Below are 144,179 nucleotides of genomic sequence, written 5' to 3' on the forward strand. Positions count from 1 at the left end.
TGAGAGTCTGACAGACTCTCAGCGGCTGCTGATTACACCAAACATGCAGCTGCCGGCTCCGGCGGCTGTGTGTTTGGCAGTGTGTAGCGCTGACCGAACTCCGTCCGGTCAGCGCTACACTTGACTCGAGTATAAGCCGAGGGGGTACTTTTTCAGCACATTTTTTGTGCTGAAAAACTCGGCTTATACTCGAGTATATACGGTACATTATATATATATATATATATATATATATATATATATACACACACACACACACACATATAAACAAATAACTTTAAATATTTCATTATTTTTTTTCAACTTTAAATAATCAGGAGAAAATAAATTTATCTATAATGAAAAATAAAATGTTTGTGCAAATGTGACGTGTTAGATCATACCTCTAATGAAAAGAGAGGGCTTTGTTTACAATGGTTACTGAAGATGACTGAACTGATTTCTGACTGACAGCCTTAGCTAATGCACATCCATTGGGAAAAAGCAAATTTGTGGCCAAGGCAACAGGGATGGAGCAGGTGTAATGTTGGTCTGCTCCACAGTCAATGACAAGCAGCGATCGTTTGAAGTGACAAGATTCAGACTCTTAGTTAGAGGGATGGGGACAGAACATTGAAGCACCGGTACATTGTTGCCTGGTTATGATGCCCAAACAGAATGGGGGAGGGGGTAAATTGCATCATAACACATAGAATTGGTGACATGGCTGCTAGGTGGTGATAACCAAAGTAGAAGGGGGAGTACTGGATCATTACACATAGCCATGATTTGGAAGGGAGATTATCAATAAAGTGATGTGGCTGAAAGGATAAAATAAGTGGAGAGGGATAAACATAAGGTCTGTCTTCTGGCAGTAGATCCAGAAGGTTTCCCTCCTGGATAGCTTAACCTGTCTGTCACTGGAATGATTATTTTGGTGTACCTTTGAAAAATGTGTACACACTTTGGGCCTGAATCAAAGTTCAACTAATATGCTAATTGAGCAGGAGGAGTCTGGTGTAAATAGACGCCTCCTGACCACATCGCAGATCCAAAAGCTGCATCCTAAGACACAGCATCGGATATTCTATGAGACCTTTGCAATCTGAGTAACCTTTTCGATACTCAGATTGCCCCTCATAGCTCCGTAGCCAAAGCTAGGAAGTTCCCTGACCTCAGCACTCCCAGGAATGAAGGTCGACCCCGCCGACTCCTTGTTCAGTCCTGTTTTTATTTGGTCGGATTGATTACTGTACTCCTCGATGAAAATGATAAAAGGTATGGAGTCTTTTCGATTAGTGATCTTAAGTAACTCATTTTATTTGGTGGTTTTATAGCTTGAACTACCTGTAGCCAACAAGTAATTGGGATAACCACTATCTTTGAAGCTATTGGTAAGGAAGTGGGATTGAGATATGTAAACTTCATCATCAGTACAAATCTTCCTAATCCCGTGTAACTGTCCCTTGGTGATAAAATCCAACCCGAATTATGACAACTAGTAGATAATACATACTTGTTTGAGTCTAGAAACACAATCTTATCTCTGCTAAAACAAAATTAAAATTTGAGGTTGTTGGCATTAAGGTTCAATAGAATTTAATGATTCTTGGTCTCCATTCCAAATAAAAATATCATTATCAATGTACCTCCTCCAAATTAAAATTTACTCTAAAAATTAGTTATTGTCCCAGATAAAATTCTCCCAGTGTTCCATGAACAGACTCACATACAGTAACTCACTTTCCCATGAAAACAGTCCATTAAAATAATTATATTCTTAAATGAAACCAATGGTTTACATACATCTCCAATGTCTGTTTAACTGCGCATACACAAGTCCCATACTGTAGTAATATCTCTGCAGTTTAAGTATGCCAGCTGGTGATATGTTGCATTCCATCTGTTAGAGTGTAGAAGGCAGATGTACAGTGTATTTGCTTGCATGGAGCAGTTTGAGTGACTTACTGTATGACTGTACTACCAGTATGGTGTACGTAGTACCAAGCAGCGAGCTGCTAATGTGCAGACTTACGGAGTTAGAGGAAGCTGTTTGAGGATCCACAGCTCCCTCCAACTCCATAAGCCAGCACATCGGCAGCTCGTGGCTTTGTACTACATACTCCATTCTAGCAGTACAATCATACAATAAGCTGTTCACACTACTCCATGCAAGCAAAGACGCTTTATATCTGCCTTCTACACTCCGACAGATGGAATTCAACATACCACCAGCTGTCATTCACTTCAATTGCAGAGATTTCACTGAATTTAATGGATCTGCCATAAAATACCACTGGAACTTTGAAGGGTGAGCATACTCTATAAACATCTTATGATGGGGACTGTTTAACACAACTTTTGAACTAATGCAGCACAGAAGAATGCTTATATGGGGATATTGCACCCCTAATTGTGGAACCTTTCATATATCTTACAAAGTGTTTTTGGGGCCCTCATAAGTGACTCACCATCATAATCATGCAGAGCTTAACATTATTCATAAAGTAGTAGCAGGTATGACCTATAGATCCGGATAACCACACAAAAAGCATTTATTTGGATTAGTTTTAAATATACTGGTTTCATTTATGTGTTTGTATGTTTACATGGTCTTATAAAGTATGCATATTAGATCTTATTTGTGAATTAAAATATGCATTACACGCTCAAGAGCTGGTTTTCTTTTTGTATTATTTTCTACCAGTGTGTTCAATTACACCAGTGATTCCCGAACTGTGCGCCGTGGCACCCTGGGGTGCCTCGGGACACTTGCAGGGGTGCCTCAGGTTGGTGGTCCAGCACCAAAATAAATTATTTATGGTTAATGTAATGTAAATATGTGGACAAACAGAAGCGTAAAACCTGTCCACCACCACATCACTGAACATAAGGATGACAGATGAGCACAATTTACTTCACTTTACTACATTTCCCAATAACAAACTTTTGGCTTAGGGGTGCCATCAAAACAATGCTGATACTCTAGGGTACCGTGGTTCAAAAGTTTGAGAACCACTAAATTACACTGTTTTATACCAAAGCAGCTGACTGTTTTACTAACCAAGGTAAGTGTACAATTTATTCACATTCACCCCCATTTTTTTGTTTTTCTGATCAGCTCCCAAATTCAAGTGTTCTTTTGAACTTTTCTTTTTTGTGTAAATAGTAGTCTAATATATATCCAGCCTGATCTCAGCATATAAATGATGTCTGAAGTAAACAGTCTAATATATATCCAGCCTGATCTCAGCATATAAATGATGTCTGAAGTACACACATTTGCAGAGGGACTTCCCGGGCTGGAAAGTTGGAGATTCAAAATATTTAGCTAACAGAAGGGCTATTTCACTCACACCGGTTTTGATTGTTGACTTTCACATGCAATGGCTTTAAACCGTTTTAAATGTTGTGGTTTGTTTTCTTAATATAGTAGGCATGTGCAGCAGCTCTATTCAAATATAATACTAGTTTATACACAATAATTGAAAATAGTACTACAATTAAAAGTACAGGTTGAATCACCCATATCCAAATATTCCGAAGTACGGAATATTTTTAGCATGACTGAGAAAGTGAAACCTTTGGTTTTTGATGGTTCAATGAACACAAACTTTGTTTAAAGCACAAATTATTAAAAATATTGTATAAAATAACCTTCAGGCTGTGTGTATAAGGTGTTTATGAAACAAAATGAGTTTCATGTATGTACACACTTTTTTTGATGCACAAAATTATAAAAAATATAGTATAAATTGACCTTCAGGTGTATATAAAACATAAATGCATTCTATGTTCAGATTTGGGTCCCATTCCCAAGATATTTCATTATTTAATGCAAATATTACAAAATACTTAATATTCCGATATCCAAAATACCAAGCATTTTGGATATGGGAGACTCAACCTGTACTAGCCATATACAGGTTGAGTCTCCCATATCCAAATATTCCGAAATACGGAATATTTTTAGCATGACTGAGATAATGACACCTTTTGCTTTTTGATGGTTAAAAGTACACAAACTTTATTTAAGCACAAAATTATTAAAAATATTGTATAAAATTACCTGCAGATTGTGTGTATATGGTGTATATAAAACATAAATGCATTCTGTGTTTAGATTTGGTATTCTTTCCCAATATATCTCATTGTGATATGCAAATATTCCAAAATACAGAATATTCCAATATCCAAAATACCCCTGGTCCCAAGCATTTTGGATATGGGAGACTCAACCTGTATAACTTTATCTTTGTCTCCCAACACATTGAAATCTTCTTTCAATTCATAGCAAACCTCTTGCAAAAACCTTTCCAGTGCCATTTCTGTCTTTTTAAATATCTTGTGTTTTTGTCCCATAAAACTGGTCTGGTTTCTACTAATGATATCAGCCTCTCAGTATCTATTTCAAAGTTGTCACTCATGTTGATACTCAGGTACCACAACACTTGGAAAAGATGGAGTTGTTGGCGGGTACAAGCTCAGAAAACCTGGTGTGAGTGAAAGCAAACATAGCAACATGTACTTCACTAACTTGCAGTGATAGCCCGGCAGCCACCCTTGTCAGTGGATAATCCCGGCTATAACACGGTGACCATGCTGTGTCTGTCTGAAAGGACCCATCTATTTACATAGTTCACTAAAATTAGTACAGCAGTTTTTGTGCCGGCAAGTCAAAACCAGTGTGTGTGAAATAGCCCGAAAGGTTACTTAAGGCAGCAGACTGGAGCAACCAGATAGACAGCCCGTCCTCTTTTTGCAGCATGGAAAGGAGCATTCCCATAGATAGAAGAGAAGCCCTTCCATCTTTACAAAACAAACAAACACTATATGACTGCCAGTCTAACCTACAGGTAGTAAAAGATACTGGGAAAAAGAAGCTCTATTATACAGTATACAATCGCTGGGAGAGGATATTTTAAAAACGTCATAGCTCTATCAGTCTAGAATGGATTTGTACTATTTATATTTTTTCCTTAAAGTGTTTTTTAGTATAGAGTTTTACATTCTCATGTTACAAAAGACAAAAGCAACGATAAAACAAAATGGGCATTCATACATAGTATGATAGAAAGTCATGTTTTTGTCAAGAGCATGAAAGACACAAATGTGTAACTATGGATAAGTAACAAAAATAACCATTTTATAGCAAAATAAATGTTAATTGCAGGTGAAACTTTGAAAAACCCTGTAGCCGTGAGGATTGTACTATTCAATTGCGGGAAGAAAATCAGCTGTAATTTCTATAGGAATGACTGCTTCTGTTTTCTTGCAGAGCCAGAGCAGGTATAAAATATATAAAAAAAATCCTATTTTAAGCTAAACACCCCTTGGACACCCCCCCAATCCCCCCCCCATAATGACTAATTAGGCAATTGGCTAATTAGGCTAAATGGTCCTAATATTTCCTCAAAACCCCATTTTTTTTGCATATTGTTGTTTTATTCACTTGTAATAAAACAAAAAAGAATTTTACTTTTAAAAACAAACATTCTCAAATCAGCCATTTAATGCATTTAAAAAAAAAAACACTGCTTCTGAGTCGCGTCTTGGAAAGTTGTGTGATGACTTTACTGTGGCGTACCGTGGCGTTCTACAACGTAAGAGAATCCACGGCATGCAATACACTACTTAATCGCTGGGTGGCGAGTGCTCCACTGATGAAATGTACACTACTGAATACCATACTGTAGAAGTGGATGGAGATCCCTGACAAGCAGGACAATCATGTTCAGGACATTACTGCAGTGTATTTGCATCTTGCATGTTCGCACAACCAACTTTTTTTTAATATCGTAGAACCTCGTTGAATGGGACGCAAACACTACACATAACCGATACATTAACAAGACGCAAGCACCGCTTTCAATGAGACGGAATTAATTAATATTCACTAATGATGGGATACCTTTATGGCCTAGTGGTTAGAGCGATCGTTTTCAATACCAGTGGACCAGGACTCAAATCCCAACACAGCCTGATATAATTTCATAATCCTGATTATTTTAAATTCATTCCCTTATATATTTTTTTTAGAAAGTACAGTGGTGGGGTGGGTTCATCCGCACTTGTCGGGTTTCAGACGCACCAACAGGTGTTGGGGTTAAGGGACTCAAACTTTATCGAAGGCACTACATACTGTAGAAGTCGATGGAAATCGCTGACAAAGCGGGCCAATCACATTCAGGACACTACTGCAGTGTATTTGCATGTTGCATGTTCGTAAAAACAATCAATCATTTTAATATCGCAGAAGCTAGTTGAACGGGACGCAAATCAGTACACATACAGTGCTGTACAGTAGCGTAATTGGCGTGGTGTTATGACAGCATAACTGATATATTAGCAGCTAATGATTTCACGTGAGTGCGTCACAACTACAAAATGACGATTCATTTACAAAAGTGTACATTCTGGTCAATTTTATTACCTTCCCCCCCAGCGCTTCTCACATCCAGTTACAACAGTCAGGGATGGCTATGAACTTCCCCCACCACACCACGCAAATAAAATTCATGATTACAGTATACCATTCCCGACCTTCTGAGGTGTCAGCAGCCAGCGCCGTCCCGTGCTCCCCCTCCTCCTATTTATTTTCATTCAAGAAATGGGATGGAAATCCCACCAATCGGTGCGTGTGATAATATAATTAAACACAAGTGTATCGGTTACCATATAAACATATTTTAATATTCAAAGCATCACTTCTGAAGCAAAACATAAATAAAAAATCATCAATAGAAATAAATTAAATGCAAGTTTTCATGTGTATATTGCTATACATACAAGTCCCTGATTAATCGATCCAATTTCCACATAAGGATTTATATTTGGTCCAATCACTCCATTAAGAGGTACGTCTAGGGGAAAAAAATCCTTTTTAGGTGCCGTTTTGTTATGTGAGTATACAGTATGAGTAAGAAGTCTTATATTCCAGATGAAGGTATATGGTAAATACCCAGGGAAAGAAGCTTCCAGCAAATAGCTCTCCTGGTCCAACTCATCTACCTGGAGCATTAACTGATGTAGAGACAATATTATGGCTCATGTGGTATTCTTGTGTACATGTTCCACATACTCATCTGCGGGTCAAGAGTCCTGAGACCAACCCCGGTATCTCCAGTGAGTAAGTATAGCTAAGCAGCCTGTCACGCTGCACACTACTCACAGGTCTCCCTGTTGGGTTGGTAGTCACCTCAGCTCCCAGTGCCGCTGGTTCACGCTAGTTGTCAGAATGGATATCGAGCGGTGTAGTACGGGCAACTGGTAGTCCTTCTCCGGCAACAGGTAATCCACGGCCGGCACTCTGGGAAACTCAGATACTTTCAAGAACAGTCCCTGTTACATAACCTTGACGCGTTTTATTGTGATGGTTTCGTCATAAGGTGGTTGTAAAGAGGGGGGCTTCAGCTATCTCCTTTTACCTTCCTCCTAACCAATGGGGGGTTCTAGATAATTAACTAATTAAAATGAGTTGCAATATAAACACCTGTGTCTTTCATATTGCGTACATATATAACCATAAAAAGATACATATAATTGATAAAAAAGCTTGACCTATACTCTTCCATTATTACACAGATGAGAAAGATAAATTCAAAAGCTAAAAATATAGATATATAGAAATGGCATCATTCAGGTGTGTCTTAATTCAATAATTTCAATCAGCTTTGTACCTCTCTAGACCAAATATAATAATTATGTTTTGCTTCAGAAGTGATGCTTTGAAGATTAAAATGTGTTTTTATGGTAACTGATACACCTGTGTTTAATTATATTATCACACGCACCCATTGGTGGGATTTCCATCCCATCTCTTTAATGTTAATATTTTCTATGCGAGTAAACTCAAGTTACTTGTTGGGGAGCTGCGTTTATTATTATTAATAGTTTCTTATATAGCGCAGCATATTCTGTTGCGCTTTACAATTGTAAGCATTAATAGAACAAAACTGGATAATAACAGACAGATATATAGGTAGGAAGGCCCTGCTCGTTTATCACATTATTGTAAAAGAAGGCTTGATCTTTGGTATATATAGAAGCACCTAGTAAGCGTTAAGTGATTTCTTAACTCTTTTTTATATTTTATAAAGTACAGTGGTGTGGTGCAGGTGCTTGTGTCGGGTTTCAGACGCACCCACAGCGTCAGGGACTCAGACGAGTCAGATGCACGCACAGTTTTCAATGAGATGGGATGAATTAATGTTCACCAATGGTGGGATATTGTATTGAAGACACTACATTGCTCCACAACTTCCCCGCACCCTGCAATGACACACAGACATTCAGACGCACACGTAGCTGTGACAACAGCTGTGAGAATGCGTATTACTATTCATTGACATCCCGCTATGTACATCATACTGTAGTGTGCGTTGTGCATCGTGCATCCTACACTGGTAAAATGGCTGCCAGAGGCTGTTTACCACTGCTGAGCTGCTCTTACTGAATAAATGGCGGGATCAGGCTCTCGCCAATAATCGGGAAAAGGAGCAGGCATACTGGAGGGCATGGCGTGAGATTCTGGCCAGACTGGGTCGGGATGATAGCGTCCTATCCCTGTAGCGCACATGGGGCAATTTAGCATGCAAAAGTGCTCCAAGGCTGAGAAGGCGCCTCCTGCAGAGTAAGTACAGTATTACTGAACAGTTACAGTATACAGTCCAGTAATATGAATAAAATGCACTACTGTGACATACTGTCCTGTAGGGTGTGGTGTAACTGACAATGACTGGCAGTCGTTACGTCGCACCCACATGGTCGACAGACATTTGGTTGACAGGGTCATTCAGTCGACATGGACAGGTGGCTGACACACTATTGATCGACATGGGTTTGTTTGCAATGGCCACATTTACAGTCATTAATTCGACATACAGTAGTAACGGTCAACACAAAAATGGTCGACATGGTCTAAAATTTATAATATATCCCTCTACTTCACCATAACCCTAACCCTCCCCTTCTGGTGCCTCTAACCATCCGTTAAGTGCCTAACCTAACATAACAAACCTACAGTTAACCCAACAAAAGGCAAGTTGAGCCATCATATGTGTGTCAACAATTGTGTTGGCCAAACTATTTTGTCAACATTTCGTCCATGTCGATATATTGTCATGTCGGCAACTACTGTGTCAACCACGAGCCCGTCAACCTAATGCCTGTCGACCTAGACACTGGTTATCTAAAGCCAGAAACCCTGAAACATATTGTAACGTGAATAAGGCTGGACCTGACTCCTTTACGTGTGATATTATGATGTCACGCATAGATGGCGGGTTCGCCTTCCCTCTAAACTCCTGCAGTGCCAATAGAGTCTTAAAAATTCTACAGCAAGCTGTAAATGGCAGGGTGTGCCTGTAGCATCCAAAGTATGGTAAGGGCGGCACTACTGCAGCAATTAGGGCTGCAGGGTGCCGTTCCTGGCACTCTGCAAGCCAGAAGCATAGGCCGTGGAGTGGCGATGGTGCTGCCCACAGAGCCTCTGCGTGGGGTAGCACCGCTTGGGCATACCTACTGTATTAACGGCCAAGATGTGAATAAGGTGCACTACTGTGACGTAATGTGAAAAAGGGGCACAACTGTGTGGAGTCAGACAGCCCTTGCCTACCCTGCCCTGTCACAGATTGTCCATGAGGTGAGTGCTTCATCATGTTTTGAAATACTGTAACATCATAATGTACTGAGAGGTATTAACTACTGTGTGGCATACTGTGTATACTGTAAGGGAAGGTCACTACTGTGTATAAGTGAATAATGTGTAAGGGACATTACTGTGTGTCGTTATGTACTGTATACTGAATATAAGGGCAATACAGCTGTGTGACATGTGTATATGGTGCAGTACTACTGCATGGCATAACATGAATGAAGGGCTCTACTGTGTGGTGTAACCCAAAAATATTCACTACACTACAATCAAAATATTATATAATACTGTACATCTATTATTATGCTGGATATGTCGGGCCCAATGCCAGCTTCACGGACAAGTTTTTGTACTGTATCTGTTTGTGTTGTTATTCTGTCTTCGGGTAGAGACTTGTCGTGCAGTAGGATTTTTTTAATATTCCAATTGTTTACAAGCAAACTGTACTGTACTGTACATTAGTGTTTTTTTCCACAGGAAGTGAACGATACCGAAGGCGCGAAGCAGAGGCCAACACAGGATCAAGTGGCCCTCAGCAAGGGAGTAAGTACTGCACACTACAGTACATTAGGTTCTATCACTGTACTTTTGTTCCCTTTCAGAATGCGTCTTTCCCTCCTGTACTCTAAAGACACTAATATCTAAATTAAATAAAAAAAAGTGCACAAAGCAAGGACTATAAAGACATGGTTTGTTGAGTTCAGTGTGGAAGAACTTGACTGGTCCACTCAGAGCCCAGACCTCAATCCCATCAGGCACCATTGCGATTAACTGGAATGGAGATTGCGAGCCAGGCCTTCTCGTCTAACATCAGTGCCTGACATAATAAGTGCTCTACAGAATAAATGGGCACAAATTACAACAGAAACACTCCAATATATTGTGGAAAGCTTCTAAGAGTGAAAGCTGTAAAGCTGGCCACACACTAGGCCAGTGGTTCTCAAACTCAGTCCTCAAGACCCCACACAGGTCACATTTTCCAGGTCACCCACCAGGTGCACAGATGTGTTCAGTACTCACTGACACATTTTAAAAGATCCACAGGTGGCGAAAATTATTTCACTTGTGAATCTGTGAGGAGACATGGAAAACATGCACCGTTTGGGTTCCTGAGGACCAAGTTTGAGAACCTGTGCACTAGACCAACTATCATAACTAGTTGGCTGGTTGGAATGAAAATCTGGTAACGTATGGGAGTAACTGATGATTAGCAATTTCCTCCTAAATGCCAGAAAACAGATGACAATGGTCATTCAGACAAGTTTGTTACATGTTTGATCTAAACTACAGGTTCTCACACTCGGTCCTCAGGACCCCAAACGGTGCACGTTTTCCAGGTCTCCTCACAGGATCACAAGTGTAATTATTAGCTCCACCTGTGGATCTTTTAAAATGTGTCAGTGAGTAATGAATACACCTGTGCACCTGCTAGGTGACCTGGAAAATATGAACTGTGTGGGGTCGTGAGGACAGAGTTTGAGAACCAGTGATCTAAACAATTTGTTCAAACAACAGTTTTTGTCCATTTTCCAGAGCAAATTGCTGATTGTCATTTGCTTTTATACCTTACCAGATTTTCATTCCAACCAATCAACTAGTTGGATGTAAGTTGGTCTAGTGTGTGGCCAGCTTTATACAGTACAGAAGCTGCAAAAGGGGGGCCAACTCCATAATAAAGTATATGAATATAATGTAATTATAAGTCCCTGTTGGTGTAATGCTCAGGCTTTTGAATACTTATGTCCATATAGTGTAGTAGTCAGGTTAATTTATTCACATATTTCAAATTATTTGGTGGCAAAATTAGTTATTTTTTTCCACAGATCAAGCACCACGCCCCGGCGCCCTTATCAGCCTTGTAAGTACTGTACACTACAGTCTTCTGCAGTATCACTCTACTTTTGTTCCTTTTCAGAATGTCTCTCTCCCTCCTCTACTCCAAATACCAATCTCCAACCTCTTCTCCTTACACACAAATTGTTACGTCCTTTTTTTTTTTTAAACACTGTACAGTGTTTCGGTTACCTTGTCTTATACTGTAAATAATGTTTAATAATAGTAATTGTACAGCCATGGTCAAAAGTTTTGAGAATGACACAAGTATTGGTTTTCACAAAGTCTGCTGCTTCAGTTTTTATGATGGAATTTTGCATATACTCCAGAATGTTATGAAGAGTGATCAGATGAATTGCAATTAATTGCAAAGTCCCTCTTTGCCATGACAATGAACTTAATCCCAAAAACAATTCAACTGCATTTCAGCCCTGCCACAAAAGGACCAGCTGACATCATGTCAGTGATTCTCTCGTTAACACAGGTGAGAGTGTTGACGAGGACAAGGCTGGAGATCACTCTGTCATGCTGATTGAGTTAGAACAGCGGTTTTCAACCGGTGTGCCGTGGCCGGTTGTGAAGTGTGCCGCGGGGCTGTCAGAGCCACCGGGCACATTTTACTGTACTTCAGCATCCCGGGCCGCTGAGCTCCTCTGGGAGACTCAGGCGCGACCAGGTAGTGACCTGCAAAGATGCAGCGGCGTGACATCACAGGTCACGCACGCCGCGTTGTCCACTGCCCTCCAGCCCGCTCTGCCAGCCAACGCCCTGCACCAATCAGCCAGCCTGCGCTCTGTCCAGGCAGGCTCTGCAGCCTGCCTGGAAGCCCGCCCGCACGCGATCCTGCTGCAGTGTGAGTGACAAGGGGGGAAGAAATGTGGGTTTTGTGGGGACCAGACATTTTTTTCTTCTTCGTGGGTACCAGCCATAGTTTATTTTTTCGTGGGAACCAGTCATGTAATTTTTTTTAGTGAGAACCAGCCATATGTTATCCAGCCATATATTTGCCTATTTAGTGGGGAACAATGTGTTTTGTTTTTTGTTTCTGTGGGGCCAGCCATAGGTTTCTTTTTCTGTGGGGAGCAATGTGTTTTTTTTTTCTGTTAGGCCAGCCAATGGGATTGTTTTATTCTTGTGGGGGCCAATGTAGTGTGTTTTTTATTCTTGTGGGGGCCAATGTAGTGTGTTTTGTTCCTGTGGGAACTAATGTAGTGTGCTTTTTCATAGTCCGCGCACACCGCATCGCCGGATAGTGTGCCTTGGCAATTTTAAAATCTTGTGTAGTGTGCCGCGAGTTAAAAAAGGTTGAAAATCACTCAGTTAGAATAACAGACTGGAAGCTTGAAAAGGAGGGTGGAGCTTGAAATCATTGTTGTTCCTCTGTTAACCATGGTTACCTGCAAGGAAACACGCTGTCATCATTACTTTGCACAAAAAGGGCTTCACAGGCAAGGATATTGCTGCTAGTACGATTACACCTAAATAAACCATTTATTGGATCATCAAGAACTTCAAGGAGAGAGGTTCAATAGTTGTGAAGGTGGCTTCAGGACGTCCAGCAAGCGCCAGCACTGTCTCCTAAAGTTGATTCAGCTGTGGAATCGGGGCACCACCAGTGCAGAGCTTGCTCAGGAATGGCAGCAGGCAGGTGTGAGTGAATCTGCACACACAATGAGGCGAAGACTTTTGGGAGGATGGCCTGGTGTCAAGAAGGGCAGCAAAGAAGCCACTTCTCTCCAGGAAAAACATCAGGGAGACTGATATTCTGCAAAATGTACAGGGATTGGACTGCTGAGGACTGGGGTAAAGTTATTTTCTCTGATGAGTCCCCTTTCAGATTGTTGGGGCATCTGGAAAAACACTTGTCCGTAGAAGGAAAGGTGAGCGCTACAATCAGTCCTGTGTCATGCCAACAGTAAAGCATCCTGAGACCATTCATTTGTGGAGTTGCTTCTCAGCCAAGGGAGTGGGCTCACTCACAATTTTGCCTAAGAACACAGACATGAATAAAGATGATACCAAAACATCCTCCAAGAGCAACTTCTCACAACCATCCAAGAACAATTTGGTGATGAACAATGCCTTTTGCAGCATGATAAAGCACCTTGCCATAAGGCAAAAGTGATAACGAAGTGGCTCGGAGAACAAAACATCGAAATTTGGGTCCATGGCTAGGAAACTCCCCAGACCATAATCCCATTGAGAACTTGTAGTCTATCCTCAAGAGGCAGGTGGACAAACAGAAACCCACAAATTCTGACAAACTCCAAGCATTGATAGGTAAGAATGGGCGGCCAGTCAGTCAGTATTTGGCCCAGAAGTTGATTGACAGCATGCCAGGTCAAATTGCAGAGGACTAGAAAAAGAAAGGTCAACACTGCAAATATTGACTCTTTGCATAAACTTAATGTAATTGTCAATAAAAGCCTTTGACTCTTATGAAATGCTTGTAATTTTACTTCAGTATACCATAGTAACATTTGACAAAAAGGTCTAAAAACACTGAAGCAGCAAACTTTGTGAAAACCAATAATTGTGTCAGTCTCAAAACTTTTGGCCATGGCTGTACAGTGGTGCTTTATTTATTGACATTTTTCAAATAGTTTGCTGGTAAAATTAGTGTTATTTTTTCCCACAGATCAAGCACCACGCCCCCACCGCCCTTCCCAGGATCGTAAGTACTGTACATTACATGGTCTTCCATCACTCTACTTTTGTTCCTTTTCAGAATGTCTCTCTCCCTCTTGTACTCCAAAGACCCATTTCCAACCTCTGCTACTTACGCACAAAATTGTTAATGTCCTTTTTTTTTTTTTACAATACTGTACAATATGTTTCAGTTACCTGGTCTTATACTGTCAATAAAGTGTAGTAACAGTAATAGTCCTGAAGGGCTTAAATTATTGACATTTTCACATGCATCCAAATAAGACTCTCCGGAATGTTCCCTTTTCTTATTTATTGTTTAAGTCTCATATTTGATTGCATTAAAAAAAAAAGGGTTAACTGTGTTTTAACAACAATTTTTATGCAGTGTGATAATGTGATGTATTTGCAGATGATATCTGATTCCTTATTTGAAAGATATATTGCTCATTATTGTGCATTTTGTTTTTGGATTTCTGTGTGTATGTAGGTGGAAGATATTATGTTATTCCCCGGGTTACCAAGGATACCTCTGTACATATTCGGAGGTATATGTTTGCTTTGGGTTACCCAGGTGACCGCTGATGTCACTACCTTTTCTGGTAAGTAACACGTGTACGTCCCTTCCGCTTCCGGCAGATAACATGCAAACGTCACTGTCATGAGGATGCCATCAGCGGCACCAATTTCTATAAGACATGAGCACACACTGCCCTATGGGGAGGGACCATAAGAACACACAATTGGTCCCCTGCAAGAAGAATGTACAACACACGGATTGGTACATTTTGGCGCTGGCTCCACCCGTGGCCACGTCTGATTGGCTGCCAGTAGTACAAATCACCTAAGCTCTCGCTCTTCCTTATGTCTTGACAAAGGCTCCCAAGTGAGTTGAAACATGTTGACTGAAAGGAAGTGTGATCTTTTTCTCTCAACGTGATCTATGTCAATTTGAAGTCCCTATTTTTTGAGAATATGCTTTTTTCCAGAAAGGGTCTCCTAGTTTGCCTCATGGGATATACCTCTTTGAACTTTTTTTTATTGGGACTGTTCTTAATTGTGACTTTGGTTTTCCTCCAGTATATGATTTACATATTTGTATCTTTTCACATCAATTACATTTTTACCCAGCTTGTGGGATTTGTGGAATTAGAATAAATCATCTTTTTGTGAAGATTTTACCTGTGCATTTTGGGATGTTTTCGTCCAGACTATACATCTGACTAGAGCATTGTAAAGTGCCACAGAAAGAGAGACCTTTATGCGAAAGATCAACTTTATTAAAGTGTGAGTCTTCGTACACATATCAGTATCTTTACTTTAAAGAAACTTTATGAAATTTTAGCTTCCCACTATAAAGTGAGTTATGGTAAGCAGTACCTATTGTTTATTCCATCACAGCACAATGGGTGAAGAACAACTCCTAAAGATACCTTTTGTGGAACATACACCTTATTTTCTCTGTGAGTGGGGTACGCTCCCATAGCATGTGTCCTTTGGTTGTGTGTTCAACACTTTCCTTCTCCTCCTATCAGCAAAAGTGTGGCTGCTTTGTATTTATAAACTGATATTTCTACATATCACACACTTCATGAGGAGGCAGAACACTGCATTACCAAGTCCAGGGATTATAAAGGAGGACTTTTTAGGAAGATCTTCAATTTAAGGAATGTATACAATTCATTACACCTTGTTGATTATATTTATGTATTGCACGCCTGTTTGTATATCCCCTTTTCCACTGTTTATGTTCTGTGTATATTTATTTTGGATGTGGTGATATCCATTTAGGATTAGGGACTCCAATGGGCTGCTTTTGCACAAAAGTTGAAACCCACCACACCATTTATTTTAATTCGATAAATAGCCCGCACTCCCTACAGCTTATTCATCCAGATGGGGTGCAACCTCAGTGTGACCAGTTCATTGTAGTCCATATAAGTAGAAGTAAAATATTGGCGGGCATCAGCTGAAAAATAAAAATTCCTTTATTACTCTCATAACACCAGTGTAACAGTAAATAGTCCGATGTTTCGATCTCACGTCAGACCTTTTTCAAGGTATAAAAGCTCCACAAGATGCCACAACCATCAACTATTGCTAATGGTGAATGGCCTCTGAATTTTTACATCTACATATGTATGACTAAATATGGGGCTGTACAGGATAAAACTCCTAATTGACACCCTTCTGGCTGATGTAATGGCCAAGATAAAAAAAAAAAAAAAAATCATCTCCAAGTTATCCATTGAGATCTACCTCTTCTACAGACTCAAAAGTAGGAGCCTAAATTGCTGTCAATACAAGATGTAAATACCAAGGCTCTATATGATGCCTATATGGTGGTTGTAGATGTAAAACACCCTGAAGAAACATTTTCTGGTATGACAGCCAACCCTCTTTGAAAGTAAACAGAAGACCCGATACTTGCACCTTCAAAAATCCTAGCCCGAGACCTAAAGTGTAACTGTCCTGTAAAAAAGAAAGGATTCTTTAAAAAAAAGAAATAAAAAAATGAATGCGACGCTTTCCCCTTTTTGCACCAATCAATATACCTTTTCCACAATCAATGATTATCTGCAGAAATCTTCTTCCTGGCATTAATCATGTAACACACTCTTCTTGGCCAGTTTGGCACTACCAGTATTATTGGAATTCTTTCCTTTTTTATTTTCCTTAGGACCCACTTAAGCATTGGAACTAGTGGAAATATGTAAGCCAGTTAAACTTCCCAAGGTACTACCACTGCATATATCAGAAACCCTGAAAGATCCCTGATTCTACAGCAAAACCCAAATGTCTTTTTGTTGAATCAAGAGGCCATCAAACCCATCTTTGGCTGTCCCCATTTATCTACCAGATTCTAGAAAACTTCTGGGTGCAGATACAGTTTCCTGTGAGGATTGTTTGGCAACTCAAAATGTCTGCCTCCCAATTCTTGATCCCTTAAATAATAACTGCCGGGACCCTGGTTTCTGCCCAGGACAGGATCTGAGAAGTTTCCTTCATGGCTAAGAAACTCCTAGTCTCTCCTTGGTGTTTTATATATGCTAATACTGTAGCATTGTCCGACTGAAGGTTTCCCCAGAAGGTTTTTCCCATTAAGGTGTTCAGAACTGCTCTTAGTGCCAGCACATTCATGGGAAACCTTGTTTACTTCTGGGACCATAACCCCTGAAAATGGTGTTCCTATGATCACCCCCCAATTCTGGAGACTGGTATCTGTAGTGATCACTATCCAATCCATAAAAAAAAAAAAAAAACTGCTTTTATTCAGGTTTTTCACATTGGTCAACCACCTGAGAGACTGTGTTGTCTCTGGTGATACAGTAACGGGTTATTCAGGTTCCAACCATTACCCAAGATGTTTAACAAACATTCTGGAATGGAACCTTGAATATTGGATAAGTTTCAAATGAAAAGATCATCTTCCCTAACAGTTTCATGCAACAAAGAACTGAAGGACTAGTATGTCAAATGCTGGCACTTTTGTGTATTTCACTGGGTTACAGGAAAGGGCAGTCACAAACCAAGTTTTTACTGTAGACTGCTTCAGTAAATGTAGTAAATAGAGTAAAAAATAAATGGGAATCAATATCAGATTATTTTTTTTTTCCTTTATATAACGCAGACAGGGCAGTGTTGCTGTCAGTGAGCGAATACAAAGACATTCTCAGTCAGCACAGAAGTTTGAGATAAAGAAATTTGTTGAGGATTACAATTTGTTCCTTGGTGGATTAGTGCATCTGCTACAGTTTTACAGGACAAATAAATCCAAATCTCATTTTGCTTTATATACACCACCTTCAATTCATGTGTTTCGAGGACTGAGTTTGAGAACAACTTTATTAAATTATTTGTAACCCTGTACTAAAAATAAATGTGTTCGAGCATTGGTTATCCTTAAAACCTGGACTAATACAGTGACTTGAGGACAGAGTTTGTAAACCACTGAGTTAACCCATTCAGGTGGTTGATACATTTGTCCTATTCTATTCTGAACTTCAGTCTTGATGGTCTTTGGATTCTCCACTAGAGAACTGTCATATGTAACTGCCCAACTCCTATCTATGGAACATGCTACTGCTTGTAGAGACTCCAGCAATGTATCTATATGCTGCTTGATAAGTCTGTAAATATGAGTTAGGGAGAACAAAAATGGTATTGAGAAGCTTGAATAAAGGTTTTCTACATAGTCAGAGAATTCACAACATATCCCGCCCAAAGTTTATTCATTTAGCTCTCCCAACAGAATCTGCAATATAAATGTATTGATCTGTCTGTTTGTCCGGTTATGTATTCGGACACCCCTATACCAATTGGGATGAAACCACCGCAAGGAGGTCTAGTTGGATCCTGTCCAGGTTTGGGGTTAGGTCCCAGTCAGACCTCCCGTTGGTGTACGCTGGGCAGAACTTTGTGCAGTGGAACCTATGCTGGCCCTTCCACTGGATGGATATGGACGACATCACAATATAAAACTTAGCTTGACCATTTAAATCTGGGCAACGCCGGATACTTCAGCTAGTGACAAATATTTATACTTTTAATGAATGTCTTAGAGTTATAGGGATAGAAAAAGGGAAAGGTTTCTACTAAATTGCCAGTGGCACTGATGTCTCACGATGACAAACTCTTTAAATGTGTTACAACTAGACATTAATTTTGAACACTGAATACATTTTATTAGTGGACAAAAAAAAAAAAAAAGTAGAGGGTAGTAGAGAATTTGTCTTTAACATCTTCAATTCCATTGTAGTTTCAGTTATTGGTAGCTTACGTAAATAGCCTTTTGGTGACATAGATTGCCTCTGCATCAGTTCCACAGACAAGGTAGTCTCCCAAAACATCCAAACTGTTAACAGATAGTGTGGAACTAGGTAACAAATTGGTAATTTCTAGGTGTCCCTTTGTGGGATCATTGCAGAGCCAAGTGGTCATTAATGATTGGCTAACATTCTGTCCAGCAATGCTACGTGACAAATGGGAGGTTCCCCTTCCTCCTGTGAAGTAGAAAAAAATAAAATAAAAAAAAATCAAAAAAAAAAAAAATCACATAAATACCACACTTAATCTACTAAAAGTTTGAACAGTCTCAGGTTGATTTCATGGAAGACAAGATATATATTGTTCTATCTAGCTAAATAAAACTGAGTATTCATTCATTTTTTTTTTTCTAATCAAAACAATTAAAGCTTGCGGGCCACAGTATGGGTCGTCAAAGGTGTGCAAGTCCTACACCATACGTATTAATAGTAATTAATTAAGCAGATTGCTTTGGCCTTTTACCCTTTATGATCATTTTCCCATACTGAACTCCCAAAAGAGGAGGGTACCCTCCCAGAACTTGGAGATTCAACAATAGAGACTGGAACTTTCAGACTTTGGATAAGAGAAATTGCACACATTAGAATTAAGAAGGATGCCAACACCGCTGTGAATATTGAACCCATACACATCTGGCCTTTTGGAGACTGGAACTATAAAAAAAATTTAAGAAGGTGCCTTTAACTTCACTAGTTCCCTGTGGTCTGAATCACATTTTATAGGTACTAGAGCTTCAAGACTACATCATTTTTGGAGTTTCTGCTTCATATTTGTGAACTGTAGTGGCCTTCGCTCTCTCTAATGTCAAACTGCAAGTTAAAAGAAACACTTTCAGGGTGTTTCCATTTTTTATTGCATAAATATGAGTTACTTAAGGAAACAAGATGGCCAGGGGACATGCAGCTTGTTTGTTTTCAACAAAAATGTAAACAAATTAAAAAAAAAAAAAATGTTCACAGAAATGAACCGCCATTGCATTGCTGGTTTTGGCTTTCTCCCAGGTTAGCATTTTCTTTCAGCAAGATGAGGACCAGGCTCATGCATTCACATATGCACAAGACTGGTCCGGAAAAGCGATAGGACAGGTTACAGGCTTCTCTGATGCATATATGCGATCTCTGCTTCTAACAGCAAATTAAAATGCACTTACAGTATTGTAATACTATAGTCCTAACTACAACAAAATCACTTAATGCATCATTTTTAGGAGTATCTGAAAAAAATATTTCTACATATACACACACATACATTGATTTCATGGTCATCTGTAATAGGAAAGAAAACATGCTCCGAATAAGGCAAAATCCAAAACTGTAATAAAATCATATATCCTGATATGCCTAAAGTACTTTTTTTTTAAATGAAAGACACTTTCTAATACTGAAGAGAATATTATACCTTGCTGCTAATCAAACCACAATGTCATCCCAATGTCTAGAGAAATTAGATCCCTACTTTTACTTACCATGCAAAAATGGCCGTTCCAGAACGTCAGTTGATGCATCCCAATGCCACAGAGAGCCATCCTCAGAACATGTGAATAAATGATCTGGTTTCGAAGGGTGAAAATGGACCTCCCACACTACATAAAAACGCAAAAAAGCCACGCAAAACAGGTTAGCAAAAATAGTTACATTTTGTTCTAGGTTTTCTTGTTGATTTATAAAGCTAAATGTAAAAAGGAGCGAATCAGCAAATTAGCAGTCAAATTCAAACAGCAATTCTTAAACATACAATACAAGCCTGTGTTTGCCCTAATTAACATTGCCACTTTAAAATCTGACTTCCAACTCTCCAAAATCTTAGCACTTTCAAAAATCTGCTTCCTATTACAATTCACACATAGTGTCTGTATATAGCCTATTTATTTCATTGTATATAAGCTTTAAAATTATTTTTATGTAGGTACATAAAAGCTTTAGGTTTGCTATACTGCAACATGACAGACTGCCAACTTACTTTCTGCACCATGAGCATTTAGGAGTGATATCGGCATCTGGCTTTGTCTAACGTCCCAAATACACAGCATGCCATCATGACCGCCTGTTGCTACAACATGCTGCTGACTTGGATGTCTGTCTAAGCAATGTAATGGGACCCGCTCATTAGTTCTGAAGAGGAAAGACAAGACATAATTTAGATCTCTATTTTATACATAAATCAGCACAATAAATCTTATTTAAAAAGTTAAAAAGGAAATTCTGACTCTTAACGAAGTGGTTTTCATTAAATATATTGGGTCCATACACATTTTGTTACAAAAAAAACAAACAAGCACTTTAGAACGTCTTGAGGTGCATATTCACTACGCGATTAAACAGGCCGATTGAACAATAACGACATAGTTATCGTACAATCGCTTGTTAATAGTCCGCAAATCGGGCAATTTAATGTCAAAAACGACCAGTGATGCCGCGCCCGCTGGTCGTTTTTTACATCAATCATCACCCGAACATGCTGGTCAATCTGATGACGTTGTCAGTTTGACCATGCTCGGGGATGATTGCTGGACTTATATTGAACGACTGACTGATCGTTCAAGTGTAGTCACATTAGACTGTGAACCGACTGCACGATTACAATGTCGTAATCGTGCACTCGTTTCTCAGTCGTGTAGTGGATATGCACCTTTGGAGTAATGATTGCTTTAGGCAAAAGATACCTATGGGAGCCTTAAGCTGCATACACAGGGAACGATTTTCCTGAACGATAACGTTAAACGATAAATCATTCATATCGTTAATTTTTATGCAGTGAACCATTGACCAATGATGTGCGTTCCCGCATGAATGATAACTATATCTTTCGTCGTCCATGCATGCAGGCCAACTTGGTCGATATCGTCAACTTTGCCTGTCCAGAGGTGTGGCAGGATGACTCACTGAAAGATATCTTTGAATTATATCTTTCAAGTCGTTGGTGGTACAGATCGTACTGTGTGTATGCAGCTTTAGAATTGCCTAGCCTGCAGCCTCCGGCTTCAAACGCCTTTCTGGAGAGTAATAGGGTCAGATGGATTTTTCTGCAATTTTGTACCAGGCAATTTGATCATGATTACGTTTGATGAAAGCACTAAAATTGCAAAAATAAAAAAATATTATTATTAATATATATAAATAATCATAGATATATTTATACCCTCCGTAAGTTAACGGGTGCTGCTGATTAAACATCCAGCGGCACTAAGTGTTAAAGACCAACAAGACACAGTGGTTTCAAATGATCGACGTTTCAATTCAAGAAATACATTTTCCTCAAGGTGCTCACAAATGACACACACATTTATATACCTTACCCCAGGTGTATGACCGTCGCACACTGAAGGTCCATTCCAGTCAAACGAGACTACAGGCGAGGCACGTCTAGCTGCCCAAGAAGTGACCACTGACAGGGTGGAATGAGTACACACCGAGGCAGGGACAGGTAGGTGCACCACAACATAAACGTGGAGGATAGTCAAACAGAGCCATCTGGCCAAAGTCTGCTTAGTAGCTGGCCAGCACTGCTTGTGTCAGAGGACAAAGAGGGAGTCAGTCTAACTCAGCGGTTTTCAACCGGTGTGCCGTGGCCGGTTGTGAAGTGTGCCGCGGGGCTGTCAGAGCCACCGGGTACATTTTACTGTACTTCAGCATCCCGGGCCGCTGAGCTCCTCTGGGAGACTCAGGCGCGACCGGGTAGTGACCTGCAAAGACGCGGCGGCGTGACATCACAGGTCACGCACGCCGCGTTGTCCACTGCCCTCCAGCCCGCTCTGCCAGCCAACGCCCTGCGCCAATCAGCCAGCCCGCACTCTGTCCAGGCAGGCTCTGCAGCCTGCCTGGAAGCCCACCCGCATGCGATCCTGCTGCAGTGTGAGTGACAAGGGGGGAAGAAATGTGGGTTTTGTGGGGACCAGACTTTTCTTCTTCATGGGTACCAGCCATAGTTTATTTTTTCGTGGGCACCAGTCATGTCATTTTTTTTTTTAGTGAGAATCAGCCATTTATTTGCCTATTTCGTGGGGAACAATGTGTTTTGTTTTTTGTTTCTGTGGGGCCAGCCATAGGTTTCTTTTTCTGTGGGGAGCAATTCTGTGGGGCGCAATGTGGTATGGTTGTTTTTTTTGTGGGGAGCAATGTGGGATTTTTTTTATGTTAGGCCAGCAAATGGGATTGTTTTATTCTTGTGGGGGCCAATGTAGTGTGTTTTTTATTCTTGTGGGGGCCAATGTAGTGTGTTTTGTTCCTGTGGGAACTAATGTAGTGTGTTTTTTCATAGTCCGCGCACACCGCATCGCCGGATAGTGTGCCTTGGCAATTTTAAAATCTTGTGTAGTGTGCCGCGAGTTAAAAAAGGTTGAAAATCACTGGTTTAACTGAAATCTCTTGTTCTGTCTACAGCAATCAAAGTATGTTCTCCAAACACTGGAGAGTCCTGGCCGAGGAAGGTTTCCAGTCGTGAAGCATGGTACAAATGACAGAGGGAGAACCCTTAGCTTTCAGGACGGAGGCACAGGCCCAGAGACAGACGCTGTGGAGCATTGTTAGAGAGATCCAAAACATCCATGTACCAAGACCTGCGTGCCCAATGCAGAGCCACAAGGATCACGGTGCCACCTTCCAAAATCATTTTGTGGAGAACCCGCGGAATCATTGAAATTGGAGGTAAAATGTACATGAGTGGGAAGGTCCACCGAATCCCCCAGAAGAGCTCTCGGGTCCCTGGTGTGCTTGCAGTATTGCAGCAGCTTCTGGTTATGTAAAAATGCCATCATGTCGATGTCTGGCAGGCCCCAGCAGAGAACTAGGAGCTGTAAGACATCTACGTGCAGGGTCCATTTGCTCGTTTGAACGCCCTGGCGGCTTAGAAAGTCCTCCTCTCAGTTTTGGACTCTGGGGATGTAGACCACTGAGAGCTAAACTATGATGTGCTGCCAACTAAAGAATGCGACACTCCACTGCTCCGCGACTGCGGGTGCTGCGCTGATGGTTTCTTTTTTTAAATAAAATGGATTTAAATTAAAAAAAATAAATAAATCTTAAGTAAACAGTTTCAATTTTAGATGTTTACACCTTGTTTTAGTAATACATCAACAATTTTTTAAGTGAGAACAGTAACAAAATGAACACAGTAATAGAATAAATATACACTAAGCAGTTGCACGCAGTTCTTTGAGTCAAACATGTACAGTACATGTCTTTGTCCACGTCCTCAACAGAAAAGGCTCTGTAGTATGCAACCAGCTTAGCTGCTTTTTCATTTCCCAAACCGTTGTGCGTTTTGGATTGTACAAAACCGTACGTTGAAAAAATCCTTTCAATTCCTGCACTTGATGAAACTGCGGTGAACATTTGCTTCAGAAGATTTACTACAGAAGTGTCTAACTGAAGCTGAGCTGCGTAGGACATCCACCAGGCTAGAGGAGATACTTGGCGTAAATTGTCCACTTCAAACATGTATGGTGCAAATGGTTTCATGGATGCACGAAAGTTGGTGATGACTGGCATAATTTGATGATTATTGGCATGAGCAAACTCTATAGCAGTCTCAATTTCAGCAGGACTAAGCTTTTTTCCCCCTGTACCTCGGATCAAATAGATTAGCCAGCAAGTGGGCATCTGTGAGTGCAATTTTAGCTCTTGCCAACTTTACTACATTGCTGTGGTGTCCAATCTATTCAAGATCATCTAACAGCTTCTTCCTCACTTGTACGACCTCACTGATTGTGCAGTTGCGTCTTTGTGCACGATCCAGGGCTACAGCTACATCATTTGATTTAAAATAGTTTGATTTAAATCGTGTAACCCTGCCAGCTTATGCTTGAAGAGGTTGTGCTAGGCAAAGAGCTCTGAGCTCCAGACTATGGATAGGTAGTCGGCTCTCCCTTGCCGTTCATCGATCCTGAAACGTCTGATGACAAGCCACTACACCCCATTCCCAAAGACTTGCATCGGTAGTGAACAGGTCCCAGTCCTGGATTCAAAAGGGGCGGACCTTGTCCATGTGGGACCGGTGGTGCATCCGCAAGAGAGTGACGGAGCTCCTGAGGGAGTGCAATTACTTGAGACTTGATATGCAGGGGGGGGGGGGGGGGGACGGGGACGGAATCTCGATTTGTATCTCACCGGGCCAGAATCTCGATTTGTAAAAGGACGGGAGTGAAACTGCATACTCTACTCGAAGGTCAAGACCAGAGAGCCAGCGACCTGCATGCAAGAGTGGATCGACACATGGTGACTCAAGAAGCAGCAAACTTTGGCCTGCAAGGACAGAAGCTTGTCCTTTGGAAAGAATACTTGCAGGACCCTGGGAGTCCAGAAAGGCTCCTAAATGTAGCAGCACCTGAGAGGTAATTTCCTCCCGTGAGACTGTAGTAAGTTCCCTGTGAGACAGATGTGGTCCCTTCGCACATCTGGTGACTGGGCCAGGAAAAGTAGATTGTCCAGATTGAACAGTATATCCTGACTCCTCTGCATCGGAGAGGCGCTACCAAGACCTTCGTGAACACACAAGGAGCCGTCCAAATGGCAATGAAATTGAAACGTTTCCCCTTTCACTGCAAACCTAAGAAAGCAACTGGTGACTGGCCTGGATGGGAATATGCAAATAGGCATCCTTGATATCCAAGGAGACCATGAAGTCCCCCGGTTCCAGAGCCAGAATCATGAAGCTAAGAGACTCCATACAGAATTTCTGAACTTGGAGGTACCCGTTAAGCGACTTCAGGTTGAGGATGGGTCAGAATGAGCCATCTGGTTTCTGCACCAAGAAGCAGTTGGCATAGAAGGCTGTGCCTCTCTGGGGCGGGGGAACTGGGATGAGAACACTGGAGGCCAGAAGGGTGCGGATGAACTCCTGCAGCTCTCCTACTTTACCTGTGAAACTACACATCTGAACCAGGCGTCAGTTATAGTCAACATCCAAGCATCGGAGAAAAGTAGGTGGCCTGCCATGCTGGGGTTTCCTAGGTGGAGGCTTGACCAGTCATGTAGCAGACTTGTCAGTTGGCTTGGTAGCAGGTGGTCATCTGGTAGACCAGGCCTGCTTACCTCTGGACTTTGAGCCCTTGGTAGTAGAAACCTGGAACCTGAAGAAAGACTGACCTTTGGTCTTACCCTGTGGGCGAAAGAAGCAAAACTTAGAAATTTGCGACCTGTGAGCTGCCGAGAGAAGGAAGGAAATCAGTCCTGGCCTAAAAGAAACTTACCAGGGAAGAGCTTCAATGGCCTTCTTTGAGTATGCATCAGCACGCCAGGTTCAAAGCTAAACAGCTCTCCTGGCTGCCACAGCAGAAGTCGACACTTTGGAGGTGAGGACACCAGTGTGTCGAAGCTGGATGATTGGCTGAGATCAGATCTTTGAAAATATCTGAAGATGCCATGTTTGTGTTGTCTGCACGTTGCCATCTGGCGTAGTCAGTATATCATCGTGTACGGCGCTATTTTAGTGTGGTGTACATCTGCCGTGTTACTGCACACTGTCTTAGTCTTCACCTAATTAATGCGCACGGATACACATATGTATTTAAAGACTTTATACATATTTAAAAACACAAGGTTTGGTCAGTGCTGGGAGACAAGTCCTGTGGACATGTCTGTGACTAGTAAATGAAACACACACATACTGTGAGGTGCAGACGAGTGTTTTGAATGAACCATTGTCTTTAAGTCTGACTAGAATTGTATGCCTAAAGGAACTAGCATTTAGCTTCCAAATAGCCTGGAGAGGCCTTTGACTACATTGTGATTCCATCAAGTATCTGCTGGCCATCTCTGATCAGAACATCTCCATTGTCTGTCATTTTTGAACTTGGTTCAGACAGAAATAATATCAATAATACCAGTTACTGAATAAAGCTAGATATAAATATATTAATATATGTGTATATATAAATCCATGACACTGATTATATATATATATACACATACATACACACACACACACATACACACAATGCGTGCACACATATACACAGTTGCTATTGTATATATAAATACACAGCACATGTTTGTGCTGTACACAACTCCTGCACACAGCGCACCTTTTACGCTGCGTGTAGACGCACAACACATACTTACATATAATCATAAATATACACTCACTCATAAAAGGTGCCTTCACATTAAATTAAATATTAGAGGTTTTAGTAGCATATAATTAGATTGTGAAATATATGTATATGATATTTAAGGTATACAACATGGTAGACATGGCTAGTTTGGTACTAATTTTGCACTATGGGCATTTAAACCCTTTTAAATTTTATTGATGTGTTCACTAATTCTAATTTTGAAATTGCTGATAGTGCAGTCTAAGAGGTAAATTACTCCCTGTGTATTGCAACTTAAATGTTGGCTTATTTTAAATAAAGTTGCTTTAATATTTGAACAAAATTGGTCAGTGGGGTATGTGGAATTACTGTTCATATTTCTGCAACCTACACAGTTGTTGCAATGATGGAATCCCTTCTTTACCAATGTATTCAGTTCCTTCTTAGGTGGTATCAGCTTTCTGTGAGGATATTTTTATATTTATAGTTAGTGCCCCTCTTCTTTGTACAATTTTAGGTTTAGCCAAAATGATTATTTTAAAAACTCCATTTGTAGAAGGTGTCAGTGTTTGTTAAAAATTTACTCTAATCCTCTGACGTAGCTATTGTATTGAGTGATAAACAGTGCTTATTGTAAACTTTTTTTTCGTCTCCTTGTACTGGATTCAATTTTCTCTTTTTAACATCCTAACTTTATTTAGGCATTTATCCAGCGTCCTCGGTTCCTTTCCAGAAACCACTAGCACGATTTTGTGCGTCGCACGATGAATCGTGTCGTTTTTAAGTAGGATACGATCCGATGCGCGCTGCATCGTATGATCAGATGTGCAGCCCATATTATCCGTCGTATTCGTATTCTGATCGTGCCGTGAATTTCAGCATGCGATGCATCGTGCGTCCGAGTGCCTGATGCACGCATGGGGAGATCTGTGATGCATGCATCTGTCTTTAATAAAACAAAACACAGATGCAAGGATGGTTCAGTGAGATCCATCCGTACATCTGTGTGAAAAAAAAAAAAAAAGGCATGCAAACCAAAAGGGCAACCAGCCCCGGGCTTTTAGGGACCCAGTGCTGGTTGGGAAACATACGGGGGACAAACGACATAGGGGTCTCCCATATGCAGGCACAACCAGCACCGGGCTAGTCAGAGCCAGCCCTGGTTGCCAAAATATGGGGGACCAACGACGTAGGGGTCCCCCATATTCTGTGCAACTAGCACTGGGCTCTGATCCAGTCCTGGTTCTGGAAATAGAGGGGAAAAAATGCATAGGCTCCCCCCTGTATTTTCCAGAACCAGCACTGGACTTTGTCTAGCAGGGGGCTAATGCCACAGCAAGGGGAGCCCTTTCACCAGGCCCCCCACCCGAAGCATTTACCCCTGACCGCTAGTCAGCCCAGGCCAGTGATCCCTGGGGAGCCCCCAAATAAAGGGGTCCCCCCCTTCAGGGCACCCCAGGTTGATAACCCGGGGCTATCCCCAGCTCCCCTGGGCGGTGGGTGCCGGGATTATGTGCTGTAGTGTAAAAAAAGAATAGTAAACATTGTCTTTACGAGTAGAATTGCAGGTCCCAGCAAGCCTCCCCCGCATGCTGGTAACTTGGAGAGCCACAAGTACCAGCATGCGGGGCATTAAGGGCCCACTTGTACCTGTAGTTCACCTGTAAAGAAATGTTTGCATAACTTGACACAAATAGACTTCCCATCAATGTGCTTGTTTGTTTGTAGAATTCATACGAATATCAAAAATAGTTGTAATCTAAAATGTATTCAATACTGCTCTTTAGGAAACTCATCCTTGTAAGGGGATGTAGTTATGTGACTGGCGGCCGACCGACGCCGGAATGACAGCTAGGGATTTAAGACAGGCGTTAAGATACAGATGCCAGTCATAATCCCGACGCTGGAATGCAGAATGACACAGGCCTGAACGAGGTAACTACAGGCGCCCGTCCTCTTAGCCGCACGGGATTAGGGTTAGGCACTCCCGGGAGGGTTAGGTTCAGGCACTCCCGGGAGGGTTAGGTTCAGGCACTAACGGGGGGAGTTAAGGGTGAGGCACCCCTAAAAGAGGGTTAGAGTTGGGGGGGGAGGAAATGGGGAGGGTTAGCTGTACTTACCCCCGCTGTCAGGATTTCCTCCCATCGCTCAGCCGCTGTCGGGCGGGATATACAGCCCCATTCCCTTGTAATGGTGCATACACACAGTCAGATCTGTCAGACGAGCGACAAACTACGAACAGTAAGCGACGAGCAATTTTACCACGAATTCATGAACTACGAACGATTTTTGACAGTTTTAAAATGAATGAAAATCTACCAAATCTGACTGCAAAACACATCAGATGTCAGATATTGTTATCTGACAAACAGGAACGCGCATTTGTTCATCGTTGTAAGCACACATCAGATTTTCTTTCAGATATGAACGATTTTTAAAATAGTGATTGTACAAATCTGCAGGAAAATCTGAGCGTGTGTATGCACCATAAGACTGCTGTGGTGTCCTTGATATACAGTGCATCCGGAAAGTATTCACAAGACTTCACTTTTTCCACATTTTGTTAGGTTACAGCCTTATTCCAAAATGGAATAAATTAATTTTTGTCCTCAAAATTCTACACACAATACGCCATGACAACATATAAAAAGTTTTGAGATTCTTGCAAATTTACTTAAAAAAAAAAAAAAAAAAGAAGAGAAAAAAAAAAAATCACATGTACATAAGCATTCACAGCCTTTGCCATGAGGCTCAAAATTTAGGTCAGGTGCATCCTGTTTCCACTGATAATCCTTGAGATGTTCTTACAGCTTAATTGGAGTCCACCTGTGGTAATTTCAGTTGATTGGACATGATTTTGAAAGGCATGCACCTGTCTATACAAGGTCCCACACTTGACAGTGCATGTCAAGAGCACAAACCAAGCATGAAGTCCAAGGAATTGTCTGTAGACCTCTGAGACCGGACTGTCTCGAGGTACAAATCTGGGGAAGGGTACAGAAAAATATCTGCTGCTTTGAAGGTCCCAATGAGCACAGTGGCCTCCATCATCCGTAAAAGGAAGTTCAGAACCACCAGGACTACTCTTAGAAAAAAAAACGAAGAGCTCGATCCAATTAGGTGTGATGTGCCGTTGCAACGGCATTAAGACTCCGGCAACGGCCTGGTCAGCACACCCTTCACAGCCCGGCATGCCACTGAATTCGCCTGAATTTGCTTGCTGCCCTAGTATGGCCACTGTCGCAATGACTCGCACACGCGAGTACATTGCACCCAATTGGACTGTGGGAGATCTAATAAAGCTTTTGATCTGGAGGTAGGCAAAATGCTGGTGATATGTCAGACCATATTTTTCCTGCAATATAGAAAAGGGGTAAATCACTCCTCATGGGTCAAAGACATCTGCTGTTGTCCTTATCCCTTTGGTTTTTAATCTGAGGAATGTAAGGTTTTCCATTCCAGGTGTAAATAGGTGGTTACCCCATAAAGAAATATTGTTTGTTCTACCATGGTTTCTGCTGAATTTTTTATTTATATTACACCAAGCGGCGTAGGTGTCGTGGAACATAATAGTATTCACTACATTCAAGGGGACTCTCGATCTGGGCAAGTGTAATAATACATTTGGAGAAAAAGGTGCAAACGCCGCCGAATTTAGATCATAGATAGTATACGTGTATCTCTCAAAGATCCAATCTAATATATATTGGAAAAAGACTGCTTGTGTGAAACTTTGAAGGTCAGACAATTTAAAACCACCATGTGATCGTGTTAATTGCAATCTAGCCTTTCTTCCTCTCCAGATAAAGTTCAGGAAAATATTAGATAGTACTTTAAAATCTGATCTGGTTAGACAAATTGAAAGCATTTGTATAGTATAGGAAAGTTTAGGAAAGATAATGGATTTTATCATGGCTATTCTGCCTATAAATTATAAGGGGAGAAGCATCCAGCTATCTAGCAATTTAGTTAGAGCTGTAATTAGCGGTGTAAAATTGTCTGAATATAATTTTTTCAATTGGAATGGGAAATGTATTTCCAGATATTTAAAATGGTTTTTGACAACTTTTACTGATTGTAATGATGTCAGTTCTCCTGTTAAAGGTATAATTTCCGATTTAACAATATTTATTTTGTAGCCTGAAAAGCTGGCAAAAGATGATGTCTAGAACAATCTGCAGTGAGTATGCTGGATTTGATAGAAACAACAGGTCATCCGCAAAAAGTGCCACACGGAGATCTATGTTCCCGAGATTGTCTTAGTGGAATTGCCAGTGGCTCTAAGGCTATGGCAAATAATAATGGGGATAATGGACAGCCCTGTCTGGTGCCTCTTTGTATGGGAAAAGGTGTAGAGAGATAGCCATTCAGGAAATCGGTGATGATGAATCAGTGTAGATTGTCTTAATATATGTTATAAATTTATGAGGGAAGCCAAATTTCTCTATAACATCATAAAGAGGTTTCAAAATAACCATGTTGAAGGCTTTTTCAGCAACCAACGACAGAATGGCTTGACGTGGAGGATTAGGCATTTGATTCGTAGCCGATATTGCCGTCAGAACTCTACGAATGTTGACTACGGACGATCTCAGTGAAATAAAGCCTGTTTGGTCAGGATGTATTATATTGGGTAAAATTACTTTTATTCTATCAGCAAGAATTTGTCAAGATTTTATAATCTATATTTAAAAGTGATATGGGCCTATAAGAGCCTGTGTTGCTCATACCTCTTCCAGGCTTTGGGATAAGATTAATAATAGCTGAGTTATAATACAAAGGCATCATGTCATTATCTAAAATAAAATTAAATAATGTAGTCAGTATAGGGACAATTTTTTGAGAAAAGAGTTTATAAAAAAGTCAGCTGTAAATCCATGCGGACCCGGTGATTTTCCCCAATTTTAATTTCGTGATCGAGGTCTTTACCTCCAGCTACGTAATAGGAGTCTTTAAGATTTCACCAGATTGTGCAGATATCTTGGGTAAGGGTAGATTATCCCAAAAAGAACTATTGTTAACAGGAGGGTCAATAGATTGTGTGTAAATATTAGTGTAATACCGTTTCATAGTTTCAGTGATTTGTTCACTAGTTGAAGTAAGAGTACCATCAGGTAGTTTCAATGGATTAATTACTGAAGGAGGGTATTGATCCTTCAGCAGATTTGTAAGAAGTTTCCCTGTCTTATTACCAAATTTAAAACATCTATAATCTTTTCTGAAAGAGTACGATGCCTTCATTTTGAAAATAACGCATCATAATGAGATTTAGCAGTAAAGTATAAATTTTTGTTAGCGGGCGTTGGGGATATTGATAATTTTGAAATGTATTGGATAACGTGTTGCGCTACCAAATAGTCAGTAGCTACCTTTTTCTTATTAGCTGCAGTGTATATGATTTCACCTCTAACAACAGCTTTAGATGCCTTCCAAAATATTAATGGGTCCTCTTCTAAAGAGGATAAGTTGTTTGTCCTATATTCTTCCCACGCTGCTTCCACCTTGTTCTTAAATTGGAGTGTGCTAAACTAGACGGGTAACGCCCATATTTTATAATGTCCTGTATCCATATCTGAATGAAAGGTGAACCATAATAATGCATGGTCCAACATGCTGATAGGTTCTATAACAGCCTCTGAAATTCTAGTGAACAAAGTATTTGAAGTAAATAAGTAGTCTATTCTAGACATACAAACTTGGGTGGCCGACATACAGGTAAACTCCTTGTCTATTGGGTTAAAGGTTCTCCATAAATCTTTTTAAAAACACTGGTATTCCAAATTTAGGTGGTTTCCCTCTACTTCTTTCTGGGTGTTGCTTATCCATTTGTGTAGAGGTGATCAAGTTGAAGTCACCACAAATTATTAAAGGCAAATTAGTATAAGGTTGCAGTATAGCCATCAAATTTTGGAAAAATAGCTTGGAAAATACATTGGGCGCATATACATTACAGAGTAGAAGGCGTTGTCTAGCCAACTTAACTTCACAAAGAACATATCTGCCTTCAGTATCAGCTACCATATTTATTAATTCCATTGGTACAGCTGATAAGGTTTTTTTTTTTTTTTTTTTTTTTTTATTTAAATGGCACAGGGGAGACTGAACCAGCTTAGTGAAGTATTTCTGTAATCAATTCAGTCATCTTATGTACAAGAAAATATTATAAATATATATATACATACATACATACATGCACACTATATATATCCCTGTGCTGGTTGCGCTAAATACGGGGGACCCCTACGTCATTTGTCCCCGTATTTTGGCAACCAGGACTGGTTCTGAAAAGCCTGGTGCTGGTTGTGCTTAATAACCCTACGTCGTTTGTTCCCTGTATTTAGCACAACCAGTACTGGGACTCCAAAGCCCGGTGCTGGTTGTTTTCTGGGGGGCCACGCCATATTTTTTTTTTAAATTAAACACAGAAGCCGGTATCATGGATCTACCATATCAGAGCCTGCATTCTGTGTGCCACTACCTCCCCCGGGTCCTAACGCCTGCCCCGCCACCACCAGCACTGTCGCTAAAGCCCACTACTGTCCCCGGGTTCTGGCCGCAGCTGGCGCCCGCTACCCCCCGCGCCTTTCCGCCAGCTCCTGCTGCAGCTAACGCCAGCTTCTTTCCCCCGAGCCCACCACCGCTAAAGCTCGCAAACGACGGCCATCTTGGGGCACCCAAGTGAAGCCAGTTATTACACCTGCTGGAGGCTCCTACTGCGGCTACGCAACAAGTTGAAAAGTCCTATCTCTACAATGGCGCATTCTTGAGGTAATAGTTTCAAAATTGTAACTTTCTAAGTTACCTGAACCACAAAAGCATGTACCCTGCACAATAGCTACCTAATAAAACAAACCCCAAGTCTAAATTCCACCCCTACCCAGAGTTATACCTTCCCAAAAATCCGCCATAGGACTATAGCAGAAAAATGTTCCTAATTGAGAATATCAGAAAAAAAGTTAAATTTTAAGCTTTAGTTGCAGCCCCCTAAACACCCTAACCCCCCCATTCAGAATTCTCTATGGAGAATTTTTTTTTTCAGATGCAGCCTTAATATAAGGGCATGACCGTGCCCACTAATAAATATTTATATATATATATATATTATATATATATATGTATATATATATTTTTTTGGATGCAGCAGCGGCAGGGCGAGAGGAGGTGTGAGGAGGTTCCACCATTGAATGTACGGGGAGGAGCGGAACCAAAGTGATTGTTTCAGAATTCCGAGGGCACACTTGATAAAGTTATCTGTCGATTCTGGGATTCTTTTTGAGAACGAGTACACGTGGGCTCCACACTAAGACCCCTGATGTGCCTGTTTTTTAATTGATGAAGGTACTTGAAATACTTATCTTGAAAATTCAAATATTTCTAAAATACTACACCAGAGAGCGCCTTTTCTCACCTCATTTTTTAGATAGATATAGATAGATATATATATATAGATAGATATATATATATATATATAAATACATAAGAAAGACCCGGCACTCCATAAATCCCCAACTGGGTAAATGTCTGGCTCCAGGTGCCCTCAGTGAGGCGGAGACCACTCCCCTCTGTATAGTCCACAATAGGTACAGCGGCACTCAGGAGACTTCACAAAGAGCGTTTAATTATTTCGACGTTTCGGGATACGGAGACCCCGTCTTCAGGAACATACAGATAAATAACATACAATAACAGTGGTCTTAAATACCTGTGTCTGTGCTGAGAGAATGCAGCTGATCTGCCCACCTCCGGTAAACGGACCCCACACATCCGGTCGCGGCACCCGCGAACCGGAAGTGACGTCATCCACTGCCCGGAGGAAGATACAGTCACTTAATAGTGCAACAACTCTCCTATGTGTGAATAATTAATGTACCATCAGCGCTAGCCAACAAATGGATAGCGCTATAAAGTGCTAATAATATGCTTGTGCAATGAAGTGAAAATGGAAACAGTGAAACATAAGTGTTTGTTAATTGCTTGCACAAAGGTGGCCACGCTGCCATCTTGTGGCCCGACCACAAAAATGCAAGACAATAATACATTGTGTAACCATATGGAAATATGAAAATATTAAAAAAAGGACAAACATGTAATGACCATAAAAACATAATACACAAATCTACAACATTATATACTAATGATCACACCTGTAATATACAAAAAATATTGCATATAGAAATGCCACCTCTTGTCTGTTAGTGGACATCAATGGTAGCAATGATATAACAATGTATATGTACATAAAGCACAAAGAGCACAGAAAAAAACCCCGCCAATATAGATCATAAGGCGACAAAAACAAATATATGTGCTAGTGTATCTGTATAATGGCTGGCGAGCTACATAAAGTAATCCTATAAACAACAAAAAGGATTAACTGCCCTATACATGACCCAAGCTGATACCTAATACACAATCCGCACCTTGCTAGAAACCAAGGAGACTCAGCATCATATCATAAAAAGTTATGTATCCCTAATGACTCATTAAGGCCCCTAGGGACTACAGTATCCAAACGGAAAATCCATTTGGTTTCCCTTTGTAAAAGTTTTTTAGATCTATTGCCTCCCCTAATGGACACAGGGATATGGTCTATAATGCGATACCTCAATGTCGCCATACTGTGTTTTAAGTTGGCAAAATGGCGTGCCACCGGCTGTTCGCTTTGTCCCGACAATAGGGCCGCCCTGATAGCAGACCTGTGCTGAGCCATTCGCTCCTTGAACTGACGTTCTGTCTTGCCCACGTAGTGTAACGCACATGGGCAAGACAGAACGTACACCACAAACCTGGAAGTACAACTCAGATTCCACTGTATTTTAAATTTTTTGCCCGTGTACGGATGGGAGATAAATTCTCCTGGAATCAAATAATTACATGTAGTGCACCCCAGGCAACGAAAGCAACCCTTCCTACGTTGCAAAAAACCAGTAGATTCATTGGTAGATGTTTTAAAACCAGTGATGTCAGTTTTGACCAACCAGTCCCTAATGCTTCTATTCCTTGTATAGCTCGGCATGATCTTAGATGAGTAAAGCATAGGTAATTCTGGGTCAGTAGAGACCAGTGGCCAAAATTTTTTTGCCACCTGGTTAGTATGCTTACTCTTGACACTATACTGATTAACCCATGGTATAACCTTGGTCAAAACTTTAGGTGCTTTGGGTGTCAATAGTTCATCCCTATTGAGTCTAACAGCTTTAGACCTTGCCTCCTGCAATAAATTCAGTGGGTAACCTCTCTGTAAAAACTTTAACATGACATCTAATTGCCTCTCCCTTTCCTCAGGTTTACTATTCACTCTGCATATGGGAGACCCCTCACCGTGGGGGATGGATGGAAGCTTTGATATTTAAGCAATGTGTTTCTATCTGTAGGTTTCGTGTACAATGAGGTGTAGCATGTTATTATCTACCTCTATCTTAATATCTAAAAAATTAAGCTGAGTGGTACTTTTGGTTACCGTGAATTTCACAGGGCTACAGGAATTATTGTGTACATCAATAAGAGCATCAAAACTTTGTTCGGAACCTGTCCAGAACAATATCAGGTCGTCTATGTATCTATAGTATAACAAAATGTTCTCAGAAATTTCTGTTCTACCAAAAAATAGATCGCATTCAACTTCCCACATGAACGAGTTTGCCAGGGAAGGGGCTACAGCAGAGCCCATTGCACATCCCGTGCGTTGATTGTAAAAGTGCCCATCGAACAAAAAATAATTATGCTCTAATGTAAACTGTAATAAAGATAGAAAAAAATCAATATCAGGGCCCTCGTATGTAGGATTACCCACTAATAGTCTTTTAACAGCCTGCACACCCGCCACTTGCGGAATGCAGGTGTACAAGCTTGTAACGTCAAGAGTAATAAGCAACATGTTATCTGGTACAGGGCCCAAGTCCACCAATTTCTTCAACAGAGCACTAGAGTCTCTAAGGTGCGTACTTGTGTCCTGTATACATTTTTGTAGACACGCATCTAAATAAATGGAAATGGGTTCACACAGAGAACCCCTGGCCGACACAATGGGTCTGCCAGGCGGTCTCTGCGCGTCCTTGTGGACTTTGGGAATCACATAGAACACCGGAACCACCGGATAATCAACCAACAACTTGACCAATATTTCTCTAGACAATATTCCAGACAAGGCTGCAGCTTCAAGCATGTCATCCAAAGTTTTTTTATATGTATAGGTAGGATCCGTGTCCAGAATACAGTACGTATTAATATCAGACAAAAGTCTTAAACATTCTGCTCTATAGTCAATGGTGTCCCACACCACTATAGAGCCGCCCTTATCCGCAGAGCGTATTACAATGTCCTCGCGTTTACTCAATGATTTGAGGGCTTGTCTTTCTTCATATGTCAAATTTTGATGGACCCGTTCATGTTTAGCCTCCATCGCTGAATCCAGCATCCTACAAAATGCTTTAATGGAAGGATTGTTCGACGGAGGGTCAAACTTGGATCTATGTCCTATTTTCAATAGCTGGGAGGGGATTAAAGATTGTGTGGCCGTCAGGGGATTTTTACCAAAAAATTCCTTTAGTTTAAGAGACCGATGTAGTCGATAGGTTCCAATGTAAAATTGACAACTATCAGGAAGACAAGTAGGTATAAACGTGAGCCCTTTGCTCAGCACAGATCGTTCAGCTACCAATAGTTCCTTAGTTGACAGGTTAAATATTAATCCCTTTTGTTCCTCCGTGGCCTGGCTCCTTGCCTGCCTCGTGGATTGCCCACCCCTCCTCGTTGGTTTTGTCCCCGGGCGATGGCACCTGCCCGGGTGCTGACCCCTAAAGGGAGCTCCCTGCCCGATGTATTGGGGGGAAGGCTAACAAAATCATCAACTTCACTAGCAGACGTGCTAGAATAACCCCCTTGTTCTTTTCGCCTTCTAAAAAACGGAGTTTTCCCCTGCTTTTTATTAGTATTTGAGGTATTATTCAACCAGGGATATACTCGGTGGTGCATATAGTCTTGTTGGACTTTTTTAAGTTTTTCCTTTTTATATTTAAGTAAATCATTGTTATAAGCTTCCATTTGGTTATTTAATTTATCAAGCCATTTAACAGAGGAATCTTCCTTTAATTTGTCAAGAAATTCCTGTTCGAATTTATCAAGTTTATCCTTGGTGTCATTTAATTCACGTGTTGATTCTTCAATTACTAACAGGATTAAATCCATTGAGCATTTATTTAGTACAGCAATCCACTTCTTGCAGAAGGGAATGCTGTACCGCCCAATAGTAGGAACGTTGTGAACTCTAAACCCCCGAGGGATCTGCTTATTCCTAAAATAGTCCGACAAAGTCCTGCCATGATACAAAAAATCGATTTGTCTCTTATGCAGTTTAAATAGCTCTCTGAATAATTCCTCATTGGAAGTATCCACACTAGTGTCGAACATGGGTTCCTTGAGCAGAATTTGATCAGCCTCTATATCTGAAAAACTAAAAGTCTCGTAGTGATCACACATAAGCATACTAGCAGCATCCTCCAAATCCTCCAGAACTTTAGCAGCCATTGCAGTACAACAATAAAGTGCAAGTGTGCTTGTATCAATTTCAAAATATTATAATCCAGGTGCAACCAAAAAAGAAAAAAAGGTGCACTGTGCAAACAAGGGGTATATCAATGTGTATATCTATACCACAAAACTGAAAAAAAAGTTTTTTTTAAAAAAAATATAAAAAGATGATATATATTCCAGAGAACAACAGCAGCAGCAGAAATTGCAAATATACTTGCTTAGGGTGCCTTGGTTCGTAACCACAGCCTCGCAGAAATGACTCCAGTCACCAATATGAATACATAAGAAAGACCCGGCACTCCATAAATCCCCAACTGGGTAAATGTCTGGCTCCAGGTGCCCTCAGTGAGGCGGAGACCACTCCCCTCTGTATAGTCCACAATAGGTACAGCGGCACTCAGGAGACTTCACAAAGAGCGTTTAATTATTTCGACGTTTCGGGATACGGAGACCCCGTCTTCAGGAACATACAGATAAATAACATACAATAACAGTGGTCTTAAATACCTGTGTCTGTGCTGAGTGAATGCAGCTGATCTGCCCACCTCCGGTAAACGGACCCCACACATCCGGTCGCGGCACCCGCGAACCGGAAGTGACGTCACCCACTGCCCGGAGGAAGATACAGTCACTTAATAGTGCAACAACTCTCCTATGTGTGAATAATTAATGTACCATCAGCGCTAGCCAACAAATGGATAGCGCTATAAAGTGCTAATAATATGCTTGTGCAATGAAGTGAAAATGGAAACAGTGAAACATAAGTGTTTGTTAATTGCTTGCACAAAGGTGGCCACGCTGCCATCTTGTGGCCCGACCACAAAAATGCAAGACAATAATACATTGTGTAACCATATGGAAATATGAAAATATTAAAAAAAGGACAAACATGTAATGACCATAAAAACATAATACACAAATCTAAAACATTATATACTAATGATCACACCTGTAATATACAAAAAATATTGCATATAGAAATGCCACCTCTTTATTGCAGGAGGCAAGGTCTAAAGCTGTTAGACTCAATAGGGATGAACTATTGACACCCAAAGCACCTAAAGTTTTGACCAAGGTTATACCATGGGTTAATCAGTATAGTGTCAAGAGTAAGCATACTAACCAGGTGGCAAAAAAATTTTGGCCACTGGTCTCTACTGACCCAGAATTACCTATGCTTTACTCATCTAAGATCATGCCGAGCTATACAAGGAATAGAAGCATTAGGGACTGGTTGGTCAAAACTGACATCACTGGTTTTAAAACATCTACCAATGAATCTACTGGTTTTTTGCAACGTAGGAAGGGTTGCTTTCGTTGCCTGGGGTGCACTACATGTAATTATTTGATTCCAGGAGAATTTATCTCCCATCCGTACACGGGCAAAAAATTTAAAATACAGTGGAATCTGAGTTGTACTTCCAGGTTTGTGGTGTACGTTCTGTCTTGCCCATGTGGGTTACACTACGTGGGCAAGACAGAACGTCAGTTCAAGGAGCGAATGGCTCAGCACAGGTCTGCTATCAGGGCGGCCCTATTGTCGGGACAAAGCGAACAGCCGGTGGCACGCCATTTTGCCAACTTAAAACACAGTATGGCGACATTGAGGTATCGCATTATAGACCATATCCCTGTGTCCATTAGGGGAGGCAATAGATCTAAAAAACTTTTACAAAGGGAAACCAAATGGATTTTCCGTTTGGATACTGTAGTCCCTAGGGGCCTTAATGAGTCATTAGGGATACATAACTTTTTATGATATGATGCTGAGTCTCCTTGGTTTCTAGCAAGGTGCGGATTGTGTATTAGGTATCAGCTTGGGTCATGTATAGGGCAGTTAATCCTTTTTGTTGTTTATAGGATTACTTTATGTAGCTCGCCAGCCATTATACAGATACACTAGCACATATATTTGTTTTTGTCGCCTTATGATCTATATTGGCGGGGTTTTTTTCTGTGCTCTTTGTGCTTTATGTACATATACATTGTTATATCATTGCTACCATTGATGTCCACTAACAGACAAGAGGTGGCATTTCTATATGCAATATTTTTTGTATATTACAGGTGTGATCATTAGTATATAATGTTGTAGATTTGTGTATTATGTTTTTATGGTCATTACATGTTTATCCTTTTTTTAATATTTTCATATTTCCATATGGTTACACAATGTATTATTGTCTTGCATTTTTGTGGTCGGGCCACAAGATGGCAGCGTGGCCACCTTTGTGAAAGCAATTAACAAACACTTATGTTTCACTGTTTCCATTTTCACTTCATTGCACAAGCATATTATTAGCACTTTATAGCGCTATCCATTTGTTGGCTAGCGCTGATGGTACATTAATTATTAGGAGAGTTGTTGCACTATTAAGTGACTGTATCTTCCTCCGGGCAGTGGATGACGTCACTTCCGGTTCGCGGGTGCCGCGACCGGATGTGTGGGGTCCGTTTACCAGAGGTGGGCAGATCAGCTGCATTCACTCAGCACAGACACAGGTATTTAAGACCACTGTTATTGTATGTTATTTATCTGTATGTTCCTGAAGACAGGGTCTCCGTATCCCGAAACGTCGAAATAATTAAACGCTCTTTGTGAAGTCTCCTGAGTGCCGCTGTACCTATTGTGGACTAATTATATATATATATATATATATATATATATATATATATATATATATATACATACATACACACACACATAAAGCACTTAAATTGGCGAGTGAATCATGGTATAGGTAGTTTTATGTATATTTTGTATTTTAAATATAGATAATTTTACCAATAGAAGCGTGCTCTGCTTTGTTCTGCCATATTAATTCTATGTCTGATTATTGTGTGTGCATATATATATATATAATATATATATATATATATATATATATATATATATATATATATTTTTTTTATTATTGGGGATTGCACAGTCTCTTTGGTATTTCTCTGTATCTGATTTTTGCAGTGACACAATTTTGTATTTTTCATTGTTATTCAGCACCTGGTTTCTTTATGGTTTATTTCTTCTAGAAGTGCCTTTAGTCAAAAGTCATGGCTTTTCTGACTTTACCTTTTATTTCTTGAAGGCTTGAGAAGGCTGACTAGATGGAGGAAAAGTCTGCCTGTTGTATTATCTTCCAGGCTTATTAATGTTTGCAACGCTAAACAACTGGCACGAGGAGAAGGATTACAAACACCTCTGGTTTTTTTCAAACAGAGGTTCCTACCAATGGTATTAGTCAAGCTACATTTTAAATAAGCGCTACTGTAGAGGGAGGTAATAATACAGATCTTCAAGCCACCACAGATGCCATATACCTAGCTGAGAAAGCAATGGTGTCCTAGAAAGTTTCACCTACGAAATCAATTCCCCTTTGCATAATTCAGATAATTTTTAATAAGTATTGTTAGTGAAACATACATACATCTGAAATTTTTGGTCCCACAATCTGACAGCTTTAGATATTAAGGCTATGGCAATACTGTACTACAAGCAGTGATCACAAGTACGCTCGTATTTTACTCAGTATGGCAGACAGGGGCTTCACTTTTAAAAAGTGGCTGGGTCCCCAGGGACTAGCTGTGCTGTGGATAATCCCTGACAGGCTGTCAGGGATTGGCCGCAGCACAACGTGTCCCTGGAGGCTGTGCCCGGTCGCCCTGTAGAGAAAAAAATAGCATTCAAATAGGCAACAGTCGCGAGCACAGATTGGCTCACGGCGGGCACCAGATTTGAATGATAGAGGCGCTATCTTTATAGGGGTGCAGTTTTATACCCGGGCTTCCACGTACAGCAGCAGCAAAAGGGGCTCCCCCAGCTCCAGGCACCATCACAGAACAAATACCGGTAATACCACTATTGACATTAACTATCCACAATGACAGATTTAACTGCTTTCTAAGACCGGAGGTCGGGATGCAGGTGCTTACATTACTGGCGCCGGAATCCAACCGCCGGGATGCCGAGGAAAGTAGCAGGGTTGGAGGGAGGGTTAGGCACCAAAGAGGAAGGGTTGGCATACCAACCAACAAGTGACGGTATGTTAGTCCCGTCGGGATCCCGACCGCCTGGGTACAGACTGTCAGCAATTCATTCCCAATCCCTTATATTAATAGTGCTGGTGATTTTATGTATGCAAGTTTATTCTGATTATATTAATACTGCTGAGGACTTTCTGATTGCAAGCAATTCTGCCCTTTGACCCTGGGGACACTGTTGCAATTAGAGAGCGTTTTCTATCTGCTGGAATAGATTTTTTATTGTGTGGCACAATGCGTAAGGGGCACTACTGCATTTCATAATGTGTAAAGGCCGGGCATTACTGCGTGGCATAATGTGTAAGATGCATTACTGCGTTATATGTGTAAAGGCCACTACTGCATGGCATAATATGTAAAGGGCATAACTGTGTTGCACAATGTGTAATGGGCCGCAAATACTGTGTGGCATAATGTGTAAAGGGCCTTACTGCATGGCATAATGTATTGTAAGGGGCACTCTACTGTGGTGTAACGTGAATAAAGGGCACTACCTTGTGATTCAACGTGAATAAGAGACACTATACAGTGATAAGCTAAAATAGACGTCCCCACCCATGGGCTGCTGTGCCCTGCATGGTACAGCATCTATTTCACACTGCAGGGAGAGCTTGGGCACACCCCCTACATTGATGAAAAGGGAGCGCATATCAAGGAGACATCCCCTTTTCCGAGTGACAATGCCCCTTTATAGGCGCGTACTGAAGGGTCCCTTTCGGAAAGGTGCCCAGCCCTATGCCTGCCCTAAAGCGAAGACTCGGGGATTGCAGCTGATCTCAAATATCTGCTATGATTCCCAGTACATACTTAATATTTACGTACCACTTCCGAAAACGGTTAATTGGGATAGAACGTACATATTCTTTGATGAATAAGCCACTTATTACCTAATGCCTTATTCACTATGGGATTTGTGTACAGTCAATCACATGTAGGATCATGGAGGCATTAAAATGAGTGTTATGGTAAGAACTTACCTTTGTTAACTCTCTTTCTTCGAAGTCCATAGGGTCCACAGGGAGAGCTTGGGGGGTATAGGTGATGGATCTGGAACTGGGCACCACACAGTTAAAGCTTTCAGCTCCCAGGATGCACTGGTTCATCCTCCCTATACCTCGCCCCCGAACCACCTCAGTTGGTAATAAGCCAAAGGCCGGAGAAGGATAAAAGAGAGAAGGAAGACTGGAACACAAGAATCACACACTCACAGAGAAGGAGACGGGAAACCGGTGACCAGAACAAAGCCCACATGAAGCCAGGTGTGTCAAGACGGATGCCCTGTGAACCCTATGGACTTCGAAGAAAGAGTTAAGAGTTAAAGGTAAGTTCTTACCTTAACTCCGATTTTCTTCTTCAGGGTCCACAGGGTCCACCGGGAGACCTTGGGGATGTCCCAAAGCAGTCCTTTTAAGGGTGGGGACGCTCCTGCGTTGAGAGGAGAATCCGGCGCCCAAAAGAAGCATCCTGAGAGGTGAAGGTATCAAAGGCATAGAAACTTAGAAAGGTCTGGACAGAAGACCACGTGGCTGCCTCACACAGCTGAACAGCAGAGGTGCCATGGCGAGCTGTCCATGAGGGGCCTACAGGCTGAGCAGTAACAGAAGTCGAAACAGGAAGGCCTGCAAGTCTGTGAAATAGTCATACAAAGCCATCTAGCCAATGTTTATTTATTTGTTTGGCCATCCCTTCTTGTGAAATCCATAGAGCACAAATAAGGAGTCTAATTTCCGAAGGGAACTGGTTCAGTCCACAGAAATCCTGAAGACGTGGATCACATCCAAAGAGGTCTCACCCTCCGAGAGGTTAGGTGATTGAAAGGCCGGGACTATAATTTCCTCATTAATGTGGAAACTAGTAACAACTTTAGAAAGGAACCCAGGGCGAGTCCGAAGCACAGCCCTGTCCTGGTGAAATATGAGAAAAGGGGAGCAACAGGAGAGCGTCCCTAACTCTTAAGTTGTGGATCTGGTAGCGGAGCAAGTCTACGTCTAAGTCTACTAAGTATGGGCCAGTTTGAGGGCCCTGTAGACAGCTCAAAGTTCCAATATATGTTGATTGGTAGGGTTGATTCGACCGATGTCCAATGGCCCTGAAAGGAGTGCGGACCGGTCACTACGCCCCAGCAGGAGACTGGCGTCAGTTGCTAAGATTACCCAGTCCAGGATACAATAGAGGTGACCCTTGGTTAGATGAGATGTCTGTAGCCACCAAGAAAGAGACAGACACTTCCGGAGAGCGCACCATAAACTGAACTTTGATCCGATGCGTTAACCCGTTCCATCTGAAGAGGATTAGCCTTTGCAAAGGCCTGGAATGGAACTGAGCATATTCTACCATGTCAACACCATGAATCCCAGAACTTGCATTGCTGAGTGGATCAACATTTGGCGATTGTGAAGATATCTGCGTACTCGTAGTTAAAGTGTGGAGATCTTGTCTGACTTCAGAAAGATTCTCTGATCCTGAGAATGCAGCAGGGCTCCCAGATGAATTCTCTGTAAGGGATTCAGGGAGAACTTTTTCCAGTTGATTAAACATCCGTGCTTGAGAAGAAAAGCAATGGTTAGTTGTAGATGGCTTGAAGCACCTCTGGGGATCCTCAGTCGGATGCCCTGACCACACAGGGCGGGCCGCCATGATAGCCATACTATTGGTAAACACCCGTGGACCTGTGAAAAGTCCAAAGGGCAGAGGCTGAAATTGGAAGAGCTGCTGTAGTATAGCAGACCAGAGAACGCTGATGAATGAACACTATAGGTACATGTCCTAAATATCCAGCGATACCATAAAGTCCCCAGGCTCCATAGCTAGGATGATGGAACGTAGAGTTTCCATCCTGAACCTAGGCACCTTTAGGAATTTGGTAGGATATGTTTAGGGATGCACAGCTGCGCTGCACTAATATAAGGAGAGCAGCCTATGAGAACGTTCTAGTTCTACCCCAGACCTTAGTAGTAAAGCATATGAATTGTGGTGTGAACGTAGTCACTAGCCGTTACCTTAGAAACCAATGGACAAGTCTTGAAAATACATATATATCACTCCTATGTGGTCATAGTTAGCATGTCAATGAATCGACCAATGTCATAGATGTCAAAACATGCACATTTTATTATAACAAAGACAGTGGTAAAATAAATTAATAAAACTTTGCCAGGGTGGCTGCTTTACCAGATAGTCTGCTTAAACGGGCATTGGTGTTAATATTTTGAAGACAGATGGTCCAGATCACCTTCGTCCTCTCTGCCACCGCTTTAGCCGTCCTGGTCCACAGTCCCCTTTTGCCTCTTGGTTTCCAACCTGTTTCAGGACTCCCTTCTCCCTTTTACAAACCGACTATCTGGTTAAGCAGCCACCCTGGCAAAGTTTTATTAATTTATTTTACCACTGTCTTTGTTATAATAAAATGTGCATGTTTTGACATCTATGACATTGGTCGATTCATTGACATGCTAACTATGACCACATAGGAGTGATATATATGTATTTTCAAGACTTGTCCATTAGTTTCTAAGGTAGCGCCTAGTGACTACGTTCACACCACAATTCATAACCTTTAGGAATTTGTTCAGGGACTTGAGATTGAAGATAGGCCAATGAGACCCATTCGGCTTCTGAACCAGAAAGAAAGTAGAACAACCACCAGTACCTCGCTGAGATAATGGAACTGGTATAATTTCCCCTGTTTGCAGCAAGGACTGAATAGTTTTGTGGACTTGTAAGGCCTTGTTCAGGTCTGAAGGAGGGCCTGTGAAGAAAAACTGGTGGGGGGGCCGTCTGAGAAATATGAGGGCGTACCCGTGAGATACCACTTCGCTTACCCTAGCATCCGTGGCGGTTTGACTCCAGCACTGGGCGAACTGAAGAAGTCAGCCTCCCACTCTGGCAGGTTAAAGATAGTATATCAATTTCAGGCAAGTTTCCACCTTCCTATCTGTAGTTCAAGGAAGTAATTGTAGGAATAGGCAACTTATGCGTTTAATTAAAAGCGCTAACATGGGAATCCACCGCAGGGGGAGTTTCTCATTTTGCACAATGAGCCACAGAAAAAGGGTAACATCAGGTTAGTTTTTGTGGTTGAAACCTACAACCAGGTGATTGCCAGGCTGCGGTTCAGCTAATTGATCCAATAGAGGGAAATCTTCTGAAGTCACCTTCTGTCGTCTGAACAGAGGGTGCTTGGATTTAGGGGCTGACTCGTTATCGTCTATTAATAAAATGGATCCGACAGCTCGCACCAAGGCAGGAATATTATTTTTGACAGACTCATCCTCCTTCAGAGGGGAGTCAGGGCTACCGAGATCAGCATCTTCTGCCTCCTCGTATGATACCTCAGAATCTGAGAGTTGCGTGGACTGTGACGATACCACAGGGCGCTTAGAGGTGTCACTGTGTAGGGGCTTCTCATCTAGCAACATGGTTTGAAAGGCATAAGATGCAGCCACCCCACTCTGCACTGAGTTAGAGAGTAAGTCTACCCACGGTGGGGGTACTTGTATCACCTGTACCTGTCATAGCAACCCCCAAAAGGGGCATTACTGCCTGCTGCGGTAACCCCATATGGGGAATTACAGCTGGATCTGCTAGGCAGTCCGCAATAGTGGCCAGTACCCGAGAAAAGAAAGCCCAGGGGGTGAGTACCATCTATGTCTGAAGGGCCAGGTGGAGTATAACACTAACTACATAGCCCATCTTGTATCAATTTCCTCCTCACTTAAGCCTGCAGCACAGAACTTGCATGATAGCAGTATGTGGACAGATGCCTGTTGTTACTCTTGCCTTTGTTAGAGAGCTGCAGAGTAAATGGCACTGGGTATACTGCAACCACTGTGTATATAAGATACTAGTAGGAATGCAATATACTGGTCCTGTCTTATTCTTGGGTAAGCTGCAGTAGCACACAGCCCAAATATGGCACAGGCAACGAACAACTGTATGTGACAAACCTCACAAATATTTAGTTCTATAGATGTGAGGCACAGGAAAACCCCTGAATACACCTGTATGGTAGGGTAATAGTCAGAGGTAAACACTGCAAAACACTGGTCCTGACTAATGCTTAGATAAGCTGCAGTAGCCTTGCCTAAATATGGTACAGTACAGCACACAACAGTATGTGACAGACCTCCCAAATATTATCTTTTATATATGTGAGGTAAAAACCACCCTAACTACACCTGTATTAGGGCAGTATTAGACGAAAGGTATAGATATATGCTGACAGTTAGGAAAAAAGACAAAGATAGGCAGCACTAGCATACGTCACATACAAAGCAGAATTTAAACTGCAAATTGGCACTACAATCAACCACCCAGATTCAGTATCTGGGGAGGCTATAGCACTACATACACTAACCCAAGGGAGAGGTATGCAAAAGGACTGGACGCGCTGCCCTGAGAGATCTGTGACTGTACCACCAAGAAAATGGCAGTCCGGAAACCGCAAGCGGTGACCCACCTTACCCGTCCCCTTATGTCCGGCTGCAGTCTGGGTTCTTCCGTCCTATGCTGATTTCAAGTACAAAAAAATATATAGAATATTACACTTGTCTTGAAGTATTAAAGACTTTCATGGAATTTTTGGGGCAATGATATAGCGCTAATTAAGTGGTTAACCCTTGCCATGAATTCGTTCTTCATTATGGAAATTAAAAGGTGTAAGTAAAAACTGTTTGCGAAACTCCAATATTAGTTTTAGGCAATGCACAAATACAGGTCTGAAGGTGTAAAACCACTGTTTTTAATGGACGCAGATCCACTTCCAATGTTACTTTCTGCCCCCGCCTCCCTCTTTCATTGCAGCAGCCCAGCACATGCTGCTGTGTACTGGGCTGCACTGGGAGACTTCTCGCGGCTGCTAAGCAGCACCCACAGCAATCTGCTATGCCTGTGGTGGGGAGCGATCACATTGATCGCGCCCCCCACTGGCTATGCGCATGGCTGAGGGGGCTCACAGCGCCCCCCCTCCCCAGCGCTGCAAAAATTTTACTGTTTTTTTCCCCTATGGGGGCGGGGCCACACCTCTGATTAGGTCACACCCCTTTTTCCCGGGCTAGGCTCGGCTCTTGGAACACCTGTACCCGCCCGCCGCACCCCCCTCTCGGCGCCCCTCTGTACGATCATATGCTTCCTGTTAAACACTTGCACACCTACGCTTGGAGAGGCAAAATAGGGGAGATGCATAGAGATGCAGATATCACTGGCCAGTGCCTGAAAGATGGTAATACACATTAATAATGATGATGATGACGACGACGACCCCGGGGACCCGCCGAGATCCCCAGATCAGTTGTGGTGCCGGAGCGGCAGCACAGATGTCCTATAGACAGTCTGCTGCTGCTCGCTCTGAATGTAGTAGAATAAACTAACAAAAATCATAAAAGAAAATAGCTTTAGGGCTGCTAAACAGCCCTCCGCTTTAAAAGGTGACCCGACTCCGGCCAGGCACCAACTAAACTGAGGTGCCTCTGGCTCGGGGTTTAGGGAGGATGGACAAGTGCATCCTGGGAGGTGAAAGCTTTAACTGCGTGGTGCCCGGCTCTAGATCCATCACCTACACCCCCAAGGTCTCCCTGTGGAGCTTATGGACCCTGAAGAAATATGAATGTAAGGGCATGTGGGGAGGTCAGATGGCACTCTAAGGGTATGTGTGATGGCATGTGGGGCATATGGGGAGCTCTAAAGCATAATTTTTTTTTTATTTATTTATTTTTTTTAAAGTGGAGGGTCCCTGGAACCCATATATTTTGTAACTCAGTGCAATCACTGTTCCAGTGCTAAAGAAAGAGAATACTATAGGATTTATATTTCCTTATCCATGGGGTATGTAGAGAGACATAGGGCCTGATTCAGAGCCGGTCGCTATTTGCGCTCGCTCGTCCAGAAAATAGGGGTGGCTAATCAAATGAACCGTTCGCTGTTTGCGGTCTGTTCACGCCTCTAGGTCTGAACGAGCGAACAAAACTTGCAGTCGTTTTTTGGGAAACTACGCCCCCTGTCCGCTCGCATCCTACGTCATGTCCGCTATTTATTAGATTAATCGAGTACATCGACCAGGGTATGAGCTGCTCGCTATTCTTGGGGTTGGTTTTTGCTACCACAATTTTGCGAGCAGTTCTGAGTTAAAAAAACCCAAGTGACGTGGTCAATGACGCTGCTGTATTAATTATGCACACCCATAAAATGCCCGTTTTGACTTTTAAACACGCCATCGGCCGCACTGACTGGTTCGCGCATGCGTATAACGATCCGTACGCATGCGCAGTTGGCCAAACATCGCTCGGAGCGAACGAGCTGCCACTTACGAGTGGCTCTGAATCAGGCCCATAATCTCCAAGTGATAGTACAGGTCTATTAAAATGCCAGTTATGGCTGCGTCCACTTTAGGGAGCAGACTCAAATTCTATAGGTCTGATACATGCATTCTATTCTCTTAGCATTAGACTGATAAATTGAAGGGGCCTATTTATTTAAAAAAATGATCAGGTCCAATTTATAATCTTTCCGTATCGCCACATAACATGACAATATGGAATAAATGTTTCAGTCCTTATCCCACACTTCATGTTGGGACAGTAGATACAGAAAGAGGCTCTCCTAGTTCCTGGAGAAGAGCTTAATAGTGAAGGGATAGACATTGCTATAATTTCACTTCAATTTATGGCAGTGTGCATGTGCTGCCATAAAGTCACAGATGTTAAGCACCATTTTGTGAAAAATGGTAGCATTAGAGGATGGAGGCTGCTGGAGAGGGATTATGTTAATGCCTCCAGAGGGACAAAGCAGCCAACATTATCTACAGATGGCATTAGCCAATGGGGAAAAGCTCCAAAAAGCTTAAAAATTAGCGCAAGACCAAAGTCCCCACTGGGAATAACTGAGACTATCTGCCCTGTTAGTTAACCTGATGCAGAAGGTAAAATATCCCTCATACCTAAACCATTATTTATTGTATGCCACAGAGTCTAAATTATAGATTCCCATTGACAAACAGGTAATTGATACTTATATTGATTTATAAAATTGATGGATGTCCTAATTTTATTTTTTAATAAGACCATCATTGACATGTGAATAAATAAAACATTGTCACATCAGTATCAACAGCAGATAGAATATACAATGTAACATTCATTTTCTTGATAGTTATATTCACTGTTGAACCAGACCTTTAATACGGAACACTGCTAGTCAGGATAAAACCAGTGTACATAATCTTGTTTGATCTCTGGTTATAGAATACTTTGTATAATGACAATAATAATAATAATAATGATAATAATAATATGTATACAGTATGTAAATAGCTCATAGGAGCCTGTAATACCCCTTTCAGACATACAACCCAGGAAATTTCCTGCACAGACCCAGGAATTTCTCCTGTGCAAATTCCCGGGTATTTGGTCGAGACCCCCCTTTCACACTACAGTGTCTACCCGGGAAATTCCGAGGTAGACCCCTTTCAGACATAAGCCGGGTTTTTCTGCTTACCTGCCTCTCCGTTGCGCCTCCTAGCCTGATGTCATCGGTGTCATGATAGGGCTGCCGGTAGCCGGCCAATCAAAATGCAGCATTTATTTTTTTTTATTTGATTGTTTAATAGCAATAGCAGCAAATTCAATTAGATGCCAGGTGAAGCACCTGACTGACAGCAGCTGGAGAAGGCGGAGCAGAAATACAATGAGCCGGGAGTGAGGATGATGATGATCTGTATGTACAGCAGGGAAGGAGTTACTGGCCAATCAGTGCAGCGGTAACAGAGAGCTTCTCCATTCTGACCAATGAGAAAGTAGCTTCCATGAGGGCAGCGGCTGTTACCTGATAAGGACGAGGATCCCGGGATCAGCAGCCACTGTCACCTGCATCATCATGGAGAGGAAGATCGCCCAGGAGTTCCGACACCAGGCTAGATCCATCCCCACTGTGCCACCCCCTGCCCGCATCATCACCTGACGCAGCCACCGGCGCGGGGGGTGATGAGCGGCAGCGCAGAGCATCCTGGATGCTCTGCGCAGCTAACTCTATGCAAAAGCTGCTTGGTGCAGCCCGGGAGTAGTAAATTCCAAGGTAGCACCATTCAGACACGAGCAGGGTAATTTCCCGGGACTTAAGTCCAGGGAAAAACCCTGGTCGTTTGAAGGGGCGGCTAGCCGGGAATGTGTTCCCGGGTAGGTACCTTTCAGACATACGCGGCTACCGGGCAATTTGGCTGAGGCAGGCCAAATTCCCGGGATTCTCGAGATGTCTGAAAGGGGTATTACTAGTTTGTAACAAAAAGACCTTCATTTAGCTCTCAGAGAAACTGATTGAGCTACCGATTGTAGAAGTTGCCTTGTTAAACATGTCATTTAGATTCTAAAATGTACCCACTACAGAGTTTATCATAAATAATTATTGCCCATCATTGGTGGTTTTATCAGATACGGACATTTTCATGGGACCAGATAATATGAGATATGGTAAGAACTTACCTTTGTTATCTCTATTTCTACGAAGTCCATAGGGTTCCACAGGATACCTTGGGGTATAGGTGTGACGTCAGTCATCGGGCACCATAGAGTTAAGCTTTCAGCCTCCCAGGATGCACTAGGGTCCCCCTCCTATACCCCGCCCCCGAGCCAAGGCACCTCAGTTAGTTACCAAGCCATAGGCCAGAGGAGAAGGAAGAGAGAGAAAGACGATCTGGATACACACAAGAATCACACTCTCACCAGAAGGATACGGGAAAACCGGTGACCAGACCAAAGCCCATATGCAGCACAGGTGCGACAGGGCGGGAGTCCTGTGGAACCCTATGGACTTCGTAGAAATAGAGATAACAAAGGTAAGTTCTTACCATATCTCATATTTTCTACTTCAGGGTCCATAGGTATCCACAGGATACCTTGGGGATGTCCCAAAGCAGTATCCTTTAAGGGTGGGGACGCTCCTGTGCAGAAAGGAGAATCCGCCGCCCGAAGGAAGCATCCTGAGAGGCGAAGGTGTCAAACCTGTAATACCTCACGAAGGTATGGACAGAGGACCACGTAGCAGCCTTGCAGATCTGGACTGCAGAGGCACCACGTCGAGCTGCCCACGAAGGACCCACAGACCTAGTGGAATGAGCCTTCAAAGAAGGAGGAACCGGCAGACCTTCATGAAGATAAGCTTCAGAAATAGCCATACTGATCCAGGCTGCCAAAGTTTGCTTTGAAGCAGGCCAACCCTTTTTACGGAAGCCATAGAGGACAAACAAGGCATCCGACTTCCTAAACGAAGAAGTGCGGTCAACATAAGTCCTTAAGGCCCGCACAACATCCAAAGTGGCCTCACCCACTGAAAGGCAAGGTGAGTTAAAGGCCGGAACAACTATTTCCTCGTTAACATGAAACTGGGAAACAACTTTGGGAAGAAATTCAGGCCGAGTGCGGAGCACTGCCCTGTTCCCATGAAAAATCAAGAAAGGGGGTTTACAAGAAAGAGCCCCTAAATCAGAAACACGTCTGGCCGAAGATATGGCCAGAAGGAAAACAGTCTTAGCTGTTAGCCATTTAAGATCCACTGAGCCCAGTGGTTCAAACGGCGGTCCCTGGAGAGCCCTCTGGACCACAGCCAAATCCCAAGGCGCCACAGGTGGAACAAAGGGCGGCTGAATGCGGAGAACACCTTGCATAAAGGTGCGCACATCCGGGATTGTAGCAATCCTACGGTGAAACCAGACAGACAGGGTCGAAACCTGTACCTTCAAAGAAGCAAGGCGAAGCCCATGATCTAGTCCCGCTTGTAGGAAGGAGAGTATCCTAGACAGACGAAACTCCCGCGGTGCATAACCTCTCGGTCGACACCACTGGAAGAACCTATGCCACACGCGATGGTATATTCTCGCGGAAGACTGTTTCCGAGCTCGTAACATGGTACGTACAACAGAGCTGGAACACCCCCTGGACCTCAACATGGCTGTCTCAACAGCCACGCCGTCAAAGACAGCCGAGTCAGGTCCGGGTGAAGACAAGGACCCTGCGACAGAAGGTCCGGTCGTAGCGGCAACCGCAGAGGACTGTCCACGGACAGACCCTGAAGGTCTGAGAACCAGTGCCGCCGGAGCTATCAACAGGAGCGTCCCTCCTTCCTGTTTGAATTTCCAGATTACCCGTGGAAGAAGGGAAACCGGAGGAAACAGGTATGCGAACCGGAACGTCCACCGGACGGACAGAGCATCCACCAAAGACGCCTCTTCGTCTCTTGTGCGAGACCCGTACACCGGCAACTTGTTGTTGTGCCGGGACGCCATGAGGTCGATCTTAGAAAGTCCGCCTCCCAATTTAGCACTCCCGGGATGAAGACCGCTGATATGGCCGGAAAATTGCGCTCCGCCCATACCAGGATCCGAGACACCTCCACGAGAGCCGCCCGACTTCGGGTTCCTCCTTGCCTGTTTATTTAGGCCACGGTGGTAGCGTTGTCCGACTGGACCTGTACCGGACGACCCTGGAGAACCCGATGTGCCTGCTGGAGAGCATTGAAGACCGCACGGAATTCCAAGATATTGATTGGAAGCTCCGCTTCTGTCGGCGTCCACCTGCCCTGGAACAAGTGTGGACCCAAAACTGCTCCCCAGCCCCGAAGACTGGCGTCCGTTGTCAACAGGACCCAATTTGGAACCCAGAACGGACGTCCCTTGCTGAGATGGGACGTCTGTAACCACCAGGCAAGGGACAGGCGATCCTCCGGGGTGAGCACAATCGTCTGGGACTTCAGAGACTGAGGCAGCCCGTTCCACTTGGACAGGATCAGGTGCTGCAGAGGTCTGGAGTGAAACTGGGCATATTCCACCATGTCGAACACCGACACCATGGAGCCCAGTAACATCATCGCCGAGTGTAGACACCCGGCGGCTGTGCAGACAACTGCGCACCCTCGACTGTAAAGCAGAGATCTTTTCCCCCGTCACAAAGATCCTTTGCTGTCCCGAGTCCAATAAGGCTCCGAGGTGCAGAATCCGCCGAGACGGGACTAGAGTGGACTTCTGCCAGTTTATTAACCAGCCGTGCCGTTGCAGTAGCGCAATGGTCAGGTCCAAGTGGCGTAGAAGGAGCTCTGGAGATCCTGCCACTAATAAAAGGTCGTCCAAGTACGGCAACATGCGGACTCCCTGCAACCGTAGAGAAGCCGCCATGACCGCCATCACCTTGGTGAACACACGCGGTGCTGTCGCCAGGCCAAAAGGTAACGCCCGAAACTGAAAGTGGTCGCTGCGGATTGCAAACCTGAGGAACTGTTGATGGCGCAAAAGAATAGGGACATGCAGGTAAGCGTCCTGTATGTCCAATTACACCATGTAGTCCCCAGGTTCCAGCGCCAGAATGATGGACCGTAGGGTCTCCATCCGAAACTTCGGCACCCGCAAAGACTTGTTGAGAGCTTTGAGGTTGAGAATCGGACAATACGACCCATTGGGTTTCTGCACCAAAAAAAGATTTCAATAGAAACCCTGGCCCCTCTGGGAGAATGGAACAGGCACTATAACTCCGGCCTGGAGCATAGTGTGCAAGACTTTCCGCAGCTCCGTGGCCTTGTTCCGGTCTGATGGTAGACCCGTGGTGAAGAATTGAGCTGGGGGTCTGTGCCGGAAAGAGAGGGCATACCCGTGGGAGACCACCTCGAGAACCCCAGTGTCTGTCGTGGTGACCGACCAACACCGGGCGAACTGCAGCAGGCGGCCTCCCACTTTGGGATCCCCCAAAGGGAGGCCCGGACCGTCAGGCCGCAGGCTTGTCATCTGGCTTAGGGGCCGGATGTCTGGTACTCCATGCCCTCGGGGTTTGGCCGATTTCTTGGGACCAGCCTGTCGAGGAAAAGACTGTGGTTTGGGCCTGCCCTGGGCCCTATAAGACCGAAAGGACGATGGTCCTTAACCAGAAGGAGCAGCGGCCGACGGGAGACATGCCGATTTGGCTGCCGCCAGCGTGGCCGCAATCTTGTCCAGATCCGGACCGAAGAGAACTTCTCAGTTAAAGGACAACGCCTCCAAACCCTTTTTGGAATCAGCGTCCGCCTTCCAGGATCGCAACCACAAGGTGCGACGAGCAGCCACCGCTGCTTTAGAAATTCGAGACACCAGGGTACTAATGTCTAAGGCCGCCTCGTTGATATAAGTGGCCGAATCACGGAGATTACCAATCAACTCCGCCTGATCGGCCGGACAGTCGGAATCAAAAGACGCCTCTAATGAATCCGCCCAGCGCTACATCGCTCTGGCAACCCAGCAAATGGCCATAGCCGGCCGAGCTGCCCCCCCCCGCAAGGGAATAAGCGGACTTCAGGCAGATCTCCACCTTGCGGTCCGTAGCATCCTTAAGGGAGGACATGGATGACATCGGCAATGTGGCACTACAGACAAGACGGGTCACGTGAGAATCCACCTGTGGAGGGGATTCCCACTTTGCAAAATAATTATCTGCGAACGTATAAGCCACCGCCAGGCGCCTCTGCAGCTGGTATCGCTTGCCAGGCTGTTTCCACGCCTCCTCTAAATGCTCCACTAACTGACCCGAAAGAGGAAAGACTGTGGCGTCACCCTTCACATCCTTAAAAAAGGCATACTTGGATTTAGCCGCTGGGGGAACTTCGTCCTCAATCACCAAGGCTGTGCGGACTGCCCGAATAAGTCCAGGAATATACACCTTGGACCTAGCGTCAGCGTCCTTAGTATGGAGAGGTTCCTGATCGTAAGGATCCAGAATCTCCCCATCATCAGACGTCCCTTCGTCATCCTCATAAGGAGCCGACAGACGCCACCGGCCGTTTATGTGGCCGCATCACAGACTCCCCTTGCAACACATCCGACAAGTGCTGTACAGAACTCGTCAGGGAGTTAACCCACGCCGGCTCCTGAGAAACCGGGAGAGGAGAGATAGGGAGACTGCGGGGTACCACCAATTGTCTTGGGAAACCCTGCATGGGTGACGACACCACTGACTGCTGGGACAAACCCATCTGCGTAAACGCGGGCTGCGGAGCTAACTGGCCCACTAAGGTTGTAAGCGCCTGAGCGAAACAAGCCCAGGGCGGCTCCTGTACCGGTGCTGTAACCGTAAAAGGCCGCGCCATTGACAAACACTGCCGGCAGAGGCCCTCCGCGCTACCCTCCCCCTCCGCTAAAGGTACTTTACACGTAGTACATTGTAGCCGGAGAGAAAAATCACTTTCAGACATGATGGTACCAAGTATGTGACCCCTCTCACCAATTGTATTTTAAAGAGGTGAGAGACCACCCTGCAGCACCGCACCGCAAGTGCTTAGCAGAAAGAACAGGGACAGTAATAAAGCTGACAGTCAGAATAGAAGATACAGGCAGCAGCGCTAGCACAGTCACATACAATGCAAAGAAAATCAATTCCTGCACTAACCAGCGCTGATCACTCAACTACGCAGACACAGAGTCTGGTAGGACACAGCGCTGCATACACAGACCTGACCACAGCGGAGGAGAGGTATGCGGGTGGACCCAGACCACGATGCCTCCGTCCAGGCTTCCAGCAGCGTTCACCATGCGTTCAGGAATATGGCCGCCGAGGAGCAGAGAGGAGGCTGGCCTGGGGGAGGAGCGCTGCCACAGAGCCAGTCGGCAGTGTGCAGAGAGGGCTGTGTGCAGCGGGGGAGGCGCCGGCTGTGAGACAGGGAAGGCGTGCTCCCCTGGCATGCATTTAACCCCCGGGACGCCGCAGCGCTACCGCTCTACTGCGATCCGCTGTCCCAGGGGGGTAGTGGAAACGCAGGTTACATACCTGGCTCCACGCTGCAGCCAGTCCCCAGGGAGCCCCCTGCCTGGGGACTCTGGACCATGTAACAGCGGGGACCCACCGCTTACCTTGCTGTCCCCCTTGATTCCGGCCATGGTCCGGAACATCTGGGGTCACCGCTAGCTGTGACCCCAGATGCTCACCAGCATCCCCGGATCGGTACCGGCGTTCTGGTACCGGCGGGGGTGTAGGGAAGACAGCATGGACGTCAGGACTGACTGTCCATGCTGTACATCCAGATGTGCAGCCACAGCTGCATGCAGGAAAACTTCAGGGGCTCTTTTTAGCCCCCACTCCAACAGGTGCACCCGACTTCGGCTGGGCACCAAACTAAACTGAGGTGCCTTGGCTCGGGGGCGGGGTATAGGAGGGGGACCCTAGTGCATCCTGGGAGGCTGAAAGCTTAACGCTATGGTGCCCGATGACTGACATCACACCTATACCCCAAGGTATCCTGTGGATACCCTATGGACCCTGAAGTAGAAAAATAGATGGGAGAATATGGATGCATCTTTTCATTACATGAAAGAACATTCCAGGATTGTTAAGTAGCAGGGTTGGGGGAAGGGTTAGCGTTAGGGGTTAGGCACTAGGGGGAGGGTTATGCACTAACCCTCCCATTCATCAAGTGGAAGTGTACCCAAAATAAAGAGGCATTACACCAAGAAGACAACCGAATAATAAAAGAACAAATGAGCACGCCATATGTTATGAGAAGAAACATAGAATCTCTGAATGAGAATAATGATAATAGATAGATATTCCCAGAAGAGATACTTCATATAAAAGGAATCAACAGACAATATGAATCTGCACGGAGAAACCACGGAACAAGAAAACAAATAATTTAGGTTATGATTACAATGCGTATAGGAATGACAGCAGCACAACATTATACAGTCGATAGAATTTAGACAGACGGATGAGATATCAAAACCGGAATGAAGATCTTCCCCCATTAGGGGTGCGTGTTACATATAATAGATTCCAGACACGTAAATTGGTTCCCATTTTTTTTTTTTTTTTTGAAAGAAGGGGATTGAAAAAATATGTGGTATTAACGAAACGAAAACAGGGAAAAAGTGGAGGCATCTTGAATCACAACAAAAAGAAATACAAAGAAAAAAAAAAAATACGAGCAATGTTGTATAGATGGAAAATGTTTTCATTTAAGCAGCCGCACTGACTTCGTCTGAGGAGAAACGTCTTTTGAAAGGACTTAAATTTGCGCCCAGTAAAGAGATAACCTTTTTAAACATTTATAGATGTGTAAAAATTAGTTTGAATCAGGGTAAAGAAATTTATCCAGCAAAAAGAACAAACCGCCACAACTACAGATGGCAAGAGCAAATTCAAGAAAAAGTCCTCTTTTTATTCTAAGCATCTAAAGGGGAGCCTCATTAACCGCTTTCAAAAATCTGTAGTGGAAGTTTGAGGTTTGAGAAAGCCAAGATAACCAAACCAAACCGGACAACGAAAGAAACAATGGCTTTAAAAACACTACAAAAAGGATGAATCGATCATTATTAAGCAGTGCGATAAGGGAGGCGGAGTAGCAGTGTTGGACAAATAAGATTACATCAGTGAAATAGATTGACAATTATTTGATGGCAATACATATGTTAAACTTGAAAATATGGTAAAAAAGGTTTATTGAGAAAGGATATAGACAAAATGTTCTAAATAAGGACAGAAGCTCCTTTCTAAGAAACAAAAAGAAAATAGATGATGTTCTCAGGAATATGCATCAATGCACAATATTCAGGATTCCATGGTAAAATTTAATCCATTGTTAAAAAAGCACTGGCACTTATTACTCAAAGAACCAGAATTGAGAAATATGATTCCTTCTCAACTGAAATCTATCGAAAGGCCCCTAACCTGAAATATAAACTGACCAATAAGTGCCTTGGCAGTGACCACTCCTCATCCCCATAGGACAAGTTTTTTTTTTTTTTTAGATGTGGCAACTCAAAGAGGTAAAAAAAAAAAAAACTCCACACACAAAATACAGGGAAGTTCAATATCAATTGACAACTGCACAAGATACAACAGTTCATGACATGTCACACCACTAATGTGGTGTATTTTATAGAGTGCAGTTGCCATATATAGGGAGAACAAATGGCCCTTGAAGACAAGGCTCAGTGAACATTTGAGAAACATAAGGAAAGAAATCACCACCCACTCACTTTCAAGTCAGTTTAAAGAAACTCATAATTGTTCCACTACAGATATTACCCATTTTATGGCTATTGAAAATGTAAAAAGTACATGGAGAGATAGTAATGTAGAGACCAGATTGGCCAAAGCTGAAATGAATTGGATTTTTAACTTAAAAACTTTCACCCCAAGAGGACTGAATCTGGATTTTGAATTGAAATGGTTCTTATGAGCCATGTATTATTCATCCATCAAACTTTTATTCCACTTGTAGACTCTAATTTATGATATTGTATTAAGATGACATTTATTTTTTTACAATATCCTTGCGATTTGTTTTCCCTAATTTTATGAATGTATAGCCATACACTATTTAAGATATTGCTCATCCTTTACTAGATTTGTCATTTGTGTTCCTTAATATTGAATATATACGGGAGATAAGTGGGCTATTTATATCTAGATCATACCTACTTTTAATTGTTTTTAACTCATACTATTTTTAATAAGCTCCCTTATTATGGTGGTGCGTTCCAACAATATTCAGTCTCCAATCAACGATTTTATTATGTTCCACATTAAGATGGCTGCCGTACTGGAAGTCGGATGTGCCCTAGAATGACTTTAGAAAGATGGCCTTATCATGAAGTATTGGCAGCTCCACTCACTACCAATATGGCCGCTGCACAGAAAGTTGGATGCGTCTTAGAAAGACTTCCCACTACAAAGTTTGCCTCATTAAGACGTTTGGGCAGCTTCACCAACTACCGATATGCATTCCACTGCTTTAAGATGGCCGCTAAACCGGAAGTGGGGTGCTTTCCACAAGCTTCCCATGAAGCAGGAAATACAAGACTATTATGATAGAGGATCTACAGAGGAACTCTTTGGAGACTAATAATGGTTATAGATGCTTGTACTATTCAGAAATATATCATCAGGACATAATCTTGATGAATAGGATTCCAAACATTAATATCGGAACAAAACATGAAGTGCGCGTGACGCACTTCCAGTCCGGCGCTAGTATAAGAATGTTGTATATACACATTTTAATATAGATCATCATAAGTATTGTTATATGTGGATTATGGTTTTTCAGATATTTTGAGTAGGAACTGTCATTTTCCGTTTGATTGACCTTTGCCTTGGATTTAACCAGAAAGTTGTTGTTTCCTGGGGGGGATAAAGAGGAAGAGACATGGTCTCGAAATGCGTAGGCGGCGTGTGGCAGAAGCTTACTACTTGACACCTACAGAGGATATCCAGAGTTCCTAAAACAAAGGAGTCCCGACAAGATTTCCAGAAGCCTCCAACATACTTATTACATGCCCATTTATTTGGGACATTATTATTACATTTTATTTATAGGGCGCCACAAGTGGTCCGCAGCGCCGTACATACAGTAAAGGGTACACAGAACATTACAATACAGTAACCAACTCATAAAGGCTGTCATAGAAGTGCTAGAGAAGAAGGCTGTGAGACAGTGGGGAGGAGGACCCTGCTCCTAGGAGCTTACAATCTAGGGGAAAGGGGAGACAGACAGATGACATGAGGCATGAGTATGTAGAGGGGGACCTGAGTGGAGGAAGTAAGCAGGGTAAACCTCCAATCTATCTCTATATGCACTTTATATTTGTGCTGTGATCAGTATACATTTTTTAAGCTGTTACAATTTTATATATTCTTATGAAAATAATAAAATGTGTGACGTATTACACTATATTTTTAAATTCTTTTCTCCCTATGTGATATGAAAAATTATCTTTTATACTTACCGGGGTGGTAGAACTACAGACTTTACGTTTAAATATTTAATGAAAGTATATATCTCTTTTTTCATTATGCACACCAATTGATCGTATATAGTGCACTTGTTTGATCTATACTGCTTTTTTTTTTGTACTAAGGGGGGAGGGTTAGGTTTAGGCACTGGGGGGGGTTAGGGTCAGGCACCAGGGAGGGAGAGTTAGACTTAGGGCAGGGAGAGGGTTAGAATACGGAGACAGAGAAATGACGGTATTGTATACCTGTCGGGATTCTGACCGCTGGCATCCTGTACCCATCCCAATTTTCTATGCTCTTTGCTTTCTCAGAGAGATGATTATTAATATTACCAGCAAAGTAAGACTAAGGGCAATATTCAATTGGATGTGTAATATTACCAGTAACATTAATGCAGACATCTCAACCATTTATTTACAGCGGCTATGAGTCATCCTGTTAACATTATTATTCAATTGTTGTGTCATTTTTTCGACTGAAACCCTGCAGAAAATTAAAAACTGGGGAACAGCCTGTACCCCAAAAAAAAAAAAAAAGGAAACGAATTTTGTTTAACTACAAACAAATTAAATGTAAAATGCAAAAAAAGTAGAAAGAGAAAAAAAAAAAAAAAAAGGGATTATGGTGTAATATTAGGCCAATTTTTTCTTGCAGGCAGTTGATTTAAAATAAACTTGCGGATTTAGAGTTTTTGGAATTAATGATTCCAACCGAATATGCCCCTAAAACTTCAAAAACTATTTCAATAAGTAAATATATGAGCCAAGTTAATACAACTTTAAAGGGAAATTTTATGAAAATGGTTTAAGCATACTCACACAGAGAAGATTTGTGTTGGGTCATTGCCTTCTAGTCTCAAGTCCCACATTTTTAGCTGCCCAATGGAATTAACGGTCAAAATCTCAGTAGTACGTAGAAAATTAACAGCATGCATTGTGCTACTGTCTGCATCATCTGGAAAATGAAGTCCAATAAAGAAAAACAAAAACATACGTCTACTTAAGTACAGTAGCATTTATTGAGCACAGATATTAAGTATTTTAAATACCAGAGTTTAAAAAATGCATCATGGTCAAAATACTAAACGACAGCACTGCTCAAACTCTAGTGCACTTTACACTGACTGACAAAAAGTACTATATGATTGTTATGCAGAACTGGTTGGCAACCAGTCCAATGCTATAGTAGCCAGACTTACCGATTGTCCTCACTATATCCCTACTGTCCGCTCTGAAAAGGTTTATACGGCCATCCTCTCCAACAGAGACGATTTCAGGATTGTTACATACGACACTGGTACAGGGAGCACCTGTGCCTTCTGAGCCTACATGGTGGTGAGCATTCTCCCATTTCTGCTTCTCAGATAGGGTCTTTGAAAAAGAAAACATTTTAAATTACTTAAAACGTTTAATATGCATTCAATATTAAAAATAAAATTTTGACTGGTGGTAAAAGAAGACAAAAATATACTTAATACCATTAACATTTTTTTGAAGATTTGTTTAATCTTTAACTTATAGTGTATAAGAGGACTGAACAAAACACAGGCACCAGGAAGCTTACAAATAGGTTAATGACACTTAGCTCCTGGGAAACTACGACAATAATGAATCAAGAAGTTTGTCCTTCTCCAAGTAGCATTGCGGATGCAGTCAGGAAGCAGACGGTCGAAATGCCGACCGCCGGCTTCCCGACTGTCATATCCCAGCAGGGGTCTAATGATAGGCGTTGAAATCTCCACGCCTATCATTATTATCATTATTATAAGCTGTGCGGTGGGCGCGGACAGCGGCGGGGGTAGACTTACGGTTAGTCACCCCCCCAGGAGGGATAGGCTAGGGGAAGGGGGGGTTAGGGTTAGTCACTATAGGGGAGGTTAGGGTTAGGCACCCCTAAGGGAGGGTTGAGGGTTATACTTACCTTTTTTAGCTATCAGAATTTTCACTGCTGCCAGCATTGCTGTATAATGCTGCGGTTGGAGAAGGCTGAATGCTCAGACAGACAATGGATCTCTTTTAAACCTCAGACTATTCAAAACATATGGAGATAAATAGCGGGGAACAGATATAGGATGTTTCCCGTTCAAGTAAATTCAGAGGAGCAGCACAACCGTCGGTGTAATGTTAATAATGAAGCATAATGGCATTGAAGATAATGATTACAGGATCTTGAGGAAGTGTAAAATTTATGATTAATGAGGACTGCTGTTAATTAATAAAAAAGATCAGATGGGGTAGGCTGGTGAGTGGAATATATAGTATATATACACTGATGATGCTGAGGAAGTGGGGTATAAGGAGTGAGAGGGATCGTAGTGAAAGGACTTGAGGGGAATGATACAAGTTTAAGATAGAGGATTGAAGGGAGATAGAAAAATATGATGTGAAGTGTAATATCTGTTTGTACAATACACTATTAACAAATGCCATAAAAATGGGCTTTAAGATTTGATTTGCACAGATTTTAGTCTGATCCCTCAATTCTAAAAAACATAACTGAGCCCTGAAAGAAAGAGTCTTTAATTCATTTAACTTCTATATTCCTTAAGGTGCATACACACTGTCAGATATGTCAGAACGATTGAACGATTTTTGACTATTAAAATTAATGGAAATCGTCCAAAACTGACTGCAAACACATCAGATGTCAGTTATCTGACAAACTGGAACGCACATCGTTCATCGTTGCACACGTCAGATTTTCCTTCAGATATGAACAATTTTTAAAATGGTTATCATTTAGATCTGAAGAAAAATCTGCACCATTAGATTGTCAGCCCCTTACACCTTCTTGCATGATGGACATAGATGCAAAAGTTAAACCATGTAAAAAATATACAAATGTATGACGACTGCTTCCCACACTGACTATAGATGACACAATATGTAATAATTTATGGTATAGTTACCTGATTGTTTGGATGATAACGATAAATTGTCACTCTTCCAGTTGATGAGGCAGTTACAATTCTCTCTTGATCTAAAAACTTCACCATGAATGTAAATCGTTAGCATATGGTATTCATAAACACAAACAAAATCTTTCCTTTAATAAATGTAAATGTTTTGTTAAGGAAAAGGGAGAGCCACATTGGCTAAAGTAATACTTTTCAACTATAGTAGGCTTAATTACTTATGGGTTGATTCAGAAGGCTCAAAAGGCCTAAAGCTATAGAGTTGTTGCGTCTGGTGACACCCTACATCCAGAGGCAGACTAATGACACCACGTGAGCGCGCATAGTGAGTACACAGGACGATTTGTTGGTCCGGTGCATCGGAATCGGCCAAATCATTCAAGATATTGTCTAGTGTGTAGGGGCCTTTAGAAGGAATCGGTATGATTTACCGCCAGACCCCTGCCCGACAGCGGCATCCTGGCAGGAGGAGGAAATCCCGATCGTCGAAGGCAAGTATTCACTAACCTGTTTCTAACCCCCTAACCCTCCCTTAGGGGTGCCTAACCCTAACCTCCCCCCCCCAACTGCCTACCCCTAATACCCCCCCTTCCCTGCCGCCTAAACCCAGGGGGGGGTGCCTAACCCCAAGTCCCCTCCGGGGGTGCCTAACCCTAAACCTCCCTCCCCCTAGCCTAACCCTAACCTCTCGGGTTGGTGCCTAACCCTGAGTCCCCCCCTGGTGCCTAAACCTAACCATCCCCCACCCGCAGCTGCCGGCGCCCAGCATCACTTTGATCGGGATGCAGGGCGCCGGTCTCCCGGCATCGGTAAAACGACAGGCGTCTAGATTTAGACGCCTGTCATTTAACCCTTGCTGGGATTAAGCAGTCGGGAAGCCTGCTGTCGGGATTAGGTCCGCCGGCTTCCCGACTGCATACCCTTTAGTATAATCTATGTGATACAATGCATTGAGGGTTTTGTACATATATATGATAAAGAGCGTAAAACATTAGGAACATGGTAATAACGTGTCAATTTTTTTATTACCATGTTCCTAATGTTTTACTCTCTTTTTATCCTATGTGTGTTGGAGGGAATTACTCCTCCTTCCAACATCACCGCAACTTTTCATGTGTATAAGAGAAACATTTCTTTCACGGCATAGGACTACAATGTTATCACCTATGGCGGATTTTCAACATTTCCTTTTTACTCATCAGCTGGATTTTTACCACTATAAGAAGTAATTTTATCGTTTTTTAAAAATGAGTATTTTTAAACCAATATTTTTATCTTATGGAACTCTTACATATGTCGATATTTTTTGTCGACCTATTTTTTTCCTCCATTTCTATCCTCCATCACCAGGCAAATTTTTTTTTATTAATTTCTTCGTTAACATGTCCGTATGAGCCGGAGTGCAATTTATTAAACTAGGTCAATCATCCATCATAATACATTTTTATAAGGAAACTTATCCTAGAGATTGTTTCATCCCAGTCCACCTTAATTATAGATATCCTATAAAAATATTGTACAGAAAGAGAATACCATAACATACATACAGTGTGTGTATAAAAAATATAGATAGAGATATAGATATATAGCCATCTCCCTTCAACAAGATGGCCGACTATATGCTTAAGCGAGGACATATCAGATTGTTGTATTTGAACTGGATTTTCCCACTAGCGTTCCATCTGGAGAGCTATGCATCCAACACTGACCTCACCCCCGGGGAAGTGTTCAGTAGGGGGAGCCGCTATTGGCACACCGGAACATTTCATCCACATAAAAAACCAGCGCAAGCACGGTTAAGTACAAACCTTGAAAAAGAGACCAGTAACGTCTCTAAACGTCTTGGTGTACTCCCCTTGCCATCCGCACTTCCTGCCCTGCGATTGGAACAACCGCAACTAGTAAAGCTCCGGGAGCCACATGCAGGGTATACCAGTTACTTTGCATGTTTTCTCATTAATACCTGCAGCTCTTCTTCATCATTTGCGGTAGGATAACTTTCATTTCATGACATATAATGCTAATATTGGATGCACTACGTCAGAACTGATTACTGCCTTTGTAGAGAGTGCCAGCCTGTTCATTGGGGCACTTTGCCATTTATCACACTGCAGAAACTGCATGTAATTACCACAATTTATATATGCCACTGTGACCGTAATTTTGATAGATGGTATTCTAACAAATCCTCAATCTGTGCACTGTGTTATTGTATTGTACAGCAGCAACATCATTTAGCTGCACACCAACCACACATTTATAAGCTTCTCTTACGTATCAATGCTCCATTTGAACATTTAATATTGCACATACAATATATGCTAATTTTTCTTTTTACCATCTGCTTCTCAATATGTAGAATTATTAAATGTGACTACTTTTAAATATTATTTTGCAATAAATATTTTAATATTAGCATTTTTAGTATTATCTATATGTTTCTAAAGGTGCCTACACACTTTGCGATTTTTTACACGATTTGCCCGCTTCCAACGAATTGTGACGACAAATAGTGTAAAATATGGCCAAATCGTGAGTCTCCACTCACTATCACGATGCAGATACGCACCCCCGCAGGTCGTACATCACATCTTCAGATCTGACGTGCTGTAGAGCATATCTGGCAATCTCAGTCAGGATTTACTGGAATAGTTAGGAGGCACGATAGATCGTTTGTCACATTGGACAGTTTTTAACACCAAATCATGCCCACAACTGCCGGGGAGCTGATGGGGAAAGTTCAAGGGGAATTCAGACACAATGTCAGATCGTGAGCACATCGCCAAGTGTGTAGGCACCTTAAGAGTCACTAGTAAGGACTATTTAATGTATCCAATGTAAGTCAATCTGACAATTCCTAAGGAAAACTATGGTGTCATGATTCTGGCCTAATAAGAAATGAAAAAAAAAACAAATAAAACATATTTAAATCAAGATCCCTTCCCAATATAGGAGTTGTTTTCATTAGGTTGAAGTAAAAAAGTGATTAATGTATGCGGATATCTACTTCAGAGGTGTGTGTTATTGAATAGTCCCACAGATGTAAAAAGAGTGGGAATTCATGTGTAGTCACAAAGGATAATAGCAATGGTGACTAACAATATTATTATTGACCACTTTGTGGTTAATAGTGAGTTTGCGATGTAAATTTTAGTCATTTTTAGACAGACCAGGCAGTTTTGCTTTGATTAACCGTTTTTCACCCACACATAATGCAAGCAGGTTCTCAGGAAACAACTTTTATACACACCCAATTAAATGCAATGATTTAAATACTACTGCTTGTAATAAACATTTAAGAATTGGTGGGAATATTTTGAAAACTACTGAGTGTGATTCACCCATTATTTTATACATTTTTTTTTTAAGGACAAAGTTGCACTTTCACAGCAGGCAATGATGAACAAATAGTTCAAAAGATTTTCTTCTGAAACTAAACATTTTGGCTTTGTACCCAGCCAGAGCCCAGACTTGAATCCAATGGAACATTTCTGGAGAGATCTGAAAATGGCTGTGCACTGACGCTTCCCATCCAATCTGATGGAGCTTGAGAGGTGCTGGGCGAAACTGCCCAAAGATAGGTGTGCCAAGCTTGTGGCATCATATTCAAAAATACTTGAGGCTATAAATGCCGCAAAAGGTGCAGCAACAAAGTATTGAGCAAAGGCTGTGAATACTTATGTACATGCGATTTTAGGTTTTTTTTTTATTAAATTTGCAAAAATCTCAAAAAAAAATGTTTCACACGTTGTCATTATGGGGTATTGTGCGTACAATTTTGGAGGACAAAAATGAATTTATTCCATTTTGGAATAAGGCTGTAACATAACAAAATGTGGAAAAAGTGAAGCGTTGTGAATACTTTCCGGATGCACTGTATATCAAGGACACCACAGTAGTCTTATGGTGCATACACACTGTATATAGTTGGATAGCATCCAATGCACCAAACAGCAAAGCTTTGGAGCTCCCAAGCATGTACTGGTCCTCCTCCCTATATACCCCGCCTCCAACCACAGGCATTTAGTTTGTGACCAAGCCAAGCGGCAAGAGACGGAGAGTGAAGAAGGAAGAAAAATTTCACAAGAAAACATTCAACAAGTAAAGAGGGAATCTGTGATATAAAGTTTAAGAACAAGTCCATTTGAAGCCAGGTGCGTCATGGCGGGTGTCCAGTGGACCCTATGGACCTCAAAGAAAAAAAAAAAAAAAAAAAAGGTATGCTGTTATAAACATAATTCTATATTTCTTATTCGGGCTCCATAGGGTCCACATGAATTACCTTGGGAAATCTTAAAGCAGTTCCCTTTAGGGTGGGGTTCCTGGGTAGATAGGAGAAACCACCGCCCAAAGGAAGCATCCTGGGAAGTATACTTATCAAAAGTATAGAACTTGATAAACGTACTCACAGAAGACCAAGTGGCTGCCTTGCAGAGCTGTTCAGCAGAGGCACCCTGTCTTACCGCCCATGATGGTCCGACAGACCAAGTGGAATGTGCTGTGACCTTGTTAGGAACAGGGCGATCAACCTGTGTATAAACATGAGAAATGGTCATACAAAGCTAGCGAGACAAGGTGTTTGTTTGCTGGCCAACCTCTTTTGTGAAAACCATATAAGAAAGAGTGAATCAGATTTCCCGATGGACTTGGTCCGGATCCACGTAGATACAAAGGGCTCGAACCACATCTAAGGAAGCTTCACCTGAAGACAGGTCTGAAGACAAAGGCCGGGACTACAATTTCCTCATTTATCTGAAACCGGGACACAACCTTCGGGAGGTAGCCCGCCTTGGTACGAAGGGCAGCTCTATTCTGATGAAACACCAAATATGGAGAACGACATGACAACGCTGCCAAGTCCGACACTCTGCGAGCTGGAGAGATGGAGAGGAGAAAAAGTCTTGGCTGTCAGCCATCTCAAGTCCACCCTAACCAAGGGTTCAAAAAGTATGCGCCTGCAGTGCCCTGAGAACCAAAGACAAAATCCCATGCCGTGGGAGAAATGGAGGTTGCAGTCAAAGAACCCCCTGAAAGAATGGTTCATCATCTGTCAGAGCAATTTCCTCTACCTCATTTATGTTGAGGCCAGTTCTAACCCCTCTAACTAGAGGGAACATCCACAACTTGATAATCCTCAATTTCATACACCGATTTAGAGCTCTGTCTCTCAGTATGACGAGGTAGTTGAGTCAATTTGAGAAGCGTGACGAGACCTTTTTTTCTTATGCTCCTGCTTCTTTATTCCCACTGGCTTCTGCACCTGCGGAGAGACAGAGGATGGCAATAAACTCTAGAGACTAGAGTGAGCCGCAGAATAATCCCAACAGGGATTCATAGGAGGCATATATACAGGATGCAGCATATGCTGTGAGTACCCTACAGCCTGGAGCACTGCCAGAGCTTGCACCTCAGTAGCTCTGCCTAATAAATAGGACAAAACCTGAGGCATGATAGTCACCACTTGTGGCTCCAATGTTGGTACAGATGTATTAGATATATCTTGTAATAACTTTATATTAGGGAGGAGGACCAGTCCATGCTGGGAGCTCCAAAGCTTTGCTATTTGGTGCATTGGATGCTATCCAACTATATATTCCAAGGTAATTCCTGTGGACCCTATGGAGCCCGAAGAAGAAATGCCCTATACACTCAAAGAACAGTATTGGAGAAATAACTAAGCAAAACTAGGTAAACATGAAAAAAAACATACCTTTGAAGAAGGTCTTAACAGCCTGCTAAACTTTTAATAAGATTCCTTCAGTTGTATCTTGTTAAGTTCTGGGTTGTTTGCGGACCTGGGGTGGTAGCAGGAGCGATCACAGAAGCGGATTTGAATAAAAAACTAGGTTTTTTAATAAGTGCTTGAGTAGACATAAAATATGGCAGTAAATAAAAGTCCAGGAATATATAAATGTGCACAAGAGTTCTGTGGTGGGAGTAATGGGTTAATGTCCAAGTAGAAACAATTAGAGCTGTCCAGGTGTGCAGGTAGTGAGACTGAAAATAATCAACCAGGTATGCAGGTAGTGATGCAGGAAAATAATAGCCAGGTATGCAGGTAGTGAACTAAGGCAAAGAACAGGATGTCAGCAGGCTCAGGCACTCAGGTATGGGCAAGGGTGATGGAGGAAGCGGGGTAGTCCAGCGGAAGCTAGGAGCTGACAGGCAGACTGGCAGACAGCGAATTCACAGGAACAGGATAAGCACAGAGAACTCCCTCTCAGCTAGGCTAAGATACACGTTGCACTGGCAAAGAAGGAAGGCACTGACCGTTCCTAAATACCCCATGCCGTGCTGTTACTGGCCGGAGGGAACATGTGACTCACCAGGATTGGCCAGCCGCATCACATGGCCAGAAGGCAAGATGGAGGCGCTCATGCCAAACGGAACGGAGACGCCGCCAGGCCTTACCAGAGCAGAGTGACAACAGGCCCGCACAACAACGCGCGCAGCCAAAGCCCCCCGCCAGACACCAGCTCCGCCACCAGACAGCCAGCGCCACAACGACCTCACAGGTAACACCCGCCTAGCGCCATGCTGAAATACCCTGGCCGTGACATATCTTTAATAAAGTTATTGCTTAAAAGTGGGTGACCTATTTTAAAGGGGCTGTAATTTCAGCCAGTGTTATCAGAAACTGTGCACTGTCTAGCCTGGATAGAAACAATATACATGTATTCCAGGCTAAACAATCATGGTGCTGCTTTCAAAAGCTCGGTCAGACACTTGGCTTATCTTTAGTGCTGAGAATCGTAACTTTAGTGTCATGGCCAATCAATGTTATTTATGAGGCAACAATAGGGTCATCTCTTGTATGAACCTTCCTCACTTGCCTGGATTACATAGTAAACTTGAGTCTGCTAATGTTATTCTACATTTGAATAGGATTAGTCTTTTTGTTAGCATTGGCTTAATTTAAAGCCACTGTGAAACTGCTAATTGTTGCCAAAAATTGGATATTTATATTTTTGTTAAATCCTTCAGTGTCCATTGATGGCATTGGAACATTGGGATATAGTTAGAGCACGCAGTATCAGGAGATTGGGCACTTTTCCACCATAAATTTAAGCTTCTCCTCTCTAACCCAGAAACATCAAAACTTTCTTAATAAACGGGTAGAGATAGAGAGATCTATACCCTTTTCACTAAAGGTACCCTAGGTTACTAACTCCCTTTTAGTCTCATGTACCCACCATTATCCTCCCTCTAAGTGGTGTACATCCATTGATCAGTGCCTCTACCCAAGTATCAGTAATTAGTAATGGGCCTACTTGGGAAAACCCATATTAAGCAATTTAGGCTCGCTTGGTTAAGCCTACGTAGAAGTTTAAGTCAAACATCTTGTATTTAGGTGAATTAATATTAGCATGCATTTTCCCAAACACTTCTCTAAAGTTCACAAACTGCAAATATTAACATTATACCTTCACATACACAGAATACATAAATGCATTACAATACGAGTGGCTGTATTTAAAAAAAAAAGTAATACTCAGTACCAGTATATGAAGTAATAACTTAGATGTATTTAGTTAAAAATACAAATTTTAATGTAATTTTGGCTGTTGCAGATTAATGAATGCAAAAGGCAAGTCCTTTTCTTACATTAATACTAGGTAAATATATTGAATTCCTTTAAACTGTTGCCAAGAGTTGTAGTTCCTAGTTAAATAGTTTAGGGTACTCTCAAGTTCATATCTCAAAACCTTGTAGTCAGTAGCTAATTATAGATGAAACTATGTATCTATTTATTAAGGTTTGTCATCCCTACTGCTCACTAGTCTATATATTTGAGACTGTGGTCAATCCTATTAGGTGCGAACTAAGAGTTGCTATTTTCTCTTCGAATTCGAGAAGTAATTTTGCAATCCAATTAGTAACTCGCACTCAAGTGAAACTGAAGTTGCATTTTTCTATTCGCAACTCCGAGGGCGAGAAATGGAAAGGAAAATCTTTATTTTAAAGGTTAAAATGTCAGGACACTGTGCTGAACCCCTTGAACACCTCCCTTTATGACGAATTAGGCAATTGGAAGTTTCCAAATAGTTTAATTAGTCCAATAATTACATGTAATTTTTGGGGGTTAAAAAAAAAATAAAATGTCCTCAAATTACCCCAAAACAAACTTTTGTTAGTTTAGGCTCCCCTAATTTAATTAAAATATTTAATAAAAATAATTTTTTTTTTAATTTTTCAAAGGTGCCCTCAAAGTAACCCAAAATCACCTTTTTTCTGAATTTAACATAATTCGTTTGAGTTTAAATGAAAAAAGTTACTTTTTATAATTTTTTTGCATTAAAAGAGAAAAAAAAACAAAAAAAACGCATCAGCCATTTGACACCATTTAAAAATCTGCATACCTTCCTAATGCCCACAGACAGCTTTCTATATGGTCCTTCTATATTGGCAGTCAATTTGCACCCCACCGCTGTGGGTACCGCAAATAGGCATTTTTTATTGGATTGGAGAGTTCTTGGGAGCGTGAATTAGTGTGAAGTATGTGTAAATAATTAAAAAATAAGTACTAATGAAAAAACAAAACAAAAAAAACAACAACATGCCGCTGCCGCCCCCCCTCCCAAAACACAACCAGCCCTGGGCTTTTCAGAACCGGTCATGGTTGCCAAAATACAGGGGACAAACGACGTAGGGGTCCCACCGTATTAGGCATAACCAGTACTGGGCTCTGAGCCGGTCCTGGTTCTGGAAATACAGGGGGAAAAAAAATGCGTAGGGTCTTCCTGTATTATCCAAAACCAGCACCAGACTTTTTCTAGTGGGTGGCTAATTTCACAGCAAGGGGAATCCTTCCACCGAGTCCCCCGACCAAAGCATTAACCCTGACTGCTAGTCAGCCCAGGCCGGGGATCCATTGGGAGCAGAGGACTTCCCAAAAAAAGGGTCCTCCTCTCCAGGGCACCCTAGGCCTAGGCTGATAGCCCGGGGCTAACCCCGGAACCGCTGGGCGGTGGGTGCCGGGTTCATTGTGTAATGTGGTGCATTTGAAAGAATATTGACTTTTGCTGGTAAACTATAGGGCCCAGCAAACCTCCCCTGCATGCTGGTACTTGGAGAAGCACAAGTACCAGCAAGCAGAGCATTTAAAGCCCACTGGTACCTGTAGTACACCTGTAAAATAAATATTAAAATAAGCAGACTACACAGATTTTTTTTTTATATATTTAGTCTGCACCTCCACCTGGGGGGCGGCGGCCTTAAGCTATTTTTCGTTGCCGCCACCACCCCAGGACTTAGTCGTCTTTGCCTGGCGGGCGTCTACCTGCCAGGGCTTCAGCGTCTTCACCTAGAGGATGGCAGCCAATTAGCTCTTTTGCGCGGCTGCCATCTCCTTGGGGCTTCTGGTGTCCTCTTCACCTAGTGGGCGGCAGCCTGTGTAAGCTCTTTTGCATGGCCCACGCCCACCAGGACTTCCAGCGTCTTCTTTCTTTAAGAGATCTTGACTGCTCTCTCTCCGCCACTGGACTGCCATGATTCCGCCTCGCGCTGGCTTATAAGCCCGCCGCCAACACCCGCACAGACGCTGTGTCCCGCAGCCCGCACCACCAGCACTGTAGCCCACAACGATGCCGCCGCCCAGATCCATCACCGCCAGGTCCTCGGTAAATAAGTACCGCACCGCCCCAGGGTCCCCACCACCGCTAACACCAGTAAAAGGCGGTCATCTTGGTGCACCCAGGTGAAGCCACAGCGAGTAAACCCCCTGCTGGAAGGCTCCTACTGAGGCTGCAGAACAAGTTGAACCCCCTATCTCTATAATAGGGCATTTGTGAGGTAATATTTTAAAAACAGTATCTTTCTCAAATACCTGAACCCCAAAAGGCACTACCCTGGAACAATATTGATTTTTATTTATTAACAGTTTCTTATATAGCGCAGCATATTCCGTTATTCTTTACAATTGTAAACATTAATAGAACAAAACAGGGTAATAACAGATATATAGGTAGGAAGGCCCTGCTCACAAGCTTACAATCTCTAGAGAAAATATGAGATATGGTAAGAACTTACCCTTGTTATCTCTATTTCTACGAAGTCCATAGGGTTCCACAGGATACCTTGGGGTATAGGTGTGATGTCAGTCGCAGGGCACCAAAGAGTTAAGCTTTCAGCCTCCCAGGATGCACTAGGTCCCCCTCCTATACCCCGCCCCCGGGCCAAGGCACCTCAGTTAGTTACCAAGCCATAGGCCGGAGGAGGAGAAGGAAGAGAGAGAACAAAGATCTGGACACATACAAGAATCACATTCTCACCAGAGGGAGACGGAAAACCGGTGACCAGAGCAAAGCCCATCTGCAGCACAGGTGCGACAGGGCGGGAGTCCTGTGGAACCCTATGGACTTCGTAGAAATAGAGATAACAAGGGTAAGTTCTTACCATATCTCATATTTTCTACTTCAGGGTCCATAGGGTATCCACAGGATACCTTGGGGATGTCCCAAAGCAGTATCCTTTAAGGGTGGGGACGCTCCTGTGCAGAAAGGAGAATCCGCCGCCCGAAGGAAGCATCCTGAGAGGCGAAGGTGTCAAACCTGTAATACCTCACGAAGGTATGGACAGAAGACCACGTAGCAGCCTTGCAGATCTGAACTGCCGAGGCACCACGTCGAGCTGCCCACGAAGGACCCACAGACCTAGTGGAATGAGCCTTCAGAGAAGGAGGGACCGGTAGGCCTTCATGAAGATAAGCTTCAGAAATAGCCATACGGATCCAGGCTGCCAAAGTTTGCTTTGAAGCAGGCCAACCCTTTTTACAGAAGCCATAGAGGACAACAAAGCGTCCGACTTCCTAAACAAAGAAGTGCGGTCAACATAAGTCCTTAAGGCCCGCACAACATCCAAAGAGGCCTCACCCACGGAAAGACCCGGTGAGTTAAAGGCCGGAACAACTATTTCCTCGTTAACATGAAACTGGGAAACAACTTTGGGAAGAAACTCGGGCCGAGTGCGGAGCACTGCCCTGTTCCCATGAAAAACCAAGAAAGGGGGTCTACAAGAAAGAGCCCCTAACTCAGAAACACGTCTGGCTGAAGCAACGGCCAGAAGGAAAACAGTCTTAGCTGTTAGCCATTTAATATCCACTGAGCCCAGTGGTTCAAACGGCGGTCCTTGGAGAGCCCTCAGGACCACAGCCAAATCCCAAGGCGCCACAGGTGGAACAAAGGGCGGCTGAATACGGAGAACACCTTGCATAAAGGTGCGCACATCCGGGATTGTAGCAATCCTACGGTGAAACCAGACAGATAGGGCCGAAACCTGTACCTTCAAAGAAGCAAGGCGAAGCCCATGATCTAGTCCCGCTTGCAGGAAGGCGAGAATCCGAGACAGACGAATCTCCCGCGGTGCATAACCTCTCGGTCGACACCACTGGAAGAACGTATGCCACACGCGATGGTATATCCTCGCGGAAGACGGTTTCCGAGCTCGTAACATGGTACGCACCACAGAGCTGGCAAACCCCCAGGACCTCAGCATGGCCGTCTCAACAGCCACGCCGCCAAAGACAGCCGAGTCAGGTCCGGGTGAAGACAAGGACCCTGAGACAGAAGGTCCGGTCGTAGCGGCAACCGCAGAGGACTGTCCACGGACAGACCCTGAAGGTCAGAGAACCAGTGCCGTCTGGGCCACGCGGGAGCTATCAACAGGAGCGTCCCTCCTTCCTGTTTGAATTTCCGGATTACCCGTGGAAGAAGGGAGACCGGAAGGAACAGGTATGCGAACCTGAACGTCCACCGGACGGACAGAGCATCCACCAGAGACGCCCCTTCGTCTCTTGTGCGAGACCGGTACACCGGCAACTTGTTGTTGTGCCGGGACGCCATGAGGTCGATTTCTGGAAGACCCCACCTGTCCACCAGTAGTTGAAAAACGTCCGGGTGCAGGGACCATTCCCCTGGATGAACGTCCTGGCGACTTAGAAAGTCCGCCTCCCAATTTAGCACTCCCGGGATGAAGACCGCTGATATGGCCGGAAGATTGCGCTCCGCCCAAACCAGGATCCGAGAGACCTCTACGAGAGCCGCCCGACTGCGAGTTCCTCCTTGCCTGTTTATGTAGGCCACGGTGGTAGCATTGTCCGACTGGACCTGCACCGGGTGACCCTGGAGAAACCGCTGTGCCTGCAGGAGAGCATTGAAGACCGCACGGAGTTCCAAGATATTTATTGGAAGCTCCGCTTCTGTCGGTGTCCACCTGCCCTGGAACAAGTGTGGACCCGAAACTGCTCACCAGCCCCGAAGACTGGCGTCCGTTGTCAACAGGACCCAATTTGGAACCCAGAACGGACGTCCCTTGTTGAGGTGGGTCGTCTTTAACCACCACGCAAGGGACAGGCGAACCTCCGGGGTGAGCACAATCGTCTGGAACTTCAGAGACTGAGGCAGCCCGTTCCACTAGGACAGGATCAGGTGCTGCAGAGGTCTGGAGTGAAACTGGGCGTATTCCACCATGTCGAACACCGACACCATGGAGCCCAGTAACCTCATCGCCGAGTGTAAGGACACCCGGCGGCTGTGCAGACAACTGCGCACCCCTGACTGTAAAGCAGAGATCTTGTCCTCCGTCACGAAGATCCTTTGCTGTCCCGAGTCCAATAAGGCTCCAAGATGCAGAATCCTCCGAGACGGGATTAGAGTGGACTTCTGCCAGTTGATTAGCCAGCCGTGCCGTTGCAGCAGTGCAATGGTCAGGTCCAAGTGGTGTAACAGGAGCTCTGGAGATCCTGCCACCAATAACAGGTCGTCCAAGTACGGCAACATGCGGACTCCTTGCAGCCGCAGAGAAGCCGCCATGACCGCCATAGCGTCCTGTATGTCCAATGACACCATGTAGTCCCCAGGTTCCAGCGCCAGAATGATGGACCGTAGGGTCTCCATCCGAAACTTCGGGACCTGCAAAGACTTGTTGAGTGCTTTGAGGTTGAGAATCGGACGATATGACCCATTGGGTTTCTGTACCAAAAATAGATTTGAATAGAAACCCTGGCCCCTCTGGGAGAATGGAACAGGCACTATAACTCCAGCCTGGAGCATAGTGTGCAATACCTTCCGCAGCTCCGTAGCCTTGTTCCGGTCTGATGGTAGACCCGTGGTGAAGAATCGAGCCGGGGGTCTGTGCCGGAAGGAGAGGGCGTACCCGTGAGAGACCACCTCCAGAACCCAAGTGTCTGTCGTAGTGAACGACCAACACCGGGAGAACTGCAGCAGGCGGCCTCCCACCCTGGGATCCCCCAAGGGGAGACCCGGACCGTCAGGCCGCAGGCTTGTCATCTGGCTTGGGGGCCGGACGTCTGGTACTCCATGCCTGTTTCCGGGGCTTGACCGATTTCTTAGGGCCAGCCTGTCGAGGAAACGACTGTGGTTTGGGCCTGCCCTGGGTCCTAGATGACCGAAAGGACGATGGTCCAGAACCAGAAGGAGCAGCGGCCAACGGGAGACAAGCAGATTTGGCTGCCGCCAGCGTGGCCACAATCTTATCCAGATCCGGACCGAAGAGAACTTCTCCGGTAAACGGCAACGCTTCCAGACCTTTCTTGGATCTGCGTCCGCCTTCCAGGATCGCAGCCACAAGGTGCGACGAGCAGCTACCGCTGCTGAAGAAATTCTAGACACCAGAGTACTAATGTCTAGAGCCGCCTCGTTGATGTAGGTGGCCGAATCACGGAGATTGCCAAACAACTCCGCTTGTTCGGCCGGACAGTCGGATTCAAAAGAAGCCTCTAATGAATCCGCCCAGCGCTCCATCGCTCTGGCAACCCAGCAAATGGCCATAGCCGGCCGTGCTGCCCCCCCTGCAAGGGAATAAGCGGACTTCAGGCAGATTTCTACCTTGCGGTCCGTAGCATCCTTAAGGGAGGACATGGATGGCATCGGCAATGTGGCACTACGGACAAGACGGGTCACGTGAGAATCCACCTGTGGAGGGGATTCACACTTAGCAAAATAATTATCCGCGAACGGATAAGCCACCGCCAGGCGTCTCTGCGGCTGGTATCTTTTGCCAGGTTGTTTCCACGCCTCCTCTAAATGGTCCACCAACTGACCCGAAAGAGGAAAGACTGTGGCATCGCCCTTCACATCTTTGAAAAAGGCATACTTAGATTTAGCCGCTGGGGGAACTTCGTCCTCAATCACCAAGGCTGTGCGGACCGCCCGAATAAGTCCAGGAATATATACTTTGGACTTAGCATCAGCGTCCTTAGTATGGAAAGGTTCCTGATCGTAAGGATCCAGAATCTCCCCATCATCAGACGTCCCTTCGTCATCCTCATAAGGAGCGGACAGAGACGCCACCGGCCTTTTATGAGGCCGCATCACAGACTCCCCTTGCAACACATCCGACAAGTGCTGTAAAGAACTCGTCAGGGAGTTAACCCACGCTGGCTCCTGAGAACCCGGGAGCGGGGAAATAGGGAGACTGTGGGGTACCACCAATTGTCGTGGGAACCCCTGCATGGGTGACGACACCACAGACTGCTGGGACAAACCCATCGGAGTAAACGCGGGCTGCGGAGCTAACTGGCCCACTAAAGCTGTTAACGCCTGAGCGAAACAAGCCCAGGGCGGCTCCTGTACCGGTGCTGTAACCGTAATAGGCCGCGCCATGGACAAACACTGCTGGCAAAGGCCCTCCGCGCTACCCTCCCCCTCCGCTAACGGTACTTTGCACGTGGTACACTGTAGCCGGAGGGGAAAATCACTTTCAGACATGATGGCACCACGTATGTGACCTCTCTCACCAATTAAGTATTAAATAGGCGAGAGACCACCCTGCAGCACCGCACCGCAAGGGCTTTAGCAGAAAGAACAGGGACAGTAATAAAGCTGACAGTTTAGAGAAGAATAGTTACAGGCAGCGCTAGCACAGTCACATACAATGCAGAGAAATAACAATTCCTGCACTAACAGCGCTGATCACTCAACTACACAGACACAGGGCCTGGTAGGACACAGCGCTGCATACACAGACCTGAGCCACAGCGGAGGAGAGGTATGCGGGGGGACCCAGACCACGATGCTTCCTTCCAGACTTCCAGCAGCGTTCACCATGCGTTGCAGAGAAGATGGCCGCCGAGGAGCAGAGAGAAGCTGGCCTGGGGGAGGAGCGCTGACACAGGACCAGTCAGCACAGTGCAGAGAGGGCTGTGTGCAGCGGGGGAGGCGCCGGCTGTGAGACAGGGAAGGCGCGCTCCCCTGGCATGCATTTAACCCCTGGGACGCCGCAGCGCTACCGCTCTGCTGCGGTCCGCTGTCCCAGGGGGTAGTGGAAGCGCAGGTTGGTCGCCTGGCTCCACGCTGCAGCCAGTCCCCAGGGAGCCCCCTGCCTGGGGACTTAGGACCATGTGATCAGCGGGGACCCACCGCGGGACCCCGCTGCTTACCTCTGTCCCCCTTGAATCCGGCCATGGTCCGGAGCATCTGGGGTCACCGCTAGCTGTGACCCCAGACGCCCACCAGCATCCCCGGATCAGTACCGGCGTTCTGGTACCGGCGGGGTGTAGGGAAGACAACATGGACGTCAGGACTGACTGTCCATGCTGTTCATCCAGTTGTGCAGCCACAGCTGCATGAAGAAAAAGCTTCAGGGGCTCTTCTAGCCCCCACTCCAACAGGTGCACCCGACTCCGGCCGGGCACCAAACTAAACTGAGGTGCCTTGGCCCGGGGGCGGGGTATAGGAGGGGGACCTAGTGCATCCTGGGAGGCTGAAAGCTTAACTCTTTGGTGCCCTGTGACTGACGTCACACCTATACCCCAAGGTATCCTGTGGATACCCTATGGACCCTGAAGTAGAAATAGGCATGATACACAAGGATAGGTGCTATATATTGCATTTTAGCCCAGCCAGAATGCAGTTTCTTGGTGGGCTGCATGATCCATTCACACCGGAATGTCGGCCAAATGTCATGAGGATGTAAGAGAAAGACGATGTGTGAGGTTGTGTGTGGACTGTGAAAGGGGTGGTAATTAGATATGGAAGCTATGAAGGTTATGTGGGCGGTTCTGGGATCTGATAAGCTTGCCTGAAGAGGTGAGTTTTCAGGGATCGCTTGAAGGATTGGAGACTAGAGGACAGTCATACTGCGAGTGGTAAGGCATTCCATAGAGTGGATGCAGCCCGAAGAAAGTCATGTAACCGTGAGTGGGAGAAAGTAATGCATGGGGATGAGAGACGCAGATCTTGTGCTGAGCGGACAGGTCAGGTAGGGAGATATTTAGATGAGTGAAGAGATGTATGTTGGTGTGGTTTAGTTAATAGCCTTGTGTGCAAGTAAGAGCATTTTGTATTGAATACGGTAGAAAATCAGCAACCAATGGAGGGACTGACAGAGCGGGGCAGCAGACGATGAACATTTAGCAAGGAAGATAAGCCTTGCAGCTGCATTCGTAATTGATTGTAATGGCGATAGCCTGTTTTTGGGAAGACCAGTAAGGAGGCAATAGTCAATGTGGGAAATAAGTGCATGGATTAGAGTTTTGCAGTGTCTTGTGTGAGATACGGTCGAATTTTGGATATGTTTTTTAGATGTATGCAACACGATTTTGAGACAGATTAAACTGTCCTTTGTTCCCCACATTCAGAGTCAAGGATCACACCAAGGCAGCAAGCTTGTGGGGTAGAGTGGATTGTCGAGTTATCAACAGTGATAGAGAGATCAGGTTGGTAACTGTTATTGGCTGGTAGAGATGAATTCTGTTTTAGAAATATTAAGTTTCAGGTGGCGAGATGACATCAAAGATGAAATTGCAGAAAGATTTTCAGTGACACGGACCAGTACAGATGGTGATAAATCTGGGGAATATGGGTAGATTTGAGTATCATACAGATGGTACTGAAATCCAAAAGTGCTGATTAGTTTGCCAAGAGAGGAAGTTTAGATTGAGAATAACAGAGGCCCTAAGACAGAGCCTTGCTGTACTCCAACTGATAGAGGTAGTGAAGAGGAGGCAGAATCAGAAAAACAAACAGTAAAAGAGCGATCAGATAGGTAGGAAGAGAACCAAGAAAAAGCCGTGTCCTTAAGACCTAGGGATTGTAGTGTTTGTATGTAGTGTTTGTATGAGAAGAGAGTGGTTAACAGTGTCAAAAGCAGAAGAGAGATCTAGAAGAATTTAGTAGTGAGTAATGACCTTTAGCCTTGGCAGTGACCAGATCATTTACTACCTTAGTCAGTGCTGTCTTTGTGAAGTGTTGGGAACGGAAGCCGGACTGAAGTGGGTCCAATAAGTTGTGTAAGTTAGGAAAGTGTGTGCGGGGCATGGGAGCTGGGAGATAGGATGGTAATTTGAGAGTGTTGGGTTCAGAGTTTTGTTTTTTTCAGAATAGGAGTAAATCACTGCATGATTGAACAGTGATGGAAAGTGAGAGGGAGATTACAGATTTTAGCTAGGGTTGGGATAAACACAGGAACAATAGCCAATTAATAAAACAAACCCATAGTCTAAATTCGTCCCCTACCCTGAGTTATGCCTTCCCAAAAATCCCCCATAGAGAACAGCAGAAAAGTGGTCCTAACTGTGTGTCAGAAAAAACTGACAGTTGGAACTTTAGGACTACTCCCAAATCTTCATTTATTTTATTACCCTGAAATTTGGCATGCAGCATCGAGCAACAGTTCTACCTGTCCATGCCAAATTTCAGCTTGGTACCTGCTATAGCTATTGAGGTGTAGTCCCTTAAACACCATACCCCCCTCAGGAATTCTCTATGGGAGAATTCTGTCCCTTAATATAAGGGAATGAATGTGCCCTTATTATATATATATACACACACACACACACACTCGTATACAACCATACAAAAGTGTGAATAAATGAATCTGTACATATATAGCTACTGATTTATTACTACTCTGTCCTCTTTTATAAAATATATATATTATCTATACACACACACACACACACACACACACACACACATATATCTCTCCAAAAATGGTGGCAGAGTCTTAAAGCTTGGTGTAAACAACGGTGTAACTTAGTCAAAGTTTCTGGTACGTGCTCCCATTCTTCAGGACAATGAACGATGTGATACACTGATTGGTTGATTTTTGGGGCGTGGGTCCCCTGGATTGCTTTGGTTGGGCTACTTCAGGTCATCGCATTATATACATATTTTTCTTTTCTTGCACTTTTAGCACTTCCAGTGTTTCTTTAATATACATGCATTATTTTCACATCTTTATTTTTAACTTTGCTACATGCAGCAGTAGCTGCTCTTATCTATCCTACACCTTTTTACACTTCACCTCTCCTTATTGGAGTGATGCCCTGGGGTGGCTCAGCTTGGCTGGTTTGGGGATGTCCTGCGCTCTGGATTTCAACCCCAGTATGTTAGGGACCTACCCTTAGAAGTAACCTGGGCGCGGTGGGTAGGCCCATAACCATGATTATGCGAAAACCTCTTATTATTTGCAAAATTCTATTGCAAAATGAATTATATATAATGAGTAATGTTGGAGTTGTGCATCTGTAATTCTTTTTTGTATGTTTGCAACAATGTGATACACACAGTGAAAATATATACACTTACCTATAATGATCCCTCCACCTGTGTACACGCCATGGCCACGCCGCCCGCAGCTCCAGTCCACACCCTCCCAGAATCGCACAGTATATGCAGCGGAAGTGACATCACGGTACCCGGCTCTGTAGCCATGGATACACTGTAAACCATAAAAAGACCGACTTATTCTTGTGAAAGGTGGAGGGATCATTATGGTTAAGTGTATATATTTTCACTGTGTGTATCACATTGTTCACTGTCCTGAAGAAGGGGAGCACATCCCCAAAACCTTGAGTGAGTGAAGTTACACTGTTGCTTACACCAAGCTTTAAGATTCTGAGTGCCACCTTTTTTGGATTGGTATAGTTAGGCGGAGTGCCAGGAGGAAGGCACCGGAGCAAGGAATCCTGTATTATCCAGAACCAGAGGTGTGGATGCATGCATGCTTTATTTATATTATAATATAATATATATATATATCCTGACAACAGTCAAAGTACTGAAATGTTGTAACAAGACTGCCTGTGTAGTATCCTTGTCTCAATGCTTTGAGTGCCGCACCTCTGCAACTTAGAGAGAAAGAAAGAGTGGAAGAGCGCGCGCGAGAGACGCATGAAAAAAGGGGAGAATATTCCTTCTATGAACTAGGTACCCACTAAGAAGGGATTTTTTTTGTAATTGAACTCCTAAAAGGGGATGAAAAGGGTTAATGGAGTTTCCTCCCCCTGTGCAATGTATTGACTAATTGACTGACTCATTGTGGCTGCAGTAGATTTCATTATTTAAACATCAACTGTCATCCCAAGTGCTGTCAAACATTGGTGTGGCTCCCCTCTTTGAATAGTGAGGGAAGGGAATGTGTTACTACAGAGGTGAGAAATTAAAATGTGCTACAACAGCAGAGAGGGGAATGTGTTACTATAGAGGAGAGGGAAGGGAATGTGTTACTACAGAGGTGAGAAATTAAAATGTGCTACAACAGCAGAGAGGGGAATGTGTTACTATAGAGGAGAGGGAAGGGAATGTGTTACTACAGAGGTGAGAAATTAAAATGTGCTACAACAGCAGAGAGGGGAATGTGTTACTATAGAGGAGAGGGAAGGGAATGTGTTAAGCTGGGTACACACCTGAAAGCTATATCTGCAGATGATGTTTGTTCATACACACTGAACCACTATCACGGTCATCTGACAGGGTTGCGTCGCACCCCCTCCCCGCAGCCTCTGCAACAAGTGTACAGGCGGTCAGCTGGCCCGTACACACAGAAATATGTTCACACAGCATGAAGTTCTGCACACACAGCATGATGTGCAGATATACAGTATCTGCCATTAACTGATATATTGGCCAGTGTGTACCCAGCATTACAACAGCAGTGAGAGGGGAATGTCATATGTTACTACGGGGTGAGAGAAGGGAATGTGTTACAACAGGGGCAATGTAGAGGAATGTGTTACTACAGGGATGAGCAGGGGTAATGTGTTAGTCCAGGTAAGGGAATGAGGGGAGGGAGGGATTGTATTTCTACACATGCGAGGGAGGTAAATGTGTTACCACAGAGGTGAGGGAGACTATTGTCTTACTATAGCAGTGAGGGAGGGGAGCATTACTATAGAGGTGAAGGATTAATTTGTTACTGGAGTGGCGAGATGGAAATAGTACATATGTAAGGTCGACCCAGGTAAAACAGGGTACATCAATGTGTTTGTGTGTGTGTGTGTGTGTGTACACACACACACACACACACACACACGTTAAATGGTACGTCAGTTTCAGTATCGTAGTGTTAAACAATCACATATATACACAAATATGTATATATATTTTTTTATTTAAATGGTCACATACCTCAGGCACAGCAGACAGTTGGGTGATGTGAATTAAAGCATATTGCTTATAATATATTTTTTGGTCACATTTTCTCCTGCCATATGCAAGCCAATATTCCCAGGTGCCCATTAAGTGATATGCTTGGGGGAGGTAGTGTCTCTTTAAGTCCATGAGCTAGCAGACTTAAACCCATGATAAAAGCATAGTTTGTGTATAAAATCTGTGCGATACCTGGTGGCAAAGGTTTTTGCGAGTCAGTGTAGGAACTTGCCAGAAGGGAAGTCTTTGACAAAGTTGGAACAAACATGCCCTGAATTTAAATGAAATACAGTTTGGAGTGTAATTACAGATGTGTCCTAGCCTCAATACGCCATGCAGCACGACATGCCTCGCCTGAGTGAGCCTCCAGGTCCTGTGCAACTCTGCTAGCATATTTTTGCCGAGAATGAATCCAAGTACTCAGAAGCAGACTATACAGATTCATTTGATATGTGAAACTCGTATACTGTATCTCCGTGCGACAGACGAAAAACGGAACTTCGTGTGGAAAAAAAAAGCTGTGGCTGCTGCATGGTAGCACTTCGCATGCTGATTGAGAGACTTAGTTGCACTCAGTCACTATATAAATGGCCTAATTGCAATCCTTCAATTTTACCTGTAGATCCATCACATCTCCTTTGTGTCGAATATCACACAACAATTTAGGATCTGCTAGATAATCTTCCTCCATATTAATGGTACCAAAATCTCCAGTGGACCAGATGGATACTTTGTTTTCCTAAAAATAAAATAAAAATAAAACCACAATAATATCAAAATACAGTTTTAACAACTCATCCATTCCCAAACCACAGAACAGTTCTATAAGATTTTTTGGGGGCGATACCATTGTTGTTTTTTTTTAGCCGCGGTAATTAACGGGGGCACAATGTAGCAATGCAATTGTTTTTGGTGTGCCCATTAATTATCGCACTTGTCACGCCTAATTAGACCAGGTTTAGCCGTTTAAAATGGCGAAACCCGTTTAAAGTCCTAGTTAGGGCGTACATTTCTAGTGTTCCCGCTATGCCGTTTTAGCAGGGTTCTGCCCTTTTAGCGGCACCCAGCTAAAAACAGCCAGCCCTGTGCCTTACCCACCCACAGGCTACAGTGTCCTGTGGGTGGGAAAAGTTGCGGTGACCAACCTCCGCCGATGCACAAGGCATCTGATCAACATGGGGGGGGGGGCGCTCCATAAGTGGTGGGCACGCCCCAAGTGTGACGAATCCTTGTGATACTCCCCCTCCTCGGGCGACCATGCTCCCTGCCCATGGTCTAGCGGGAACACTACATTTCTGCAAGCCACCTCAAGAGGCGGGAAGCAGTTATGCTGGTGTCTATCGTGCATGAACAGAGCAACAACTGAATTTCTCCGCCAGGGTCATTATAAAGGTAATACAGGAGATGTCACCAATATCTCATGCTTACCTTTCAGTCCCAATTTGGCCCGCTGTCCCCATACTAAAATACTAAATTTTTGGAGCTCGATAACAGGAAGCTTCGCTATCTTCCGATGGTACAGATTCCCATGCTCCCTCTCCTTCATATGGGAAGGAGGTCCGGGGTTGCGACGAGACATGCAATCGAATCACTCCGCTCCTAGTCTTCTCTTTCCACTAGACACCATGGAGCAGATGTACTAAGATCTGGAAAGTGATAAACTACCACACAATCAGCTCCTAACACAGCTTGTGTGATACATTGGAGAGTGATAAAGTATCACTTTCCAGAACTTAATACATCTCCCTCCGTGTTCTTTGTGCGCATGCGTGAACCCAACTTCACGCATGCGTATTAGCACTACCAAGCTCATTTTCACTGCTACAGAAAAAGTGATAAAGAACAACTGATTTCCAGATCAGCTGTCTCCGGACCAGAGAAATGTTGAATTGCTCCGGTGATTATTATCCACCTCTGCTACTTACAGTCAGTTGGATACTGAATTATCGGTAGCCACCCGGCCCCCGATAATGAATAGGCCCCATAAACAGAATTTCTCTCACACATCAAACTGTTAGAGGAAAAACATGTGCATTTACATGTTGCTTTTATTTAGTCAGTAGCATAATGGCATAATTAAAAAGATCACCAATCATATCTTGTTTTGTGTTTTTCTTAAAATGTAAGTTCGTTACATCAGATCTTATTCATTTCTATATGGAAATGTTGACCAATTCAACCTTATTGAAAAGATATTTCCAAACATGTTCGATAAATTTGCTCACCACGCACATCAAAACAATAATTTCATTAAAATTTAGCTTTTTTTCAGCACATTCTCAATATATATATATATATATATATAGTTTAATCAAACTTAAAGGGGCCTATTCATTATCAAATCTTTCTAAAAGACAAAAGATTTATCTTTTGAAAATTCCTGGGGATGCTGTGACAGATATCTCATGTACATGACAGATTTTTGCAAACGACGAACGATATTGCATGACATCATTCTGGGAGTGGATTTCTATTCATTTTCATTAAAAAGAAAATAGTTTGTCGCGACAGATATTTCTAATATCTGTCAGCGATAAACGATAATTAACCAACATTTTGGAGAGACAAAAGACCAAATTTGTCAGAGACTATCCATTAGCAGATAAATTGAACGACTGAACAATAAATCGTCCATTGTTCAAATTTATCTGCTAATGGATAGGCCCCTTTAGATTGTTATTCAATGCTCAAATTGTTTGTGAAAGATTTTCCAGTTAAAATGTATAAAATTGTTGTATGCTTACGGTTTGTCTGGTAAAGGTTATATATTCAGCTGGATGCTCACAGGTCGGAAGCAGCATACAAGCTGTATGTCCTTTATGCATGGCCAGAGTTTGGACCCTAGCTCCACCAAACTTGGCATGTTGGTGCAGTTTGACCTGGATTAGGTTTTTGCCTAGGTTTGAACTTAGTCAGGGCCACACAATCCCTTAAAATGGGAACACTTAAATTATACAGGTTCCGAAGCTTAAAGTGGAAATTGGCATTCTGCCAAAAACCTGTGTGAAAGCTACAAAAGTATCTTTTCAATCTCACAGTCTGAGCAAGTGTCAAAGTTTAGGACTCATGCAAGTTCATATTAAATCCAGAGTTAGTTCTTTTTAAAGTGACCATATATATTAGTCAGCCCTCTGTGTTCGCATGCAAGGGCATAACTAGAACTTTGTGGACCACATAGCAAGATTGTAAGAGGACCCCCCAAAAGGTAAAAAAAAACAAACACACGCCTTTGTCACCACACAGAGCCCATTCAGATTATGCCACACAGTAGTTCCCCTTATACACATTATGCTACTCAGTAGAAGTGCCCCTTACACATTATACCACATTGTACTACTATCACTCCCGCTAGGCTGTCCCACCCATGGCCCGTAGTGACCCGCAGGTGGGTAGAAAAAAAAACAGTGATGCAGTTATCATATACAGACACCCTAAGTTGGTGACAGTAACAAATACATTTGGAACATACAGATGTGTCCACACTAGTCTTTGCTGCAGTCGCACCAAATAGTGTCTCGGTGCACCTGGTCCCATGAGACTGCTAGTACCAGGTGTCTTTTTTTTTTTGCTGAAAATGCGTCTAAGTTGCAATGTGATGCCACTAGGACCTACAAGGAGACTGTGCTGACTGATTTGTGACACTTGTATCTGTGTGCGACCGAGTCTCTCAATCAGCATGCGAAGTGCTATGATGCAGCGGCCGTATCTTTTTTTTTCCCCATTTACAGTCTCAGTCGCACACAGATATACAATTGTCACATAAAATTAACCAGCACAGTCTTCTGGTGCGTCCTAGTTGCATGGGACCTTGCGGCTCAATCACGCCAGGCATACTGTGCTGCATAGCATCAAGGCTAGATGAGTACATCTGTAACTACCATTGGGCACTGTACTGCAAACAATAATGCCTAGATACAGTCTATGGGGTCTATGTAACAAACAACAGTGACAGAACATAATTGGCTGTTTTCACTATAACTTTGATGCCCCGCAAGCACCCTAGCAGTGATTAGGCTGAACATATAACTTCATTAGGCCGGTGTGTGTGCAAGCCAGGTCATGCATGTGCAGTGGACTTGCGTTTTCAGAGCTACTTTGGGTGTAAACAAAATTAATAAATAAAAAGGGGAAAAAATTAAATCTGAGCGCTCTAGTTTATGAAAAATAATCCTCAGAAGGTGAACAATCCTTCTTAAGTTTTCCCATTCTTTGCAAAAGGAAAAATATTTTCAGATACACACAGACCTCAGCAACCCAACACAACCACGGGCAATGATCTATATAAATGGATTCTACATTTTGGTGCACATCCAATTGGGTGCGAGATTTTGGCAGCAAAAACTTTTGCACCTTGTGCCCAATTTTGAATTACCGTGTGTATGTGCGCTCCAGATGCTCCACACACACACACTGACACCCCTAACAGACACATTTAGCACCACACACACACACACACACAGGGGGACACACTCATGCTACTGGTGAAGATGATGCAAAAGGCTTCAGTCAGGGAAGCAGAGGAGGAAGACATCGCTGCAAAAGGTTTTATTGACTAATTAAGACAATTTGAATCTTCCAGTTGCTCAATTAGGGGAGGGGTGTCCAAGGGGCTCTTGAAGCAAGTGAGAGAGATAAATGTATTCCCCCCTATGTAATCAAGCATATATAGTTATAAATAATACTGATCTTTGATTATTGCTTTAATATCTTATGAACTAATAACCTTTGCTGGGAATGTGTGTTTCTGCATGTTCCCCTTTGTTTAGGATCAGCTGATTTAATCTGTGGGTTATTTCCCCTGCTGTCTCGTCTAGAAATTTATAGATGTTTATAAATTAACAAAAGTCTTGGTGTCATATGCTCAATGTTTAAGACCATCTCAAAAGAGGAAGTGCACTAGACTCTGGAAATACCCTTGTATCTAAAGATTAGTATGTGTCTTACTTCTCCGAACCACATCCTGTTTTCTGTAACAAATGAGATACTGTGTGTTTTAAAGAATCTGCTATATTAACCCCATCGGAATAAATGAGCTGTCAGTCTCAATCTCTTAAACACGACTTGCTGTTTAATTTATTGGGGTTCCCAGTCGACTGGTAAGGGGGAAACACAGAACTGACAATCGAAGGGACTTGGTAGTGAAACATCTCCTGCACAAGTCCCAACAATTTTTCCTTAAAATAATGAATTAAGGAAAAATTGGACATATGCACTAGACGATTTCTATGCCCAATTGAACGATAACGTTATTGTTCAATCGTGCATGAATCGGGCATTGGAAGGTCTAAAACGACCAACAATGTGCGCGCACACAAGCGGCTGTGCAATTCCATCCATCTCAATACAACTGCTGTATTTGCATGATCCCAGTTCTGAGATCGAGGTTGCAGCCTGATATCACCAAAGGAACAATCGCAACCATTGGTCCCTTTGGTCATGCGGCTGCAGAAGCTGAAGCTTACCGCAGCCTGACCGGGTCCTGGCGGCTTGCTTGACGCAGCCCTGGCCTCAGTACTCCCAGGAAATGGGGACGACACAATCCTGTTTGGGGGAATGCAGGCCCTCCCAACTCTCAATTGCTTGGGGGTGAAGGGGGGGTCCTGCGCAGAGTTGAAAACATCGGAGATGTGCGCTAACCATCGGGTTAGCATACATCTCTGAGTCAGGCCGTAAATGCACAGAGAAATCAGAATCCATACAAATAAGATAGAAAAAGCCGGATCTATACTAAAATACAAAACACACCTGGACACACTTAAGTCAAAAATTCCAAATCTCTAAAGGTGCCCATCCACTAGACAACAAAGTTGAGCCATTGAACGATTGTTAACGTGCCCGCTGGTCGTTTAGACATCTATCATCGGGCAAACATGCTTGTCAACCTGATGATAACGTCTGCAGACGATTGATTGTGCCAATACAGAACGACTGCTCTTTCAGTACAGGCACATCATAGACTGACAAACGACTGCACGATTACAATGTCCTAATCGTGCAGTCGTTTTCATGTCTTCTAATGGATGGGCACCTTAAGATGTCATCCAATAATGCATATGTAGAATGAGGATAAATGGCCACAATATTGTATAACTAGCAAAAATATGCCACACACGTATCTAGATGGTATAGATGATAGTGGATATGTCCCAACACATCTCCAGATGACAAAGTACCGCCATAAGCTGTATAACATAGCATTCCAGCTAGGCTGTTTTAGCGGGGCGCGGCGTCCTGCCCTCCTTCTGGAGGGCAAAAAGCAGCCTGCCCTCCAGGAGGAGGGCAAAAAGCGCCCTGCCCTCACAGCCTGCGGGTGCCGCTCTCACCCGCGGGACGCAGTGTCCCGCGGGTGGAGAAACATGCGGTGTCCCGGTCACCGCCGGAGAATAGACGCCGGGCGCATGCGCCCGGCATCTATTCTCCCTTTCTGCAGCGCTTGGGGGCTGCCCGGCATGTCCGTAAGCACCGGGCACGCCCCCAAGTATGACGAAAAGGGGACGAGTCTTATAGACACGCCCCCTTTTCATGACCACACCCCCTTTTCGGGAGTGCGCGCATAAGGTTGCCCTCTCTAGCTCCGGCGCCTTGCCTGCCGCCGGAGCTAGAGTGAACACTATAACACCCAGGCGTGATGAAATATGCACAGATGTGTCCCCCCTCAGCATGTCAGGTTCCGTGAAACTCTGCTAGCGCTGGGCATCTTTTTTGCTGAAAATGTGTCTGATGCGACTAGGACACAACAGACTGTGCTAATTAATTTGATACACAACATTTGTATATCTGAGTGCGACTGAGTGTCTGAATCTGTATAGAATGTAGCGGCTGCAGCTTTTTCCATTCAAAGGTCCGTTTGTGCTTCAAATACAGACTCAGGTGCACACACATATACAAGTGTCACATATCAAATTAATCAGCACAGTTTACTGGTGCATCTGTGGCAAGAGAGACGTCCGATGCTAGCCAAGTAGCACGGGACCTGGCAGCTCACTCACGTCAGGAAAGTTGTGCTGCGTGGCGTATTGAGGCTAGATTTATGAGAACACATCTGTAAGATGCTTACATGTAAATAGCAGATGACAAACTCATACGTTTCTTTAGATCTTCTACTCGCGGATGTCAGATCTCAAATACATATGGCAATTTTTTCAATCCGGCAATGCTGTTTGACATACTGAAATGAGGTATATACTGACCCATGAAAAAGACATCGGTGTATATATGTCCAAAACATTGGATTAAGCATTGTTATTAGGTATACACTCACCTTGAAAAAGACACAGCAGAGCAGTGAAATGTGTTAATTTTGGGGTGCAGTGTTTCATCCATTAGTCCATTTCCACTCTATGCTGGCATACCCGGGTTCCATCTGTCTCCCTGAGTGAACGGTGTGGCATATACCATCCTAATGGTACGTCTACTTCCTCCAGTGTATTTTACTTTTTAATAATTATGAGTTGCATTCATATATTGCACTATGATATTTTTTTTATGTTTTTATTGCTGGATTGAAAAAAAGTTGCCACTTATACAAGATCTGACACCAGTGAGTAGTGTTCCCGCTAGGCTGTTTTAGTGGGGCGCCGCGCCCTGCCCCATTTCTGAAGGGCAGAGGGCGCCCTGCCCCATTTCTGAAGGGCAGAGGGCGCCCTGCCCCATTTCTGAAGGGCAGAGGGCGCCCTGCCCCATTTCTGAAGGGCAGAGGGCGCCCTGCCCCATTTCTGAAGGGCAGAGGGCGCCCTGCCCCATTTCTGAAGGGCAGAGGGCGCCCTGCCCCATTTCTGAAGGGCAGAAGGCGCCCTGCCCCATTTCTGAAGGGCAGAAGGCGCCCTGCCCCATTTCTGAAGGGCAGAAGGCGCCCTGCCCCATTTCTGAAGGGCAGAAGGCGCCCTGCCCCATTTCTGAAGGGCAGAAGGCGCCCTGCCCCATTTCTGAAGGGCAGAAGGCGCCCTGCCCCATTTCTGAAGGGCAGAAGGCGCCCTGCCCCATTTCTGAAGGGCAGAAGGCGCCCTGCCCCATTTCTGAAGGGCAGAAGGCGCCCTGCCCCATTTCTGAAGGGCAGAAGGCGCCCTGCCCCATTTCTGAAGGGCAGAAGGCGCCCTGCCCCATTTCTGAAGGGCAGAAGGCGCCCTGCCCCATTTCTGAAGGGCAGAAGGCGCCCTGCCCCATTTCTGAAGGGCAGAAGGCACCCTGCCCTGTAGCGCGGCGGCCCGCTGAGACAGCCCGCGGGTGGTCAAAACGGCAGCACAGCGGTCACAGTCAGTGAATGGAGTGCTTGGGGGCTGCCCGGCATGTCTGTTAGTGCCGGGCACGCCCCCAGGAGTGACGAAAAGGGGGTGCGTCATACAGACACGCCCTTTTATTTGGCCACGCACCCTTTTCAGACGCACGCCTTCACCTTGCGCAAAAGTGCCATGACTCTGGGTCCGGCGCCCTGCCTCCCGCCGGACCTAGAGTGAACACTAAGTGAGTATAAGATCTTAGAAAAACCTTATGAGTTTGCCATCTGCTATTTACATGTAAGAATACATGCAAGTCATCTTACATAGTGTGACTATCATTTCATCATGCCTGGGTGTTATACAGCTTATGGTGGTACTTTGTTATCTGGAGATCTATGGAAGTTATCCACTATTATCTATTCCTAGTGTTCACTCTAGCTCCGGCGGCAGGCAGGGTGCTGGAGCTAGAGATGGCTCTCCCACGAGCACCGAAAGCGTGCGCACACCTGAAAAGGGGGAGTGGCCATTAAAAAGGGGGCATGTCTATAAGACGCGTCACCTTTTTGTCACTCTTGGGGGGCGTGTCCGGCACTCACGGACACGCCCCGGGCACCCCCCAAGCGCTGCTGACCGTTAGAATAGACGCTGAGCGCATGCGCCCAGCGTCTATTCACCGACAGTGACTGGGTCACTGCACATTTCCCCACCCGCGGGACACTGCGACCCACGGGTGAAGACGGCACCCGCAGGCTGTCTTAGCGGTGCGTTGCGCGGTGAGGGCAGGGCACTAAAACAGCCTAGCGAGAACACTACTTACCATCTAGACATGTGTGGTGTTGCATGTTTATGCCAGTATTACACTATTGTTTCCATTTATCCTTTTTTTTTTTTTAATACACACGCGCGCATCATTGGATGACATTGTAAGTGATTTGGAATTTGTGGCTGCATCTTCAGCCGGAGGTGGTAATGGGCGGGATGCATGATGCATCGCATTAGGGATACGCATGCATGCCATTGTTGATTACGTTGGTATGCATGAAGGAAAGCGCAAAGGACCGCTCTCTCATAAGAGCAGTCCTTTTCGAATGAGGGAGTTCCAGGTATATACCCCAGAAGTCCCTTTGGTATCATTCTACACGTGCTGTGGGGGAGGGCTTGGAGAGATCAGATTGGATGCCTCTCACAGCACTCTGCGGAAAGGCTTCTATATGGTAACACCATCTGAAGATGGCATACCTACCACATCCAAGAGGCTTGGTACATATGAGAAATGCGGTTAAACAAGCATTTTAGAGGTTTGACCGCATTTCTCCCATTGCTGCATCCTGCCCAATATAGATTGGGACAATCTTTAGCGTATGGGAGACCTATTCTTTGTTACATTTTGTCCATTTGTGAGCTGATGACTGGCTTGATTTGTTCCTTGCTGCTTTGAAGTGCAGCACCATAAAGGCACATATCCACTACACGATTCGCTCCATGAGATATATCGTGTAATGTGTTCCCGGCAGTGGTGTGCTCAATGTCCTTAAGGGCATTGAGCACCCACACTGAACGATATATTGTTTAGTGATGTCAGCCTCCTTCATCCCTGTACTTGCAGAACCTGACAATATCGTCAGGTTGCCCTGCAAGTACGGGCGATGAGAGAAGTCGTCAACGACCAGCAGGAGCACACATCTAATGAACGATTACGATTGTTAATTTAGAGTGTATATAACAATAACCAAAATTTTGTGCAAATTAGTGTGAATCAGTCTGTGGGCGGTATTCAATTGTTTTCACAGTCCGTATCTCCTGCCTAAAGTGACGGGAGATCGCGGGGCGCTATTCAATTGTTGCTGATTGTCATGCTGATCACAACCAAAGTGCTGGGCGCGATCGCAAAAAGTGCTGTTTGGGTGCCCAAAGAAGGTCACTTTTCGCCCATTTCAACTCAAACCCCCCCCTGGGGCTGCAAGCTGAAATGGTGCACTGGCAGCAACAATTGAATATCTCCTGCCAGGCGCATAATGGGGCAAAACAATTGAATACCGGCCTGTGTATTTAGGTCCAGATTTATCAACAAGTGATTCTTGTTATCATGTGTTACTAATCTTAAATGGTGCTCCAACTAATCAGCTCCTGTCCAGCTTTTGAAAGGTGACTTATGCTGCATACAAACACAGTGATACTACTGCCCAATTTGAATGATATCGTTCAGGTTTTGGCACCTTCCAACCCCTGAACGATCAGCGAAGCACGGGCACGTATGGTTGATAGCGATATCGTCCATCGGCCCTGCATGCTTCCCAACCTGCTTGATATCGAGCAGGTGGTTACTATAGGGACAAAGGTGATGTGTTGGATGATCTATATAGATCATCCAACACACCAGGCACAGTGCAGGGCGATCAGCCAGTGATATCGCATCGCTGGCTGATCGCTCCGTGTACGAAGCTTTAAGAGCACCATTTAAGATTAGTAACAAGTGATAGCAAGAGCATTACACGATGATAAATCTGGGCATTAGTATAGTTCTATCTTTTTCTATATATTTACTATGGCCGTGTGTGTGTAAATGCATTGATCTGTTTTTATCAGTAGGAGAGTGAATTTACAGTGAATACACCTTTTCTCTGTATACATTAGCATTTACCCTCTTACATTAAGGATCCAGACAACAAAAACATTTCAAAAGCAGCCTGGTCCAGGGAATGAGGGATAAGTGGGGACACGTGACAGACAGAAAGCAAAGTGACTGACAGATACAAGAGGTCAGAGGACACCAGACAGGCACATAGCAGGGTAACCTTACTCACTCATTATTCCAATATCATGTCAATCATACAGTCTGACTACTATTCCATGTCCGCATGGGCCACAAGGTGTTGGAGCAATGGGAGCAACCATGACTGTAAGAGGGATGAGTACAGTATTTACCTCATTATCCCAGGAGCCCGCTGCGAACACGTCCGGCTGCTGCAGGGAGGAGGTCGACACCGGGCGCCAGCGGGTCTTGCTGATTTTCTGCGATACAAACTTTGCGACCATGTTCTCCATGATTATACCCTACTCCGGCGCCTGCCGCTACCGCTGCTCCCAGAAACAGGCGCTTAAGCCATGAGAATGAGTTCAAATGAGAGAATAAACCCAAGCCGCCAAAATGCTTCCCAGTACTAGTATTGTACTGGCGGCAGCGTGTGATGATGGCTGTCAGTCAGTACAGTCTGCTCGTCTCATTGGTGACGCTTCGACTTCGGCCCCGCCTAACGCAGTGTCGCAGACTGTACAGGTACACGCCCAATATAGGGACTGCCCTGCTGGCTGCTGCTGAACTATACTCCTGAGAAAATGTCGCCTCAAAACACCGCTCCATTTTATTGGTTTGTAAAACGCTCTTATAGCGCTTAGGTGGAAAAGTGTACAGTCGGGTTATCGGATAACTTATTGAAGCTTATTGGTAGTCCGTTGTATAAGGGATAACCGTTATCCCTTATACAACGGACTACCAATAAGCTTCCCTCTCATTCCCAAAATATAAATGGTCTTCTTGCCTGCTTCCTGAATATGTACAAATGTAAATGTCTGCCAAATAAACTAAATTCTACTTACCCCATTTATCAAAGTACCTAAATACCAGCAGCGTATTTTGTTTAATATCACAGTGATACAACCAAATATGTCACTGGTAAACATTACTTACGTCGCCGGCGAGGTCCTGCGACGTCCCCCTCTTTCTACTTCAGGGTCCATAGGGGGTCCACAGGGTTGACCTTGGGATATAGGTTGGGAACCAAATCCGGGCACCACGCAGTTAAAGCTTTTAGCTCCCAGGGTGCACTTGGGTCCACTCTCCCTATAACCCCGCCCCCCAGCCAGAGGCACCTCAGTTAAAGTTGGTGCCCGGCCGGAGTCGGGTCACCGTTACTGCAGGGGGGCTGCTTAGCAGCCCCTAAGCTTAAAATTTATTTTAAAAGAGTTTTATTTTATTATTTTTTACTACTCTTCAGAGCGGCAGCATCAGACTGTCCAATGGACGTCTGAGCTGCCGCTCCTACACCCCGCCGGCGCTGCGACGCCAGTACAGATCTGGAGATCGCAGCAGGACCCCAGAGTCTGTACTAGCCGGGCTCTGGAGGAATCCCTGGGCTGCTGCCGGATCGACGGGGACTGGTAAGTCGCGTGGTCACCGCTTGCGGGGGGGTTAATTGCTAGCCAGGGGAGGAAGCCTTCCCTGTCTAGCGGCTCCTCCCCTCAGCTCAGCCTGCCTTTCAACATGCAGTCTGGCGTCGCTGAGCTGCTTCCTCCGCGGGCCACGCTTCTTCTGAGGTCTCCAGTGGCCATTTTCTCTGTGGTGCTGCAGAACTCCTAGGATGTCAGTGAGCCCAGTCCCCCTGCGTACCTGGCCATTTTGGGTGAGTGTACACAGCGCTATAGCCTTCCCAGACACTGAATCTGGGCAGTTGAATGTAGCGACATTGTGCAGTATATTATATGTCATGCAAATGTATGTATATATATTTTTCTGCATTGTATGTGACTTATGCTAGTGCTGACTGTCTGCTTTTTCTCTCACCTGTCAGTGTATATCTATCCCTTTTCTTTATCTGCCCTAATACAGGTGTACCTGGGGTGGTTCTGAGACCTCACATATATATACTTGTTAATATCTGTGAGGTTTGTCACATACTGTTGCGTGCTGCACGTTGCCATATTTTAGATGGAACTGTGAGTTGCATACGCTGATAATGGGTCCCTGCAGCTAATCTTAGCGTCAGTCAGGACCGGTATGGCGCTGCTTAATATTTCCGTCAAGATAGTCAGATATATCTGACCAGGAGATTGCACACGATACTGCACCCATTATTGCTATCCTGCAAGTCATAGCCTGCAGGTAGTAGTGCGGAGGATTTTAACTCAGAAAGGTTTATGTATGCGGCACCATCTGGTGCCGGGCCCCTTGCACGACCCCCTTAAAGGGCGGTTTATTTCTCAGGATCCTCTCCTTTGAGGATCGCTGGGCGGGCCCCATTGTCGTCACTCGCTTGGAGTTACTTCACCATACTGCCCTTTTGAACTCTGGGTATCTCGCAATTTCTTGCAATTTACCCCTGTGCAACAGACTATCGCTCCCCGCCGAGGTTTTTCACAGTACATGAATTACCTCCGATACCACATCGGTCTGTCATTCCCCTTGCAGGGATTACCACAACGGCCACCCTGGTGGTTGTCGTTTTATACGAAATACTAATTGGCGTGATATACGCCCTGTGGTTACTTCCCAGTGGCTCTGCCGTGAACTGGATGGTGTATTCGGCTCTTTCCCTCTCACATGGGGGGAGCCGATTTCAAGTATTCTTATCCCTGCTTTGGGGCTGGTAGCCAGGTTCATTCTGGATATAGAGAATGTCGATCCTGCACCTGTATCATACATCTCCCGTTTTCTGCCCAGCGGGTGGATCTCATAGCGGGAGTCTGGCTGTCGCCAGATACGAGGAGTCACAAAGGCCTCCTGTTTCCCATTCCCTGAGGGTCCTCACAAGTAATGGAAATTCCCTTCTGGGATGGATTTGTATGTTAATCGTCGGGTTACAGGCATTAATACGCCTCCCATCCCGGCCTGGACGGATTTTATGGATCCGTAGGTGGTAACTTTGCCTGAAATCAATGTACTCGTTTTCAGGACCTGTTGCCCATCCTACCATGGCCATCGCATGGTGATGCTTTTGTGACGTTTTTCCCCTCCAACACGTCTGGGGTTCAAATATCTTTTGTCGCTCACATAAAATATGCAGTGGTCATATGTGGGATTACCTACATGGGATGCCGGTCTTCTAACTTTCAGGGTTTTGGCGGCGTCTGTATCCGCCGCAATACCCTATGGCTGCGTTATGGGAAAGCAGAGGTGCAGACTCCTTCCATGGGGAAGATCTTGTTTGGTCCTGACCTTGACAAGATCGTTGCATCATTGGCAGTATCACTAATGGGGAGATACCGTCTTTAGCTACTCCCACTATATTCGGACTAACTCTGTTAAGTCTTTTTGTCCTCAAGGTCAGCCTAAAGGCCTGTTTTTTCCTAGGCTGTCGGCCTCCATGGGGGCCACCATATCCAGTACCGAGCAGTCCTGGACTTCCGGACGACCCTGTTTCTACACCTGAGGATATACCCTCAGCCTGACGGGACAGGTCTACATCTGGGGAATTCCAGAGTGAGGTACTGATTCTCAACGGCCTCTCATTGCTCAGGCGGCCTCCTCACAGGCATTGTTACATGGGCGCTTCTTCAGACCTGATCAGGGCCTTACAATCCCAGAAAGCTATACAGTCTTTGTGGTAAGCAGAGCTATTTCGGCCAACCTCACTATCTCAGTGAGGGACTGGTTGTTCTACTTTCTTTCTGGGGCAGTGACCGGCTGGTCCTCATTTGCCTATACTCTGTCTCAAATCCCTGAATCAGATTCCAACGGTGCTTGGACTCAGGTGGAATCGTCCATGCTCCATCATCCGACGTTTGAAACCTGGGGATTTTATGGTATATTTGAGTATTCAGGATACGTACCTATGGGTACATACAGAGCCCTCTCATCAGCATGGGTTCAGGTTTGCTGTGCCACAGAAACACTTGTAAGTTTCGGGCTCTGCCTTTTGGGACTGTCCTCAGCTCCACCGGGGTTTACCAGCCTTATGGATTTTCTGACAGTTCACCTGTTCAGTGTATCCGAATGCTCCTTTCTCTGGACGGTCTCCTGCTTTTAGCAGGATCACCAAGGTACTTTACCGCCAGGTCAGGATAACCGTGGCTTCTTCTCGGCACAGATAATTAGTCAACGGAGAAAAAGTCCTCCCTGCATCCCTCACAGGGTTTTCTTCATCTGGGAGCACTGCTGGATTCTCAGAATCTGAGAATTTTTCTGGCGTAAGATCTCCACTCTTCAACTTGGAGTGTGCGGATATCTACGCAGTCGACATATGTCATTACTCTTTGTGATGCGCGGTCTACCAGAGTGTCTACCTTTTGGTAGGGTGGAATGTGCTCAGTTCCATTCCAGGCCTTGCCATAATTGACTCCCCTCCAGATGGATCGAGTTTTTTCCATCGGATCGCTGTTCGAACGATGATACTTTCTCCGGAGGCGAGTTGGTCTCTGTCCGGGTGGCTATGGCCATCTCGTCCAGGGTGTTCTTTGCTACAGACAGTGTCTGGTCCGCATTAGTTTCGGGGCAGTTGGACGTCTGTCGCTTCTGCCCTGCCACTTAACTTGTTGATACTTTAGGCTGTCTTGGACCTTCACTCTGGCCTAACCCATATGTCACGGTAAACCTGAATAGGTTCAGTCCGACAGTGTCACAACAGTGGCTTCCATCTAGGCAACACTGGTAGTTGGGTGGCAATGTCAGGAATGTCATCCATTCTGACATAGTCCAAGGGTCTTCTCCTGGCCAACTCTGCAGTGTTTATTCCCGGAGCTTTCCATTGGGAAGCGGGCTTCCTCAGCCGTCATGATGTGCATCCCGGGGACTAGTCTCTTCTCCAAGAGAGGTTTCAACTCATGGTGAGCAGAGGAGGCCTCCCTGAGGGGATTGATCCTCATGGCCTTCTGACTCGATCACACATTACCGGTGTTACAGTCCAGCTCTAGGAGTACTGAAGCTACCTTCAGTGACTCTTTGTCAGTGAAGTGGTCCTTCCACTTTGTGTACCTGTGTCCTCCGGTCTCCCTTCTTCCTCGAGGTCTTCGGAAGTTTAATTCGAGACGGAGGGGCTTTCCTTCTGGGGGCTCCAGTTCATCCCAGACATCACTGGTACTAAGATTTTCGGAGTCTCCTCATCGATGCTCCGTTACTACTGCTTCACTATCTGGACCTGTTGTCTCAAGGTCCTTGTTTTTCCCTGGACCTGGATCGTTTGTCTTTGACTGCGCCCCTACTGTGGGCCCAAGGGCTTCCCTGGCTCTGTCTTCATTGAGATGTTTAGAGCAGATAGGCCAGACTTTGCTGGGATCTGCCACGGACTGTGGCATACATAATTCTTATGGTATCGTACCTGTTGATATGATCCTCCGGTGTCCAGGGTTTCCAGATATTCTGGCATTCCTTCCGGCTGGCTTGGGTTTCACCCTTGGCCTGGCCTTCCTGACTGCGGATCTCTACACTGTCGGTATGGTTAAGATATGGAATTGCTCCGCTCTGGTATCCATTTCATCCTTTGGAGTGTTTTCTGGATTATGCCTCCACTTGTCCTCCCTAGGGACTCCTGGGGAGTTAGTAGTGGTTCTTTGTTCCCTCCGGGGACAGTCAATGGAACCGCTGGTTGTGATAGCCATTACATAGTCTATTGTTTAAGCTCTCTCTCTCTCAGGGTGTTTAAATCAACCAGGAGAGTGTCTGAATTGGGAGAGTTCTCATGTGGCTACCTCTTCTGGAGGGCATCATGTCAGGGTGTGAGTTGCTCTCGCCCTGTGTTTCTTCTTAGAGTGGTTTTTAGGTTCCATATTATTCTGGAACTTATGGTACGGCCATTCAGTCCCCAGTCCTCTCGGCTGGTGTGGCCTCATTGACTGTGGTCCGGCCTCTTTGGCCTTATGTGATCCGTTCAAGTTCCTTATGGTAATCGGACTCCATATTGGTGGTCTGCGGTTTCTGGTTTTCACAGGAAACGATGGCCGGCCTATAATGAAATGTTGGCTGGATGGCCTCGTATGTCTTCCTCAGGGGCCTACCCATGGGTGGGCATTTCTGTCGTTGAGGCTTGTTTTTTCTCGGGCCATGTAACCCTCGTGGGCGGCTCGTTGTGGCTGTTTTGCCTTACTAGGTGTCCACGTGGTCTTCTGTCCATACCTTTTTAAGGTTCTAGGCATTGGTTTCCTTTGCCTCTCAGGATGCTTCCTTTTTGGCGACGGATTCTCCTCTCAGCACAGGAGCGTCCCCACCCTTGGTTGAACTGCTTTGGGACATCCCCAAGGTCAACCCTGTGGACCCTGAAGTAGAAACAGATAACAAAGGTAAGTTCTTACCATATCTCTTGTTATCGCATACTTGCTAACTCTCCCTGATTGTCAGGGAGGCTCCCTGAAATAGTAGCAATCTCTATTACTCCCTGAAGAGTCTAGAAATCTCCCTGATTGCACCTTACCCCCATTATGAAGATGTTCTATATAAAAATAACCAGAGATATTTACATTCAAATGGGATCATTAGTGTCATTTCCCTGCATAGGGTATAAGGCACAATGGGGGAGATGTATGAAGCCCAGAAGCAGTATCTGCGCACGTTATGTACGCTGATACCGCTTCTGCCCGATGTATGATCAGGGGTCTGGGCGGTAAATGATAGGGGTGCTTTGCGCCCCTGTCATTATCGGCGCTGCTATCTACAAGATAGCAGCGCCGAGCGGCAGGGCCATGTACGAACGGTCATACCGCATGACCGTTCGGCCGGCTGTCGACAGCTACAGCCTGGCGCTAGCCTATCCTCACAGCAGGGACAGCGCTGTCCCTGCTGCGGTGGCTGCCGGCTCCAGACTGCACGCCTGTCATTATCGGCGCTGCTATCTACAAGATAGCAGCGCCGAGCGGCAGGGCCATGTACGAACGGTCATACCGCATGACCGGCTGTACCTGGCTCTAGCCTATCCCCACAGCAGGGACAGCGCTGTCCCTGCTGCTGTGGGTGCCGGCTCCAGGCTGCGCGCGGGGATCTCGCGATACTTGCGAGACCCCGCGCATGCTCAATGGAGCTGGCCGGGCCTGACACACATCGCATCGGTGGTCTGTAGCGGGTAGCGCCGGAGGGGGGGAGTTAACGCTCACCCTCTCTGGCCGATGAGATGTTCACACATCTCACCGGTAGTGCTTCCTGCTTCGCCTCGGAAAAGAGACGAAGCAGGAATCGTTATAGCGGCACTTAACGTGCCACTATAATACATCTACCCCAGTGATCCCTTTGGCTACATGCATTTTCTGAAAAGTAGTGTGTTTTCATCAACAAATAGATCTTACTAACTGCTTTGGGGCTCGTTTACATTTGGATGTAAGTCAGTTATATGACACACCTCTCAGATGTAGCAATACACGCACACATTACCGCCGTGCTCATAGGTGTTGCTTTCACATTCTCCCTGAAATGCTTTTTCAAAAGTAGGCAAGTATGCTCTATCGTCGGCATCCTCAGCTCAGCTGCCGGCAGCCTATCGCTGCCAATGATGGTCATCGATGTCACGCACATGCATGACGGCCAGTCTGCACACGTGCATGACTATTTCACCCAGCAGGGTCGCGGCAGTGCCTGAAAGGCTTTGCTGAAGCCGGAAAGTATGACGCCGGGTCCCGTATTACTCTTCCATCTGAAGATAACGAGAGTGATAGTGACAAACAGCGGTAATCTTACACTACTGCTGTATGTTAAATATTGAAAGCATAACCCCTCTAGCCGGGAAATGGTCTATAAATCGACAGTAAAAAGGTCGAAAATGTCTAGATAGACACCAGATGTTAGACAGTCAATAGGTCGACAGGGACAGAAGGTCGACGCACTAAAGGTTGACTTGTAAGAAGGTCGACAGTTACAAATGGTCTACATGCAGAGGAGTAGCGTGTAGCCAGGGTGCCCGGAGCACGTGCGCGCTGTGGCGCCCCCCCCTCAAGTGTTACATGGAGGAGGCGGGTCCATATGGGATTAAAGTAAAGAGAAGTAAAAATAAAGATTAGGGGCAGCATCAAAGTGGGACATGGAGGGCTAAATATATTCCTCCTTCCCCCTGTCTTTCCATCCTCCTGCCCCAGCTTTCCAGCCTCCTTCTGTATCACTCCAGTCATCAGCTCCCTGTCACTCCAGCTTACAGCCCCCTGTGCGTGTGTATATATGTGTGTGTGTTTGTGTACATATATATATATATAAATGTAATTGGAATGGAAATTAAATAATCACGCTTATCAAACACTAATCTCTTCTATTTGATTCTCTACTCTGGCCGCAGCAGCAGGGTAGCGGATAAGAACAGCAGTGGCATAACTATAAATTTTCTTACCCCTGCCAAAAAAAATTTCAGGTGCCCTCCCCCGCCCAAAAAACAAACACACCCACAGACGACGTTTAAGGTGTGTGGTTTCAAGATACAGTAATGTCCCTTACACATTGTGACACACTAAGTAATGCCCTTATGACAAATTATGTCACACCTTAATACTCCTATAACACATTATGACACACCGTAAATGCCCCTTACAACACATTATGCCACCCAATAGTGCCACGTATAACACAATAATGGCCTTACAACACATTATGCCTCGCCATAATGCCCCGTAACACATGCCACACCGTAATGCCCCTTACAACACATTATGCCACACAGTAATGCCCCTTACATTTTATACCCCTTATAACACATAATGCCTCACAATAATGCCCTATATAACACATTATGCCACACTAAGTAATACCCCTAATAGCACATTATGCCACACAGTAATGCCCATTACATCCCACCCTGAAAGATCTACTTCACCAACCCTCCATAGGTTGCACAGTTTCTATGTCTGTGTAGAACCAGATAATTGGGAACATAGGGCCTGATTCAGAGCCGCTCGTAAGCGGCTGCTCGTTCATTCCGAGCGATGTTTGCCCAACTGCGCATGCGTACGGATCGTAATACGCATGTGCGAACCAGTCAGTGCGGCCGAAAATCGTTTGTTCGCTAAATAGCGAATGCCTGCTATTTTGAGTGACAGGAGGAGGCGTATGTAGGTGGTAACAGGAGAAGGTGCTTGAAAACGGGGAGTGGAGATCCGAACGCAGGCGTACTTAAAGGTCAAAACGGGCGTTTTATGGGTGTGCATAATTAATACAGCAGCGTCATTGACCACGTCACTGGGTTATTTTATAGTCAGAACTGCTCGCAAGATTGCGGTAGGAAAAACCAACCACAAGAATAGCGAGCAGTTCATACGCTGGCCGTGTACTCGATTAATCTAATAATTAGCGGACATGACATAGGATGCGAGCGGCCAGGGGGCGTAGTTTTCCAAAAAACGACCACAAGTTTTGTTCGCTCATTCAGACCTAGAGGCGTGAACAGACCGCAAAGAGCGAACGGTTCATTTGAATAGCCACCCCTTTTTACTGAACGAGCGAACGCAAATAGCGTCCGGCTCTGAATAAGGGCCATAGTTTATAATCTGTAAACTGCATGTATCAAGTTAGTGCCCCTTATACGGTGCCCCCATGGTAGTCCCCCTGTAGTTGTGCCCCTTATACAGTGCTCCCAGTAGTCGTGCCCCTCTTGCAATGCCCCCTGTAGTAGTGCCCCTTATGCATGCCCACTGTAGCAGTGTCCCATATGCAGTGCCCCCCTGTAGTTGAGCCCATATGCATTGCCCCCTGTAGTGGTGCCCATATGCAGTGCCCCTGTAGTGGTGCCCAAATGCAATGCCCCCTGTAGCTGTGTCCATATGCAGTGCCCCCTGTAGCGGTTCCCATCAGCAGTGCCCCCTGTAGCGGTTCCCATCTGCAGTGCCCCCTGTAGTGGTGCCCATATGCAGTGCCCCTTGTAGTGGTGCCAATATGCAATGTCCCCTGTAGTGGTGCCCATATGCAATGCCCCTGTAGCGATTCCCATCTGCAGTGTCCCCTGTAGCGTTTACCATCTGCAGTGCCCCCTGTAGCGGTGCCCATATGCAGTGCCCCCTGTAGTGGTGCCCATATGCAGTGCCCCAAGTAGTGGTACCAATATGCAGTGCCCCCTGTATAGGTGCCCATATGCAGTGCCCCCAGTAGTTGTGCCCCTTAAAGTAATGCCCCCACCCTCCCCCTCCCCTCAGTACTTACCTGATCCATAACGCGATCGTGTGGGCTGTCGTAGCTGCTGCCGCCCTGACTGGTTCTAACTAGATACAGCAGCTCCTCAGTACGTGGGTGATGTCATGACGTCACCCGTGCACTGCATCACTGGGAACGCTGGCCTCTCAAGCGATCGGAGGCCAGCTTTCACAATTCAATGCTGGCACCTGGCAGGCTGTAAGCTTAGACAGCTGCCGGTTACACAGCGCGCGGCGCCTCCGGACATCTTTGGCGCCTGGAGCTTGCACTCCGGTGGAACCGCCCTCCCTACGCCCCTGTCTATATGGTCAAAAGGTCGGCACAAACATGGTCAACACAAATTTTTTAGGGTTAGGCACATACCAGAGAGTTAGGGTTAGGCACTTATCCCGACAGGGTTAGGCTCTTACCACAACGGTTAGGGTTGCACCAGGAGGGAGGGTTAGGGTTAGGCACTTACCTGAGTGTTAGGGTCAGGCACCTACCCCAACGGTAAGGGTTAGGCACCAGGAGGGAGGGTTAGGGTGAAGATAAAGGTTAAAAAAAACACGTATCGACCATTTTTGTGTCAACCTTTTGTTGCTATCAACCATTTGTACCTGTCGACCTTCTTACATGTTGACCTTTAGTGTGTCTAGCTTTTGTCCCTGTCGACCTTTTATCCCTGTCGACCTATTGACCTTTTTACATCTCATACAGAAAATAAAATATTTTCAAAAGGCCCTTGGCGCTACTAGTATTTCCACATGTGAGCTCCACTGATTTGAATTGAGAGGGCTAATTAGAGGAATTCATCAAAAAGACAAGTTACTTGTAAAAATCTGCCTATTGAATGACTTGAGACTGTCTGATTAGTGTAACACTAGTAGTACCAAAGGTCTTTCTAAAATATTTTCTTTTCTGTATACTGTTATTGTTAAGGTGGTAGGGTACCACCTAGAAATACCTAGGCAGCTAAACTAGGGAGTGCCTCTGCATATTCCTACCCTCAGTTTGCTTCTTACATCTGGTGCCTATCTAGACATTGTCAACTCTTTTACTGTCTGTCTTTCAATCCACACCACCTTTAGCGAGTTCTATTGCGTTAATGTAAGGTTTTTAAATGGAGCCCATAGTCTTGGGGCTGAGTTTACAAAGTGTTGGCTTTGCTGTCAGTGCCCGCAGTTTAGTTTCCAGAAATCATTCTGAATGTCTTTTTTTAAAACCGCCCTTGATGCCAATTGGTTTCTAAGCCCCCTATATCACCACTAAACCAACAAGGGTTTGTGCAGCCTTTTATGGTACAAAGATGTTAAAATATAACTGCAGTCCTAGGGAGACATCATTAACTATTTGTGGCATATTGCCTAAAAAACGCCAGTTTTCAGGGGATATCCGCAAATATTTAGTATCCCCGAGATACTTTATGGAGGGACTGTTCCTCCATTTTCAACAGCCGCAGCCCTTAACATTTCTATGGGGGATGCGATTCAGATTTACCAAGTAGCTTGGTCCCCGTAGCTAACGCCATGTAAAGATAGCGTACTGCTGCTGTTGCCTATGGGCAATAAATTGCAAAACTAGCCGTGAGAGGATTTCGGAGGAACCCTCCCCAGTCATGGCCACTGTACATGCGTGATCTGTAGACTACAGATGTACAGGAGCCCAGCATAGAACTGAAGAGACGGTCTCCTCACTTCGAGCACCATGCAGGGAGAGGCTCCTTTCAGAACCCCTGTCCCTGCAGGGGCTATATGATACATGCTGGTGCTACAATTGCATCCTGCAATATGATCATGAGCGCTAATAACGTGCCCAGATCTCATTGCAAATGTGATTGTTGATAAATGTGCACCATATTTTTTCACTAACATCATGGAGTCTCCCTTACATAATGTCAACAAGCCCAAGACTGGTCAGTCCAGGGCTGGAATCCCTAGGAAAGTGGGGACCCCCCACTGGGCTGTTTTAGCAAGGCACCACTATAATGTTTTTTTTTATTTTTAATTTAGAAATGCGCCATGCCCTTTTCTGGAGTACCTAAAGAAGACCACAAAAGGGAGTTTACAGGCAGATGGCACAGCATATCTATAATACTGGGAGGTGGTGCTTCCTTTCCGTGCTGATGGAGGGAATCCTACTGCAGATGCACGGCCTCCTCCCCTGTACAGTCTACAGAACATGTTAAGGAAATGTGAGGTGCTCGTAGCCCCCTCCCAAATGGAGGAATGTCTCATTTTGCTAAAGACGTGTTCTCTGTGAAGGATGAGACTGCCAGCTCCTCGCTCCTAATTCCTTGACTGCACTGCAGTGCATCTCTGCAGATGAGTGTCTCCTACGCTGTGGAAATGCAAGCAGTTAAAGCCCGGCTGCTTTGTACATGTGCTGCAGCACTATTTCCATGTTATTGGTTGTGTCAAGTTGTGTCAGATGACATTACGATCCTTAATATTATTGGAGTGTTACAGTAGTATGTTTATGTGTATTTATTGACAACAGTAAATACAAATGATAAATGTGGGCAGTACTGTGTGTCATAATATTATTTGCGGTACTTCTATAATAATCCGTTAATGTGTGTGCCATCTCCAACATGCAGGAGCCTTCAGGCGCAGCCCCTACAACAGCTCCCACTGCTGTAGCTATGGGACAGACCCTAGTTGGAGAGGAGGAGGACGAACATCCGCTGACATTGGATAAGTATGTAGCCATAGGATTTAGAGAGCGAAACAGAGCAGTAGACAGAGATGGCAGGGCAGAGAAGAAAGGACAGATACCACCAATGTAGAGACATGCAAACACAAAGGGATGGGGTAAAGAAAGAATCAGCGGGTGACAAAGATGAACATACAAACTGATATCTATATATACAGAAGGGGCCAAACTTAATAGCTCGAGATTTACGGTAACCAAAGCAATTATGACAAAATAGTCACTAGATTTAAAGTATAAAATTAGGAGGGGGGGGCGTGGTTTGGCTGCCATCGGAGTCAGCTGCTCTCTTGTAGACCTCTTTCGGATCACCCTACTTACCTGGGCTTCCCTCTCTGGGGGCTCTCTGATGCCGCAACTGACCACAGGTCCCCTCTGAGACTACTGTAATCCCTGCATCTTGCAACTGGTGGTCCTGACCACACTGGCAGCCGGCCTCACTGAGTTACGTCAGCTCTCTTTGCCCTGCTTGGGTTTGTCATGGGCCACTCTTCAAAACGGCAGGACCTTGCCGCCACTGACTGCAGAACTGGATATTAACTACAGCTGGGGTTTTCCATTCAGCCTCCCAAGTTTCACACAACGGAAAATTGTCCCTTCTGTTCAGATTTGGGCATCACCTCTTGGAGTTTCCTGACTGGCTAGACGTAGTCCTGAGTCCAAGTCTGTCAGAGACCCAGTCCACTTGAGTTGACATGCTTGATATCTTCTGGATCCTTTTGCTACTATTCTGTAATTCTGAGGGTTCAACTGGACATTTGCTGTTCGCTTTGGTCCTCAAGGACTCCACTTACATATTTTCCAGTACATTTTTTGCCATATAAACTTGATTTTTGTTCTGAGTTGTATTTTCTTCTCATAATGACCTCGATTTGCCATGAGTATTGTGTGACATTCAATTTTTCAATATACTGCATCAATGAGATCACTTTACTACGTTCCTTGTTATGGTTTATGTGTTTCTCAATTAATAAAATCATATAAGATTCATGTTTGTTGCACATTATTTGACATTTGTGATGTGCATTTATTAATTTTTGATTGGTTCTCCTTGATCTTTCTTTGGTGACCCTCGAACTGCAAAATTTTTACTTTGGGTTTCTGATAAGCTCCTCGTGTCTGTCCCGCAAATAGAGGTTATTTCTCATTTATAAGATGAATTGTTCTGCCTATGTTTTAATGTACTTATTGTTAATTATAAGGTATGAGATTAAACAAAGTCACTGCCTTGCTATTTAAAGTAAGAGGTGTCCCCAGGCATGACCACAAAGTGTTATTTGAAAGGTCTTTAAAAAATATTAGGAGACCTGGAATAATAATAATGGTGGCAGACATAACATGACATGGTTAGTAGTACTCACATTAATATAGGTGCAATGTATATTGCGAAGTAGGAGCATAGCTGAGAAGGGAGCTTCCCATAGGTATTCCCACTCTAGCACATGTATTCTGTCAATTTAAGTTAAATGATCAAACTATATAATACAATCTCCTCTATTGACTAATAACAATGATTCAATGGAGATAAAAGTCAGATCCTAGGTGCAATAAATAAATACAGTAGTGCCAAAGGAGCTACTCCTTAATGTCAGACAGTGCCTCACTGAAGCATTCTATTCCCCCAATGGGACCTCAATGCCCAGCGTGATACTGCCACTATTTGCTGTTTTTCTTTTCACTTCAGTATTTCCCCACAGGCTGGCCATACCCCACTGGCACAGTTTAGTACAGGGAGGGGGGCGCTATGACATGCCCTTTCTCCGGGTGTCATGGTTCCACAGTACTCCTCTCATTATCTTATGAGGATGATCAACATAATGATGGTAAATACGTGAATATAGATTTACATTCTGTTCTCTGTTAACTCTATAAGACCAGCGTTTTCAGCCACTGTGCCGTGGCACACTAGTGTACCGCGAGCATTGTCAAGTGTGCCGTGGCGATCAGCTCAGCTCAGTGTGTTTTATTTCTGAGGAGGCCAATGTAGTGTGTTTTATTCCTGTGGAGGCCGATATGTGTGTATATTTTTATGTGGGAGCCAATGTTTATGTGTTTTTCATTGGTCATGCACACCGCACAGCGTGATGGTGTGCCTTGGCAATTTAAAAATATTGTGCAATGTGCCTCGAGTTGAAAAAGGTTTAAAATCACTGCTGTAAGATATGTGGCTCATCTACTCTGTATTGCCTTATTTCCATAATTAGTTATTCACTTAGTTGAGCAAGCTGTGTATATCATTCAAGCACAACTATGTCTCATTCAAGCACAACTATGATGGCATGAAAAAATGTTAATTCAATGTGCAGTAAGAGTCCCTAATTGCTAAGGGATATCTTCTTCCCCGGTTGCACAGTTTAATACATTTCTAATAAGGTAATTAGATTATATTCTGTCTCGTATTACTTTATATAGCTATAGCAATATGTAGGGCTGTAAGTAACAGATTTTTCTTGTTACACTCTAATGTGCAATATCACTAGATTACAAACACACACACACATATATATATATATATATATATATATATTATATATATATATATATATATATATACAGTAATTCCAAATTTACCCATATATTCGTCAATAGTATCACCATTCTATTTACGAAATAGGACTGTCAGCTGTCCTTTTATCATAGATAATTTCTCTCCAACAGAGCAGGTTATGTTCACATATAAATGAATATACTGTGATTTTGGGTATTCACTCTGCGGGTAATAGACCTCTCCTCTTTACTATAAAATATAGTGATTTCCCAATAGTTTCATGAGAATATAATATCTGATCAATTCACTCGTCCTGTGTGGTTGATATAATACAATAGGTCAGGAATCTATACCCACTTAATTGGTAGGGTTACTAAAGTGTAACAAATGCTCTCACACTGATTATATAATTCTCAGGTAATTACTATATATTGGTAATAATTCCTGATACAGTTGTATGCTAGTCCTGTCAGTGGAGTGTTATGAAGTATGCAAAAAGTAGCAATCTCATAAGTAACAGAATGTCTTACAATAACTTGTTACTAGTATCATTGATTCACAGATGTTGGCAACTAATGTTCATCCCTTCTATGCTGTCTATAATCCATTTTATAATGGCAATTCCTGCACACTCCTTTTATACACAATACATATAGGATACATCCAGAGATAACAGCTGATGGATATGTACAGCTGGTGTTAGCTGCCTATAATTAATATCCACTGATGGCAGTATTCATACAACAGTGGGTTTAAGGTTGTTGCTGAATGTATTTGTATAAATAAGTATGTTCCTGATACTGGGTCTTCATGTAATACTAGCAAGGAGGTAAATTGGCTTCTGATAGTATACTCATTCAAAGATATTCAAAGCACAATTTCATGATATGTCGTTTGACCCGGATGATAAATTCAGTGGAGTCTTTCGGACGGATAGCCGTGACCACAGTGTTTATGACCATGGACATAAATAGTACTTGTGGCTTGACGCTCTAACAATGCCCATATTATTCTATAATGTCTGCTAGCGATTACCACACAAGCACAGCTACTATTGGCTACTTGTGAGTTGCTTCCCAGCATTCTTATAGCAGGTGTGCTGGGCGCTTGCCGATTCAAGCACCAAACACAACTAAAAAATATTAGCTAACCTAATTCTGTATGTTTTGGTCTACATAGTGATGTAAATTATAAGGTAGTTATACAGGGGATCTATTAGGATAGTGATATACAGTATATAGCTTAAATGATATTAATCGCCAATTCAAAAAGGAATTATATTTGGTAAAAGTAAATTAATAGTAATTATATATTCTATCCTATTGGGTTAAATCATAAGTTATAAAATGTAATCTTACAATAATATATAATTAACACAGATTCTAAAAAGTGAATCCTATCTAAGATCACCCATTTGAAATAAATCAACACGTGTATCATAGATCAATATAATATTCCATAATTGTGAATATATAAATTATATACACCTAAATATATGTGACATTTATCATTACCCTAAATCACATAAAATTATATATTGTAATAATTTGTTGTCTGACTCAAAAAATATACAGTATTGTACCTAAAAAATGTATATGTAGTGTTAAAGAAAATTTTATGCAATGTCACTTATTGAACAATATACTTATCCGAAAGAGATCAGTGTTAGTGAGAAAAAAATTATTTATGTATATAAGTGTATATTTGAATAAATATATTAGTGAAAAAATACAGGTGTAATAGACCACTCTAAATATGAAACAAAACAAAAAATGTGTCAAAATTATAAGAGAGAATGAAAAAGAAAAAACTGATGACTCTCATTGAAGTGATAAGTGAACCAAAATGTGGAGAGAAGAAAAATAAATGTGGTTGAAGTTATTGTGTTCTCTGAGTGACTAAAATACCCAGATAAATTAACAGACTTTATACCATGTTCTAATTGGGAGGAACACATAAATATATATCTAAAACTGAGTCAACTATTGGTATTAATATACTATTGTATTTAATTTAAGTGTATGTATTATAGATCCTCCTATTCAGGTATTCCTCAAAATAAATAAATCAGTTTCAGATACCTCTAAAATGAAGGTCTAAAGACTATCTTAACATTAACATATATTTAGAGGAAAGCAGAATAGTTATTTTTTCATTAAGATTCAAGGGACAAATACTGCCCACCAGGAATATAAGACGTTCTTCCCAAGAAGTTGTTTGGTCAGATCTCCTCCTCTATTGTCTACTTTAACTTTCTCTATCATGAAGGCCTTAAGAAAACGTGGGTTGCCTTGATGAAGTAAAAAGTGCTTTGCCACCGTTAATGTTTTAAGTTTCTTCTGATCAGATTCAGCATTGTGAATGTTGCCTGCATGCTCCAGTAGTCTTTGTTTAAAAGGTCTGCTGATCATGTACACATATCGAAGATTACAGGGCCATATTAAGCAGTAGATAACATTTTGTGAATTACAATTTAAAAACTCTGGAATCTTCCAAATATGGTTGTATTTATCTGAGAATTGTTTAGTTTTAATCGTGTACTGGCATGCTTTACAGTGTCCGCAGCTGAAGAAGCCTTTAATTGATGCTTTTAAAGCAGACTTTGTTCGATAGTGGCTATGCACAGAGAAATCTCTCAGATTTCTAGATCTTTGCCAACAGATTCACACTCTATCACTAACAATAGTTGCTAGCTCTGGGTCTGCCCTTAGGACAAGCCAAAGGCTTTGGATAATTTCTCTAATCCTTTGATTTTCCTGACAGTAAGTGCCAATGTTGTTTGGGATGAATCAATGTTTCTATCGTGTTAATTTTAGCAGAGTGAAACGCTTCTGTGTCGATCTTCTACTGTAACCTCTAGCTATTAGTCTCTTAGCCAATGCCTTGGCTCATTTCTCAAGGATTTCGTCCTCTGCGCAATTTCTTTGAGTCCTCAAAAACTCACCCTTCGGTATACCAGTAATGGCTGATCTTGGGTGATAACTGGTCATGTGTAGAATGCTATTCGTAGCAGTTTTCTTTCTAAATATGTCAGAGGTAAGATATCCATCCTCTTTGACTGAGATTGTTAAATCTAAGAAATTCACCGCTTGTTGACTCATCTCCACAGTTAATCTTAAATTGATGGGATTAGATTTGAGGATTCGTATGAACTCCTGAAATTTTTCTTTATTTCCATCCCATATTATGGAGAGATCATCTATATATAGCAGCCAGAGGAGGACATCTGTATCTGTAAATACATGCTCTTTTTCCCACCAACCCATGATTAAATTAGTATAGGTTGGCGCACACACTGTCCCCATTGCAGTCCCCCTTTGCTGCAGGAAGAAACTTCAATTGAAGGTAAAATAATTTTTTGTCAACATGAACTCAAGGAGTTGGAGTAGAAAAATGTTAAGGTCACAGTGAGTGTCCATCTTGAGAAAGTACTCTGTTGCATGCAGGCCTCTAGCATGTTGAATACTTTTGTATAGGGACTCCACGTCAAATGTAGCCAACCATGTTCCTGGAGATCTTTAATTTTATGTCAGGATGTCCATGGTGTCCCTTACATATGACAGGAGACTAACAACACATTTCCTCAAATGTTTATCTGTGAAACAGCTGGCCAGTGAGACAATTGGACTCCTGAATCCTCAGTAACAACGCCTGATACATCCATCCTTAAAAAAGAAATCTGAGTTTATCGGGACATAAACAGCAACCCACATATAAAAAATATTCACAGAACTAGTCTTGTGTGATTTAGACCAGTTAGTCACACAAAAATTCTGAGTGAAATGTAACATGCCCTTACTGAAATATAGAAATGGCCAGATGTCCTAGTGAAACCATCTGAAAGAGATGAGAATATAGTACTCTGGCCAAGACAAATGTACATTAAAGAGGCCTCTAACCAACTTTTGGACTCTCAATGTTATAAAAAATGAATATCTAATTCAACAGAGGAATTTTTGAAACAGTATAGCAACTTGATCAAACAAGCAAGAGATGAGCGTAAAATAGACAAAACAAAATTTGAATATCTTGAGACGAAAGAGCCTAGGGTAGCAACCTTTTATATGCTACCCAAACTCCACAAGGACAAATTCACTCCACCAGGCAGACCTATCATCTCTGGTGTTAACAATCTAACCAAAAAGGCCAGCTGTTTCATAGATAACCATTTGACGAAATTTGTTGTTAGTCTTCCTTCATATGTAAGGGACACCATAGACATCCTGACAAAAATTGAAGATCTTACTATAGCTCCAGGAAAATAGTTGGGCACGTGTGACATGGAGTCCCTATACATAAGTATTCAACATGCTAGAGGCCTGCATGCAAAAGAGTACTTTCTCAAGATGGACACTCACTGTGACCTTAACATTTTTCTACTCCAACTACTTGAGCTCGTGTTGACAAAAAATTATATTACCTTCAATGGAAGTTTCTCCCTGCAGCAGATGGGGACTGCAATGGGGACAGCGTGTGCGCCAACCTATGCTAATTTCTACATGGGTTGGTGGGAAAAAGAGCACATATTTACTGAAGTCAATAATCATCATACCCAGCATGTCCTTCTGTGGCTGTGATATATAGATGTTCTCTTCATAATATGGGCTGGAAATAAAGAGGAATTTCAGGAGTCCATACGAATCCTCAATTCCAATCCCTTCAATTTAAGATTGACTGTGGAGATGAGTCAATAAGCAATGAATTTCTTAGATTTAACAATCTCAGTCAAAGAGGATGGACACCTTATCCCTGACATGATTAGAATGAAGACTGCTACAAATAGCATTCTACACGTGACCAGTTCTCACCCAAGATCAGTCATTACTGGTATACCGAAGGGTGAGTTTTTGAGGACTTGAAGAAATTACGCAGAAGAAGAGATCTTTGATACAAAAAAGCCAAGGAGTTGGATAAGAGATTAATAACTAGAGGTTACAGTAGAAGATCAACACAGAAAGCATTTCACCCGGCTAAAATGAAAAGGAGAGAATCCTTGTTTCATCCCAAACAACATGAAATCATGGAGGCTCAAGAACAGCAATCAATAAGATTCATTGGCACTTACTGTCATGAAAATCAAAGGATTAGAGAAATTATCCAAAGCCATTGGCATGTCCTAAGGGCAGACCCAGATCTAGCAACTATTGTTAGTGATAGAGTGTGAATCTGTTGGCAAAGATCTAGAAATCTGAGAGATTCCCCTGTGCATAGCCACTATCCATCAGTGTCTGCTGTAAAACCATCAATTAAAGGCTTCTTCAGCTGTGGAACACTGTAAAGCATGCCAGAACATAATTAAAACTAAACAATTCTCAGATAAATACAACCATATTTGGAAGATTCCAGGCTTATTAAATTGTAATTCACAAAATGTTATCTACTGCTTAATATGGCCCTGTAATCGTCGGCATGGGTTATATAATATCTATAACAAGGAACGGTGGAATCTATCTCTTGTTTTGAGCTGTGAAAATAAATTGGCTCTGTTAATATGGATACAAAAAGACATTCTGTGAATCCATTTGATAGCTTATTAAGGGTTAACCTTGATTATGTGACCAAGTTATGTAATGAAAATGTAGATGATATGAAGTGTCTATTCTGATCTCTTCTTTTACTTTTTCTTATCTCAGGATGTTAATATATATTAAGATTATTGCTGAAGTCTCTGTTATGGCTGTTAATTAACTAAGACTGTTTATTAAGGTATACACCGTTTAGGTTGGAATTTTATAAAGTTTGGCTATGTAATAGTCTGTGGAGTGTGCTAATTAATAGATTAATTAAAAGACATCTGAATGTGATATATGATTGTAATGATGTATTTAGTGCAGAATATCCTCTGTTATATTCTGTGTAATGTAATTTTTAAAAAATATGTTCTGTATTTGCATAAGAGCTCATTATACTAGACTGGATCGATATAGAAAGCTTTTATTGAAAGCCAGGTATGTGTATTAGATGTGAGACTAGAATGCAGGGTTAATTAAGTATAATAGAAGACCAGTATAAATAAGTGCTGGTAGAGGGTGGAAACCACACCCCTTGATGAAATCTCTGATGAAACTAGTTGGGGTGTGGCCAGGAATTGTGAGACTGTGGAACAGTCATCTGTCTACTTCCAGAGGCAGTACGGTGTGCAGCTGGTCGCTGAGTATAGAAGATGTCCGGCTAAGTTTACAGACCTACCGGATCACACGTGAAACTTCTAACTTTGATGTATGTGAGCAGATTTTATTAAACATTTTTTTTTTACTATTCTCATGTTTGCGCTTTACCTCTGTGATTGCATTCTAGTCTGTGTATACCTTCCTCAAGCATAAGGAGGACTGGGATTAAGCAGCAATACATATTAACAAAAAAAGAAGAAAAGTCTGGATATTACAGGACACCATTGCGCAGACTGTGCACATTTTTACTGAACTATCATTTATGCCTATCATTTATGCTTGCTGCAGGAGTCTGGATTTGGTATATATGGTATCTCCGTTAGGAGATTTTTTTATATGTATTTTTGATTTTATTGTATTCACATTCCTGTCCAGTGTGTGAGTGACATCTGAATTAAGTATGTTTAGAGACGAAAAGAGGATTAGACGATATGAGGATTGTCATAACGTTTTTAATGAATACTTAACTACGAATTTACAGAGTGAGAGTATAGGTAATGATTATTTCAATTTGGATAACATTTGCACACATTAGCCATCAAAGAAATGAAATTAAGCTGAGAAATCGCAACATTGGAGAACTATTTAGAAGCAAAAGGCGTCCCTAGAGGACTTAGATTTATGAAAAATCCCACTTTTGGTAACGACAGAAAATAATTTTTAGATAATTGGTATGGAATTTTAGGGAATTGCTCGTTGGAATTAATGAGACTGATTATATGTGAAAGGAAAAAATAAATGTTGGAAATTGATAAAGAGATCTGTATTTTGGATGAAAAAATAGAACCTATTAAACTATTACCTGAGTTTATTGAGATTAAAACGGAGAGTAATAATAAAGTAAAAAGATTGGAGGAAGAGATTATAGTAATGAAAGTTAAAAAATGTAAGCGTGATGCTTTGGATTATAGAAATGGGCAGGTCAGAAGTTGGCCAAAATTTAGGAGAGAGCAAAGAGATAAATATAGGGATAACAAATACCCTAGATTAGAGACTTGGCAAAAAGTACTATTTAATAACAATAAAAATAAAAACAGATACCCTACCTATAGACCAAATATATTAACTCAGAATAGGTATGACTCGTTTAGATCAACAGATATCAGGGTTAATAAACCTGTTTTTGTTCAGAGAAGGGAGAATTGAAGAGACAGGAAAGGATTACAGGAGATGGAATTAATAGACAGCCCATGGAATTTAAAAAGAAAGATAGACCATGTAAAAGAGGGAAAAGAGGAGGAAAAAAGACCAAAAATTTGAAAAAAAAGAATTAAACTCAATTACAGGTATTTTCAATATATCAGATCATAATCTGACTAAAGATAATATAAGATTATTATCACGTCGACTTTCTTTTGCTCCAAATATTGAACCAAAGCCATTTGAATTATTTATAGATACCAATAAATATGTGAGGAATTTAACGTTAAAACGAAATTTTGCTAAAACTAAAAATGAACTGGCAGACATAGCAGCATTAGATAATAGCAAATATACAAATTTAAAGAAGAAGCCTAATTTCTATCTTGTGGAATCTTTGCTAGTCTTATAAAAAAAGATTTTGAGGAAATGTGTAGTAAGAATCAGAGCAGATATAAGGATAATTTGAATAGAGGGCAAAGAGGTGCTATTAAAAGTTTGGAAAAAAAATAGAGATATTGTCATAAAAATGGCAGATAAGGGTGGGGGATTGGTTATATTATATAGAAATGATTATGTAGAGGAAGCCCATAGATTACTAAGCGATGAATCTACTTATAAAAAACTAGATCATGATCCAACTGATAAAATAATAATGGAGATCGGAAAACTCTTGGAAGAGGGTCTTCAAAAGGGCAGTATAAATGAGGCAGAATTTAACTACATATCTAACTCCCATCCAAGAATTACAATTTTTTATAGTTTGCCCAAGATACACAAACGATTGCAAAAACCCCCCGGACGTCCGATAATATCGGGCATAGGATTAGCTACTGCTAACATGTCGGAGTTTGTTGATATATATATTAAACAATATGTGGGGAAATTGGACTAATATGTTAAGGATTCAACACAGATCTTGAGGGAAATGGATGACCTCGTGTGGAGTGCTGGTTTTAAATGGTGCACCATTGATGTGGAGGCACTGTATACCAGTATTCCACATGAGGGAGGTTTAGGAGCTGTAAAGTGCTTTTTGAATGATGATTCTAATATTGAGATGCAAAAAAAATGTTTATATTGGAATGTATTAGATTTATTTTGAAAAATAATTATTTCAAATTTGAGGATGCATTCTATATCCAGCAATGTGGAGTTGCAAAGGATACTCCGTATGCACCGAGCTTGGCAAACTTATACATTGGTAGATGGGAAGCTAACAACATACAAAAAAACAATCCCTTCATTCAGCAGATTAAAATATACAGAAGATATATAGATAACGTGCTTATTGTGTGAGATGGAGATGAGAGTTTATTTTTTGAATTTGTGGAATATTTAAACAAGAACAATTATAATTAACGATTTACGGCTAAATGTGATCAATGTAGAATAGAATTCTTGGACTTGGTACTGGATTCTACAGGCTGTAAGGCTGGTGAAAAAATTAACACTTACACAAACAATGTCGGACTGGGGTATGAAGGGCCCACAGGGGATTGCAATAGCAGGGGCCCGCTAAAGGGGTGTAACCATCCGTCAAAGTGGGTGTATCCAGTGAACATAGGCTTGGCAATAATATGTGCAAATAGTTGAAGGAGGAGATAACTAGCGATAGACCTCAACAAAGCCAGAGAAGGGGTTGTCCTGATTAATAAATAAATAGACCCCACAGAGTGACATTTATAAAAAATAATGTGTTAATAGATATGCCAATCCAATTTTGAATACGTATTATTTTAGGATTATTACACACGGATTGATTTTTTTTAGATGATATCCTTATCATTTAGTTGTCCAAAAAAGCATTCATTTTCAGCCCCAAAACGATGAACGATAACTACCAATGTGCGCTCCCGTTTGTAGTTGGTCGTTATTGTTCTTCGCCCGAACTTCCCGTCCAACCTGATGATATTGTCAGGTTGAACATGTTCGGGGATGAGGGAGGGTGGCCAGCACTGAACAAAATCGTTCTTGATTTCGTTCTGTGTTTCTGATCAGTGTCGTTAATGACACTGAGCCCACCCCTGCCGGGGACACACAGGACGATTTTGGTCATAGAGCGAATCTTCCGTGTGTACGCACCTTTAGTTTAAATGTGTTTAACCATGGAGTTGATTAGGGCTATATTTCACAAGAGACTTTTTTCAAGCAATTACATACAGGAATGAACAGAAACAACAAAGTGCAAATACACAGGGCAAAAAGAGACCCACAAGGATGTAGGCACAGAGACCATGATAGATGTCACAAGAAACCCAGTAGACTGAACCCCTGCAAAGACAGCATGTAGACTCCTCCACATGCCACTATTATGCCATCAGACTCTTCCGCATGCCACTATAATGCCATCAGATACCTAAGGGTCATACCATGGTAACTCACGTCACAAAGTGACATAGCAAACAATCAGCAACTCCTGTATACAGTCTTCCAAAGCATGACCCGTCTCACTTTCTCAGCAAACAAAACCAACCACACACAAACTCCATTAGCTGTTGACAGCCATGCACACACTCGCCACGTCACCCTGCAAAGTGAGTTATAATGGAATGCATGCCACTATTTTGCCACCAGACTCCTCCATATGCAACTATTTTGCCACCAGACTCCTCCGCCTACCAGTATTATGCCAACAGACACCTCAACATTCATTTACACAGATTATAATAAACATGAATAATTTCACACACATCCTCAACTGTCGTGGTGCATACACTCAGTCAGATTTGCTAGATAAATGATGAACGATTTGAACGATTTTACCAATGATTTAATGAACGATTTCTGACAGCATTTAAATGAATGAAATCGTCCAAATCTGACTGCAAACACAGTCGATTTCAGAAATCGTTATCTGACATGTGGGCATGCGCATTGTTGGTCGATGCATGCCAAACATGTCAACGATATGAATGATGTAATGATTTTTACAATCGTTATTGTTCATATCTTCCAGAAAATCTGACCATGTGTACCCTCCATTACAGTATGCCCTATTCAGGGAAATTTCTATTCTGTCCAAGCTGCCCAAGCCAGGGGCAGCCGTATCCATGTCTGTGTCTTTTGCCAAAGTTGTTTCTGTATACAAATGGCACTATAAAGCCCTTCCCTGGTGTACATACATGTGTATGTGCAAGGACTGAGATGCCCACTTTCAGTGTCCATAAATGCTGAAATACAGCTTGTTGCATCTTTAGATGCACCATCAAAACTTGTACCAGAACTATGGCAGATGTTAATTATCCAACTGAATTTATCCTACTATGTGACCGGTCCTATGTCTATGAATGCAGCCACTATCAGCGGCACGCCTGAGACACTCCCATAAAACAGAAATGCTACATACTTCTATTTCGACACCCCTATCTTACCGCCCAGTCACCACCTAGGAATGCCCCATTACATTTCTGCTACCATGTGTCTAAATTTGTACTGTGGCTCTAGAAGAGAAAAATCTGGACGCATGTGTGGTGCAGCTCAGGTGCATGTGCAAACGAATATCATTTCTCCACTGCATCTGACATTGCCACATCCGACTCAGAATCAGGCCCACAGTGGGTTCAGGATGGCCGTCTCCAATGTTGGGGTGAACAAGTCCATGCCATATAAGTTTAAGGACGGGATGTACTAAAGTGCAAAATTTGGACTTTCCATACGGACAAAGCACTGGAATGTAACGTCCCGGGGGGTAACACCACCTGAAGATGCGCTTCTTATCGGGATGCTCCCCCTGAGAGGGATTCAATTGGATCCCTCCTATCTCCCCCCAGGGCCCATGAGCTTCTACGCATGCCCAAAGGGACTTCTGTATGTTAAATTGGGAAGTCCCTCTATCTGGAGGAATCGCAAAGGACAGCTCTTATCGGGAGAGCTGTCCTTTGCGATTTTCTAAGTACATACTGCTGTAATCAACCGCGGTATGTACCCGATGAGAGGAGGATGTTCCGAATCATGGATGCGATGCTTAGTACATCCCGCTCTAACTATAGAGAATGTATGTGCCGCTGAGAAGTGAAAGCTGTCAAGTCTGGCTGACAACCTAAGCAGTGGGCCCCAGGTCTGCCAGCAGAAATTGTGAGGTCCAGTGCACATTAGACTAGCAGGGGCCCCTGCTATTTGCTCGCTAACCCCCTGGCCCAGACCTCGTCACTCCGCTGCCCATGCAACCGACCCCATCTAAAAAAGTTATTTAACAAAATGCACTCACATATGTCTGTATATAGATAGATAGATAGATAGATAGATAGATAGATATTATACCAGACAAAAGATCCATTTGAGCAAACCAATGTCCATAATTATATAAAACTGTTCAGCACATTTCCACTATAAAGTGCAGCTCTTCTCCTTAGCCCTACACCACTTATATATACAGTCAGGTCCATAAATATTGGGACATTGACAGAATTTTCATATTTTGACCTCTATTCACCACCACAATGGCTTTGAAATGAAACAAACAAGATGTGCTTTAACTGCAGACTTTCAGATTTAATTTGAGGGTAATTACATCCAAATCAGGTGAACGGTGTAGGAATTACAACGGTTTCTATATGTGCCTCCCACTTTTTAAGGGGCCAAAAGTAATAAATCCTAAAGTCTAACTTTCACTTTTTAATACTTTGTTGCAAATCCTTTGCAGGCAATTACAGCCTGAAATCTGGAACGCATAGACATCACCAGACGCTGGGTTTCATCCCTGGTAATGCTCTGCCAGGCCTCTACTGCAAATGTCTTCAGTTCCTGTTTGTTCTTGGGACATTTTCCCTTCAGTTTTGTCTTCATCAAGTGAAATACATGCTCAGTCGGATTCAGGTCAGGGGATTGACTTGGCCATTCCACTTTTTAGCCTTAAAAAACTCTTTGGTTGCTTTTGCAGTATGCTTCGGGTCATTGTCCATCTGCACTGTGAAGCGCCGTCCAATGAGTTCTGAAGCATTTGACTGAATATGAGCATATAATATTGCCCAAAACACTTCAGAATTAATTCTGCTGCTTTTGTCAGCAGTCACATCATCAATAAATACAAGGGAACCAGTTCCATTGGCAGCCATACATGCCCACGCCATGACACTACCACCACCATGCTTCACTGATGAGGTGGTATGTTTTGGATCATGAGCAGTTCCTTTCCTTCTCCATACTCTTCTCTTCCCATCACTGTGGTACAAGTTGATCTTTGTCTCATCTGTCCATAGGATGTTGTTCCAGAATTGTAATGGCTTTTTTAGATGTTGTTTGGCAAACTCCATTCTGGTCTTTCTGTTTTTGTGACTCACCAATGATTTACATCTTGAGGTGAACCCTCTATATTCACTCTTGTGAAGTCTTCTCTTGATTGTTGACTTTGACACATATACACCTACCTCCTGGAGAGTGTTCTTGATTTGGCCAACTGTTGTGAAGGGGTTTTTCTTCACCATGGAAATAATTCTTCTGTCAACCACAACAGTTGTTTTCCGTGGTCTTCCGGGTCTTTTGGTGTTGCTGAACTCTCCGGTGCGTTCTTTCTTTTTAAGAATGTTCCAAACAGTTGATTTGGCCACACCTAATGTTATTGCTATCTCTCTGATGGGTTTGTTTTGATTTTTCAGCCTAATGATGGCTTGCTTCACTAATAGTGACAGCTCTTTGGATCTCATATTGAGAGTCGACAGCAACTGATTCCAAATGCAAATGTCACACCTAGAATCAAGTCCAGACCTTTTACCTGCTTAATTGATAATGAAATAACGAGGGAATAGCCCACACCTGTCCATGACATAGCTTTTGAGTTGATAGTTCCCATTACTTTTGGCCCCTTAAAAAGTGGGAGGCACATATAGAAACCGTTGTAATTCCTACACCATTCACCCGATTTGGATGTAATTACCCTCAAATTAAATCTGAAAGTCTGCAGTTAAAGCACATCTTGTTTGTTTCATTTCAAAGTCATTGTGGTGGTGAATAGAGGCCAAAATATGAAAATTCTGTCAATGTCCCAATATTTATGGACCTGACTGTATATATATATATATATATATATATATATATCACCATATATATATATATAATATAATTAATGTATGACACACACTTATATGACAAAAAAGGAGGGTTCAATGTTTAGCGCACAATGACCTGCAGTTTTCATTGAAATCTCACCTTTTTCCAGGGCAGCTCAGCATTTCTAATATCCTCTAAGAATACCATCAGCAGCAGCTCCATGTTGTCTGGAGGGGGCGAAGCTTAGTCTCTGCATGAGGAAGTGGACTGTGTGGGAGGGAACTGGGAAAGTGAATGCACAGGTCTGCTGCCTGCACGCACCACCAGCCGAATGAGTCGCAGTGACTGGGACTGTCTTGCTCTGACAGTGAGTGACCCAGAGCATGGATGGCAGCCACCCCCCATGCTCACGTCCCGCTAAGCCCCCCCCCTCGTGGAAAGGGGCATGGCCACAATGCACTGGGACCCACCGGGGAAATACCCGATTCCCCATCAGCCCAATCCAAGCCTGTACACATATTTTAAGAAAGTGGACAGCAATAGTTATGTACATCATCAGAGCTGTCATTATGACAAATGGTTCCATAATATTCCCTACTCACAGATTATAAGGCTAAAGAGAAACTGCTCGAGTGATGCTATATTCAATGAACAGGCTAAAATATATGGGCAAAGGTTTTTTTGCAGAAAAAATATCCATCGAGAATAATAAATAAGGGCAAGATGAGAGCCACTGATAGAAATAGATCAGAATTGTTGGAATATAAAAATAAAAATGACAACAAATTTGAGTGTAAAATACAGTTTATTACTATGTATAACACCAAAGCAACGGATATTAAAAAGATTCTGGTAAAACACTGGGACATATTAAAACTTGATCCTTTTCTCAAAAGTATAATCCCTAATGAGCCTAAGATAGTGTTTAAGAGAGCGTGTAATTTAAAAAATAGACTGGCACCTAATAATGTACCAAGGATAAAGGGAGAAAACTGGCTTAGCCAAATAAGTGGTTTCTATCCATGTAGTATATGTAAAATTTGCAAACATGTATGCTAAGATAATAAGATGTTTTATAATTCGCAACAGGATAAACACTGGGAGATAAAGGGGAAACTCAGTTGCTAGACTACACATGTGATATATATGCTGAAATACAGCTGTAACAAGATCTATATACGCAAAACAAAACGCCAGTTGAAATTGAGAATATTAGACCATACCAGAAATATATTACATAAACTGAGAAATCACAGTGTACCCCGACATTTTGCTGATTGCTGCAACTCGGATCTCTCCAATTTTAGTTTTAAAGCTATTGAGGAAGTGAGAATGGATGAAAGAAGGGGCGACATTCTAAAACAGCTATCAAAACATGAGACTTTTGGATTTATACGTTAAATAGCCTTGCACCTCATGGGCTCAATGAGAATTATGACATCACTCCTTTTTTGCACGACTAGCCATGAAGCCTGCGTCCCTTTTGTAGCAATTGTTGTTGGAATGTTTTTTTCCCTTTTGCTTTCTTACATGGTCCTGAGCTGTTAGGAGCAGGGTGTGGGAAGATGATGTATGTCTCTCTGAACTTATGGGATTAATAGAAACGAGATTCCTATATATATTTGTAAAGAATCAAGGTTGGCATGGGTTAAATAATATCTATAACAGGGAAGGGTGGAATCTATCTCTTGTCTTGAGCTGTTAAAATAAATTGTCTCTGTTAATATGGATACAAAAAGACCTTCTGTGGATCCCTTTAATAGCTTATTAAGTTTTAACCTTGATTCTGTGACCAAGTTATGAAATGAAAATGTAGATGATATGAAGTATCTATTCTGATCTCTTCTTTTTCTTTTTCTCTCAGGATTTTAATATAAATTAAGATTATTGCTAAAGTCTCTGTTCTGGCTGTTAATTAATGAGTACGACTGTTTATTAAGGTATTGACCATTTAGTTTGGAATTTTATAAAGTTTGGCTATGTAATAGTCTGTGGAGTGTGCTAATTAATTCAAAGACATCTGAATGTGATATATGATTGTAATGATGTATTTAGTGCAGAATATCCTCTTTTATATTTTGTGTAATGTAATTTTAAAAAATATGTTATGTATTTGCATAAGAGCTCATTATACTAGACTGGATCAATATAGAAAGCTTTTATTGAAAGCCAGATATGTGGGCCAATTAGTGCAAGGAAAACCAGTATAAATAAGTGCTGGTAGAGGGTGCAAACCACACCCCTTGATGAAGTCTCTGATGAAACTAGTTGGGGTGTGGCCAGGAATTGTGAGACTATGGAACAGTCATCTGTCTACTTCCAGAGGCAGGGCGGTGTTTCGGCTGGTCGCTGAGTATGGAAAATGTCTACAGACCTACCAGATCACACGTGAAACTTCTAACTTTGATGTATGTGAGCAGATTTTATTAAACATTGTTTTTTTTTACTATTCTCATGTTTGTGCTTTCCCTCTGTGATTGCATATATATATATATATATATATACATATATATATATATATATATATATATGTAAGTAATGGCGGGGGTGGCGTCACTCATAGCGACTTGTTAAAGATAGACACTACAGTCTCTTGTTGCATCATGATATATCCTGACAAAATGAAGTAAATTCATGAAATGTTGATGCAACAAGAGACTGTAGTGTCTATCTTTAACAAGTCACTACGAATGCTGCCACCCCCGCCATTACCTACATGATTCCCTGATGCCAGAGAGCCAGGAATGTGGAGGGCACCGGTGCAATACATCTCATGGACATTGTGAGTGCCAGCACTTTGGTTACTTTATATATATATATATATATATATATATATATAATTTGTTTCACTAATTCTGATGTATTTAGGATAATAAGTATTTTGTTCAATAAGTGGCACCATATTAAATTTTCTTTAACACTACATATAACATTTTCTAGGTGCAATACTGTATATTATTTCAGTTGGGCAACAAATTATTACAATATATAATTCTATGTGATTTAGGGTAATTATACATTTCACATATATTTAGGTGTATATAATTTATATATTCACAATTATGGAATATTATATTGATTTCAAATGGGTGATCTTAGATAGGATTAATTTTTTAGAGTCTGTGTTAATTATATATTATTGTAAGTCAATATTTTTATAAATTATTATTTAACCGAATTGGATAGAATATATAATTTACTATTATGTAATTGATCAAATTAATACCAAATATAATTCCTTTTTGAATTTGCAATTAATATCATTTAGACTATATACTGTATGTTACTATCCTAATAGATCTTCTGTATAACTACCTCATAATTGACATCGCTATGTGGACCAGAACATACAGAATCAGGTTAGCTAATATCTTTTAGTTGTGTCTGGTGTTTGAATCGGCAAGCACCCAGCACTCCTGCTCTAAGAGTCTCCATTACTACAGAACTCTGATTGGCCGGACAGTGGCTGAATTGGAAGGTCAGGGTATAAAAATCTAACAGACCCGCCTATCGGGTTGAATATTGTATAGGTGAAATGCGCATCGGATGATGCCAGAGGCTCTCACACAGTCTCTGCTACTGATTAATGCTGATTACGGCTGCAATATGTGTGTCTGAATTCCGGGCAGCAATTCATAAGTAGCCAATAGGAGCTGTGCTTGGGTTGTAATCACTAGCAGACATTATAGAATAATATGAGCATTGTTAGAGCATCAAGCCACAAGTACTATTTATGTCCATGGTCATAAACACTGTGGTCACGGCTATCCGTCTGAATGACTCCACTGAATTTATCATCAGGGTCAAACGACATATTATGAAATTGTGCTTTGAATATTGTTGACTGAGTATAGTATCAGAAGCCAATTTACCTCCTTGTTAGTCTTACGTGGAGACCCAGTATCAGGAACATACTTGTTTATACAAATACATTCAGCAACAACCTTAAACCCACTGTTGTATGAATACTGCCATCAGTGGATATTAATTATAGTCAGCTAACACCAGCTGTACATATCCATCAGCTGTTATCTCTGGATGTATCCTATATGTATTGTGTATAATAGGGGTGTGCAGGAATTGCCATTATAAAATGGATTATAGACAACATAGAAGGGATGAACATTAGTTGCCAACAACTGTGAATCAATGATACTAGTAACAAGTTATTGTAAGACATTCTGTTACAAATGAGATTGCCACTTTTTGCATACTTCATAACACTCCACTGACAGGACTAGCATACAACTGTATCAGGAATTATTACCAATATATAGTAATTACCTGAGAATTATATAATCAGTGTAAGAGCATTTGTTACACTTTAGTAACCCTACCAATTAAGTGGGTATAGATTCCTGACCTATTGCATTATATCAACCACACAGGACGAGTGAATTGATCAGATATTAATTTCTCATGAAACTATTGGGAAATCACTATATTTTATAGTAAAGAGGAGAGGTCTATCACCCGCAGAGTGAATACCCAAAATCACAGTATATTCATTTATATGTGAACATAACCTGCTCTGTTGGAGAGAAATTATCTATGATAAAAGGACAGGTGACAGTCCTATTTCGTAAATAGAATGCTGATACTATTGACGAATTAATGGGACAATTTGGAAGTATATATATGTGTAACGTAATGATATTGCACATTAGAGTGTAACAAGAAAAATCTGTTACCTATAGCCCTACATATTGCTATAGCTATTGTGATAGAAGCACTGGAGAAGTTAGGGATGGCATATATTTGTGTCCCAGATTCCTGTAATATGTGTTTTAACCCCCAGTAAGAGTCTGTTTTACAAACAGATCTGAGTGTCGGCTTTTGGTAAAAGCCGGAGAATGGGTCCTGGGGGTGTGGATGTGAGAGACAAGGGAGGGCTCCATCCACAGGGCTGTTTGAGGTGTTAGGCCTCTCAGCCTGAGAGCAGGCTAATGAGTGATTACACCTGGAAGTGGCTCATAAGAGCTGTGTAATGTCTTGGTGAAGTGTCTCACACACCCTGGGGAGAACAGACACTGAGGTTTTGTTCTGAGACACTGTGACATTGGTATTTATTATGTTTGTGGTGATGCAGTAGGCCCTGCCACATGTAAAGAGGGAGTTACCTGTCTAGTTAGAGCCCAGACGGGCTAGGGTTTATTTTTATGTTTTGTTTGTTTGAATATTGGTGTCACAGAACAAAAACGTGCCAATCAGCTTGCATGAAAACCCACGACTAGTGCTGTTTCCTGGCCGCTATGTGTAAGGAGGTGTCCATCTACCCCAGGAGAGGGACCCCTTCCCCGATCATATCACACTTTTTAAAGTAGTAAGAGACTGAATATAATCTAAATACCTTATTAGAAATGTATTAAACTGTGCAACAGGGGAAGAAGATATCCCTTAGCAATTGGGGACTCTAATTGCACATTGAATTAACATTTTTTCATACCATCATACAGTAGTTGTGCTTGATTGAGACATGTACACATAATATACACAGCATTTTCAAATTAAACGTTTATTTAGATGAACCACATATCTTATGGCGTTAACAGAGAACAGATTGTAATCTATATTCACGTATTTACCATCATTATTTTGATCATCCCCCTATGATATAATAAGATAATACCCTGACAAGGTGATATTGTAAGGAGTCTTTTTGAGTGTGTGATCATACCCCTGGCACATTATTTTAATCTTTAATTTCACTTTTCTGATCTATATTTTTAAATACTTTGCTGTTATAACAGCTCCCGGTGGGGAATTATATATATATTTTAATGAATACCTAATAAATGTTATTTTTCATGTGTTTATCATTTGAATTATGCGACTAGTGCACCATCATACTACCCTTTTCTTCTTTCTTTTGCTTATCTTACCGTTTCCTGGAATGGTTTAGCTTTGGGGAAGACAGTACAAAGCTCTGGAAAGTGATATACTGGAGAGTTATAAACTATCAGCCATTCAGCTCCTAACTGTCATTTTTCAAACACAGCCTGTAACATGACAGTTAGAATCTGAGTGGCTGTTAGTTTATCACTTTCTAGAGCTTAGCACATCTCCATCTTAATGATAATGCTTATAGCCCAGTGCTGTAAATCTGAGGTAGATAAAGCAATCAATTACTACTTTGATCTCAGTAAGATACCTGATGTGTCACAGGTTGGGAAGCACATAATTGTGCGCTAGTGGTCAGCTCATTCAGTTAGGCTCCTCTTTTTTTTTTTTATAAAAGGAGGGCCAGAAACTCCACCTTTCCAAAACCATAAAACTTTAGAGATAGCCAATAAGGCCTTTCACTTTGACGTTGTCGTAGCTGAGTTGGCGGAGAAGAGAGCCATGTTAAATAAACTACTGTATGATGCAATACAACATGATTACTGCAATTGTTGGAATCACTATTTTGAATGGGGCAATACGCCCAGTAAACTACAATGTATGGACCAAGGAGCTACTGCATACAAACCGGTTATTAGAGATGCAGGTAGCAGGGAATGCAAATTTACTGTTAACATTGCAGATTTCTTCCACTCTTATTATACTAACTTAGAGGTGAAAAGTAAATTTTGGGGATAACTTTTCTCCATGTAATACATGGTGAAAAAAAGTGCACAATTGGGGTTTAGGGGTGCAGGCATAAAGCAAATTGCCTGCAGCCCTGGGAGGGTCCCCTAAAAGTAATGTGTGTCAAAAATGAAAAAAAAAAAAAAATCCTCAGGACACCCCAAAAAAATTGACTTTAATTTTGGGGGTGAAAAAAAATATATCGGGGAACAAAGTTTTAAACTAGTGATATTGATTCAGGGGGGGTTCCCATGCATGCGGCTGGTAGCGGCAGGTGCCGTTTTGAAGAATTTAAAAAAATGGCTTTAAAAAACGAAAAACTTGTTCTATATGCTTTTCTTCACCCCTTCTTCTAAAGCCGCATTTATGCACCTGCCGCGGCTATTAAAAACCTGACTACCTTCAGCAGCCCAAATCGGGGGTACCCATAGTGATCCTCCATGTCAGGACATCTTTAGGGGGTTAACGGGAAGATTTCCTGAAAATTGAATGGACTTTTCAATACTTACCTTTACGCCGGGTACAGTTTTCGCTGGATCCTAATTGAATACTGGAATAAAGCGGGCACGCGCCCGATACTTTATTCCAGAAAAAGCAGTGATGATAGGAAAAATTCAGACCGCGGACTTTTCGTCCGGAAATTGATTACCCCCCTAAGTCTGCTGATGAAATATTGCCTGTTAGAGATGTTGTAGGCCAATGTATCACCCTCTCTGCAAAGGACACAACCTGGCTTGATTCCCCCTTTTCTATTACAGAGTTAAGGAGCTTATCCACTAGTAGATGAGGTAACGACAGTGCGATTACGACATCATAATCGTACAGTCGTTCCTCATTCACTTGTGTCTACAGTGAACGATATGATCGTTCAGTGTAGGAACCCTCCCTCATCCCTGAACATGGCCAATCTGTCATTATTGGTAGATTTGACTGTCATGTTCAGCCGATGATTGATGTTGGAAACGACCAGCGGGAGCGTGCATTGCTGGTCGTTTCTGACACTATAGTGCATGATTTGTGCACAATTAATGAGCGATTGAACGATTACGATGTCGTAATCGTTCAATCGCTCATTTATGTCTGCTAGCGCCTTAAGAGGACACCTTGAAATTGACCCCTACTGGGAAAAGTCTAGGCTCAGGTGGTTTCACGATTTTATACTATAAAAGCTTTAGAGATAAATTATTACCTAAGACGCTACAGGCCTTTAATGAGCTTTCTGAGAAACATTATTGTTTGCTCCAATTCCTGGAGGCCCACATTACAGTAAGTCCGGATACACACTTGTACGACTGCCAATCTTGCCGATGGTCGGGACGATTTACCTTCGCCCTGAACCATGCAAGATTGCAGGTACACAGTAAGAAGATTTAATGAACGACGGAACAATGTGTTGTTCTGTCTTTCATTAATATGCACTGCACCACATGTGATATTATATAATTGACCATTTACACAATATAGCATGCGACCCGCGGTAGTACGCAGTCCGACAAACACACTGCACAATATACCCGATTTGTCCTTCTGACTTGGCCAAAAAGGGCTGATACCGTCCAAGTGTGTACACATCCTAATACATAAGGGTCGGATTGCATTAATGGTGCTTTGTCTGCACCTCCACTTATTTTCGGAATCTGTATGGAGGCTCTAGTCTGCATGAATTGACTGAACATCTCAGACATCAAAGTCAGCCACTGTGAATATAAATTAGCACTATTCAAAGATGACATACTAACTATCCTCTACAACTTGATAGTATCTATACCAAATTTTATAGTGGAATTTTTAAAATCTGTCCAGCTATAGAATTTTAAGGTGAATCATACTAAATCAGCTGCTGTGAACCTCATGGCATCCTCCATTCTGTAAAAGGTTTGAAGAGGTCCTTTGCATTCTCCTGGCACCCATCTAGTCTCAACTATTTAGGCATCATTTTAAACACTAACTTGTCTTGGTTCTTTGCTGACAATGCTCCATAGTCTCTGGACTTAGCTTAGATACTGGTGTAATGGAAATTTCTCTTGGGTTGGGAGAGCTAGCATTGTTAAAATTAATGTCCTTCCCAGAATTCTATATTTCCTTCAAACACCCCCGATTCATGTCCCCTGGCAGTGACTTGGTGATGTACATAGGCTGATGATAGACTCTGGGTGGGGGATAGGAGGCAGTGCTTGAAACACAAAATTCTGATTAGATGCACACACTTAGTGGCTGTCACAAATCAGGTACTTAGAGCTTCTTACCCTACTTGGTGCTGCTGATCCCCTGGCTGGTGCATGGCTGCTGGCCAGTAACATAGACTCACATAGACAGGTTAATTCCTCAAGTCTTGGCTTGGGGTGACGCATGCAAACATACTTGTCTCCAATAAATATTAGCCTCTCGTACTACTAAGACTTCTAAGATTATATAACTACCATCCATCTATATGGAATTTACTGACGGATTTATCAAGCAAGCGGCAGAGACTCTGCTACCCCATAGAGACTGGGATAGTCCCATCGTTCTCCTCCCTAACAAGAAACCCCCAATAGGTTGAGTTCATCCTTTATCTCTGCTAGAGATCCAAGCCATGGCTGATGATATCAAAGAAAATCCTGCTGGAGCTGGATTTTTTTTTGTCAATAAAGGATGGTGGCTTACATCCTTGCATCGACTATAGAGGATTGAATGAAATTACCATACAAAACCTATCATCTTCCATTGATATTTGAACTGTTTGACAGTCATATTTCTCCCTTTTTTTATGTACTTTCCCTGATGTATATTGCTGAAAAGAAAATGAGGAAAAGATCTATACCATTTTAATGCATTATGGAGGAGTGAAGAAGATTTGAACCTGTAATGTGACCTCCTGTTACCAATGAGAGAGGGGAGACTTTCCTATTGGGATATTCTTATCATTTTAAAAGGATTTTTACCCATTTATGGTGATTACCCCATTTTCTTCATTTGTGTGAACACAGGGGTGAACATTCACTTAATGAATTTTGTGTGTATACATGTTATCTAGAGAGCACTGTGTATTGGTGGATTTATCTTGTATGCAATATTCTTGGAGTAATTTTGGATGTTTCACTTCATTCACACTTGTACTGGCGGCACTGTTGATTTGATTGCGTACTTACCCTTTAAACCACTTTTTACAAACCATCTGGTGGGCTACCAAAAATAAAGCAGATCACAAAAAGATCTCTAAGTTGTGGCTAAGTAACAATATAACAATTGTTATGGTGAAAAGGATGTCAGTAGTAGAACTAGTGTTAAATGAGCATATTCCAAAATAAATGATAGTAGCTGGTAATTGCTCCAAGTTGCCACAAGGCGTCAGCAGAGGCTAATAGGTAATCTGTAGCGATAATTTGCAAATTGAAGAAAACAATGTAACTTCTAAAGCTTACTCAAACTAGAAAAAATAAGTATCAAAGTTACACAAGTTACACAACACCAGGTGGTAAGTAAAAGTCAAAAAATAAATGAAGCTTAAAGGCAGTGCACTTGGACATAGGTAGACAGTATAATGATTCGAAAGAGTGAAGCTGCAGCCAGCCATAGAGAGAGAGCATTTACTATCTGAGAAAAAGCAGAGCCAAGGAAGTACCTCCATGTAGCCACAGGAACAATGGGGCTGATTCAGAGATGTGCGCTAACCCGATGGATATAACACATCTCCGATTGTGCTTCCTTTGCGCAGGTGCATGACCCATACTGCACACAGTATTGACAGTCTACTGCCATTTCTGGACAGGGAGGGTCGGCGACGGCCTCCGTTTCCCCAGTAGGACGTGTGTCTTTTGTGCATTTGCGTTGGTCGGCTAGAGTGACCACATGGTCACTCAGTCGGTCGAGGATCCTGCAGATGATCCTGTGCTGCATCCATGGACGCAGATCAGTAATTCATGAAGGAGGCGTGATGCCTCCTGCTGCATTACCTTTTTAGTGCTATCGCAACTGATACCATGTTAGCAGTTGTGATAGCATCTCCGTCTGAGGCTGAATCACCCCCAATGGTCATTCAGTTCCAGTTGGAAGTACATAGATGTGCTGAATTTTCCTAAAGCGGATTGGGGACGAGTGCAGCGGAAGGTGCAATGTCCGACAGGCCAATAGAGATGCTGGTCAGGCGCCTGGACTGTCCACTCTGGGTAGCCATACCCAAAAGTGAATCACTTATTAGAGGGAGACTTGATGGAATATGGAACAGCTGCATTCAGAGCTCCGGAATGTACCTGTTAAATCTATTCCATTGCTTCAGGCGATTCTCGTAAGTCCCGGTGATAAAAAGAAATATAGGGCCACTTTGAATGATGGCCCATGGAAAAGACCAGACAAATGGAGCAGGTTTAAAGGAGGGGGAGTCCCCATTGGCAGCTAAAACTATAAATTGGAAGCAGAGCTCCACATTCCAGTGCCTAATCGCCATGACTGCTTAACTACACCCACGTCACAAACTTTTTTTAAACATAACAAAATTGTTAAAATAAAAATAAACATTTGTCCAAAATGCAACATCATGTCCTTTCTAGCTGCATCAACTTGATCGGCATGAACAAATTTACTGCACAGACACATTCAACCCTATCTACAATTCCACATAATGGACCCTGACGTTAAACCACTGCTAGGCTTACCCAACAGTATCATACTGCACCACATGACATGGAGTTCATCGGACACTGTGGGAATTCAGGTTTACTCTGAAAGTTCTGTATTGGCACATTACGTATGCTGGCATTAGAAAAAGAAGTTAATTATTCTGCAGCTGAGTGTTGTCCATCAGGTCATGTTTTCAGAATTTGTTCACTAATGCACAGGTGAGTTACTCGTTTTTGCTTAATCAGCAGTTACCCTACCTGTATGCACAAACTGAAATCTTTGAAAAATTACCTATTATGGGTTCTTGAACATTGGAGACCACTACTTATTGGCTACAGTTCCCCATCGTCTAATGGCTAGTTCAAGCCGTATAACCCATCATGTCTCAAAGCACACATTTTTCTAAGTGGAGGTTTAATAAAACTGCCAAGCTTTGGTGGTTTTGCTGGCAGTTTAGAGATCTACCAATTAACTAATGACCAAATCACTGTGAAAGCACCATATAATAGAAACTGTCTGCTAAACATTGCTATCTCAATTAATACAATAGAAGAAATACAAACAATCTAATTTACTATGTGTTGAATTTGGAAACTGTCGTAGTACCGTTGCCAAACCCGCCCAATAAATCACTAGCTTTTGACAGGCAAGATTAAGGGAAACCACCCTACTTGATTATGATGCCTATAAAAAAGGAGAAATCCATGTTCTACACTGTGGCTATATATAATACAAAACGTATCCTCCACGCTACCTGTGCAAAGTCATTTTCACCTGAAGGGCTAAATTAGTACAAAGAGGGGAGCGCAGGCAGAAGTAAGTATGTATATGTACACACACACACACACAGTATCAGGGGTGTGACTAGAACTTTTTGGGCCCCATAGCAACATTTTTAAGGGTCCCCCCTAACTTAGGTCTTACACAATGCCCACAGAAGTAGTTCCCCTAAAACACTAAATGCCCACTTGTAATGGTGCCCCTTATGCAATGCCCACTGTAATGGTGCCCCTTATGCAGTGCCCCCAGCAGTAATAATGCCCCTAAAAGTAATGCCCCCTGTAGTAGTGCCCCAATAGTAATGCCCCCAGCAGTGCCCCCAGTAGTAAAGGCCCCTGTAGTGCCCCCAGTAGTAAGGCCCCTGTAGTAAGGCCCCTGTAGTGCCCCCATATGATGCCCCCATAGTAAGGCCACTGTAGTGCCCCCAGTAGTAAGGCCCCTGTAATGCCCGCAATAGTAAGGCCCCTGTAGTGCCCCCATATGATGCCCCCAGTAGTAAGGCCCCTGTAGTGCCCCAATAGTAAGACCCCTGTAGTGCAGCCCCTGTAATGCCCCCTGTAGTGTGGCCCCTGTAATGCCCCCAGTAATGCGGCCCCTGTAATGCCCCCTGTAGTGTGGCCCCTGTAGTGCCCCCAATAGTAAGGCCCTGTAGTGCCCCCAGTAATGCGACCCCTGTAGTGCCCCCAATAGTAAGGCCCCTGTAGTGCCCCCAGTAGTGTGGCCCCTGTAGTGCCCCCAATAGTAAGGCCCCTGTAGTGCCCCCAATAGTGCATACCCTGTAATACCCCCTGTAATGCCCCCAGTAGTAAGGCCCCTGTAATGCCCCCTTAGTGCGGCCCCTGTAATGTCCTCTGTAATGCCCCCAGTAATGCAACCCCTGTAATAAGCCCCTCCTCGCGCACGCGCACACACACACACACACATACATACACATATAAAATAAAAAAAACAACACTTACCTTAAACCCCGCTCCAGTGCCTGCTGCCATCCATCCCAGGCGCCCGCTCCTCTGAACTATGGGAGTGACGTCATGACGTCACTCCCATAGTGCACTTCGGGACCCGGAAGACGGAGCTAGGGAGTGAGCTCCGTCCTCTGGTGCTGGGGGGGGGGGGTAGAGAAGGAGCCGGGTGCCCGCTGGTAGCACAATCTCAGAGGGCACCCGGCAAATGGGGGGGCGGGGGGTGATCGGAGGGCCGGGCGCCCTCTAGTGGCCGGTGCTCCTAAGAAGCTGCCTAAGCTTGCCTAGTGGAAGCGCCGGCCCTGCACGCACTGCTCCAGCAAAAAAAATGTTTACTTTATTGCATCGGCCAGTGGGTCCCTCTTTCTGCCTATGGCCTGCTGAATACTGCAGCGGGACAGACAAGAGGGACACATGTACTGGACTCCAGGGATTCTTTAAGGGCTTGGACCACTCTGAATCACGGGGCCTAGTACAAGTGTTGTGAAAGAATATGTATTTAAGTGTTCAAATGTATTCCAAAGAATGTTACATAGAACTGCATCTGTATAGGGGTAAGTCAGCCACAGTAAGTTTTCAAGGTTAGCTACCCAAGGCTAAGGAGAACTAAGAAGAACTTTTAGAAATAGTGTACAGACCAGTCATCTAGCTAACAGCAATGCTGGCATGAAAATTATTCTGTATATGCGCAGTGATGTTTTTTCTTCTTTCGCAAACAGAAGACTTTCAAATCATGTGAAGATACAATAAATGAGCGGGGTGCTTGTTTACACAAACTTGCTGTACAGTATGTGTCTCTCACTCCCCGGCCATATGCACTGAATGCTGCAATGCTGTACCTATGTGGCTGACCACTTACTGTGAACTGAGGAAAAGCTCTGACAACATGGAAGTTAAACGAGATCCCCAGATCCTGCCTGGTGACAGACAACTGACCCGTGGATGTGAGACACAGAAGTAAAAACTAACGTGGTGAGTAGAATTCTGCTCTGCCTCTGTCTCTCAGTTTTCCATACGCCCGTCTGTCAGTAGACGGGATCCGTAAGTCTCAGTCAATAGGTTGCTTTTCTTCCTATATGTGCTTTCTGTTATAAAGTGTATGAGGCGAGAATTTTGTTAGTCTGAATGAAACCTTATCTGCTTGAGAAGTTTGTGTCTATCCCTGGCAACTGAGGAGAAAAGACTAACCCCGGTCTTGTGTAGACGGCACATTACTGGAATGCCCCTAATTCCTCAACCCAGGTTGACGGATGCTGTCTCATCAGGTGTGAGAAGTGATGGTGTATAAAACCACCTAGTGAATCTGATCAGGTCTCTTGCAGTTCTCTACGGTGACCCACATGAGGCACTCTGAGCCTGGAGGCAAGTCTGTCCCATCTGTCCAGTATAATCTGTAAGGAAGGTCAAGGTAATAGGCAGATGAGATGAGTTGCTCTGAATGTGTCTATAGTGTTGGTAATTAGGTTAGGAGATAGACCATTGTTATTACACCCAATAAATGGGAAAGCACATCCCAGGGACTCTGTCTTCAGCGGTCCCAATATCTTTGTTGTCATTTCAAGCCATCAGATTCAGATATAGATAAGGGGGGGGGGACACCCCAAGGTCTACTGACTAGAGAGGTGGATACCCTGGATTCTCAGATAGGCAATAGACTATGGGCAACAGTGAAAACCACCCCTTGGATGGGAGCCCACAGACTCCCATTGATGTAATGCACATGATACATGGGGATGGTGTCACAAGCCGCCACTGCATCTTGTTGGACAACAGTGTTCTGGGCAGTTCTCTCAGGCCTATTGCTAGGAGACATGAACGCTGCACTGTAGCCTTCCTACCTTACTGCTCCATCAACTCCTCCCTTCACCAACTGGATCTTCTTCATTTTTTACCCCTGCTGGCTCTCTGCTCTGATGCCGGCTATAGCATTCAGTATGTAGCTTCTGGTTCCTGTGAGTGAGTTCACATTCCTGTATGTTCCAGCTCTTCATGTCCAGCGTCTATATAAACTGTCTCTGCAGCACTTTAGCGTCTGTGTGGACTATTTGCTAGTATCACCACAGCAGTCTCTGCCGCACTGCAGTGCCAGTGTGGACTTTCAGCCAGTATACCACAGCCGTCTCTGACACACTTCAGCATCTGTGAGGACTATCTGCTAGTCTGCTAATTACATCAGCAGCCTCTGCCGCATTTCATTGTCTATATGGACCTTTTGTTAGTACACCACAGCAGTCCCTGATGCACTTCAGCGGCTGTGCATACTTCCTATTAATTACATTACAGCAGTCCCAGCCGCACTTCAACATCTATGTATACTTCCTATAAACTACATTACAGAAGTCTCTGCTGCACTCCAGCGTCTGTGTCAATTCCCTGCTATACATCAGCCCCCAAGGCTGCTACCAGCCAAGTATACCTCAGCCCTCAAGGCTGTAACCAGTCAAATCCACACCAGCCCTCAAGGCTGCAACCAGCCAAGTAAACATCAGCCCTCAAGACTGCCACCAGCCAAGTTTACACCAGACAATAAAAACAGAAACGAAAGGCAAACCCAAATACTGCGCCCACCAAACCACAACAATGGGAAGAAGAAATGTCAATGTAATAATACCACAACCACGGTGGGGGTCTTCAACAAAAGGTATTCATCATGATGGGTAGTTTTCAAGTTCTTCTGACATGTGTTCTTGTCAAATATAGAACAAAAACACAAAATGGTGTAGTAGATCGTGGTAAGGTCCTTATAATATATCAATAGAACGTGACTTCTTCCCCTTTAAACCAAAGATGTATAGTGATTGTACAGTGCTCATGTAAAAGTGTTATGGATTCCTCCTATAAAGGTAACTTTCACTGAGATATCTTGTCACCAATGTGTAATTATCCAATGACAGTGCTCACCATCGTGAAGACATATGATGTATAACAGAGAGATGGGCGTACCCCAACTCACACTAACAGATGAATGTGTGTTCGTAAAGGTATCTTTCGGATGTTGAAGTCTATATTCCTATTGCCGTCACAATAATGATCCAATAGTTTTATTTGTCACTTCAAAAACACTCAACATAAAATGACTGGGTAGCCAATTAACAAGAAGCAGATGTAAAAAATAACAATGACTTGAAGTGGACAATAGGTCCAGACTGGTCCACCACAGATCACTGATATCCAAGTCCAGAGGTAACTCTGTGCCCTTCCCCCACCAACGCGTTTCGACAATCAGTCTTTTTCAAGGTGTGTGTAATAGGGGCAAAGATGTGGCTTTATATACCCCACTCAAAACCCACCTCCTTGGGGGCAGGGATACACAGCAATCTTATTCATATCCAAACATAAAACACTAAATGCAGTAAATATATAGTCGATCATGTCTCCTTGGGGTGTCTGTACCAAAAAAGGTGAAGTAAAAAAGATAATTTTACTTTTGCGTTCCACATCGTGGAGCGCAACTTCTCCCAGAGGTCGGAGTGGAGGGTGGCAAATCCTCTCCGCCCACAACTACCGTGTCCCGCTCAGCCAATCTGAGGCAGTGGGAGGTCCAGCGCCGTCGGGACAAGGACAGAGGTCCAACATACGTCTACCTATGACGCGAGTCAGTCTGTGTCATCACTTGGATCCCGGGGGTGCATTGACGCTCCATTTGAGCGTCAGCAGTAAAGGGTCATATGACCCGCATCATGGCTGTGCATTCCATATACCGGAAGCTAAACAAAATGTGAATAGTTTGGTTTATTAAATAGCTACTGTAAAAAAGTGAGAGGGAAATGAACCCTTCAGATGATTAACTCTTGGGATAAAACAATATATGTCATATATACATCATATCCAAATACATAAAATAGATATAACATTACTAAAATCCTCCAAATTTCATGGCATACATTTTAAATGGATCACGTGATCAAGAATAAAAACAGAACAAAAACAGACATTTGAACAGCTAAAGAGAGATATTCTTAGTGCCCCAGCACAGGCACTACCAAATTATAACAGGGAATTTAATCTATTTTGTTATGAGACTCAAGCAGAGCCGGCCCTAGGCATAGGCATTATAAGCAAATACCTAGGGGCGATTCAGGAATCCCAGGGGCATCCGATGGCTCTGCTGCATCATATCCGCACCACCCGCTCTCCGCTACCCCCCCCCCCAACCCCCCCCCCGACGCCGGAACCATTGCTCCCTGCCTGACTGACGACAATTACTGTGTGTGAATGACTTGAGCAGACTGCTAGTGCTGGGGCTGACTGTAGGGGGAGCTGTAGCAAAAGCGCGCAGGACCTCCAAGGCAGGTCTCCTATCATTCTGCTGCATGCTGCGGATCCTTCCTGAGGGCTTGCTGCCGGCGCCGGGTGACACATGTAGATAGTGACTTCTCCTTCCCCAGCGCTCTGGAGCTGCACTGCAGGTGAGTACCAGTGTGTAGTGCCAGCAGGGGTGGAACGTGCCTGAGAAGACTTTCGCATCTGTAGTATTTATTTGCGTGGGTGCGTCTGTGTCAGCATGTGTGCGTATATGTGTCAGCGTGGATGCGTCTGTGTCAGCGTGTGTGTATATGTGTCAGCGTGTGTGCATCTGTGTCAGCATGTGTGTATATGTGTCAGCGTGTGTCCGTCTGTGTGTGTGTATATGTGTCAGCGTGGGTGCGTCTGTGTCAGCGTGTGTCTGTCTGTGTCAGTGTGTGTGTAAATGTGTCAGCGTGTGTGCGCATACATCAGCGTGTGTGCATCTGTGTCAGCGTGTGTGCGGCTGTGTCAGCGTGTGTGTGCATACATCAGCGTGTGTGCGTCTGTGTCAGCATGTGAGCGTCTGTGTCAGCGTGTGTATGTATATGTCAGCGTGGGTGCGTCTGTGTCAGCGTGGGTGCGTCTGCGTCAGCGTGGGTGCATCTGGTAGTGTATAGATCCCATTCAGTATTTGTACCTGGGAGTGACGTGCAGTGATGGTGGAAGTACAGTACCATGCTTATACAGTCAACAAAAAGAAGAAATTTGATCGCTCGCCACAGGTTTTTATTCCCCCTCTATGGCCACGTAGAAATTAGGGAATGACGTTGGACAGTAATTGATGTCAGGGTACAAGTACCGAGAGATGATGTGTGGAGGGGCAGATGATGGCGTGACTGAGAGACGATGCAGGAGGGGGAAGCGATGGTGTGCTAACAGATGACTCAGGGGGAGATGGTGTGGCTGAGGGACACAGGTGGCACATATCTGGTAGAACCGCTGTTGTATGATGGTGACCTTATTAAAATTCCTACACAAACAGGCATCTTCCAGGCGATGTGACCTACATGAATAGTGAATACCGACTGAAGACGCCGTCTTCCCATGGAAGATACATTTCTTCAGAGGTTCCACATTGTTAGAAACCACCATATAGGTAAGGTGCATATGTAAAGGAATGTTCCCAGAATGACGAGAAATGGGTGGCATGTCATGTTTGCACGCCCAATTTAAAGTGGCCATGCCCCTTATGTTATTTGACCGAGCCCATTTTTTTGCTTTGCGCCTTCGGCGCGCAAATATTTTAGTCTTGTCTGTGAGGTTGGGGCACTAGGGAGCGCTGTTCTTCTTCTTGCACTGGACTCCAAATACCCTAGTTACGTCACTGCTATGGGGGGGTATTACTACTGTATATGGGCACTACTACAGGGGCATTACTATGTACGTATATATATATATATATATATATATATATTTATTGTGACACACTCAGATTAGGGGTTCCCTCTCCTGGGTAGAAGGACTCCTTTCTTACACACACCCACAGCAGCAGGGAAGCAGCACACCAGTCTGGATGCAAGTACAAGCTGGTCGGCGCCAGTCTTTATTGTACAATGTCAGAAACAACATAAAGAAAACATAAACATAAACCTAGCCCTGTCGGGGTACTAACTTCACAGGTAGTTCCCTCACTACCAGAACCTGGCAGGGCCTAATGCCCTCACCAGCAACCAAGGCACAGCACAACACTTACAGATAGGTTTTCAAGTGTCTCTGAGCAAACTCCCTGCCTGCTCTCCCAGGTGAGACAATCAGCCCTCAACACACTAGGCTTATATTGGCCACCCTCAGGTGGGAACCCAATCAAGCCTGTTACCAGGCTGCGAGAACCAAAACCTGGAGTGGCCGTGGGTGGAGCCCTCCCTCTCCTCTCACCCACAACCCCCAGGTCCCAAACCGGCTTTTCAAAAAGCCGAGACTCAAGCCTGCTACACTGCAGACTTTCTCCTGGGGGTTTAGAACACATAAGACAGGAATCTGGGACAAATGTAAATGCCACAGACCACTTTACCAGTGATCCTATCACATATCCCCCCCTTTGTTTTGACCTATGGGGCGGAACAACTGAAGCCCCCAAACAATGAACGCGTGACAACGCGTCTGCTTTAGACAACAGGCCCCCTGGCCTGTGTTCCATTGAAAATGTAAAAGTTTGTAACGCCAAGAACCATCTCGTAATTCTCGCATTACTGTCCTTATTTTCGGACATCCACTTCAAAGGAGCATGGTCAGTGATCAATTTGAACTTTCTTCCAACCAAGTAGTACCTGAGAGCCTCTAACGCCCACTTTATGGCCAACGCCTCCTTCTCCACTGTGGCATCGGGTAGGCATCGAATATTGAAACTAGGGATGTGCAGGCTCGGATAGGTTCGAGTTTGCACGTGGAGTTCGGATTTTTCCCTCCAAAAAAACGGAACTCAGAACGAGGCAAAACGTCATCTTACATGGACGAACATCATCATTCCTGGACAAAAGACCAGGAATGATGATGTTCGTCCATGTAAGATGACGTTTTGCCTCGTTCTGAGTTCCGTTTTTTTGGAGGGAAAAATCCGAACTCCACGTGCAAACTCGAGCCTATCCGAGCCTGCACATCCCTAATTGAAACACTGTTCAACTTTCGGAAGTCATTGCAGAAACGCACACTCCCGTCGGGCTTTGGAATCAACACAATGGGACTTAACCATTCACTATGTGATTCTTCAATAACCCCTAACTCTAGCATATTTTTAATTTCTTTCGACACCGATTCTCTTTGTGCTACTGGTAACCTATAGGGCTTTAGATTTACTGGAGGGGCTCGGTCGGCCGACAGTACCATTCTATCTTTCCAGGGCTTTAACAGATTTTTATGGTATATCTGTTCCGGCTTTCTTTTCCCCGGCTGGTAAACTTTGTAATTGACCTGTCCCA

General features: G+C 43.3%; 1 protein-coding gene across 1 annotated transcript; it reads right to left on the bottom strand.

The window, feature by feature from the left end:
• Positions 1–17,608: 17,608 nt before the first annotated feature.
• On the bottom strand, positions 17,609–96,054 carry NUP43 (nucleoporin 43). Its single transcript, XM_088451761.1, has 8 exons — positions 95,716–96,054; positions 85,191–85,313; positions 64,179–64,256; positions 62,469–62,640; positions 62,089–62,224; positions 20,900–21,051; positions 20,406–20,522; positions 17,609–19,116 (listed from the first exon to the last, which is right to left on the bottom strand). The coding sequence occupies exons 1-8, from the start codon at positions 95,833–95,835 to the stop codon at positions 18,890–18,892; spliced, it is 1,125 nt and encodes a 374-aa protein (XP_088307887.1). The 5' UTR covers positions 95,836–96,054; the 3' UTR covers positions 17,609–18,889.
• Positions 96,055–144,179: the final 48,125 nt, after the last annotated feature.

The sequence above is a fragment of the Taudactylus pleione genome, unplaced genomic scaffold (genome assembly GCF_031769625.1).
Source record: "Taudactylus pleione unplaced genomic scaffold, aTauple2 ptg000006l, whole genome shotgun sequence".
Taxonomy (NCBI): Eukaryota; Metazoa; Chordata; class Amphibia; order Anura; family Myobatrachidae; genus Taudactylus; species Taudactylus pleione.

What these genes read in the sequence shown, in the direction of transcription:
- NUP43 (XM_088451761.1), bottom strand. Translation starts at nt 95,835, where the DNA reads ATGGAGAACATGGTCGCAAAGTTTGTATCGCAGAAAATCAGCAAGACC. An exon ending in GGATATAGTGAGGACAATCG is followed by an intron (nt 62,225 to 62,468) that starts GTAAGTCTGGCT and finishes TTCATTTTCCAG; the next exon opens with ATGATGCAGACAGTAGCACA. An exon ending in CCAACACAAATCTTCTCTGT is followed by an intron (nt 21,052 to 62,088) that starts GTGAGTATGCTT and finishes TTTCCTCTTCAG; the next exon opens with AACTAATGAGCGGGTCCCAT.